The sequence below is a fragment of the Periophthalmus magnuspinnatus genome, chromosome 16, assembly GCF_009829125.3.
Source record: "Periophthalmus magnuspinnatus isolate fPerMag1 chromosome 16, fPerMag1.2.pri, whole genome shotgun sequence".
In the NCBI taxonomy this organism is placed as follows: domain Eukaryota; kingdom Metazoa; phylum Chordata; class Actinopteri; order Gobiiformes; family Gobiidae; genus Periophthalmus; species Periophthalmus magnuspinnatus.
In genome coordinates, this window is record NC_047141.1 from 5,376,277 (window position 1) to 5,512,840 (window position 136,564).

Genomic DNA, 136,564 nt, shown 5'->3' on the forward strand with positions numbered 1-136,564 from the left:
TATTGCCAGTCAACTCCCGTTTTCACCATTTGCCCAGTTTAATTTTAATCACATAATGGCTATAGGCTTGTTTATGATTTGTGTTTTTTGATGAGTGCAGTAATTCCAGACTAGTCCTTTTTCAGTGGGTCTAATGTAAACATTCAGTGTATCCTTGAGTTGATCCGGTCAAACTTGCCTCTTCTGTGTTTGTGGAACCGTCCTGTGATAAACTGAAAAATCTATGTGAAGCTTATCAAATATATCAAGAACATAAAGACATGAAGCAGCTGTTATTCTATGTGATCATCGGGTAAGAATGGTTACTCTTTGAATAATTAGCTCGACCATGGGAAAATGTCATAGTGTAATGAGATGAGATAAGATAAGATATGCCTTTATTAGTTCCACAGTGGGGAAATTCCAGTATTGCACCGCACAAGAGCCAAGAACAGCAGGAAAATGGTAACATGCGATAATACAAGATAATAGATAATAGCTTAAATCATTTTAAAATAGACTTAAAAAAAACACCTAAAAATAGACTCTAAGAGCAAAATATAAAATACCAACAAAAATATAATAATAATAATAATAATAATAATAATAATAACAACAACAACAACAACAGACAATAATGTAATACTTCAGAATTATTGCATTTTAACTCTTTGCTTTTTGTGAGAGGTAGGTTGTTTCCCTGTGTGCTTTTCCCCTCCCTCACCTGCCTGAACCTGGAGCTGGGCGGAGTTCCTGGCTCCTCCCACGCGCACCTGCATCCCATCAGCGCAATCATCGCCACCTGCCGTGGATAAGAGGAGCCAGGACTAGAGACTTGGTGCTAGATCGTCTGCGTGTCAAACGTTACTCCACCACCTTGTCTCGTCCTGGACCCCGGCTTGCACCCCGCTTCCTGCTCTAGTTCCCGTTCCCTGCCTCCGTTGTCTAATCTATACTTGTCTGTTGTTTCACAAACTGTAAATAAACACTGTAAACTTGCTCCGAGTTCTGCACCTTTTGGTCCCACCTGCACCAGCATTAACTTACGACAACATCCATATTTAGCAGATGTCCTTTTTATTTGAATACACATTTTGCACTGATTGCAAAGTTGTTGGAAATAAGCAAAAACAGGTGACAGGTTGCTTTACAGGAAAAAAAAAAAAAAAAAAAAGGCTGGCAGTGAAAAAGCTAACTCCAAGTTTTTAACTCAGTGGCGCATTCAAATGCATGAGTAAATTATTTTACATTCACTTTATTTTAATAGATATCAATATGTTTATGTTATGTTTTAAGTATTTGGTCATTAAAATCATACGTGGTGTGCCCCAGGTTAAATTTTAGGTCCTGTCCTTTTTAATCTGTATATGCTCCCTATTGGTGGTGAAATTAGGAGACATGGTATTAACTTCCACAGTTATAGAGGTGATCTCCATGTCTCCTGATGACACCAGGTCAGTGGATGCGCTTTTTAACTGTATTTTAGATATGAAATCCTGGAACCTTCTCCAGCTTAACCAGGACAAAACGTTTAATCATCAGCCCCAGAGAGAAACTTTTACCCAAACTACTGACTCTGGGCTGACTTTTATCTCACACAATAAGAACAATATTTTTTTTCATCACCTAAAGAACAGCCAGAGTTTGCCTCATTCTCAGCACGGAGACGCTGATGCAGGCTTTTATCACCAGTTGAATACCATACTGTAATGCCCTGCTCTCTGGTCTTCCAAAAAAGATTATTTCAGGTTTACAATTATAAATTTCAGCAGCAAGTGTCCTGACTAAGACCAGAGGGTGGTACCACATTACACTGGTTTTAAAATTACTGCATTGGCTCTTCATGTGTTTTCACTGGTTTTAAATTAATGGTCTTGTGCCTTCTTATCTTTCAGAATTACTTTCACCATACGAACCCTGGAGGAGCCTGCTCTCCCCTGGCAGCTCCTAGTCATTCCTAAAGTTAAGACACACACTCACGCTGAGGCAACACAAGTTCATTTGTACAGCACAATTTGTACACAAAGTAATTCAAAGTGCTTTACAGAATAAGAAAGACATTAAAATCACAATACAACAAATCTAAATGTAAATAATCACTAATAATCATCATAAAATTAACATTAAAACAGAAGAGTGCAGAATATAAACCTTTCTCTCATATGCACAGCTAAACAGAACTGTTTTGAGTCTGGATTTAAACATTCTCCATGTTTAGTCCTGACTCTGGGCACCAGCAGGAGGCCGGTCCCTGAAGTCCTCAAAGCAGTGGTTCTTAACCTGGGTTCGATCGAACCCTAGGGGTTCAGTGAGTCAGTCTCAGGGATTTGGCGGAGGTCAAGACACACACCAGACTCATATGATTAGCAGACTACGAGCGTCTTCAGACGTTGGCCCAATTCAATTTGGTTCAATTTGGTTAAATGGTGAAAGTGACTGAGGGTGACAGGTAATGCATGCAAAATATACTGATAGTGCTATTAAAATAAATGAATACAGTGAGTGTAGGATTATAATTAGTTACTCGTGTATTTAAGAGTGTCACTGAGTCAAATCAAACTTAACTCTTTTGCTGCCAGCTCTTTGTTGGAATAACCTAAAAGAGTTTTCCAGAGCAATCCGTGCCAAATGTGTTCTATATGTTCTAAAACAAAGAGCAACTGCTGGATATGGACAGTGCCCCCCACCCCTCACAAACAGGTTTAATTTTGGCTGTAGTTATTACATGACATTGTGAGCCAATATTGTAATAGGCAGACATTATGTAATAAAGTGTCACATTATTGTCAATGTGTTATTACGTTATTGGCTCACTCAAATTTGCACATTATGGCTTATTACATTTAAAATTTGCCAAAATGATTACATTATTGTCGTAGGCTCTGTATTATTGTTGATGCAAACGCTGTTGAAGTTTGTTACATAATTCTAAGCCTCAACAAACCGCCAAAACCATCATTTTGTCAAACTCATTCCCCCTGAGACTTGGTGAAGTCTGAATTTTGGGTTTGGGTCCATGTGTCACGTGGTTTGTGTCCGCGTGTCACGTGGTTTGCGCACAGGCAAACAAGCCGTGATGACGTCCAGTCCTATTTCCCAACAATCTACTTTTGCCAAATGTTATCACTTCATTTCCAATAGTATCTGACAGGGAGAGAGGCGCACGGTGACGCACGGCTCCAGTGCGCCCTCCTGCGGCTGTGTTTGAGACGTGACGCACAGAACAGTGAGAGGAGCGAGAGGAGCCCGAGAGGAGAGGGGAGAGGAGGTACCAGCCGTCCACCTGCTCTCCGTGGGCGGCCAAGGCGCGCTGCGGGCACAAGCCCGGTGCCATGAGCCCAGCTATGGACTTGTTCTGGAGAATCCTCGCGGCGCTCAGTTTCGACTGCTTCAAAGATTCTACGTCGACGAGGTGAGATGCTCGCGCTGTTTATCTGCTACATGCAATCTGTCCTCACCAGAGCGATGAGAGCGGGCCGAGGGAGCGGAGATGTGTCTGTGCTGCGACGCACATCATCCGACCAGAGCAGGCCTTGCCAACCATCCTGCATGCCCCCCGCATGCCCCCAGATGCCCCCCGCTATCCTCAGGCTGCTGTGGTCAGGGCCTCGCGCTGCGTGCGCACGTGTGGTGGGCTCTAACACTCTGAACAAACCTCTGTAGGCCTGTGCTCATTATATGCGTCACGGTGACCCGTGTGGCGGTGGAAAGGCTGTGATTGGCTCATCTTTATGTTTTGTAGCTGCACGTGACCAGCGGGTCTTTAACAGACTGGCTTCACAGCTTCGAGTTTTGCTTCATAGTTGAATTATTGATTCACTTCTTAGTCACACTATGTTAGTGATACCATGTCTATATCTTTGTCACAACGGCCCTGGGGTAAATCTGATTGACCACCCCAGGTGCCACCACACTTAGAGAGGCTGAGGGAGGATATAGGGGGTAAATAACGTCCTATATTCTGCCACTGGGGGAGATAGAAGGAAGTGTGGCAGCCAGTCTGTGCTTTTTTTAAAGTCTCCTTCACCCACACACTTTTACTAGACATTCCTCTCTCCAGTATTGCTCTGATCGCTCATGTCTGTCGGTTAGTGCACATGTTTGACTTCTGATCAGTTTGAACTATCCCTGACCCCTCCCTCTGCCACAGATCACCCGCGCGCCTCAGCAGTGGCAGGCCCAGTGTGGACAGCAGTTCTCTGACCGGCTCCCTGTCCCTGGGACCCGATCTGCCCCACTGTCAGAGCTGTGTCTCCCACGGGGCCCGTCTTAAGCGCCTCTCCTGTGGTCACCTCTACTGTGACCCCTGCTGTGACCAGATTGTCAACCTGGCCTTTGAAGACATCGAGGGCCTTTCGGAGTACCCCTGCCCCCTGTGCAAGTCCCTGCGGCAGCTAGGAGCCCCGGGTCCCTCACTCCGGCAGCTGGGGCCGTCCTGCTCTGGATACTTCCATGGCCCCTACAGCCTCCTGCAGAACTCCCCTGAAGAACAGAGCACACGCTGGGGCTGAGACACAAGCCACACAGTAACATCAGGGGACATCAGGCACTCATACAGGGCCCCCTGGATCTGTGTGAAGTGTGGGGCCGCTCTGACCCACTTTGGTCTGGTACTGTCAGGCCTGCTCCCTGCGCTCAGTTTGCATTTTTTTTTACATAATTTAGATGTTTCTTCATCAAAAACATCAGTCACATATCTAAATCATGATTGACTTAAACATAACCTCTCTAAGGGCGTCGAAAAGAATGTCTGAGCAGAACAGTTCATTTGTCTCCTTTAATTAGACTGTCCATGTGACAGCAGGAGTTTGCCATGTCAGAGCCCTGTGCGTTTATGGCACACAGCTGCCCACTCTAAATTTTTATCATCTTTTTAATATCCAGATTAAACTGCAAAATTGTGCAAATTGTAATGTAATTTGTGTTATCGTTTCACGTGCTCATGAAGTGACTTGTAAAATACTGTGCCATGCTCATTTTGAATGTCCAAACCTATTTATTTTGTCTAACAAAATAAACAGAACTGTGAAGTTTCCTGATTTACTTTTTATTTCATAATTATAATAAAACACAATCCAAACAAGACAAATACAAAGTGACTGTACATTATAAACCAACTGTCGTAACGGTGCGGATAGGACCAAAGGATGCAGACCAGAGCAGTTTTAACAGTGTTTATTTACAGCGGTGAAAATGCAGTCTTTAAACAGGTCACAAGAGCAGGTACAGGAACCGGGGAGCGGGAGACGGGTCAGGCGGGTGCGGTGCAGGTAGAGGCGGGCAGGACAGGACCAGGACGGGGATAGAAGCAGGTGCGGTACCAGGGCGGGCGGAGCAGACGAAGACCAGAGCGGGGAGCGGGCGACAAACCAGAGACCAGGACCGGACAGGAGACGAGACGAGCAGGAGACGAGACGAGCAGGAGACGAGACGAGCAGGAGACGAGACGAGCCGGAGACGAGACGAGCAGGAGGCGATACCGGGACTGGAACGTGACGGCAGGAGCTGGGCGAGTGGAGGCAGGAATCTGGAGGGTGCATAAATCCAAATGAGCATTTGCAGGAAAGTACCAAATAACAAAGCTTAGCTAGAAACATTCACGTTTTACACGCGGACGGTCTGGCACCGAGTGTAGACTGCCAAGCCTTCTTGTACTCAGCAGCAGGTGGTGGTGATTAGGCTGATGCACCCCAGGTGTGCACGGGAGGAGTCAGGCACTCCACCCAGCTCCAGACACACAGGTAGGGGAGGGGGAGAGAGCACGGGAGGACAGGGAAAACTGACATCATGACAGTACCCCCCCCCTAAGGTCCACCTCCTGGTGGACCCCCAGGCTTGTCAGGATGAGCGCGGTGGAAGTCTCTCACCATGTCGGGATCCAGAATGCGTGCCCTGGGCACCCAGGATCGCTCCTCCGGACCGTAACCCTCCCAATCGACGAGGTACTGGAGGCCCCTACCACGGCGACGAACGTCAATCAGGCGGCGGACGGTGAACGCCGGGTGGCCGTCAATGACTCGGGCGGGCGGTGGGGGATCGGCCGGAGGGCACAGGTCGCTGGTCCGGACTGGTTTAACCTGGGAGACGTGAAAGGTCGGATGAATCCGGAGAGACGGGGGTAACTGGAGGCGCACCGCCGATGGATTTATGATCCTCATGATCTTAAACGGTCCCAGGAATCGGGGGGACAGCTTACGGGAGTCCGTCTTCAGCGGGATCGTCTTGGCGGAGAGCCAAACCATCTGGCCAGGTTGGTATACGGGCGCCGGGACACGGTGGCGATCGGCCGTCGCCTTAGTGCGCGCTCCAGCCCGAAGAAGGGCCGCCCTGGCCTTCTTCCAGATCCGGCGACAGCGCTGGAGATGGCGCTGAACAGACGGGACGGCGAGGTCCCTCTCCTCCGTGGGGAAGAGAGGGGGTTGGTATCCCAGCGATGCCTCGAAGGGGGACATACCAGTGGCGGAACTCACGAGGGAGTTGTGAGCGTACTCTATCCAGGGCAGGTGAGTACTCCAGGTCGCGGGGTTGGCGGAGGCTGTGCACCGTAGAGCCGACTCCAGGTCTTGGTTGGCCCGCTCCGTCTGCCCATTAGATTGTGGATGGAACCCGGACGTGAGGCTAACCGTGGCCCCCAAACTGTCGCAGAAAGACCGCCATACCTGAGAGGTGAATTGGGTCCCTCTGTCGGACACGATGTCCACCGGGATGCCGTGGAGTCGGAAGACATGACTGGTCAGCTGGTCGGCAGTTTCTTTGGCTGTGGGGAGCTTAGGCAGGGCAACGAAATGGGCGGCCTTGGAGAAGCGGTCCACAATGGTGAGAACCACCGTGTTCCCCTGGGAAGGGGGAAGGCCCGTCACGAAGTCCAAGGCGATGTGGGACCAAGGGCGACGAGGAACTGGGAGAGGATGCAAGAGACCAGAAGGGGGTGAGTGGGAGGCCTTGGCCCGAGCACATACCTGGCAGGCGGCGACATAAGCCCGGGTGTCTGTGTCCATCGTGGGCCACCAGAAGCGTCTCCTGAGGAGGGAGAGAGAGCGACCGGCACCAGGATGGCAGGCGAAACGGGAGGCATGGACCCACTGGAGCACCTGAGACCGGACAGAATCGGGAACAAACAGTTTATCTGGAGGGCCGTTACCTGGGTCGGGGTCGTTGGTCTGGGCCTCTCGGACGGTGTCCTCGATATCCCAATGGACCGCGGCCACCACACACGAGGAGGGGATAATTGTTTCTGCGGTGACCGGGCTATCCTCCAGGGCGAACTGGCGGGAGAGGGCATCCGGTTTGACGTTCCGAGATCCGGGGCGGTAGGTGAGGAGAAAGTTGAAGCGGCTGAAGAAGAGGGACCAACGAGCTTGACGGGGATTGAGGCGCCTGGCGGACTGGATGTACTCCAAGTTTTTATGGTCGGTCCAGACGATGAATGGTTGCTCCGCCCCTTCGAGCCAGTGGCGCCACTCCTCCAAGGCCAGCTTTACGGCAAGGAGCTCCCGATCCCCCACATCATAATTGACCTCGGCCGAGGACAGTCGCCGGGAAAAGAAGGCGCAGGGACAGAGGCGGTTGTGGGGGTCGAACCTCTGCGAAAGCACGGCCCCCACTCCCGAGTCGGAGGCGTCGACCTCCACGATGAATTGCCGTGAAGGGTCGGGCTGGTGCAGGATGGGAGCGGAGGTAAATAGTCTCTTAAGCTTCTCGAAGGCTGTCTGCGCCTCAGGAGACCAGGCAAACGGCAAAGCAGGAGAGGTGAGTTTAGTTAAGGGCGAGATAACCCTACTAAAATCCCGGATGAAACGTCTATAAAAATTGGCAAAGCCGATAAATCTCTGGAGCTGTCTCCGGCTGGTAGGAACGGGCCACTCAGTGACAGCCTGGATCTTTTCAGGGTCAGCTCTTACTTGGCCCCGCCCCACAATGAAGCCCAAAAAGCTGACCTCCTCTGCGTGAAACTCGCATTTCTCAGCTTTCACGAACAGTTTATTCTCGAGGAGGCGCTGGAGAACCTGGCGAACGTGCTGATGATGCTCCTGGGGGGACCGCGAGAAAATCAAGATGTCATCCAAGTAAACAAAGACGAATCGGTTAAGGAAATCACGGAGCACATCGTTGATGAGGGCTTGGAATACGGCAGGGGCGTTGGTGAGACCGAAGGGCATGACCAAGTATTCGAAATGTCCCAGGGGTGTCTTGAAGGCCGTCTTCCATTCGTCTCCCTCCCTGATGCGCACCAGGTGGTACGCATTCCGCAAATCCAACTTTGAGAAGATGGTCGCACCGTGGAGGGGCGTAAATGCCGAGTCCAGTAAGGGAAGCGGGTATTTATTCTTTACGGTTATATTGTTCAGACCCCGGTAATCAATGCAAGGCCGCAGGGATTTGTCCTTCTTAGCCACAAAGAAGAACCCCGCTCCCACGGGTGAAGTGGACGGGCGGATGATTCCGGCAGCCAGGGACCCACGGATATAGTCCTCCATTGACTCGCGTTCAGGTTTAGACAGGTTATATAGCCTGCTAGATGGTAGTGGGGCACCCGGCAGGAGGTCAATGGCGCAGTCATATGGGCGGTGGGGCGGTAAAGAGAGGGCCTTGCTCTTGCTAAAAACCTCCCCCAGGTCGTGATATTCAGCAGGCACCGAGGACAGATTGGGGGTGTCTGGGGACGGATCAGCGACAGGAACGGACCTCCCGGCCGGAGGGAGGGCGGACCGAAGGCACTTGGCGTGGCAATCGGGACTCCAGCCCGAAACTCCGCCCCTGGCCCAATCGAAAACAGGGTTGTGGGCGCGTAGCCAGGGGTAACCAAGGACCAGAGGAGAAGCGGAGGAGGACAGGACATGAAACTGACGGTTCTCTTGGTGGTTGCCGGACAGAATCACGGTGACAGGTTCTGTGATGTGAGTGATGTGCCCCAGAAAACGTCCATTGAGCCCCTGGGCATTTAAGGGGCGTTCGAGGGGCTCCAGGTAGACCCCGAGCTGCTCCGCGACTTGGGCATCAATAAAGTCCCTCTCAGCCCCGGAGTCGATAAGGGCGGAAACGCATAAGGTCTCTGTGCGAACGCACAGGGTGGCGCTGAGCCGCAGTCTATTAGAAGAGTCCAGGATGTGTTGCTCGCCCACCAGTACTCCCAGTGCTACTGGTGGGCCCCCCCTTTTGGCCGAACTGGGCAAGTGACCACATAATGTCCGCGCTCACCGCAGTAGAGGCAAGCCCCGGCCAGACGACGCCTCCGTTGACGCTCCTCGGCCGACACAAGGGTCCCGTCGAGTTGCATGGGCTCATCCGGCGGGGGCGGGGCAGCGCGTGGCTCCGGCGGGACCGGTGACCGGCGTCTCTCTCGGCGACGAGCCCGTAGGCGGTTGTCTATACGGTGAGTGAGGGAGATGAGGGTCCGCAGGTCGGGGGGTTCGTCCCGGGAAACCAATTCATCTTTCAAAGTCTCGTTCAGGCCCCGCACAAACACAGCCCGCAGCGCGCTGTCCGTCCAGTCCAGCTCCGCCGCATGTGTCCAGAATTCAATGGAATAATCCGCTACCGTCCTGGAGCCCTGGCTGAGAGTCAATAACCGGGAGGCAGCATTGTCCTGGTAGTGCGGGTGGTCAAACACCAGCTTAAACGTGGACACAAATTCATTAAAATCCAGGCTATCCACAGACGTCTTCATTAGGCGCGCCTCTGCCCACTGGAGAGCTCTGCCCCGGAGTAATCCACATATATATCGGATCTTGGTGGCCCCCGAGCTGAAACGAGAAGGGCATTGCTGGAACATGAACTCGCACTGGAACAGGAATCCGCGACAGAGGTGAGGTTGTCCAGCATACGGCTCCGGATCCGTGCCTCTCGGCTCCGGGAGGCGTGGCGGCGCTCCAGCTGCAGCAGGCGGGGTGACGAGGAGCGCGGCCACCTGGTGGTTAAGCTGTGCCACCTGCTGGGACAATGTCTGATTTAGCTCCAATAGAGTTCGAATGGATTGTTCATGCTGACCCAGCACCGCCTCGGGGTGAGAGTGCGTCAGGCGGCGCGTCTGGTCCGGATCTGAGCCTGCTTGGTCCATAGTGGCCAGACCGTTCTGTCGTAACGGTGCGGATAGGACCAAAGGATGCAGACCAGAGCAGTTTTAACAGTGTTTATTTACAGCGGTGAAAATGCAGTCTTTAAACAGGTCACAAGAGCAGGTACAGGAACCGGGGAGCGGGAGACGGGTCAGGCGGGTGCGGTGCAGGTAGAGGCGGGCAGGACAGGACCAGGACGGGGATAGAAGCAGGTGCGGTACCAGGGCGGGCGGAGCAGACGAAGACCAGAGCGGGGAGCGGGCGACAAACCAGAGACCAGGACCGGACAGGAGACGAGACGAGCAGGAGACGAGACGAGCAGGAGACGAGACGAGCAGGAGACGAGACGAGCCGGAGACGAGACGAGCAGGAGGCGATACCGGGACTGGAACGTGACGGCAGGAGCTGGGCGAGTGGAGGCAGGAATCTGGAGGGTGCATAAATCCAAATGAGCATTTGCAGGAAAGTACCAAATAACAAAGCTTAGCTAGAAACATTCACGTTTTACACGCGGACGGTCTGGCACCGAGTGTAGACTGCCAAGCCTTCTTGTACTCAGCAGCAGGTGGTGGTGATTAGGCTGATGCACCCCAGGTGTGCACGGGAGGAGTCAGGCACTCCACCCAGCTCCAGACACACAGGTAGGGGAGGGGGAGAGAGCACGGGAGGACAGGGAAAACTGACATCATGACACCAACATGTGTTCTCTGTTCTGATTGGCTGTTCTGGCCGTCGGTCAGGGAAACACCGTCATGTTGCAGATCCTCTTAAAAAAGTACAAAATATTTCATATCTTAAACCAAAAAGCTTAAGGGAGAAAAAAACCTGCACTGTAATATTTACATTCCACAAAGAGCCAGTCCTGCTGGGACCACAGGCTCAGGCCGGTGCTCGCCTACTGCATTTGTGTGGGCAGAATGGCAATGTAGGTGGGACAAATCCAGAGGTATATGAGCATTCGTATTAGACAGGTTTGAAAGGGTCGGATCCAGCTACAGCCAAGGCACTGCCCACCCAAATGCAAGAACAGGGACTCTTCTCCAGTCTGCGAGCCTGAATCTTTGTGAGGAGTACCTAGCTGCAGGAGTACCTTGCTGGTAAATTAGCTTGCTGTGTTTTAGGAAGCTGCAGATGACAAGTCTGAAGCAAATCTAGAGCAGCACAGAAATAGCACTTTGGCCCAAATACTGCGGGCCAGGGGAGACGCATACACACGCATGCACACACGCATTCAGCACACATCACATCTACTCACGGAGTTCTTATTTTTATCACTCTCCTCACTAGTGGTGTCACGATACAAAATTTTTAAACTTGATTTCGATACTAAGGAATAAACTCAATATTCAATACTGATTCTAATATCACAATGACAATAACAAAAATAGAAACACTCTTTCTTTAGACAATAGAATGTGATTTTTTCCACATTAAATGGTAGTACTTTCTTTCATATTCCCATGTGTCCTTATATCTGTGTACTCCCTCAGTGTGCAGTAGGTTCATAGTGGTCCATGGGTGTATACTAGTCTATGTGTCTTATACTTGTGAAAGATAAAGCTCAAGATCATTCTAAAGATATTCAGGAAAGGTAATTTCTGTGTGAATGAGACTTTTTTGTATTGATACCTGCTCAAATGAGTATCTAGTTTCAATACTAGTTTAGTATCGATTAGTATCGGACTTTCATTGGTGTTGACAACCCTAACACACACATGCACACACACGTTATCAGCACATAACGTCTTCTCACTGAGTTCTTATTACAACAACAACAATTACATTATACAGGTCAGAAAAATAACTGGAGCATCAGGCTGCAGAGGTGGGTAATGAGGCCGAACATCAACAACAAAAATCAACCAAGACTGCTCACAATCAGCAAATAACACAATCCTCATTTGTTTACAGCGTGTATGACAGGTTAGACTACTATTTTTATTAACAAATCAATATATTTAAGATTTTACAAAAAAAATTCCATAACTTTCCTCCCAGTTTGGACATTTTTAGGTTTCAAATTTTCCTTCCTGTTTGGAAATCATGACGTCACACTAGGGAATTCCATAAAACATAGCAATTATGTCGTACACTGGGCCAAAACTCATCAAATGTACACAGATATTATAATTTGACAAATAGAAATGTGAGAAAAAAAATGATGCTTAAAGTATCGGAACAAATGTGTGTGTGTAAATTTTAGATAAAATTCTCCCAGTGTGATGTCCTCAAAATGTTTAGAACTCTCTACTTCCTGTAATTTTCAACATATTTTTTCAATTTTTTTTTGACAAATTCCTTCTTGATTTGGGTAAAACTATCATTTATATTTACAAAAGGTACTATCCCACCAAATTATGTCAAAATTAGAGAATGATAAACGTATGCACTGAAACAAAAACAACCAATTCAAACTAATGTTCTCCATGGGGCCCATTCTAAACCCGCTAACGCTCTAGCTGATAGTTTAAAAAATTCTCATACTGAAATATAAACTCTTAAAGCTCCTAGATCTGGCTGACTGACTTTAGCCATGTTACAATGTTTGTAACTCCTCAAAAACATACCTAGAGTTGTGTTTTGTTTCATTCATATGTTTCACACCTGCATTATTATTCTGTCTGCATGCCCAGAGCTGAAGATGCTCTGTTCCACCTTGTGGTGTCATTTAGTGATGGCTTTAAGGTTAACAACTATTTTAGCCTGTTTTACTCTTCAATACTCTAGAATAACATTACATTGTTGCTTTTATTTTTAATACTGTTTATGTTTTACCTTTTGTTCAGTTGATAGTGCCAATAGAAAGTCTCTAACTTTCAATCAGGCTAAATGAAGCTAAAACTGTAGCTGTAACTTAAAAGTTTGGCAAATTCAGAGCTGAAATGACGTGTATTACCACATGACATCACAAGGTTGAACAGTGTGTTTTCAGTTTGAGAAAAAAACTCAGCCTAAATATGTGAAGCACGTGTGAATGAAACAAAACACAACTCCAGGTCTGTTTGTGATGAGGAAACAACATTAGAACAGAGATCAGAAACAGTGCAATAGACACCCTTAAGTGAATACATCACAAATCAAATAGCAATCGCTCAGGCCTAGAAACTGCTTTGAACCCTGTCATGTTAACAGACTGGTGGCAAACCCAGGGTAATTATCTGGTGACTATTTGAACCTGAGTATATTAGAAGTAACAGTAAACGTATTGGCTTTACTACCCACCTCTGATGAGCTGACACCAGAGCTTGATTTTACAACTGTTTGTCAAACTCAACATTACCGAGTATAGAACAGTCAACTGTGAAAACATAGCAAAAGTGGCACAGTCTGAAAGCATTCGCCCTCTTATCAAAAGGAAGCCAGTTCAGATTATAGTGTTTTTGAGTCCCGGGGTTGGACAACCCTCTGTCTCCACAGGACTACTCCAGTCACTCTTTGCAACAGGAAGGGCATCTGGCTGAAATATCTTCCATGAGATTGTCACTGTGGCACCCAGATCTATCTTTTTCAGATAATTTGGAAGATGAGGAAATAAGGAAGAATATGTCTTATTAAATATAAGGTGTAGAGCCCTTGTTGACCTGGTTCTTTGATACAAAACATGTGCTCATGTACAATAAGCAATAGTCCGACCATAGAAAAGCAGCTAATGTTGAGACACAGAGTGGATGCCCATGAGACAGCGCCCCCTATGGTATCAGGACGCTGCGTGGGGAGCTTTGCTCTTGGTTTGGGGGGCTCTTGGGCGCTCCTTGGCCCGGGTCTCTGCAGGGGAGGGGGCTCTGAACAGGAAGGTGTGCTTGTGGTTGCTGCTCTTGTGCGAGGGGCAGGAAGGGGTTGCTCCGGGGTGCGGCTCGCTGCCGGAGCTCTGCTGATTGGTGGACATAGTATGGGGCGTGGTCTTGGGTGTGTGGTGATTGGTGCAGGCTGTATGGGGCATGGTCTTGGGTGTGTGCTGGTTGGTGGAGGCAGGAAACAGGAAGGTGCTGTTGTTCGCGTTGTGGTTGAGGTTGCGCCTCTTGCCTGTGCTGATGGGGGTCTCTGGGGAGGTGGGCTCTTTAGGGATGGAGACCTGGGCCAGCCTGGTCCTCAGCTGCTGCACCTCCTGGGCCAGCCGCTCGACAGGGTGAGGCTGAGGGGATACCAGGGGGTGGGAGAAGGCCTGCACACACAGGACAGAGTGTAAATAATTCTGTGTATTTTCATATGGTCGGTGTACAGGATCTACCTGCCCACTCCACATACCTGTGCATGAATGGCCCCCCTCAGGTAGCACTGCCTCCACAAGCCCATGCAGGGGCCCATCAGCAGGGGCAGCAATGGTTCATAGGGATCCAGGGGCCCCTGGGGCCCCAAGTGTGTAGTGAGGCTGTGTGGGAACTCAGCCAGTGCCCAGGCCTTCAGCAGCCGCTCCAGCCCTGGCACCTGCTCTGAGGACAGCGCCCTCCGATGGCTCTTCCGGTACACGCCTGAGCTGTTGCCACTGCGCCAGGGGGGCAGGTGGGGCGGGCAGGAGAAGCTGCCCCGGGACAGAAGGAACACAGAGCCGGGAATGGTGTCTGTGATCTGTAGAGAAACACAAAAGAAAACTGTCAGACAGAGCTCTCCATCTCACTCCCAGAGCACCAGACACCTGAAGACCTAGTCAGGCAGAGGAACTAGCTCCTGTGAACAGCTTGGCCATGGTGAGAGCTACAGGTGCAGTCTATGGGAGGGGCAGAGTGTAGAGAGCATCTAGCATTGTTCCTCACCTTAAACATGTTTCTAATTTAAACAATAACTAAAGCAGTTAATCCTTAACAGTGCTAGGGATTAAGAAAAAATCTACTATTTTACACATTCAGACTCACTCAACAAGTTTAAAATACACAAACAAAATACTAAAAATCTACTTCACTGCTGATGGGCTGATTTGGTAACACAAACAATTTGTCCATGATAAAAAAAAATAGTTTCTATATAGTAAATAAATCAGGTAGTGAGAGTTGCCTGTACCTGGAACTCAAAGATATAGATGTTTTTTATCCACGAAAACATACAAACCACATAAATAAATACTTAAACCCATTGCACACTACAGGATTTTTCAGTGAGGATAATTGTATGAGATTTGAAATCTTATCATCCAGGGGAAAGACCGCACAACACAGGAAACGGCTAACTTTTATCTTGTCTACAGTAAAACGCCTCTCTTTAAGACTCCAAAATGTTAGGAAGGCCAGAGTATCGCAATTTTAGTTCAAATGCAAGTCAAAACTGTGTTATTATTTGTGAAATGTGGTTCAGTAGATCAGATAAATGCTTTTTAATGCACAGAAGACTGATGATACTCTACACAGGAAGTAGAGTGGTGTTTACTGTAGCAGCAGCTTCAGCCTGATCCTCACTGTGTGGATTTATTTTAACAGACACATATGAGGAACTACTCTGGTCTTCTTACTTTTTAAAGGACAAGCTGCCTCATTATTTTGTATTAGTTGTATTAGTTTGTATCTTGTGCCTCTGTGTCCATCACTCCGTCTGTTTCCGTCAGTTTTATTGGCTGTTACCGTAGCGCTGCTGTAGTTTTGTGATTATGATATGAAAGAGCAGCTTAGAATCACACACCACACACATAAGGAGCGCAGCAGATTCAAAATGGCATACAAAGATCCAAAGTCGGGTCAAGCCTCCTCGAAGTTAGGAAGAAGCAAGTCCTTAATCTGGCTATTACACCAGGTCTGTTACCATGACTATGTGTTGATTGACAGACAGATGTGTTGAGCCATACCCGCAGCGTGTCCGTGCCTGAGTTGAGGTTGCCATTGAGCAGAGGCTGGACCGAAGGAGGGCAGGCCACAGGCTGGGTGAAGGCCGCCTGCCTCTGTTTACTGTACTGCAGGTCCCAGTCCCAAACGGGGGGTAGCGGGGGGTCACAGCTGTCACCCGGGTCAAAGGTCAAGTCTCTCCAGCCCTCTACCCGTGTGTATGACTGGCCAACATGCTGGGAATAAAAACAACAAATCCGACATGTTAGACTGGTATAGACTGATTTAGAAACTTTTCCACCCATGAACTATACTATATAAACTACAGGATTAGCGTTTTTTATGTAGAGTCAGACCCCATGGAGACACAGGGAGGGCATCTGTCAAATGGGGACATTTCAGAACATGTTTGTACAGCAGTTAGCAGTTTTTATGCAGAATACGGTCATTCTCAATGCCACTAGTTAGGTCAACGTAAAAGAGCATTCTCTCTGGTGTGTGGGCCGGTGTGAACCCAACAGTCACACTCTGGGCTGCAGTAAACAGCCGGTTCGACGGGACGTCAAACAGGAGGCCTCAGAGTGGCTCCACTTGCACTCTGGAGTGAGTGTAGTGTGAAAGCAGCAGATCTCGGGCCAACCAAAGCGGTCCATTGTGAGAGTAAAAGTGTTTGGAATTGGGCAAAACAGCACTCGGATCAGATATATTTGTATGAATGGGCACTGCGGAGAAGCCGTTTAACACGTTTAACACTTTGACGAGGCCATTTGGATCAAATATCACCGATAGTGTCTTACTGCCTCTTTCTGTGCATTTGAGCCTGCGTCTGTCTGCGCAGGTGACTCTGTCTGTTGTTCCAAAAAATATTTCTCCTCCACCATCTGTGCGTACCGTCCTTACGGTGTATTTAGTCACAGGGGAAATAAAAGACCCCGGCGTGTAGGGAAAGTCTGTGATTTGCCAATTGCATCCATTCAAATTGAGATTTCGATTTGATTGTGATTAATCTTTCAACCTTTTGTGGTGGCACTTCTGCTTAAGAGGGAATCCCATTCATTTCAATGGAGAATTTGAGAAACGTTTTGCTGCTAAAATCTGATATAAATGTGTAAAATGTTCATTGCTCATGTCAAGTCAACAATGCACCAATCCTCTGGAGGCTTTAAATGGCTTTGGAGTCCTGTAGAACCTATTTGCTGTCAAGATCAGCCCCATGCAAAATTATACAGCCTCAATGTCAACTTCCAAAATTGATACTTTGGGGCTGAAGTTATTCAGACCCTGGGGGTGTGATAGTAACCGTAAGCACTGCTGTCTGAAGCTGTTACTTAAGTTAGACTTTAATCTGAACTTTTTTTTGACACAGTTTGGCCATAGGCAACTGACTTAGCTAGAACTACAACAGGAGAGCTAATTTGTGCTGTTAAACAAGTCCGTCACACATAAAAATGCTAGCTAGCATTAGCCAACAGCTTTTCAGTTAGTCACTCTCACTGTCACCTAAGCAGGACTGCTCGTATTAATCACAGGCTCCTGAAAATGTGCTGTTTAAATCCATTTTGTGACATGACCAGCTGTGCCCAACCTGTCAGTCTGGTAGGAGGCAGTACCTGAGTCCTCTTGAGCCGTTCCCTCTGCGAGTTGGACAGGAAGGTGGAGAAGAGTGGCAGATGCACACTGTCATGGAGGGCCAGCAAGAAGTCCTCTGTGAGCTGGAAATGAGATGGGAACTGTGCCCACAGCTGCCACACGCAGTCCAGGAAGAGCAGGAACACCGGAGACTAAGAACATTGGAAAAGAGCAGGGTCAGAGGTCAAGAGTAATATATAGTACAGTGTAACAGAACTCTTACTTGAGTTTTTTGTTTTTGAACATTTGTGTTTCTTGTACCATTCCCTCAGATATGATTTAGTTCGTCAAATTTTTGTGGTCTGGTCTGGATTTTGTGCTTTATTTAATGTTTTGTCCTTCCATTTACATTCACTTCAAATTACAGGTACTCTTACTTGAGTAGTAGTGTCCCCAAATACATAATTTTACCCTTATTGATACTTAGACTTTTACTTAAGTTTTTTGCACCACTACTTTATACTTCTAAATGAGTAATACTATTCTATTCTTAGGCTGACAATGGCTAAACTAAACTTCATCTTCACCTACTGCTTCCTGTAGTTTCATTTCTGTTTTTGTTGAACTGCGTGAAGCATCTTTGAGTGTCATGGTAAGTGTTATGTAAAGCCCATAGTTCCCCTTTCACACATAGGTCCCAGAAAATTGCCAAGTACAAAATAATAAATACAGTTCTGGCTTTGTTGACCCTGTTGTGGAAAAATGCTGGTAAATTCCCGAGTCAGGTTGGATGTGTGAATGGGGTGAATGAGTGTTATGTATTACTAAAACCTGCATTTTTCGATCTGGCAATTTCCTGGGTAAATTATGGAATAGGGAAGGCTAATGTATGAATAAAGCCAGTACCACAGCTTGGTTTCCTTGGTTGCAAAGTTGCTTACTCAGTTACAAGCTTGATTTCCTAATTACACGAGTGATTCCATGCATTCCATTGCTATAATGTAAATGATGCAGCAGAGTGTAGTTATGTGAGAGCCAAATGTCAGACTATGTGTGAACAGACCACACCTGCAATGACTGATGCCTGTGTTAATGGGGGTCGCTGCTGAGTGTTTTGACATTCTGTACCCGGCAATTTCCTGTGAACTATGTGTGTATAAGGCTTTAGCGAGACAGTGTGGGTGTGCTGTACTGACCTCGTCCTTGTCACTGTCCCGGTGGTAGTTAAGGCGGCTGCAGAAGCGGTGCCCCCCTGTCACCCACTCCTTCTGCACCAGGCCCTGGAAGCCCATCTGAGTGCGGCTGTGGGGGTCACACATGAGCTGCACCAGGGAGGACACCAGGCAGCCCATGTCCCGGTCCTCCGCCTCTGCAAATCACAAACATCACAGTGGTCATAGACCCATGGGGGAGATCGAGGGACTCAACACAAACTTAAAGGTGCACTTAGGCCTATTGCGACAAACACATTTTGAAGTACGATATATTTTTAAAGAAAATATAGACCAGGGGTGTCGAACCCATTTTCACCGAGTGCCACATCAGCAAAATGGTTCCCCTCAAAGGGCCAGATGTAATGTAAAATAAACTACTTTTTTAACTTGTTCATTAATTGTTTTTGTATTTATTACTTATTCAGGTTACAACTATTGCATATGCATGTCCATAAATGTAAAAAATATGGCTGTATAACTGCGCATCTCCTGATAAATTGACATTTCAAGGCAGTCATACGTTTTAATCTACCTTGTCGTGGGCCACATAAAATGGGTCTTGAGTTTGACACATGTGATATAGACGAGAATGTCATTATGCCGCTGACATGTTAACCCTAAAGCAGGATTCCCCCTTAAAAATTTGTACAGTATTCTTAATGAACCTGAACTATGAAATAAATAAAGCACTTGAGCGATAGTAAGCTCAAATCTTCAGAAAAGTATAAAAACGTTCCAAACTAGTACAAAGAAAATGTCTCCATGATGAATATTGGCTCCAAAAATGATTGTTCCATCATGTACTGAATGTACTCAAGTTGATGTAGTCATTATCGTGACAGGCCTAAGTGCACTAAGTAACTTTTCTGGTCGGGTCTGCCAACAGCTTGTCTTTATGGAGATTATTGCTTGACCTTGAATGTTCCACAGTATGGCATTCTACTCCATCTTACATGTATTTGATTACTACTGGTCACCTTTCCACAAATCTGACCTGTAACTTGTCTCCATGTTTAATACCAATCTGTTAAACAAATAATATATACATCTGTAACATCTCAATGAAGACAAGCAGGTGGTGGACCCTCTACCAGAAAAGTTACACAGCCTACCTTTAAAAGTACTGCTAACCCTGGAGTTTAGATCTCTACAAACATGTTGAAATGTTCCTGTGAGTCAGATATGAACTGAATCTTGAGGTCTAAAAATATTGCAAATATAACAATTTCTCAAGTATTTTGCTGGTGAAAATCAGGGAGCAGAAGCATAATTGAGATAATCATGAGTGTCGCCCTCTTATGAGTGTTGATGGAAGTGCAGTGTGGATGCTGGGGCCCGGGTGACTGAATGACAGGACCAGCGGATGAGGAGACTCACCCTGCAGGGCCACTGTGAGGTGCCCGCTCCGGAGCAGACAGCACACCTCCGACGCCTTCCTCAGACACAACCTGCACACACAGCACCAACAGCTTTAATGCCCTTAATCCAGTTTAATCTGTTACATATAAATGTTGACTAGTACATTTCTGTTTTAAATTGTTGTTTTGATACATGGTCAGATCATAGAAATACAAAATTATTTAAGAGCTTTTCACCATCCTCCAGTGGACTACAGCCACAGTGTAAGCTGGTCTCGGGATAGAGATTGCTTTATGTAAACAGTGGTGGGGGATAACCAGTTTAGAAGTTACCTGGTGTAGTGGGTTATGGGGTAGTGGGTTACCTGGTGTAGGAGTTACGTGGAGTAGTGGGTTATGGGGCTGCGGATTACCTGGTGTAGTGAAGCCAATGAGTGCTCTCCAGAGTGGACAGCCATTTATCATCAGGCACAGACACTGAGCTGGACACATCTGCACCGCAGGGACATGGACGACAAGAAGGAATGATTAGAATAGTTCACCACGAGTTTAAAGTCGCATTAACAATAGTATTTGGATTCTCTATTGACTGTAATGATTATTTAGTGTCAGTCATACTCAGATGGGTTCCCTCGTGAGTGCATGTTAACCACTTACTTTAGTACATTTTTACTGATTTGATCGTTGTCATTAGGGTTGTATTATTTTGCACGGGGGCACGATTTTGACAGCAAATAGGTTCTATACAGACTTCAAAGCCGTTTTAAAGCCGCCAGAGAATTGTAGCATTGTAGACTTGTTGGTGCAAATGAATGTTTTATACAACCTAGTTTATATGTCTTAGCGGTAAACGTTTCTCAAATTCTCCATTGAAATGACTAGGATTCCCGCATAACTGGAGGTACCGCCACAAAGAAAGTGGAGTTTAGAAGCATGTAGAGGCAAAAGGGGGCAGGGTGGAATAAGGTCAGTGGAGCTCAACAGTGTCCATCCACCCCCTGGTTCCAGAAAGCTAATGACCACAAGACCCATCATATTTATTATCTGTTTCTGAAACTTCATAAACTAAGACAGAGTATAAGGGTCACTTAAATAAAAAAAATTATGCGGGCGCTATGAGAATAAAGTCGTAGCACTTCGACAATGTAATATTACGAGAATAAAGTCGTAATATTACGAGTCATATTTTTATGAGAATACAGGCTGCTGTGTGTGAATGAGTGACCAGTGCCTTATGAAGAATTTGAAGCATTTTGTTCAGATATAGCAATTTCTTCTAAATCTGTATAGTTCCTTCAACTAAACAAACTCAAATTCTTGCAGTGTCCCTTCAAAGTACTTCTACTGATGATAGTGTGGTGATGGTGGGTTAAAAGACACAGTATTTCATCGTGCGTAAACCCCAGTTGAAAGTTTATCTGAACAAAATGCTCCAAATTCTCCATAAGACACAATGCACTGGTCACTCATTCACACACAGCAGCCTATACTCTCATAGAAATACGACTTTATTCTCCTAATATTATGACTTTTTTCTCGTAATATTACGACTTTTTCTGACTTCGACTTTATTCTCATGAAATTACAACTTTAATGTCGAAATGCTATGACTTTATTCTCGTAGCGCCCGCATATTTTTTTTATTTATTTAAGTGACCCTTATACTCTGTCGTAATAAACTGCCACGTTATTAACACATTTTGATGAATCTCGCTTTTTAAATGTGCTTTTTGGGCCTAAACAACCGCATTATGCATATAAGTTAGCACGTAGCTGGTCAGCCTCCGCAGTGTCTTTGAACTCTTACCATGTGAATTTTTTGAGAAGTCTGTGGGGAAAAATGGATGGAAAATTTACTTCCGGAACCTGAGCAACATGAGTCACTGTTGACCCATTTCTTTACTTGAGTTATGTTGTAGCCCTCTGTCCTCCTCCTGTGTTCATATATAAAATACTGACATGGTGCAGACTTTACTGGCATGTTTAAACAGCAGAGAGCAGAAAAGCAGCAGAGAGCAGCCCCAGAGAGTGCCCCTGTGTGCTGTAGGCCTACTGAGTGTTGGTGTAGTGGGCTAACCTCCTAGGCACAGTGCCCGCAGACGGCTGTGAGCCAGCTGGACGTCCAGAGGCGAGGGCAGATCCTCCCCCAGCTCCACCACCACACACAGGGACGAGTGGCCCCCAAAAAGGATTAGCTCCAGGTTCCTGCAACACATCACAGTCAGCACCCCATGTCGTAGAGTACCTAGGCACTAGAGTACTCAAGTACTCGTTTCCCAGAGTCTCAAAGCACCCGAATCCTAGAATACCTGACTCTTAGAGAAGAATGTTGTGAAATGTAGTGAGAACCTATTGGGTAGGGACTTTGCTCTGACCAATGGGTGTACACGGTTTCTACTTTGTCATTTCCTGCACTATTTGTAGAGAGAACCTGATCTGCAACAAATGAAAACTGTAACAATGTTTCAACTATAGGCCCCAATCAAATCAGTTAACCGGACAAACAGGTGTGAAATCAACCCTACAGTACTTGAGTCCTAGAGCACCTGAGTCCTAGAGTAGAGTAGAGCATATTTCCATGTACCCCAAGAAAAGGGTGTCTGAAAAACAAATGAGCGTAGTCAGGTGGACAGGACTAGTATAGGGCTGTGTGATGGAGGGAGCAGTACCGTATGTCATCCTTCTCATGGTAGATGTTGTTTTGGAAGCTGGACATTCGCAGGAGATCAGCCCCACGAGGGTGTCTCCAGCTCCAGCGCTGCAGGAGACACAACATGGAGAGAGGAGCACATCAGAACAGGTCTGAGCACACAATGAGGGATGAGTCAATATGGATATTTTTAAACAAAATACCAGTTATTTGTTTTTAAAAAACATATCAAGGCATACAAATGTACCTTCAGTTGAAGTAAAGATCACATATTAAAGTTTGTAAAAATAATAACCAAATGTATTTATCTGTGATAGAAAATAATGTCACATGTCTGTGTAACATACAGCTATAAAACGCTCTCCCATTTCCATTTGGACTCATCAGTCTGTTCAAAAGGGCACACAGAGAATGGGGCAGCACCAAAAAAAAAATCAGTATTGAATATCGATATCAAATCCCAATATTTTCTGATACCAAAATTGATACATTGGTATCAATATCTGCTGATACTGATAATGAAACCGATATGTATCACCAATCCCTACACACAACATGGAGAGAGGAGAGCAGGTCTGAGCACACCACATGGAAAGAGGAGCACATGAGAACAGGTTTACATAGCCACACAGGCAGTACCAGACTGTCTGCACTCACTGGGATACGGCCCTCGCTGAAGTGGGCAAAGCTCTTCTTCAGCTCTGTGTCCAGAACCCTCTGCGGCACCACCACGAAGCGAGGCAGACTGCACCACAGAGAAAGAACAGGGCATCACACAACAGACTCAACTCAGCTGTTTCTTGTGATGTTTATACATTAGATTGAAATTGTACTTTAGTTTCTCTATTTATTTCATACCTTGATAGTTTTGGTGCACTCTGCTGTCTTACATAGTGTCTGCTGTGATGTTCAGTCAGCTGATTTAAACAGCTGTTGATGCGGTCTTCCTATTTGGAGCAGTAGGAGCCATCTGCTGTCCAACTTCTTCAGGTGTGAAAAGTTGGTACGCTTCCTCATCCCGATTTTCACTCCGATGGCTGTGTTTCTCAATGGCCTCCCTAATATTCAATATGGTACTTGTTGCTCTCTGTGCCTCTGACCTTAGCATTATCCCCATCCATGAGATGATTTTCCCTCTTGCAGTGGTCTGTTCTAAAGCACTTCCTGGGCTTGTTGCTTACAGGGTTGGGACAACTTTCTTACACTTGAAGCAGCATCATCTGCAGTTCTTCCTAACTGTATCCCAAGTAGGTAGAGAACACCAAAATCTGTTTAAATCAACTGAGCAGACTCATCACAGCAACATCGCGAGACACTGAAGAGGAAGGAGACAGAGTGCTGCCCAAACTGTCAAGTTATGAAATAAACAGAGGTCTGTACATAAGAAGAATAAAGTATTGATATTTTGCAGCTGATTTCATCAACATTTCCTGAGGGTATGATGCTAACTGTAAGCACTACTCTATCTGAGGCTTTAGTAGACTTTAGTCTGAGATGTATTTTTACACAACCTGACCAGAAAGAGCTGGTTTAGTTGGAACTATGACAGGTGAGCTGATTTGTGCTGTTAAACACGAGCTAGCTAACATTAGTCACTCTCACCTAAACAGGATCATGAAGGCTCGTATTGATCACAGGCTCATGAAAATGTGTTGTTTACATACATTTTTCCATACATTTTTCACACTATCTTAAAACATTTTAGCAGTGTTTGCTAATGTGTGCAAGTGTGTCACCATGGAAACTGCTGAACATTCCACCATACAGATCTATGCAGAACACCCCCAGCATGATGTCACTGCAGTATTAATAATTCTACCAGAAGACCTAATGAACCTAATAACTATTAGATTGAAATGTTTGTTCCGCAGTTCTTTCTGTAGGCTTCAGTAATAAGCCTAGCAATAAATATGTCATAAGCACTTCAGCTGTGGATCTGTCCTCTAAGCACTGATGGAGTTACCTGGTGGCCATCTCGAAGCGTTCGTTGACCGCGCTGACCCTCCAGCCCACAGCCCCACAGCGCTCCAGCTCGTGCTCCCAGTCCTGAGCAGACTCGAACCAGTTCATGTGAGGCTCTTTGCTGCGGTTACTCAGGAACTGCTTCATCTCTGCACCACAACATCACACTGTCGGCTTGTATGCACATTATCAACCACGGATCCCGCACTTTGCTTGAAATCCCCTATGGCTGTGCTTATAAAACCTTTTTCTTATTTTCCAGGTTTTTCAAGATTTACAGGATGGGAAGTCTGTAGATGCAGCAGAAGCGCAGTCAGTTCAGTGTTGGTTATAAACTGGAGGATACCCGGTTCAAACACCCTAAGTACAGCACTGGTGCAGAGGGCTGTATACAAAGGCTATGATGCAGCCTGAATTTCCTGTGTTAGACCCATTATAGTGATAAGCATTTCTGGTGGTTTCCATGTGTGTGCCCCTTAAGTCTGGGTGGGGTTTTCCTCCATCAATTTAACACATGGACATTAGATTTGTACTGCAGCTTGGTACTTTGGAGAGCCATAAGCATACTATACCAGAACATACCACACAAGCATACTATCCCGGCGCACACTACCCCAGAGACTGTTGATTCACTGTACGTACCCACACTGCCGAGGGCCGCGTTCTGGAAGGACAGGACCGACCCGGGTTTTAGGGGCTGGTAGGTCTTAGCGATGGTGTAGGTCATCTGAAGGAACACAATCGTGTTAAAAAGCTTCATAATTGCACTGGTGTTCTTTACGATATTAGGGAGTTTTTTTTTGGTTTTTTTTATTACAATGGACGGCTTATACAGACAGTAAAATCAAAATCAAAATTGTCACTGAAAATGTGGCAACAATAAAATGATCTAGAGACTGGGGGTGGAGGACCTGGAAAACCTGAGCTGCAGGACCTGCGACTGACCTGAAGAAGCTGACTGGGGCGAGCCTGGAGAACCTGAGCTGGGGACCTTGCAACTGACCTGGAAGAGCTGAGGGGGGTGGACCTGGAGGACCTCAGCGGGACTAATCTGGAGGACTAATCTGGAGGGAACTGACCTGGAGCATCGGAAAAGAACGGACCTGGTGGACTTAAGGGGACTGACCTTGGGGATCTGAGGGCCTTGAGAAATTAAGGGGTCTGAGCTTAAGGGGACTGACCTGGAGGACCTGAGAGTCTGGGGTGAGCCGGTCGAACAGCAGACACACCACGCGCATGTCTCGGCAATACAGCAGCAGCTCCTCTGGGGTGAACTTCAGGGAGGACGAGGCGGTCACCAGCTTGGTCCGGTTAGGCCCCACTGAGAGAGACAGTGGAGGGTCAGACTAAAGGTCAGTGCACACGAGAGCCCAGCACCACCACATGTCACACTGCGTGTCAACACCAGGTTAAACGAGCTTAAAGACAACCCCAGCAATGCTTTAAATAGAGATTTTATCTGCAGGAGAGGATGTGAAGAGAGAAAATGTGTCTGTTTTAGCAAAAGACAAGCGTAAAGCTGGAGCTGCTGTTTCTCAGCCCACTCTGCACCTCCTGTTAGTCTATAAATATAGCATTTTCAAAGCAATAAAAGGGAACATGGTGATCTAGATATGTTATGTGTTAACAATAAATTCCCCATAGAAGTGTAATACCACCCCTTTAAAGTGAAAACTAGTGAAGCCTCATTGTGTATATTTGTGCTGCGTAGAACAAATAACTTGGAAATAACACAGTTCCTTATGTCTGAAAATTAAATGCTCAACATAAATGAGATGTTGGTTATCCATTTCTGCCATAGTCAATTTTATTCGCTAAATGCTAAATTACTAGACACCACTGAACGTCTCGTAGTCCCCATTTGCACCTATTGGGTTCTTTGACCTGCCTAGACTGAGACAAGTTGTTGTGTGACAGGTTTGGGAGAAAAGTGTTTTACTGTGTTTTATTGAAGACTTACCCACAACCACCTTCTCTATGGAGGCCAGAGCCACATCATGGTCCCCCAATAGCACAGGGTCTGCATTGTCCTGGAAAACACACAGGCATTTTGTACATTTCATCACCACCATTTAATCATGTTTACTTAAAAAGAGGGTTTTGTGCAAAATCTGCTTTTTTTCCCCTTTTTTGCTTTCTACCACATTATAACATTTTCCCCTCATCCAAAACATGCTTGAAGAGGTTTGAGATGTCATTCATGCATGTTTTTTAGTATCAGTATTTTAGCAATCTCTCCCAGGTCCTATTCAAACCTCTCTCCTCCTCTCCCCTCCTCCTCTCTCCCCTCCTCCTTCTCCTCCCTCCTGCTTCTCAATGACAGGGTGTGTATGGGGTACTCACTGGTGGGTTGGGGGCGTCTTGGGGCACGAAGGCCACCCTAAAGTGAGTGCAGAACAAGGTCCCGGAGAGCCACCCGCGCCCCTCTCTGGACGTCAGCTTCTTTCTCACCATCAGGACCCTCTGGAGGACACACTCACCTGTAGACACATGAGACAGGGGACAGTCAGGACCATGGAGGATAGGAGACAGACAGATGAATCGTGATATATCGTATATGGGGTATAATGGGGTTATATGGGGTATATCGTTTGAGGTGAAAGATGATACTGTGGCAAAAAAGAGAAGATATGAGAAGTAGAAGCACATGCTATAGCTATGACATAAATAGCACGAAACTGTGTAAAAATATTACAAAAGCAACCTTTAAACAGCCTTAAGCCCGTCACACACTACAGGATCATTTGCCAGATTTAGGACCCGATTTGCTTTTTCTTGATCCGGGTAGGCGTGACCCGATTTAAGATGCTCATATGCCATAGCACTCTGTCATATCGTAAATTTGTAACCACAAAACGTCACCACCGCAACTGCAAATAATGACCCTCAGTCCTCAAAACAGTGCTACTGTCCAGTTTGAAGCTTTAAAAAATAAAAAGGCAAGTGTGTCTGTTTACATCCTGCAGATTAGTGATAGTGACTTCCTGTGTAGTTTATCTCCAGCCTTCTCTGCATCAAAACTGAACAATTACACCACACTTAATACAAACTACAAATAAGAATAACACAGCTTTGACTTGTATCTAAAGTAGAAGTGAAAAGCTCTGATCTCTGAAAAGCTCTGAGTCTTAAAGTCAGTCGCTTTACTGTGGACAGAAAACAACTGACGCGAGGTGCGCTCACAACTTTTGGCTTGTGGTGTGCGGTCCCTTCACTGCCATATCCCACTGCTTAAAATCTCATCCGATTCTCTGTATATGATTATTGCAAATTTTCTCTTGTGATTAACATTTTAGGCCATATCTCCCTACCCCTACTGTTATTACTTCCAATGTCTACTAGCCATGCACCTAGCAGAAGGCCTGAAGTCCCCAGTCGATCTGCACAATAAAAAAAAAATAAAAAAGGATTATGATTAGATTTTAAAGTGACAGTATGCAACTTTCTGTTGGTGACACAACTCTAGGTATGTTTTTAATGCAGTAACAATATTATAACATGGTTTAAAGTTCACAAAAATCAAGCTTGTGTAATATAGGACCATTAAATTGTAACTTAAAGCCATAATGTGTAAATCCATTTTTCTGCGCAGACAGCCCAAATCAGTGAACTTATTATATCCTTCAAAACTGTCCTTAAAAATCCTTGTTTCCATAGTTCTTGCGGAGGTGCTGCTACAGCGGATCAACTCACACCTCCACTTTTCCAGAGACATCACACTCCATCGCCCAGCAACAAGAGGCAATGTTTCCATGGCAACAGCATCCGCCAACGCAGTCATGCCATCATTACAAGATATACCACTGCTTATCACATCACAGTCTTAGGTTAGACTGGTGGATCCCAATCTGTGGACCATGGACTTTTAAACGAAACAGAACAATTTTAATTGTAATCAGAAATGAAAGAATAAAAAATACAGCTCTTTTCACTTGTAGACTTACTCACAGTGGGAAGAGTAACTACAACTTTTACTCAAGTAAGAGTACTGTTACACTGTACACTGCAGTATATTACTCAAGTAGGAGTAAAAGTATAAGGTCGTAAAAGAACTTCCCACCTCCCTCTCCTGACTGCAGCAGTGGGTGCCACCAGCAGAGGGAGCCTGTGAGTAAGTGTGTGATTGTCTGGTGAACAGGTCAGCAGGAGGTCAGGGCTCAGACACGTCCATGCAACTTTCATGTGCCGCTCTGTTTCACTTTCTCTAAGCTAATAAACACTAGCTCCTCTGTCCTCTCCTGTCCCCTGGTCTCCTCTGTCCTGTCTCCTCTCTACTGTCCCCTGTCTCCTCTCCCCTGTCTCCTCTCCCCTGTCTCCTCTCTCCTGTCCCCTCTCTCCTGTCCCCTCCCTCCTGTCCTTTGTGTCCTCTCACCTGTTACCTTCCTCCTGTCTCCTATCTCCTGCCCCCTGTCTCCTTTCATCTATCCCCTCTCTTCCGTCTCCTCTCTCCTGTCTCCTCTCTACAGTACCCTCCAGTCCCCTCTCTCCTGTCCCATCTCCTCTCATCTGTCTCTCCTCTTGTGTCCCCTGTCTCCTCTCACCTGTCCCCTCTCTCCTGTCCCCTCTCTGTCTCCTCTCTCCTGTTGCCTCTCTCCTCTCACCTGTCCCCTCTTTCCTGTCCCTTGCCTCCTCTCACCTGTTCCTTTCCTCATGTCTCCTCTATCCTATCTCCTGTCCCATCCCCCCTCTGTCCTGGCCCTGTCTGCACTCTTTTCTCTTCTGTCCCCTCTCTCCTGTCTCCCGTGTCCTCTCTCCTGTCCCTTCTCTCCTGTCTCCTTTCTCTTGTCTTCAATCTCCTCTATGCTGTCCCCTCCCTTCTGTCTCCTCTCCTTTCTTTTCTGTCCCCTCTCTCATTGTCTCTCCTCTCCTGTCCCTGTTTACCTGTCTCCTCTCTTCTCCTGTCTCCTGCCCCTCATCCACTCTCTCCTGTCCCCTGTCTCTTCTCCTCTCTCTTCCGTCCCCTGTCTCTTGTCCTCTCTCTCCTATCTCATTGTCTCCTCTCTCTTGTCATCTCCGTGTGCACTGCTCACCTTTCTTCTCCTCCTGTCCCCTCTTTCTTCTGTCCTCTCTGTCCTTGTCATCTTTTATTTTGAAAAATGACCGGATTCTCTCAGTTACATTTCCGTCACTTGAGCGGCGACAACTTAACCCACAAATTAGCAAAATGAGTAAAAAACAGACGTCTTTGGAAAGTTTCTTTTCAAAGGGGAAAAGGCCCAGTGAAGAGACAGAAAAAGAGCCAACTTCCAAGTAAAAGAAAGCTTTTAACAGACAATACCAGGAGTTCTACTTGAACTATGGATTTATCGTGACAGGTGATTCCCACAGACCAAGCCCGCTCTGCATAATATACGGCGACCAGCTCTGTAATGAGGCAATGACGCCTTCAAAACTGCTCCGCCACGGTAAAATTTTCAAGCGTTGGCCGGTCCGCGGTGATAAAAAGGTTGGGGACCACTGGCCTAGAGGACCCAGAGAGCTGCGAGAACAAGCTGATCTTAAAGGGCAACTATTTCAATATAAAATGCAACGTAAACTAGTGTAATGTACGACTAAGATGTAATGTAACAATACCGGGGGCTTTACACAGGAGGAAAGGTCACATGGACAATGAAATTTGGACATGGCTGATGATTTATACATTAGAGAATCACTTGAACCCATGGATAGCAGTGTGCACCCAGTGAAACCTAAGCCTGGCCCATTAAATATAAGCCTAAGTCCTCCTGTCACTGCCCTCTGTCCCTCACTTCACTGTCACACTGATGGACAGCTCTGTGGGCTCTGTCACTGTGACCCCTCCCAGCCAGAGCGCTCACCAACAACCCCTGTGTATGACCCCCGTGTGTGACCCCTGTGTATGACCCCCGTGTGTGACCCCTGTGTGTGACCCCTGTGTGTGACCCCTGTGTGTGACCCCTGTGTGTGACCTCTGTGTGTGACCCCACCCACTCCTGGTTTATTCTGAGTATTTATTATTTATTGGAATATACGCTAATCAGGCACAATACGCTGTTATCCAGTTGTATTCAGAGTATAATTACTTCCCTAAAATCAAAGGAATATACTGTAGTACTCAGACTGCACAGTATTAGTGAGAAAAAAAATAGAAACCACAGCTCTTGTGGTGAGTGCATGTGTGATTTTTTCCTTCTCCAGTGAGTAATAGGAAATGCATAACAAATGGTGAAACTGACATTAAGGTCTGGACATTAGGTCTTATATTACACAAAATTGACTCTTGTGAGTTTTAAACCATGTTATAATGTTGTTACCTCATTAAAATTGTTTTGTTTCATTCACATATGTTTGAGTAACCCTTTATTATTAGTCTGTCCACACCTCCCAAGCTCAAAATGCTCTGTTCCACCTTGTGATGTCATGTAGCGGTAGTTTTCAAGTTAACATCTCCTTTTACTTTCAGTTCAGTAGGTAATGTGTGAATGAAACAAAACACAACTCCAGGTCTGTTTGTGATGAGGAAAACAACATTATAACACAGACCAGAAAATAGCAGGTATTCGGTGACTAACTGCATTACTGAACTATTCTACCCATCACTGCCCACAGTAACCACAGTAACAGCCCTTTCTACCCTCAGCCCTGTGTGTTTATGGGTCTTGACTACTGATGGGTGCTGATAGGCGTTGTATGGGTGCTGTGTGCGTGCCGTATGGGTCTTGTATAGGTGCTGTTGTATGGGTGCTGTCTGGCTTTTGTATTGGCTCCTTTTTGGGTGGTGTATGGGTGCTGTGTGGTCTTGTATGATGCTGTACTATGGCTGTTGTATGGGTGCTCCGTCGCTCTTGTATGGGTGCTCTATACGGGTGATGAATGGGTGGTCTGTGGATACCGTCAGAGAATTCGCCCTTGACTGTGTTTTATCAGCACAAACCTCTTAGCTGGAACACTTTGTCACTCAGACTTCTGCTATAGCCATAACCAGCGCACGCAGACGCTTCTGTTTGGGTTTTTCGGTTTCAATAACGTTCATAAACTTCCTCCTCTTACCTCAGTGAATATGATGTAGCTTTGCCTGGAAGGTTCCACAGTTTGGCATTAAACGTATCTAACTTTATGTATACAGGTGTTTCATTACTAATTAGACGTAGATAAACATGAGTGTGTCGCCTCTCCACATATCTGACTGAAAACTTGAACTCTTGTCTCCATGGAGATAGTGATAGAGTTTAATGCCATACTGGGGAAACATTCCAGGCATAGCAGTAATAACCCCAAGAAAAGACAAGCAGGAGGCCTTTAAAACTCCTGTGGTCCATGTTCTGGATTACTTGTCTATGTGTCAGTGCTCTATAGGTGAAGTACATGGCTGCTGTAGGTGTGAGGGTGCTCAAATGGGGTTTATGGGTGCTCTGTGGGTGCTGTACCTGGCAGACAGCGCAGGCCCAGTACGTCTCTGTTCCTGGCACTACCTCCGCTTTGGCTCAGCATTCTCTCCTGAAAAAAACAACACCGGGAACATCAGAGCATAATCAAAACACGAGATCTTACGAGAACCCATTAGAAGAACATCAAGCTACACAAGAACACCAGGAATATTACAGAAAAGAGCACAAGGAACATCATGAGTTACATCGTGAGGAACATCTGAGCTTTACAAGAAGAACACCAGGAACATTATGAGAACCTTAACTCTTCATAAGAACAGTATGAGAACTTAAGATCTTCACAAGAACATGAGGAGCGTCAAATCTCCATGGATATTCTCAGATGGTTAGCTCGGTCGATTCAGGACCCCCCGCTCTCTGTAGATGGTAAGGTCTCCGGGCTGAAAGTTGAAGAAGGGACACGGGACGGGAGGGAGGGGTAGAGAGAGCGGAGACAGACGGTGTTGTCGGGATAGGCTTGTATAAATAGGGGTTGTGGTTAATTAGAGGTGAGGGTTGAGGTGAGCTGTGGTTCGCTAGAGAGGAGCAGGAGGAGGTTGAGGCTCCTGAATCTCAGTTAATCATATTCACTCCATTTATCAGTTCAGATTTCAGTCTCATTTAAAATGGAACTTTGAACAAAATCCTATTATTAAAACATAAGTCAGAAATCTAATCGCGATGCCAGATTCTGAAGAGTAATGGAAACACAACCAGGCCAAGTAGGTCAAGTACCGAGCAGAGTAGGGCCAAGTAGGGCTGCTGCTCTGGTCTCATTTTAATGTTTTGAATGAACAGGTAAGTGAGGAATAACTTTGGACCGCTGCAAACCATTTAAAAAATGAACTACTTCTGTGTTTCATGTTCGTAAGACAGTAAGTAGAGCATCTTATACGCAGTCACTCGTCAGTCCCATTTGAAAGCGTTTTTGGCCAGATTAAGCTCGTTTTCGACAGCACTTGTGCTAATTTTAGCTGGTAAATGTTGCCGTTGTTGCGGAGCACGAGCTGCACTGGTTCAGAGCGCAGTGATAATAGCAGCTCTGTGTGCATTCCACATGTTCAGATGGACTACACACAGACATGTGGAGACACTTATGTGAGACAGGCCCGCCTTCCACAGCCCTCGCCGCATAAACATACCAAACACACACATACACAAGCTTTTTGAGGACATTACATTAAATTCCTGGTGACTGATCTGAACTTTGACCTCCTTTTTAATACATAAACTGACTTTAAATGAGCTGTATCCCATTTTGTCCAATTAGATTTGTCGAAATGAGTCCGCTGGGTAAAGTCTGCATACAATTATAGTGTCGCGTATTGTCCAAAAATCAGGAAGCGTGCGGTTAGCAGGCTAGTTACTGTTACCATTTCTGTAATGGCAAATCTCCGTGTTGGCCTTCGAAATGTGTGAAAAAACGTTTATGATTAGGATGCTCTGAATGCATCAGGTAAGTGAGGAATACCACTGGACCACAGCAAACTGTATAAAATGAACTAGTTCCGTTTTTCACAGTTTTTATACAGTGAACATTATGTACATCACCTTTCCCCAGATTTAACTAAACTGCAAAGTCATCCACAGCCAAATAAGAGAGCTGATAAAGTTGCTGTGTGTATTCTTTAGGCAGCTGTTTGGAGCAAAACAACATATGGGCCAGTGGTGAAGATTTACAGCAGACATGTTCTGTACAACAAACTTTTCAGAGCTTTTAACCATGTTCCCCTCCATATTTACTCCCCAGACGTTGCATTTGGAGTGATGTTTGAGCAATCTTTAATCACTTATTTATAACATGACAATTTGCCACAGCTCTGCACTTACTTAGTTCCACGATTGGTGATACACGTAGGATTCAGTAGAGTCGCTGCAGTTTTCTAACGCGGATGTCAGCAGACTCATTTTCTTTATTTTGAGATCAATATCGTGATTTAAAATAATGCAAATAATGACCAATGGGTGTTATAGATTTACTACTATACAGCAGACACATGCACAATAGGTCAATATGCCAAAAAATAACAAGTTTGAACCTCAACCCAGACATTTCCACAGCACGTTTAACACAGCCCTCCTTTCCTTTTTCCTTATGTTTTAACACATTCTTTTTCTCACATTCCCGATGGATTGTTCAAATATCGTCTGAATATCGCTATCGAGATGATGCAAAAACGATCGAGATTCTTGTCAATATCGGCGGCCCCTCTTTCAGGCTGGCGTTCGATCTCCTCCTCCCTCCGTTTCCATCCCCGTTCCCATGAGCAGGTCTATTCTGAGCGTTCACTTCAGAGCACGTCTCATAAAAGCTCTCCGTGCTGTAATGCATTTAGCAGCTGCGATCATTGAGTCTTATTATCTGCAGCACGCATCTGTAACAGCACTGATCAAAACTACGGTTCAAGATTGGGTTTTTTTGTGTTGCCGAAACGATAATTGGCCTACTGCTGTGGTCAATACGGATATTTAGCTTTTAAAGGGAACATATTACACTGTTTCCTCATCATAAACAGACCTGGAGTTGTGTTTTGTTTTGTTTCATTCACACATGTTTAACACACAAACCCTGCATATTTCGGCCGAGTTCTTCTCTCAAACGGAAAACATTCTATTCCACCTTGTGATGTCATCATGTGGTAATACAGGAAGTGCTCCACTGTGTTTTTAAACTCCACACACCTTCACTAGAATCATTTGGATAATTTCTGCTCTGAAGTTGCCAATCTCTACTGAACTAAAGGTAAAAGGAGCTGTTAACTTGAAAATTACCGCGACGTGACATCACAAGGTGGAACAGAGCATTTTGAGCTTTGGAGATGGAGACAAGAATGCAAGAGTAATTATCACGTAATAAAGGACCTTTAAAATCCATAGCAAGGCCCACGAATGTCTAGTGAGTTGAATTAAAGATCACAGATTAACTTTCGCTTTTGTAAAAAATCATAATAAACTGTATTTATCTGGGATGTAACACTCTTCAATTTCCATAGTTCCTCATAAGTTCAAAAATACCAATGTGATGGACTGAGAACAAACTGGGAATGGGCAAACAGAGAATGGGGCAGCATCGGTATCAAAATCTATATCGGCTGATACCAATACTAGAACCAACATATTGCTCATCCCTATTCAAGACTTTCAGTTTTGTTCTTGTTTTTGTTCTTCAGGACTCTGCAAACAGACCCACGCTGCTGCAGAGGCTCTACGGCTGCAGGCCTTTAGTCGATGGAGTCTTAGTCGAGCAAAATTTGGATTAGTCAATAAATTATTTTCTTTGCATTATAAGGATTTATCTGAGGCAACAACAGAAAGCAGAATGCATGGAGTGAGTTAGCCAGACTCTCGGTAGTGAAGCGAGTGAAGAGTTTAATCTGACCTTTTTACTTGTTCCTACTTTTCTGTATAAATAGTTTTTGCATGAACTCACATACAGGTGTAAATAGTCACATTTATATAGTACTTTTCTACTTTTCAAGGCGCTCAGAGCGATTTACATCAAGGAATCATGCAAACATTCACATATACACTGGTGAAGAGGCAGCATACACCTGTGGGAGCTGGAATCGCACCGCCAACCTGTGGGGCAGTGGATCTGACCGCACAACTGTCAAATCAGCGGACAAACGCTCTGAGCTACTACTGAGTAATAGTTTTGAGAGCTATTCCACACCTCTTTTTTAACAGAAGCACGTCTTTAGTCGCCTGCAGCCCGAATTAGCTCTAACTAAGTGTTGAATATTCTCATGTTTGTGTTACGTGTGGTGCTTCAGTATAAGTGTCATTCTGAGAAGCTGCTCTCTGTTGAGCCATTGCACATATAATTAAAAACAGCTCTTTGACATTCTCCACAGCTTCCTGGTTGATTACATGTTTGTCATCTTCTACAGTCTTTGAATTGTCATGATTTGTGCTTACCCATAAATTTTCGCACCAAACACACAAAACAGATCGCACTCACACATCCCCAAACCCACTGTGCACTCCTCACAGAAACACACTATCACAGATGGAGACACACATGGGACTAAACTGCCAAAGCACATTCCAAGTCCATGTGTTTGGTTCACTGACAATGGCCATAAAACTTTACAGATTCTTATTTCAAAAACACTTCAGTCATTGGGGTGTACTGGTGTTGGCGATTTCGAGCTAGCAAAACTGCCTTCTATATTGTTGTGGTCTCTTTTCGGTATGTATTTGTGCACAAAATAAAAGTTTTGAGTTTGTGTCAGTGGAAAAAACTAAGACAACTACGTATACCATGATCCTTTGTGCCACGTCCACCATTTGAGCCAATAGGATCATACACTGCACACTTCCTACACTCACGTTAATAACAGAGCGACAGGCAGCGTTTGTGAAGAAGGGAGAACGGATGATGATGCCCCCATCATGCCGACTTGATGCCCCCTTGATGTCGCTGCTGCTTTTAAGTCCATAAATGCTGAAAGAGAAAAGGAGCAGGCGAACAGCAGTGTAGTTGTAGCCTTAGCTCTGCTGAGACACAGTGTCTGTCCTCAGGAAATACAAGCACCATGAGGACTCCCTTGGTAAAAAGACACTCCGAAAAAAGTTCCACAAATTCATCAAAAATAAAGTCCAGACTAAAAGACTTCAGAGCAACAGAACTACAGCAGCACAAGGTACAGAACGAGAAAGAGTCAAAAATGTATTAACAAAAACATAATAACTGAAATAAATTGAATATAAACTTTACTGTTGTATTTATTGGATGGGCAAGGGAAATGTGTTTGTAAAGCAAAACACAAAATAACAAAGTATAGAGCCTTATTCAAAATGCTTTACAGAACAACAAAATGTTTAAACTATACAGTTACAATGCAATTATAAATAGTTTAGTTTTGTTGAACGTTCAGTTTTACTGCTCCACCAGAACATTGTGTTGTTCTGAACAGAAATTGTTATTTTGCACAGAAAAGGACTGACTCATATGGTTCTATGTTGTTATTGTGAGCATAAACTCAATGTCCTTCAATAAAACCGTAAGCGCTCCCACAATATCGCAATAAATATGGTACCATGAGAGTTCATACCCAAATAACATGATTTGGATGTCGTTACATCCTCATAAGTCACACGAGGGTTACTACACAAACAAAACAAAACACAGTCATAATTATTTGGGCTATAATTAAAATCAGTCTAAACGATTTGAGACAAAATATCTAATGGTGATTAGATCTGTGATTTATGTTTTACAAAGAGGATTCTGTTCAAAGATCCCATTTTAAACCTGTCAGACAAAACAACTGAAATCTGAACTAACAAACTAATAAAAGAATCACATTTCAGAACATGTTTGTACAGATCTCAACTACAGGGTTAAGACATTTTTATGCAGAATAAGACGGAACATTTTTTTGTTTGTTTAGGAAATTATGGCATGTCAAAAATTGCCGTTGTTGTGATTTGCTAATTGTGTCCATTCAAATTGTGATTTCAATACTATTCCGATTAATCCTGCAGCTTTAGTCTGAAACTGTTATAGTTTTTGATAATCACCACCCAAAAACAGAACAGAAACAAACAGAACAAACATTTATAGACACACTTCACACATTTAAACAATTGCACACAGAACTGCCCCGTTGCTCAATCACCAGTCTGTCCTGCCAAAACCGCACAGTTTGAGAAATTAAATTACGAATTACAAAAACAAGGGTCTGGAACCATATCCTGTCTCCCTGTTTTCCAATGGATGTGATTGACAGGAGGATTAACCCGAGACGTGCGGTCCATTTGGGTCAAAACAAACACAAGAGACTGAAAATATTTAACGTGCTACTTTTTCTTTGCACTACTGGGAAATGTTTGGTCATTTTTTGCCTAAATGATAAGAGTTAAGCAGTAAAAGGTTAAATTAATATCTTGTATGACTTAGTTTTACAGCTGCAAACTAAGAACTAAAGTGTTTCATTCTGCTGTTTGTTTATCGCAGCTAATGATTTTTTAACAATATTGTAGATTTAGATCTTTTTTTTAAGGGATAATTCTACTTTTTTACATTTTTATGTCAGTTCATCATCTATATTTTCTTCAGCAATATATCGCACTTCAAAATGTGTTATCGGATTTCTGCAGAATCAACATTCGAAGCCCCAAATTGTTTTTGTATTTCAGGTAAAAGATGTTATTTATTTTTCTGAATGATACAAAAAATATTCAGGAGATGTTTGAGAGCGTACAGAAAGAGACTAGAACAACGCAGAACAACATGCCATCACAAAACCGAACTAAAACTGCAAGATGAATCCCAAACAGAACAGAAAGTGCTATTTGAATGTTTGCAATTATCAATTCAGATTATATTCTTTCTAGTATCTGCTAACCCTGTAGTTTAGACCTCTACAAAAATGTTCTCAAATGCATGGGATTCTTGGCTTAGTTTGGCAAGAAAATAAAACTGGAGTGTGAAGTGTGTGCGTTACAGATGGCGTGTACTGGGGTAGATGGGAGCAATGTTAGGTTCAAACATGCACGAATCAGTCACAATATACAACTTCAGAGGGTCAATGAGAAGGAAACAACTATAACATGTCTAAAACCTCTGATAAAGTCCATTTTGCAAAACAGGTCTGCTGCTAAGGAGTTACCTCTACATATCAGGTCTGCAGCCTGTGTCCAACCCGTGGACTGTACAGACGACTCCAGTCAAATGAAGCTCATCGAGTTTAGCTCTTATAGGGGCGAAATCAGAATCAAGTTCCATATTTGGAATTCTGACTGTGTGTATCATAGCAACCAAAGAGCCAATCCAGAGCCAGGCTGTTGAAGGTAAAGCCCCTTTCGCTCGGCAACGCTGGTTTAGCAGAGAGCGACAACTTAGCAACACTGTCAATCAAACCTGTTGCAAATGCGAGAAGGAGCGACCTCAGAGTTATTAATGTTCATATCTTGATTTACTGACACAATAAAATAAAAAAGCGAAATAAAACATGAGGATGTAGAGCAGGTTAATACAAATATTTTAAGACCAAAATGACGAGCATGACAGCAGCAGTTACAGAGCGAGGGGCGACGATGGAGCTGAAAGTGTGCACGTGAGCGCTTCCTATTTGGAACGTGGCGGCTAGTGCGTGTGCTACGTCCATTTATGTACAAGTCATGTCCCAATTCAACAACTGCATCGTTCGCAGGCTGCATTTGAAGGCCCATTGCGTCGCGATCGGCGGAGCAAGGCTGTCCCTTTTCACAGTGGCAGACAAATGTGGCCCGCGTTTCCATGGAGATCAGTCATTAACGAAGGACACATCCACCGTCATTTAACAGATTTGTGTGGACACTGATGTAGAGACTAGAGACGTGTGTCTGTTAAACCTGCAAACACACACTCCTGCCACTCATGAGGTCTGGGACATGTTGCATCTGTAGTAATATTAATGAGGACTACAAGTTGAATTATCATCAAATTAAAAACACAATTTCAATGGTGAAAATAAGAATTTCTCAAAAGTGTGCTATTGCTGACTTCATTTAGCCGTTTGTATTTATATAAATGGACAGAGAATATGAATAATATTTAGGAGATTCACTGTGAACCTAATTTCAGCCTAATGTGGAATAATTTTGTAACTTTCTAAATGTGTTTGTCATTACAGGTTTTGACTCTGCAGGACTTTTAACTGACCAAACATAAAAATAATTTGTATTTTAATGATGTTTCTGTCTGTACTGTGAGATGTGACACTTATTTGAGTCTCTTTAGACAATAACTAATGCATTTACATGGACTAAAGAATGTTTAAGCATAAGTAATCCACCTGTTCATTTTACAAAGATAACGAGTACTGTCACATGATTCAGTAAAAAGGGAACACACTTTGAGAGTATATTATGTAATGTACTGACTATAATGTGTGTAAAGGGTTTAATGTTTGACTATTCCCATTGCTGACAAAGTATTTCCCAAAGACAGATCTTTCTTTATAAACAGATCTAATGCACCTTTATCATTTATGTTTTCTCTTGTCAATATCAAACTCCTACCTTAAGAATTCAAATTACTTTAAATTTTTGTGTTTTTAGTCATAAGATTTGGACTTATTATTACATCTCGGGCTACACCTGTCCCATTTTGACCCTTCGCTACACGGAGGAGCAGCCTTTGTCATCCAGGTCCTTCCACAGATGCAGCCGTTGAGTTGGGATGCCAAAACTTCACCAAAAAAGCAATAAAAATGGTAAGATTTGAGTGAAATCTTATCTATAATGACCCATGTTGAAGTCCAACCTGTCACGTGCACTTTAAATCATAAATCACAACTCTAAAGCTAAGTCTAGACTCCCACATCATTCTCACACAAAAGTCACTGAATGTGCAGTGTTCGTGTGGCTCACTCAGCACAACAGACGCAGCTGCGCACTGTTATTCAGAGCGCTGAGGTGTGTTCAAGGCCTGCCTCGGAATGGGAAAGCTCAGCAGCGTAACACAGAGGCCCTTTGATAGAGTGGACTTCACACCTGAATGCAGTGCGGCCTGTTTGTTTAAGCGCGCAGACAGGGAGAGGCCCGGGAGAGCGGGGCGGGACGGGCGGGAGGGGTGGGAGGGCGAGAGTATTTTTAGGATTTGTGGGGGAATGAGAAAATTAAGCATCAGGAGGTGGGTAGAGATTTTAAAAATGCAACGATTCAAGAAAGAGTAACGTTATTTCAAAATACTACTCAAGCAGAAGTAGTGGTCCAAGAATTACTAATATCTGATTTATAATTTGTAGTTAATGTAAGTTAGTTAATGTAAGAGTACTGTTACTGCAATACAAATATTACTCAAGTAGGAGTAAAAGTATGCTGTATTCAACTTAAACTAAATGATTCACTCCCAAATCTTCAGCTAGTTCACTCCAAACATTCTCCATTCTGCTTTTGTGTCATAAAAATCCTTACAATCTAAATAAAAGTACTGGTTGACTAATGCAAATTTCAGCAGACTAAGTAAGACGTCGACCGATTAAGGTCTCTGTACTTGATTTTTTATTGTCTTAAAAACGTGAAAAACAGAACTAGTTCATTTTAAACAGTTACAAGTTACTCCTCACGTACTTTATGCAGCCTGAGCATCCTAATTATTCACCATGATGAGTTGATAAGAGCTTTTCAACACTTTCAGAGGCCAGAGGGGAGTTTTGCTGTGACATTAAATCTTACTGGCATGCTAACGACGCACTTATAACGCTTTATAATTACACGCAGACAGTACACAGATGACTTATTTGCGGAATGGCGGGCGAAAGGGGCTGGAAGGCGAGGAGGTATTTTTAGGCGAGCTGGATGAGCGGGGCTGCGCTGGCTGGACTGAGGCCTGGGACATCCTCCTCATTGTGTTCTTGTATCGTTTGGTGCAGCTCCTCAGAGGGTTGGTTTCCTTTTTGCTCAGTGTTTACAGCAGTGTGTTAGTTACTCAAGAGTTTGATCACGAAAACAGATGTCATTAAAAGCAGAAGCTTGAAGGGACTTGAGTAAACTCTTTGTACAGCAGTGTTTTCAAACGAATTTATTTCAGTGCCCAGAGTCGAGACTAAACATGAGGAATCAGTGTTTCAGTTTTCTGCAGTTAAAAACTAGAACAGTCTTCCTGAAGATGTGAGACAGGACTCTACTTTGACAATGTTTAAATCCAGGCTCAAAATGGTTCTGTCTAGCTGTGCATGTGACTGAAAGGATTTTATTCTGCACTTTTCTCCTTTAATGTTAAATTTATGATGATTATTTATGTTTTGATTTGTTGTATTGTGATTTACATTTTTCTTATTCTGTAAAGCACTTTGAATTACTTTGTGTACAAATTGTGCTGCACAAATAAACTTGCTTTGTCTTGTGCCATAAAGATAACCAAGGAACATTTCAAACTAGAGTGGAATAAAAAAAAACAAACATTACTATAGATTTATTTTGGACAATTTGAGACAAGGAAAATATATTGAATTGTGTTGTTTTATTGCAATAATATCTGCAAATAGACAAAAACATAATATGAATATGAACTGACAAACTAATAATAATAATAATAATAAAAGAATCACATTTCAGAACATGTTTGTACAAATCTAAACTACAGATATAGCAGGTTTTTTATGCAGAATAAGAGATTTTGAGGTTTGTGCAGAAAAATATAATAAGTTTAAAAATTCCCTTTTGAAATTTTCCAATCACGTCAATTCACAACGCAATTTTGAGATTAATCTTGTAGCTCTATTTGAGACTTTTTTTGAAGTAGAGCAACATGACTCACTCTCGCTTCACGGCAAGAAGGGCGACAATAACTCAGCTGGTCGTGTGTTTGTCCACTGATCTGAAAGTTGGAGGTTTGAATCCCGCTCTCGTAAACATAAACGTCATCGGTTGAGCGGTCAGATCCACTGACACACAGGTTGGCGGTGCGATTCCAGCTCCCACAGATGAATGCTGTCGTTATGTCCTTGGGCAAGACACTAGACCCTTAACGCCCGCAGTGTCAGTGTAAACCGGTGTATGACTGTGTGTGTGAATGGGTGACTGGTTTCTTGATATAAACTGCTGCAGAGGAGCTTATGGTACTTCAAAAATGGCTGATGGATTCAAAATATATATTCAAGTTATATTATGTTATCTCACTGTTCATTTTAAAGGTACTGTAATGTAATGTTCACTCTTTATTTAGTCATTACTATTAGTTATAGTCAGTTCACTACTTTATTTAGTCATTATATTCAATTATGTAAACTATGTAATCTGCACTAATGTTTGTTCTTGAGTCTTGCAGAAAATGTCTTTTGAAAGTGCAGGATCCCATGGGAAGAAGGTCACTGTGAAACCGAAACATCATGGGAGGATGTTTTGTGGAAAGAGTGACCTTCTGGAAATGCAAAAACAGAATATATTTCTCTGTGTATTTCGTCATATGTTTTTACACTGCTTGCAAAGTATACGCCCCCCCCTTTTTTTTCGCAAAGACAGCCATTGATAGGTTGTGAACCTATCAATGGCTGTCTTTGCAATTTGCTAATCGTGCCCATTCAAACTGCGATTGTGATGAACTTCTTTTCAGAGCACATTTTATAAACACAACGGATTGCAAAACCAATAAAACAAATATTCTGCAAATTAAGCTTCACCAGTTCTCATTAAAACAACAACAACTCACTCCAGTGGTCTCTTGTGGTCTCCCTGACGACAACAACCACAAATAAAAGTACTACAAAATATTTTAGCTACCCTCATGTGGATTGGCCCAAGACTACCCAAACCCCAGGACAAAGCTCTACATTCGAACACAGGCAGGATCAGATGGACATGGCTCTGTTATGCGTTTGTGGTGGTCAGACAGCCCCACCCTAGGGTCCTCACAAAGGCTTTACTAGGCCGCTCCACCACTGTCTGACATTCCTCCCTTACCCTCTTCTCCAGCACTGCACCACATGTGAGTCCTCCTCTAACCACTGCAAACAAAAGAGCAAACAGCGTCTGTGTCATATTTACAACACCAGGACTATGGGACTGTGTGAAGAGTGACAACACAGCTCCAACAGAGACACAACAGCAGGAGACTGAGGGGGTTTGTCTGGACATCCTGATCAGTTAAAACAACGTCTGGTCCTGTGCAGTGTGAACACAAAGAGTCAGCACTTGTTCACGTACAGCAGAGGATGCACCACTGTAAATCACTATACTTACTGTAGCAGACAGGTATAATCTTTTTAGTGTTCTGTAAACTCCACGCACACGCACACACGCACACACACACACCCACACACACACACACACAGCGAGTAGCCTAAAAACAATATACATCCATATAATCCACTTGTATTGGCAGATTTGCTCGTACAAAACTGCATACAAAAACGACTAAACCAATGAAATGTTAGGTAAATACAAATCCGCCTAACGCTGCTTCTGATTGGTCTTTCTTCTTGTCGACCTGCAGCTTCTCTTCACAATCATGAGGCACCCTCTCGTTGTCATGACGACAGTAGAGACAGCGCCTGGGAAAGTCCGATTGTTTTGCTCTCACACTATCTTCCTGAAATCCAAAGTCTGGGAAACTAATGGAAATAATGTAAGACTTTGTAAGTTCTGGACCTTGGTGCAGACTTTCGGTTGTGAATCAGCCCTTAATCTCACGGCTTAAAGGCCTTTCAACTGACAACAATCACCGTGTTGTCTTTGGGGTTGAATAACGGCACCATTTCTGAAGCTATAAAGTGAAAATAATTCCACTTTTCTTTAATTTAAATAGTAACAGAGAATTAGTTCAACTTTGTGCCTGTTTTTTCATGTGTAAAGGCCTATTAATTACACAGATCTTAACCATAAACCAGGTACACACATCTGCGATCTCAGAGTCACACAGCAAACTCCACCTGAGAGTTCTGACCTCCAGTTTTGATCTCTCAGGTGGAGTTTGCTGGACATTCTACAGTGTTGTTATGTCACGTGAGCACAGCCTATATAAGCCCAGGCACTTCATCTCTGTGTGTACTTAACACTTTAAACCAAGGGCCTGCATTCATACCCTGGACAAATATGACCAAAGTACACACACTTTACTAATTCTCAAGAATGCATTTCAAACTGAGTTATTACAACTGCTTCACCTCAGCAGCACCGACCCTCAGAGAGCCCACTGTTCCACTGCCCACCCCTCAGCTGAGAATAGAAACCAAAACAAAAGCCACCAAGTCTCCTTCCCTCAACATGTGTGTAAGAGACGACAGTTCATTTTGGGCACATCCAGGAAGCTGCCGCCGAATCGTGTGACTGGCAGACCCTTTCCCATTGGCTGCCTGAGAAAATGGCAGGTTGTGGTAAAGCTGTGTCATAGTCACATAAACAAGAGAAAATCATAGTCATTCTGTCCTGCCCTGTCTTAAGTATGGGAGCGACTGTAGGACTGTGACCTGTACATGTGACCTGTGCATGTGACCCACCCACTGACTCACATCAAATTATTTCTGAGCCTGAACTGTTTTTAAAATATAGTTGGACAATGGTCTAGAGCTGAACACTTTTTTCCCAGTGGTTTGCCCTCACAATTATAGGTTGCATTCTCATAACTCTATGATAGAGTCATTGCCTCTGACAGAAATCTCCAAACTTATGATTCACATGTTGAACCTTATCATTATTTCTTTGGGATTGGATCAAAAGAGCCATATCATTCTGTGGCTTAAAGAGGGGGGATTTTTTTTGTTATATGTTCCGTCATCAAAAACATGCCAGGTTTTAGATATCATCCATGGACATATGAGTATTTTAGTGACCCTGACCTCTTCAAACCCTCCTCACGATTAGCTGTAAGATTCTGTACAATGCTCCGCCCACAAGCCCACGTCACCCACGCTCCCACACGACAATTCTCCATAATTATACAAAAACATGATGTAAAACTGTACACAGCAACTTGACAAACCTGATGTGCTGTGCAGTAGTTTCATTAGTAGGATACACACTGATTGTGTTGTGACAGCGCTCTGAAGGGGGAGTGACTTAACGCGGGGAGCAAAGAGAGGGGAGACCCAGAGTGAAACTTATAAAACATGTCAATACATCGTTTTTTGGCGAATACTTTATAGCATTTTCAAAATAATAAAAGGTAACAGTGATCTAAAAGTGCGGCAAGATTTTAATGAAATCCAAAATTGCCTCAAAAATCTTAAATGATCATTGAATGTAAATAAAAAACTATATGACTATTTCAAAAAACAAAACAAAAACATTTAAGTGGTGTGCAAGGTACAAATCTGTATACACTAAATCAGGGGTGTCAAACTCAATTTCACCGAGGGCCACATCAGCAAAATGGTTCGTGTCAAATTTGCAAAGGTATAAAAAATATCTGTGTCTGTGTAACTGCGTAACTCCTGATAAACTGACATTTTAACATGACAAACATTTAAATTTACCTTTTCACGGGCCACATAAAATGACATGGCGGGCCGCATTTGGCTCCCGGGCCTTGAATTTGACACATGTGCACTAAATGGTACATCGATTAAAAGAGTCACCATCTATAAATATCTTGGGCTTTGGCTTGACAAAAACATATCCTTTAAAAACATATCTCGGAATTATGTAACAGTATAAAATCTAAATGATCATTTTATTACAGAGACACATATTGTATCCCATTAAATTACAGACAGGAAATAGTGCAAGCAAACACTCTTCTGTTTTGTTACAGGTGATGGATTGAAACCCATCACTGTTTCTCTATGGAAAAGCAGGTCGTCCATCACTGTCTGTTAGAAGAGAACAGCACTGTACGAAATGTATCTATAAGAAACTACTTCATAGACTGTCTGTTTTTATTGGATTTTGAACAGGGCACCCGTGAAAAAGAAAATCTAAGTGCTCTCATTGTCTCTCCTTGTATAAATAAAAATAAAGAAAGAAATATGTTATACGTCGGCAGTTAAAGCTGTGGATTACCAACCTGCGCCAACGGTTTGCTAACGTACTTCTATGATGTTTCAGGAGTTTAACCCCCCCCCCCCCCCACACTGATATAAATGATTAACAGACCCCTTTGCCCGCCCCGTCGACTCCCCCGCCTGCCTAAGAACAGCTTAATACACCATACAAGTGAAATACTGCCTCTTTAAAGTCCTTTCAACTGATAGCAAATGGAGTGAATATGATTTACTGAGATTCAGGAGCAGGAACCTCGCCTCAACCTCCTCCTCCTGCTCGTCTCCAGCGAAACACAGCTCACCTCAGCCACATCTCTAATTACCCAGAAGTCCTATTTATACAAGCCTCTCCCTGTTTTTTTCGTCTATGTTTCAGCCCGAAAACCTCACCGTCTAAAGAGAGGGGGTTCCTGAATCGGCCTGAGACAGAGCCCCCGAGATGTTTGGGCCAGTGAGGGCATCTTCTATTAAAACCTGCAAAAACTATAACTGGATATGATTTTTATGAGTGTTACTTATTTTGCTCAATTTTTTGCAGTATAATTACAATCTTAAATGTATCCGTTCACTTATTCTCTCCATATTAAGCTACTACTGGCCTCTCAGACTACCAACAATCGCTCACTCCACATCCTACAAGCAACAAAGCGGGTGAATTGTCTTGCTCATAAACACAACAACAGCATGGCATGGAAAGATTGTCTAGCGTGCGTGTCTCTGGATAGTGTCTGGCCCAGGAGATGGAAGAAAGACACCCACAGCGCCCCTGCCAGAAGCACCAGGCCAGTGGGATGTGTCACTCTTAACTTTCCACAGTAAGTGCCCTGACTGCAGAGCGGCTGACCACGGGACTGCACCTGGACTGGGCTCGTTACGCACTAGGGCTGTACTCAAAATAACTCAATATCTGTAAATTGCGGAAGGTATTTTACTTCTACATATTTACGTCACCATGTTAGCTTTTATTGTTTTGAAAATGATAAATTCAGCGGAAACATGTTTTATAAGTTTCACTTTCATTTTTTTAATGCTCAGGTTTGTCACGTTGCTGTGTACAGTTTTGTATCATGTTTTTGTATATTTATGGAGAATTGTCATGTGGGAGCATGGGTGACGGAGGCTTGTGGGCGGAGCCTTGCACAGAATTTTACAGTTAACCGTAAGGAGGGTTTGAATAGGGCCCAGGAGAGCACTAGACTACTAGTACTTTGATGAGGGAGCATTGTTATAACAGCTCAAAAAGTCAAAACATCAATTTTGCATAATATCCCGTCTTTAAGGACATTGTGAACATTCAATTCAAGTTTATTTATGTGCGTAGGGCCCGGGCAAGTTTAAAACAACTCCAGCTGCCCAAAGTGCTTCACATAAAAACAAATGATACAGTATGTAGGAAAAGTACAATAAAACATCATCCTGTCTAGCTAGTATTAAATGCCAGGGAGGAGAGGTGGGTTTTCAGTCTTGTCTTAAACTGCATTAAAGACTGAGAGGATCTAACAGGTAGAGTGCGCTGTTCTTTAGTCTGGGCGCTGCCACAGAAAAGGCTCGGTCACCTCTGGTCTTGAGCCTGGCTTTGGTCAGCTGACCTCAGGCTCTGGGTGGAGTAAAGGGCTGAAGTAACTCCCTCAGATAAAGAGGACCCACAGAGTGACACATTTAAACACAATCAAGGGCATTTTGAATTGAGCTGAAATGACATGAGCCAGTGCAGGTGTCACAGCTCTTGGATGAGCTGCAGCGTTCTGGACATTCTGTAAGCACGTCCGTTACTTACAGGAGCTTGAAGACGACTATGTCTTATTATTACACACCCTTTACACCCCAGACCAACTGAAAAGAACCAATCATTGAGATGCTCAGCTGTCAATCATAACATAAGGTCACTACTCAGCCCCTTCATACATATCCTTCTATACAACACTTACTGCATAATATCCTCATTATTGTTCCTCAGTCCCTCTGTATCTCTTAAATATTTTGTTTAGCAACTATTTTTTAAACTGAACAATTGAGCTACAGGATTTGGTGACCATAATCATACACTACCACACACTACTGTACACTACATACACTACATATACTACATACACTACATATACTACATACACTACATATACTACATACACTACATATACTACATACACTACATATACTACATACACTACATACACTACGTACACTACCATACACTACAGCACATTGTCGTACACTACCATAGACTACCATAGACTACCATAGACTACCATAGACTACCATACACTGCCACACCATCACTATAACACTGCCATTTACAGGGTTTTTTACAGGTAGTACTTGCCCTCTCATTTTAGGCAGGTTTAATAATGACACTTACGGAGGAGTATTGTCTTTGCACCTTTTGAAACTCATAGACAGTGTTGGGACGTAACTGAACACATGTACCAAAAATGTGTATTCAGAAAACTAATTCTGAGCAGCTGTATTCTGGTGCAGTTACTTCTTCATTTGGTGGTATTCAGAACACTTTCAGTTCAGTATTCAGCTACTTTTTTTTTAATTAAAAGAAATACAAGGCAGTACTTTATCATGTTTTAGTGAGATTGGGGAGGGTGTGCGTAGTTTTTCCTTCCATGACAAGCAGGGCAACAGAAATAAAGCAGTTTGCAGATCTGTCCATGATATAACATTTTGAAATGACTAAAGACGATAAATGATAATACTGAAACCAAACCATAAAGCAGAATTACCCCTCAAAAAGTATTCTAAATGTACAGAAATGTTAAAATAATATGAATTGCAATAAATAAACCGCAAAATGCAACAGATAAGTAGTGAGTTTGTCTCTATAATGATCAATAAATAGATAATTTATCAAATATTTCCTTCTAGTACAAAGAAAAAGTACTGTAGTATTTATCATGACAGGTCTAGCAGTTTAGAATACTGTACTAGGTAGTTTTTTTTACGAGAATATAATGCAACTTGATGTAAAAGTATTCCAAGTACACAGAATACAGGACTCAGATTGGCTCATGCAACAGAATAGATTACAAACTACATTTTAATTCAGGTGTGCAGTATTCTGTAACCAAACACATTCCCAAAGTATTCTTCCCATCACTGCTGCTGCACATGTACTACAGTAGAGTGTCCTAAAGCCCGCAGCACAGAGCCTGCAGAGGAATGCTTTGGTCTGTGTGTTGTGCAGAGTCCTGATGTGCGCAGACCCCAGACCCAAAGCGCACAGAGGAGGGCTTACCTTTATGTCCGGCTCCATCTGCCGTACTTTAAACGTGCTTTTAGACCCGCTCAGCATGTTGAACGGGACGTCAGGACACCAGCACACGGAGAATGACACTGCTGACACTGTGTGAGGATGTCTTCCGTTTTTCCTTTATTCCGAAAGCGCGACAGGAGCCGTTAGCGAAGCAGCGGCTACGGCACAGCCCGGGGCCCGCTACAGTCCACCGCGCTCATGTCCCGGTAAGAAACAAGTCCTCACCAGAGTCCACGGTGTCCAGAGTGTCCACAGTGTCCACCCGCCCGCTCCTCTCGCTCTGCTTTTGTCTCGCGGTGAGCCGGAGGAGCGGGGGCAGCGCGCAGCAGCGTCTTAAAGGAGCCGCATGCGCATTGTGTGACTCGTATGGCCCAAGACCGTGCAGCCGGACACAGTGCAGCTGGACCCCTGCAGCTGGACCCCTGCTGTTGGATCCCATGCAGCCGGAGTCCTGCAGCTGGACACCTGCAGCCGGACACAGTGGAACCGAACCCCTGCAGCTGGACACTGTGCAGCCGGATCCCTGCAGCCGGACACAGTGCAGCCGGACACTGTGCAGCCGGACACTGTGCAACCGAACCCCTGCAGCTGGACACTGTGCAGCCAGACCCCTGCAGCCAGACCCCTGCAGCCAGACACAGTGCAGCCGGATCCCTGCAGCCGGACACAGTGCAGCCGGACACAGTGCAACCGAACCCCTGCAGCTGGACACTGTGCAGCCAGACCTGTGCAGCCAGACCCCTGCAGCCAGAAACAGTGCAGCCGGATCCCTGCAGCCGGACCCCGTGCACTGTCTCAGGTGAAGGCGCGCGGGTCACTCTATGGAGCACACTGGTCTACTCCACTGCACTTTCTCTCTGTCCTGTGACTGGGGCATGAGCACAAACTCTTTTTTTTCCCAGAAGTCCTCGGGGTGCAGCACATTTTCTAGTAGGCCCAGTGGTCTGTTTATAACTGTTGTCCTGATTTGAGTTTAGCATTCATTCATTCATTCATTCGTTCATTCATCTTTTCTAAGGTGATTCATAGTCATAGCAACAAAACAATTTATCAAAGCTTGAAATCTGAAATTCCAGGAGTTCATAATATCCTTTTGACTTTTGATATCACAACAGTTACGTTACACACTATGTAACTTGTGCACTATGTAACTTTTCAGGTGCATGACAAACACCTGCTTGTCTCCGTGGAAATGTTATTGCTTTGCCTGGCATGCTCCACTGTTTGGCATTAAACTTCTCTATTTCCATGGAGACAGGCATCTGACGCCACTGGGCCAAGTGTCAGATTTGTGAAGAAGTGACTCATCTCACAGTAACGCCTCATTTGTAATGCGTGTTTTCAAATGTATTTTTAAGCAATCAAAAGAGTAATGCCATACAGTGGAACATTCCAGGCAAGCAATAACATTTCCATGGAGACAAGTTACAGAGTGCACTTTTAAACTGTGGACTTGACACTACGTCCCACTGAATCTGGACTCACCTGTCTCTCAAACGTCCCCAGCAGTCGTCAGGACTCCTCGGTCCATCCACAGGTGTCCTCTCCTTCTCGGACCCCTGTGTCCTCCCCTCGTCGGGCCCCTATGTTCTCCCCTCCTCTGGCACCCGTCTCCTCTCCTCCTCTGGCCCTGTGTCCTCTCCTGCTGCAGCCCCTGTGTCCTCCCCTCCTCTGGCCGCTGTGTTCTCTCCTGGTCGTCCCTGGTCCTGTCCCGTTGTGAGCTGGAGGTACTTAGGTCCTCACCTCCTCTGGTCGCGTCCTGTTGTGAGCTCTGGTGCTTAAGTCCTCGCTGGTCCCGTCCCGCCGTGAGCTGTGGGAGAGAGTGGTCTGGATTTGGCCCTTGGGTGCAGGTGAATATTTCAGCAGGGGTTCGGGTGACTCTGTAGAATGGAACCTGAGCCGCAGGGCTGTGATGGGCCCATAATGCGTCTCTCAACATGGATCACACACATCAGACTTTTCCCACACGAGACAGACCACAGCCTCATTCATATTTACACTGTCACAAGTTTGGACCCACTTTTTCATTTTTGCTTCTTCTTTATTTCCACGAAGCATCAGAACTATGAATGACACATATGAATGTAATAAACAAAAATAAACTTGATTTAGATTTTTAGAATAGCCTTTACCCTTTTCTTTGAATTCGGGTTTACACTACTGGTATTTCTTGACCCTGAGGCGACACAGCTGTGAAGTGAAAACCATTTCAGGAGACTTCATCAAGAGGCTCATTGAGAGAAGGACAAGAGTTTGCAGCTGTCCACAAAGCGGGTCTGAGGATTTTGAATATAAAACATGAAAAATATTTAGTAGGGTAATTTCACTTTTTACTTTGATACATAATTCCATATAATCTTTTCATATACCTGATGTCTTCTGTGTGTAGATAAAATGTAGGAAGTAGTAAACATAAAGAAAAAAACAAACGCTGAAGGACAGGGTGTGTTCATACTTCTGACTGGTCGTGCACATGAAAACACTTGTTTATAATTCTCCAGGACATGCCTGTACCAAGGGACTCTTGGTGTAACTGTAAACATAAGATAACAGCACATGGTGCTGGTTGAAGTTATGGGAAAATGGGATGATAATAGAATAAAGTGATATTTTTAGTATTCTCCAGATAACATTTCAGATTGTTGCATGTGTCACAATGTCATAACTCTAGCCTATCGTCACCAGTAAAAGATTGGAAGATTGCAAGTTAATCTATCTTTCTGCAGCCCCCAGTGTTCAGTGTTCTTAAAGGAACTGTATGTACCTGTGCTCTTCCTTTTTTCCCTTTATTTTTTTTTCCTTTTAAAAAAAAAGAAAAAGAAAAAGGGGGTTACTACAGTCACAAGTGAACCTGTGTGTCCAGAGACTTAACCTGCAGATGGAGACACATACATATGGACAGACCTCATGTGAAAGCTCAGAACCTCCAGAATTCACTCACTGAGCTGTAGAGGCTGCACTAGCACTGATTCATGATTGGCTGCAGGTGCTGGGGTTTAGGTTGTGACCATTCACATCAGAGAGAGTCGTTTTAGGTTTAGGTTTGTGTGAGGCGCATTCTGCTCTCTGATTGGATAATCGCCTTAAGAACCAAAACGCTACATAAATGGGACGTCATGTGTGACATCATAAATCAACATTATAGGTGTTATCAGTAAAAGCTATAGTTGATTTGGACATGTTCACTTCTGGAGACACAACTAGGTCATGTTTATGAAATTTAATCTTACATACAGGTCCTTTAAATACTCATATCTTGAAAACATTCTTATAACCCACCTCAAACTGAAGCTGAGCATATAAACTGTTGAGAAAAAATACAGATGACTAAATCAAATGTTTAATTCAAAAGGAATCCACCAGAAATCTGACCAGAACTGAAGAAGTGGCTCAGATGAACAGTGAACGTCTTCACTGCTACATTTTGTCCAGTTGACAGATTTTATTTTTCTTTTGAAATGGATCAGACCTGGACGACTGAGGGAATACACATACACACACACATTCAAAAGGAGTTTGACCATATATGAGCACATACATGGACTTGCACAGTGCTTTTGTGCGGCAGAGCAGCTTGTGTTACATGGACCCCCACTGCTCCTATGACCCGGGCACAGGCCGCTCCCCATGGACACGCCTGTAAACCACTCCTGTAAACGCATACAAAAAACTGATTCCCTCTGCCTATGTCATCATGAAACACGAAAAACTCCATCCAAAATACAGAGACAATTTATGCCATTTTAACAAAGGTGCTATTCATTTTTATTAGTCTAATCATAACTATTGTGTAATTTAGAGAAGTTTTGACTTTTACTTTGTTAACATTATGGTTGCTAGGTAACAGTTATGGATTAGCTCTGTGTATGTCACATCTGTTAGCCGTGTCCAACCAAGAAGTAAAATTATAAACTTCACCAAAATGGTCAAACTAGAAAGGACAAGACAAGATTTGTGTTAAAATCTTCAATATAACGATGTTAACTATGTCAAAACCTGCCATAAGCATGTTTAAGCACACTTTGGTGAACAAAATACAGTAAACTGTCAGTTTTCAAATACAATAAATTTATTTGAAGGGTGCAAAAAAAATGAAAATTGAACAAACTAGAAGATAGATGATTTGATGTTTGCTCTCCCGACTTGACTGTGACCACTTAAGGACTCTGCCAGTCAACAGACCAATCAGAGCCAGTAGACAAACAGAGCCCGCCCCCAGCTCCTGTCCTCCTCAGCTCAGCTCACTCCACCTCTCCAGGAACTACAGGTAAAGAGTCCAGACAGAGGGGGACGCGCACTTCCACACGCTCCACACTGGGCTTACAAAAATAAATGCTAAGTTTTCTATTCATAAATATACAAAGGAGTAGCCTGCGCGCGCGGTCTGCAGATGCCCGCATTAGACCTGACCATGTACTTCAAACCAGAGGCGAGTTAGAGCAGAGCGGGGTGTGTCATTTCAAATCTAAATAAATACTTTAGGACTGCTGTTTAGTAATGCAGATGCAGAGTACAAGTGCCAATCACTTTGAAAGAAACAAAGAGTATCATAAAATGCAGCAGCAGCGCCCTCAGTTGGACAAGGCAGTGAATTGCATGAGTTGTGCTTTATCTATCAAAGGGATAATGACCTCAGAGAGAATGTCTCAGGATCACTGATGTCCTAGGCCTGGTCAGTGTGCAAATGTGACATCATCACTGTTCGGTGCAAGGCTCAACTAAACAGTGCATTTTGAATGCAGGGCGAAGCAGTTTGGACCTTTCAGATTGAGTACTATATATGAGCAATGTGAAAGAGGCTAGGCTCACAATATCTACACTTGAAGATAACCAATAGTACTTTATTACTGCTACTGTGGTTATATAAAGTGTTTGGAGGATCGTGCATGTAACATCAGTGTCCTGACTCTTGTGTGACCAGTAGTGAAGCTTGTTCTGAAGCCAAGTCCCCTGGTAACTCAATTGTGTAACTAATATATATGTGAGCAGCTAGTGTAGGCCTGTGTGTGCAGACACACACTGTGACTACAGACACACACTGTGACTACAGACACACTGTGACTGCACACACATTGCTGAGGCAGCAAGCCTGTCGCTCCAGAGTTAAACTGAACAATATTCTGTGAAACACTGGAGGATGAGATGAAAGCTGCTCTTGTCTAAGGGTCATGTCAGATACATTTAGTGTTGCATCCTTCAGCAGAACTCCCTTAGCCTGCTCACTCCCTCCCTCCCTCCCTCCCTCCCTTACTGTCCTGCTGTAGTGACAGTCCTCCTCACCAGGCCTAGTAACAGTAGTGAACAAACAAACAAGCAAACAAACTAAGGCCTAAGAGCAGGCCCTGTGTCAGTACTAGAGCAGTAGGGAGGCCCTGGGTCCATGGCACAGCAGCACCACCAGAGAAATCTAATGTAGTGTATAGAGCGTTTAATGGGATGAAGCATTCCAAAGCACCATGTATGTGGGAACAGCGCCACACTGAGGACAATGTGAGACAATGCTGGTTTGTCACCTACCGCAGTGTTTTAGGATGAGATTGTTGAGTGCTGATGCCACACACAGCGGCTGTCAGCTGATTACAAACATGGACATGTTTACAATGTCATCATAATATAACCAAGACCCACTGTGTCACAAATGGACTGCAATCATTTAACGACAACAGCGATAGAAGTCTGAGTTTAGGTGGGCCTTTTTACCTTCCAAGACAAAACAGCTGTTAATTTAACTTCACTAGTCATTTCAATCACTTCTTCTTTATATTCTGTTCACACAGAAATGAATGAAAGGAAAGCCTATCTGTCCTGTTAATGCAGAACTGCACTTTGGCATAGTGCCAAATCAAAGCAAAGTCAGCAAATCTTAAGCTGACGTCTGCTTTGACCTGGAAGTGAGAGAAATACACTGTATGTGACGTCACACTTAACAATCCCATAGTTTCTAAATTGTATGATTAAAATCTGAAGTTGGTCTTCAGACTGTGGTGTGTGCTGTGACATGAGACCAGGGTTCATCAGAAAACAAAGATGAGTGTGTTTCTGAAATGTAGTCAAAACAAAAAGACGTCATCCCATGACTCCACATATCTGTGTGGGAAAAGGCCACTCAGCGATTTGGACTGTTCGCTCCCTCAGAACCGGTGTATGGCTGGCTCTGTCTCCCTTTTCTTCAACTCCTCGCGGTAGCAGTAGGAGCAGAAGTTACTGGTTTCAGGGTGTCCATAGTAGGGACAGTCCAGTGTCCTGCAGCGGGTGGACAGTCCCCCCGCACTGCCCACAGAGTAGTGTCTGACCGGCATCCCGAGCCGGGGGTCCAAGTTGGAGCGCACGTCCCGGAAGCCATTAGTGTATGGGGGTGCTAATTCAGAGCGAAGATAGTCCGGCGTATTGAACTCTGGGGGGTAGGGAGGGGCAAGGCGAGATGGGCTGGCAGGAGGGTTGTACTGTGGGTGGGGGGGGCCCTGTGCAGAGGGGCAGTGACGAGGTAAGGTGGCATAAGACGGCAGGCCTGGGTACGAGGCAGGAGAGCCCCCTGCCAGCTGTCGGCGGCTGTCCACAGCCATGCGCATGTGCTGGGGCAGGGGCTCTGGGAGCGGGTCTATGATGGTGGGGCGGGGGATGGGCACCACAGCAGAGTACATGGAGGGGGCAAGGGGAGTCGGCTTAAAAGAATTGTTCTCAGGTTCCTCTTTGTGCTCGTAGGGCTGGTAGCTGAGGTCAGTGCCCCCTAGCATGTCCTTGTGGGGGCCGTTGGTGACCCCCTTTCTCTCTGCCTCCCGTTTCTGCTGTTCCTGCTCCGCCCTGAAGCGGTCCTCAGCGTCCAGCAGGTAGCGCTGGATCATCTCCTCTTGGAAGGGCTGGCGGTTGCTGGTGGTGAGGAGACTGGCCAGGATGAACTTGCGCTCGCCTTGCATAGCAGTGCGCAGGATGCCCAGGCTGGTCTTGACGTCAGCGCTGTACTTGTAAGGGTCAGTTTCAGTGCTGCTCCCCCCACTGCTGCTGCTGCTGTGGCCTGCTTGCCGCTCACTGGATGACTCCTCTGAGGTGGGGGCAGACTGACTGTCCTTACTGTCCTTTCTGCTCCTGAATGAGCCCTTCTTCTTTTCGGCTGCTTCACCTTTGGGCCCCATAGCTCCAGGAGTCTTCCCAGTCATCAAGCCCCCCACATTCTTCTTCAGCTTGCTCCCCAGACTTTTGCCAAAGCTGCCCAGTTTGTTGGCCACAGAGTCGGCCCTCTTCTTATCCTTGTCAGCCTTGTCCTTCCTGCTCTTGTCCTTGGAGGAGCTCTTTGCCCCGTTGACACTGGTGTCTGTGGTGCCGTTAGAGTTGCTGCTGACCGACTCTTTGTCAGACTCAGAGTCAGGGGGCGAGCGGGGGTCTTCTCCAGCTGAGGCGGTGGGGGACTCAGGCTGGGCCAGAGGAGCCTGCTGCATACACACAACAGTGGAGTTTAGCAACCTTTCATCACTATTCTGCCCTGTCCTTTAGAATGCAGGCCCTAGGACTTCCCTGAGAGCTCAGTGCAGCAGAAGCAGTGACACTTACCTCACAGGGCAGAGGCAGCCAGGTGACCGTCATGTAGCTGTGCAGCATGTGCAGTTTAGCCTCCAGAGACAGAGCCACACTGTGGGACACACAAACACAAAATGACACCAGCTCATTTGAACCAAAACCATGGCAACCACTAAATAAAACAGAATTCAACAGTCCTGTCTCATTCAATAACTGTGTTTGCACTGTCTTATTTTGAACGCACATTCTCACATATGTAATAGGAGGAGGAAACACCAAATATCACATTAAAACCCTTTATTTGCATAAACTTCAGGTGCATTTTGGTTAATCCACATAACAGTTAATGCAAATTAATGAAAGGTGAAAATTATTTGAAGGCTAATGACAAGCTCATGGGGAACAAAATAAACTAAGTTTAGAACCACCATAGCCCCGTTTCTACGGTCCTATTGTTTCCACTAAACTAAGTTACTTTTTTAGTATCTGCTCTGAACAGGGTTTAACCAGGCCAAGTTGGTACTAAAGTGACTAACTGGTCACTGGTGGGTCAGCGTGCTGGGGAAATCCATGATTACCACAGTTTCCATGGATATTGATGTGGGCAGTATCCACATACTGTACCAAATTGTACATAATGACAACCAGGCCAAGTGGCAGAGTAGAGAAGAGATAAACAGGGCTGGTGAAAAAGGGGTTTATAATACTGCAGTCCCTCAATCAAAGAGGAACAACCACAGAGGGACTACCACAGAGGGACTACCACAGGGGGACTACCACAGGGGGACTACCACAGAGGGACTACCACAGAGGGACTACCTCGCCAGCATGACATTGTCGGTGTCATCTTTGCCCCACTCCCAGTCTTTCCCAGGGTCAACAGCAAAGTGCAGAGGTAACAGCTTGTGCTCTGAATCCGTCAGGGGGATGACCACTGCCATGGAGAGATACACAGAGACACAAATGGAAAAGTTTAATTAATATAATTTAAAATGAATATGAATGAATGCAATAACTCCATTTTAAAGTGCTATAATATTAAACTAAAATTAACCTTTTAGAATATATAAGTGGCTCCTCCTTTTTCAAGTCCATTCACTTTCAATAGACTTGTTTCACTGATCGCATTTTGTGTGCATATAAACCTGGACTGAATTCCTTTTACACATGCTAAGAAGTTATATACAATACAGAACAACCATAAATAGTTTCTCACTTAGCTTTTTAATGTTCATCTGTAAGTGAAATGGAGTCACACATTTAGTCTTATACTGTGTTTCTCCTTGATCCAAAACAATAATTATGATGAATTCACCCCTTCACTAGATCTCTAGACTGTAAGGCATAAAGTGTGCTCTCCCTCATCAGTGCAACTCTGCTGAGTTCAGGGCCACCACAGACCACTAGTGTGATGAGAGTATACCTTGCTCTTTGGTGCCATCCTTCTGCTCCATGGACACCAGTGCAGAGAAGTGGGCCTGGTCGTATGCAAGCACCAAAGGGGAGCGGTGGCACTTCGCAGCTGGCACTTCCAGAGGAAGGTATATGCCTCCAAATGGGATAGGAGCAAAGGCTGGGAAACAAAATTAGAAAATATATAAGTGTTTTAAACTATCTGAAATGTTTTGTTATGAAAAGATGTCTATACCTTCTCCTCCAGAGTCACGCAGCATGGTGTCAGCCACTACAACAATTGGTCTTTTGAGGACATGTGCCAGGACAAAGACATGGAACTCCTCTAAGCTCTCATACACTGGTTCTTCTGATGACTCCGTGCTGAACAACAAAGCTGAAGTTATGGGGGTGCTTCAACAGTGATGAGCAGCACACACTTATGAAGACATACCCATTAGTGCCGTTTGTGTTGTAGTGTATTCGAGGTTCACTGGAGGCCAACTTCAACAGTTCATTCCACTCTTTCTGCCACTCCTCCTCTGTGTAAACCAGCCCCGACTGATGAAACACAAGTGAATTAGTTTTGAAGACCCTTGGCTGGTATGAGGACATCTAATTGGTTTGAAAGCCCCTGACTGAGCCATACCTCTTTGTTCTGCTGCGTCTGTTGCCACCTCCAGCGTCGTCTCAGGGCATCTCTCTCCAGGCCGTGGTCCATCAGAGCGTACAGGGACTTCCGCAGCATCAGATCCCGGTCATGGAAGCCCCACATTCCTGCAGCACAGCCACAATCTCTCTCATTTATATGTGACCAATGTAACATGTATAATGTCTGCACTTAAGAGAGTTCATACCTAGAGAAGCAGCGTGTAACAGGCAGTTCCCATCTCCACTAGTCGCCAATGGCAATAGATTCTGACAGTTCGGAACGACTTTCGTCCACCAGTTTAACCTCCCTTTAAACAAAATGCCAAACACCACAAACATAAGTACTGTGATTCTGCGGTTGTTATTGTATTGGTTGGCTACTTTTTACGTTACATTTTTTAATTAATGTTTTTGGATTTTGACCAACTAAGAAGTGCAGCATGTGCAGTTCAAAGTACAGAGGTTATGGACTGTTGGATTGTGTGATTTGAGCGGTTTATTTTTCCTGTATCCATGGTGTCCCTACTTGGAGATAGCTATGCTGCAGACTTTTTACATCAATACAGTGGCCTTTCTACGCCAAATATGACAGAAGACCTTCTAGAGGGAATTGCCTCTCATCACCGACCGAAACGACAGCGGGCTGCAGGACAGAAAGGAGGGACACTTTTGTCCTGAGGGCAACTACTCTCCTCAAACTGCACTGACTCTGGATCTGATGACTCTACCTGTTGAGCCTGTTTTCTATTCTTATTGTATTCTCAATGTGCTTAAACAGTCCCCCGGGGACAAATAATGAGATACTAATTGATTGAAAAGTAGTGCCAGGCTCCTCCGGTTTAGCCACAGTTGGCCTATTGCTTTATGCTTAGTTTTACATGTGCTTGGTCATCTGTACCCGCGTGCTCCAGTGCCACCATCATGGACTGCTCGATCAGATCCCTCTCGATGAAGTTGCGGAAGTCGTCACGGTACACAGTGAGGTTGGGCAGCTGGAACGTGCACAGAGGTGTGTCCAGGAGGTTCTCGCTACTGGTGCCCCCTGTGGAGACGTGAGAGCGCGCCAGAGACACGATGGTGGAGCTGGCATGGGAGATGCCCCGGGACAGGCGCTTCTCTGTGGCTGAAAACACAAACAGCAATCCCACTAAACAACTGTAAAAGCTCCTGAGGTGTGGTACTTTAACAAGAAAATAGTACAGTACTTGAAAAATATTAGGAAACCGGCACTAAAGGCACTCAGCAGTAGTGCTGTCATGGTTCTAACATTTCTGTGAGAAAAAGCTTGATTCTTGATACTGATTTTGATGCTACAATGACATTATACAAACCCATGAAGCTAAATGACATTCACTTTTTAGGAAAAAGACATCCAGTTTGTTGTCGGATTTTTCCACAGGTTCTCACTGTGCGGTTTTTGCATGTTCTTTATATCACATAACATTTTTTAACTTTAACCTCAAACTCCTCTACAATTATCAGGGATAGAGAAACAAGATAAAGATTGACAAAGATGCAATCCTTTCTCTGTAAGAGAGAAAAATCCTGCAGCCTTTTTACATCAATACAAAAGCAAAAAACATCTTTCAGCTGTCTGAAAGGTGATAATGGTGATAAAGGTTCAGTATCACAGGTCCAGTATCAATACTTGTCCAAGTTTCAATACTAGTTTTAGTTTTTTACTATCTCAGCACCACACAAACACTCACAGTTGTGGTTCAGGGGTTTGAAGTGTTCTGTTACACTGTGAATAAAGTCTTTTTCCACTTAAACAGATGACACAGCCAATGCGGGCTGCTCCACAGACTGCAGAGGGCGTGTCATTCACACACTTCTGAGTCAACACTTTGTGCTTGGAGCTGACACAGATATGGGCCTGCTCTGAGTGGTGGGAGAGGTTTCTTTAGTCCTTGTCTGGTTTCACTTAGAGATTTTATATAAGGTGTACATGTCCAGGGAGTAAAATGTGTAGTCCATGTCTACTGCAGGCCTATAATTATTTGCATTAATATATGTAGTTGTGTTATTTTTGGTTTAACAGCGATTTTGTATGATCCTTATTTTAAGTTGATACTTTGCAGTGACATCACACTGGGGTGTTCTGAATGTATGTGTATGGTGGAATGTTCACCAGTAACCATGGTGACACAATGCACACATTAGCAAACACAGCCAAAAAAAGTTTTAAGTCTGACAACTAAAGAAAAAATACAAAATGGATTTAATCAACACAGTTTTAGGAGCCTGTGATCGATATCAGCACTCATGGTCCCATTTGATTTTGAGTTTGATTTTCAACAAAAAGTGAGTGACTAACTGAAAAACAAGCCTGTGAAAGTAATTTATTTGAGGGGGGAGTTGTTCAGATCATCTCACCTATTACCTTATTTCGCTATATACTAACTCATTTCAAAATGACATTCTCTTCGAGAATATACTGTTTTGTCCCACCCCTAGGCGACTAAAAAGAGGGCGCGGCAAAAGCTCTCAAAACTATTATGCATCTCTATGTATCTGACCCAAACTGCACTCAAAACTTCACCTGCAGAGGAGTTCATGCAAAACTACTATTTATGCAGAGAAAAATACTTGGAAACAAAGACAGATTAAAGTTGTAAATCATTAATCTGCGTTTTTAAATACAAGGGACGTAAAAGGGATGTCATTTTGGACTTAATAAGAATTTTTTTTTAATAAAATCAGCTTTATTTTACATAATGCATTTTGTCAGCTAGAGAACATTGGTGTTACTGCGATATATTGAGATTGTTGCAGTATAAATTTTTACGTCAGTCACTATCTCGATATCAATATACATTGTGCAGCCCTACCTAGACCTTCCTATTTCCACTTGTACTTGGGTGTGACACTAACTTTAGGCACTACACTGTCTGAAGCTCTATTAGACTTTAATCTGAGCTTTGTTTTAGCACAATCAGGCCAGAAAGAGCTGTAACTACACCAGGCGAGCTGATTTAAGATGTTAAACAAGTCTCTCACGCATAAAATTACAGTCACAAGCTAACTAGCATTAGCTAACCGTTGTTCAGTTAGTCACGCTCACTCACGGTTTTGTTGAAAATCAAACAGAACCATGGACACTCGGATTGATCACAGGCTCCTGAAAATGTGCTGTTTGGATCTATTTCTTTTTTTTTTGAGTTCTCAGATCTAAAAACTTATCAGGCTGTGTTTGCTAATGTGTGCATTGTGTAATCATGGGAACTGCTGAATATTCCACCATAGAGATACATGTAGAACACCCCCAGTGTGATGTTATTGCATATCTTGAAGTGATTGCCAACAGTGAAACATTGGGTTGGGTTCACTGACCTTGCACCACCTCCTCTTGCCTCTGTAGAAGTGGCCGACCCACCCGAGCCATGTCTTTGTCTGGGGGCACGAAGGCCCTCTCCTCGCCGAAGGAGTAGGAGAGGTTGACCGCGTGGACCTGCCGGAGCTGCTCGTAGTCGCTGAGGGCCGCCGTGAAGTCCCAGTTCTTCCCTGAAGGGTGGATCGAGAATGTTCACAAAGGCTGACGAAGGCAGACCGGAACACTGACACTGCGTTATGAGCTCCTATCAGGGGCAAAGGTCACTAGCACACTGGAGAGATATCAGCTGAAAGTAGGCCTTTCACCTTTCATCTATATAATACCGCACTGAATAACACAACAACTGCATCAAGCAGACAGGTGGGAGGTATGTGTTTTACAGATCTTATAGAGGTTATGCAGATGACATCATCCAATTCGGTAGAACGAGTGGCGACATGACATGAGTGTCAAAGGTGAGTAATGAGATTTTCTTCTGTAAAAGCTCAAAACACTAAATCTAAAATGTGAAAGAGCTGCTACAGTTTAAGAACAAATATAAAAGCCTAGAACTTTGACAAATATTTAGTTTGCACCTGACTCTAAAACAAGAAAATCAAGTCAACAGTATAAAACCAGTGAACAGTGAAACCACAGGGACATTTACAGTTATCACTGATACAGACTTTGCATCAGACACCTGAACCTTTCTCTCCTTAAATCACGTTTCTGAGTCCGTGGTTTGAGGAGATTAACTGTTGTGGGGTGAGTAGAAGTGTCCTTTAGCTCCCCCTATTGTTAGCTAACAAGCTAGCTATCTGCACAGCTACAACAACAACCAAGAAACTACTTTCACTTTCCAATTTACCATATAAAGATAATTTGAGCTAAAAAAAAATGAAATAAGTCCAAGGGCAAAGATTAGGCCAAAAAACTCAAAGACACACATTTTGTCTGTTGTGCTGCCTCAGTGCCAGAATGTGAAGGGGCTTTTTTCAAATAAAATGGTGTCACTGCAAAACCTCTATCAATAGCAATATCAAGTATATAGTAAACAGGCTTAAAAAGTAGAGAGGTTTTAAAATGTTTCAAGATAAAACAAACGTGTAAACATTGTTGATATTGCTCAGTAGAGAGGTTTTAAAATGTTTCAAGATAAAACAAACGTTTAAACATTGTTGATATTGCTCAGTATTACAAATACAGTGTGGAACTTCCTGGAGGAGGAACATCACTGGGATGATGCTATAAAAATTAAAGTTAAAACCATACTTAGCAATATTTTCCATGGAGATAGATGTGTCTTATGCCATACGGTGGAAAGGAACATTTCCATGGAAACAAGCAGGAGCAGGCCCTCGTCCAGGCTAAATAAGAGTCAAGTTTGTGGAGATGCAAGGACGATCACAGTAAGAATGGAATGATGTTGTTGAAGGATGTTTTCCAGTGTAATAAACACAATCAAAATGAAAAAAAACATTTTTCTATTTTATGGCATACTGTGGCTTTAAAACAAAAAATATTTATTGCCCAGGTTCAATTTATTTTCTTGGTAGAGTGGGTAAGGTATCGAAATACCATGTTATTTGAAGATGTACAAAATGGTATATCTATTGTAAATCCCAATCTACTGTTGTCAGAGAGGAGGGATACAGGTGTGTGTGTGTGTGTTGTGTGCGTGTGTGTGCTGTGGACCCACCCTCGAGCAGGTCTCGGGCCAACCCCGGCTCAGCTCCGGTGGAACGGACAAAGTCGGACAGCACCGCGTCCATGTCCACGGTCATGTGATCATCAAGTCAGACGGATGTGTGTCCAGGAGAGAAAGTGCTCCTGTCACAGCCACACCTACGACACAGAAGAGAGGACACACTGTAGGACACATCTATTAAATGTGACTAGATACTAGGGTGGTCAAATGCATTAAAAATGATACTAATCGATACTAAAACTTGTATCAAAACTAAAAAAGTCCCATTCACAGGACAGAAATGAACCTTTCCTGAATAGACTCATTCTGCTTTCTGATTGGATAATTATCTTGAGGATCGAAAACACCAAAAAATTATAACAAACTTGGACATAATGTAAAATGTTTTTGTAATTAAGAATAAAACAGCATTACAATGGTTATTAGTAAACACCATAGACTGAATGGACATAGCTAACCAGCAAGTCGCTGTGTTCAAAATAGGAAGTGATGATCGACGTGCTTCTGGCTCCATTAACTCCAATTCACTATCGCCCTTTTCTCTACAGCTGCTGCAGTCAGGCTCGAGATCATGTACAGCAACATTTATTTTACTGTTGTATCTGTAAATAAAAGATATGAACTAATTAATATGAATGAACATTAATAATAGAGAAATCAGATCTCTTCTTTCCCCGTGATCACTTATGATAGAGCTACAGGTTTGCACAACATCCTTGTTACTGAGTGGCTCTTTGGTTGCTATGATACTTGTAGTCTGAATTCCAAATATGGAACTTGGCTCCAAATTTGTCCCTATAACCGCTAGCCTCGATGAGCTTCATGTGACTGGAGCTGAACGCTGTGGGTGAGGTCACACTCCCTTAGTCCACTTCTTTATACAGTCTATGGTGACAGCTATATTTAAACATGTTTACCTCGTATCTGGGGACACAAGTCAAGTTTATAAAATTCAAATCAACTCACATACAGTTGTTTTAAGTCAATATGTTGACAGAAACAACGTACTCTGTATTTTGTGCACTCTTCCCACAGCCTTTACAGTGACGCAACCATTTGTCATGTGGTCAGTGGATTAGCTCCGCCCACGCTCTCCTGGATTACCGGGACCGCGTGGAGAGCCTGGTGTGTGTGCAGTGACAGAACACTACACTTTAATCTCATGTGAATCTCATTATTCACTCGGAGCAACACTAAAATAAGCACACACAGGTACTATGGGCTAAACAGTGTGTGGGACTAATGTGGAGCATCAATACACGTGACAGAACAGACACAGCAGAGCCAAAAGCAGGATGCCATCTCTATCCAGTTGATACTTTGAAGCTGATATCACCAACATTCCCTGGGGCTATAATGCTAACTCTAGGAATTGCTCTGACTGACGCTTTGTTGGACTTTTATCTGATCTTTAATTTAACACAGTCTGACTAGAAAGAACTGACTTAGCTGGAACAACAACAGGTGAGATGATTTGTGCTGTTGTGGTTAGAATCCTGCGTTTATACTCAGGGAAGAGTAAAAAATAACATTATAAACATTATAACAAACATTATAAACCTAAGTACAGGCATAGAGCGACATGGCCAATGTGTGTGGCCCCTACGACAGCCCACGCCCCCTGCAACGTCCCCTACGACAACTTGTTGAGTCCTACGACACTCTGTCACGTCCCCTATGACACTCCACATACCTCAGATTCATTGGGACAAATTCACAAGTTTATTCTGTCTTTATATAAACACACTGTTTTGTAATACTTTTTCCTACATAATTTGTTGTTTTTCATGAACTCCCCCTGCAGGTATAGTCTTATGAGTGCAGTTTGGGTCAGATACATAGAAATACGTCATAGTTTCAAAAGCTTTTGCCGCGCCCCCTTTTACGTCGACTAATCAATGGTGAGGACATGTCTTTAATGGACTACAGCCCTACAATGCACAGGGAATGTTTGGGGTCAGATTAAAACTCAAAGTGAACAGTAACGAGACTTAACACTTAACACTGACGCCATCAGATGGACAAAACTGGGAACTGCAAAACATAAAGCCCCAAATCCATGGATCTATAATAAGATCTTATAATGCCTCCATGTTAAAATCACATCACTTCTTTTGAGTGACATTTGGAAGAGCAAGGCGAAGGGGACTCAGAGTGCCAAAATGAAAGAGAAACTTATAAAGCATTTTAATAAATTGCTTTCTGCAAATATAGCATTTTCAAAACAATAAAAGGTAACATGGTGATCTAAATATCTTATGGTCTTATATATCTTAAAGGTCTTGTTTATGTTTATGAAATAAAGACTGAAAGTAACTTGTATTCAGTTAAAACATATACAATTTAATTTAAAACTGTAATCAGCAAAAGACATGGTTTAGTGCTATATTTGATGCTAATCTTGATATCAGTGACAGTGGGGGTAAAATATCCTGATGTATCAGACCAATAGTTTTGTACAAAACAAACACTCCCAGTCAAAAGTCTGAACACATGTTTTCATTTATGCTTCTTCTTTGGCCCTGGTGAAACGTGCCCACATATTTTCAAAAACTCAGATTTTCCTGTATTTGGGCCTTCTGTCCACACATACACAGTGTTTTATAAACACTCTCCAAAGTGAAGGTTTTTAAAAACACAGGTTATTTCCAAGACGTATGGACTGTGTGCGTCCATGGCAACACGGCCCCATAAGCTGTGGAGTGACATTGGGACTGCTGCTTCAGTTGGCCGACAGAGGAAAGTAAACTGCTGTTAGCTGCAATTAGGCCACTACCCGTCTATAGGGGGCTCTACTGAGAGCTTTGGCAGCCCGTGCATGTGCGTTAAACCATCAATTAGTTTACAATTGTACAACCGCAGCTGATGATCATCGTTGGAGCGCTTAGTGCACCAGGACTGTTCAGACCAGACCTCTACACACTTGATCAATGGTCAGGACCTTAGGGGAAATACTGCACATTTCTTCAGAGAGGAGCCAACGCCTGACATGGACTCACTCATTTCGACTTCCTCTTGTTGCTGTCAGTTTTATTTGGTCACATAGCCATGTAGACACAGCCTCAGTGCTGTGGTTAGTTATAAACAATAAAACCAGTAGTGTCCCATGGAATCAGTGATAGGCAGCGTCACAACTTCAGAAACTCACTTTAGTTTAGGCTATTGGCGGGAATATTCCCCTTCTATGCTATGTAAGCAGAGGACACAAGTCCTTTGCCTTTGTCATTTCTCCTCTTCTACTTTCTTTATGGTAAATGTGGTAATAACTGATTAAATAGGCTGAAATAATCACTAAATGAATACAAGGTCACAGAGAAGAATGGAACGATTATGTCATCACTGAACAGAAAAAAAAAAACAGTGTGTGTGGACAGAGGTACTTTTTTAATCAAGTGAAGAAAACATCCAATTATAAAAATATCTGGGTAGATACTTCCATGATTATTTATGCTGTAAATACTCACTGAAGCATCGGGACTATGAATGACACGTGAATGTAGTAAACTAAATAAAATCAAAATAACTAAATTTTAAAAATAGCCTTCACCCTTTGCTTGGATCACTTCATCATGAAGGTCCAAGAAACAGGGCCAAGGGTTTGCAACACTGTCGACAAAGCAAAGGTTGGCAAGATACTAAAAGCTTTGGAATATGAAATATTTAGTTGAGTCATTTAATTTTTTTCTTTGATACATAATAACATATCCTGCTTCATATATTTTATGTCTTGTGTGTGTATCTAAAATGTAGAAAGTAAACAAAGAAAACAACAATGAATGAGAGGGTGTGTCCAAACTTTTGACTGGTGGTGCATTTCTTCTATTGGAAATAGAAGAGCGATGAAGAGAAAGAAGAGGGGGTGTGTTCGCAAAAAGAAAACAAATGATTCTTTATATGGGACAAACCCTGTTACTGCCCAAGTGTGAACAACATGGTAAACAGGAAGACACATGCTGTGTGCCCTGCCCACACCAGGAGCTCAGAGGTTCCCTGTACAGAATGAGTACACAGAGGGCGGACATGTTGTCTTGTCCCACTGACCTGAACACTGCTCTGACTTATTCATGTGGCCACGCTGCAGAGGAGCCTCAGCAGCAGCTCTGTGTAAGTGATCCATGTGAGTCGGCTAGCAGCTGCTGCACACACGCTCCACACACACACACCAGACAACGTGCATGTACTCTCCATGCACACACCAGAGGTGGGACCAAGTCTCAAGTAATTCTCAAGCCTTTAACTTTAAGTCCAAATCAAGTCCCAAGTGAAAAACCAGCACGTCCAAGTTGAGTCCCAAATCTGACTCGAGTCCAAGTCACAACTTGTCAGTCCTCACCTCTGGCACACACATTGCACACACCGTGCACATTTTCATCATCATACTTGCTCAAATGATTCGTTTTGATACTAGTTTATGTATGAGTTAGTATCTGGTATCGATTTTTTTACTACCCTAACCCTCATCTACACAAATGACTGACAAGGCTCATTGATTAGAGAGTTTGTCCACCAACACAAAAGTCAGATGTTCATTAATAAGTACCACTGCGACAGTGTGAAACTAAAGTAGGACAGTAGGTATTGTGCTCATGAGCTCATCTATCCACAATCCTTTTTGTTTATACTGTAAAGGTCCCGTAAATATGAGATGTTTGTTACATTTGACCCAGCCTCATATTCACACAGACAAACTTTGGTCACAGCCACTGACCGTGTCGACCATTTGCACAGCCTGCATGAAGTATGACATTCAAAAATCCTTTAAGACAAAAAACATGTGCAATGGACATAAGGCTTAAAGTTAAGGAACAACAGGACATGTATCCTCAAACTAGTCACCAAACACGTTTCTAGAGATACCAGGGACTCAAAAAATTATTATTCCAACTTCCAATGTTTTGCTACTCTGGCCACAAATAAATTTGAAAAGTATCCAGCCCTGCTGCGTCCTTGGGCAAGACACCTCACCATGCTCACTGCGACCAGCAACTGGTGGGAGTCATGCCCAGGGCAGCTCTGTGTACGATTCCAAAACTGCAGAATGACGTGTGATGGACAGGAAGCACATTTAACCACAAGAACTAATGCAGTTCCACAGTTTGTGTTCTGTTATAATATAAATTTGCAAACATTTGAATTGTGCAATAGAAAGACAATTCTAATCATGATTAGCATCATTGTTCCAATCAATTTCACAAACAATGTCATGAAAAAGAATTATTAAAGGAGCTGTACCTGATTTTTTTCACTTAAAATCTGGCCCCAGTACAGATAAATTGTAAAAGCAAATATTAACATGAAAAAGACAGATTTACCGTTTGGAAAACAGGAAGTTTGCTGCATGTTAGTTATAATTAGCTTTATCGTGACAGTAAAACTTCTCTCTGGTCTCTGAACATTGTGAGAAGTACTTATAAACTCATCATGGAGAATAATTAGAATGCTCTAGATAAGTGACCGCAGTTAAAAATGAACTAGTTCTGTTTTTCATACTTTTAAAGGGCAGTAAAATCAGATACAGTGCCTGTTAATTATTCAAAAAAATATGGGTGCTTCTCCTCCTCCTCATCACTCATACAGTGACTTTTAAGACATACTTTGCTTGTGTCTGCTCTATAGTTATAATCTATGACATCTGTGGATCATTATATTATCTGCACATTTATTATTGCAATATTCATCTAAAATCACTTAATAAAAGAAACAAATGTCTTGACTTTCGCGTTACAAAACTTTGGTGCCCAATGGGAGCTGACGTCACAACAACGAGCTGTGCAGTGGTCAGCACCTCCGATGGATAGCTCCACATCATGCTATAAAGTAGCAGATATATATTTTTTTTCATTTGTACCAAAATGATTACATGACGCTGGTCTGCTTTAAAGCATGAATCACAAAATAATCATAACTTGGTCAAAAAGGATCATGTCTATTCTCCCTGAGTTATGTCATTGTTTCCATAATGGAGCGGCTTGGACAAAAAGGCTCTAGTATTTTCTCTTATATCAAACCTTGTGCCATGGTTCAGTCACTGGTGGGCCGTCCTCAGTCCCTGTCTGATCTTGTGAGACAAAGGTGGTCGTACAGAAGTGCTATGGTGTCCTATTTTTCACACTGCGCTGGGCCAGTGTGTCACCAAACAAAGGCCCACTTAAAACACCAGCTGAATTATTCAAAGGAAACATGACCTGAACACTGCTCCTGTCCAAATGCCCAGTCATGCTGGAGGGGACAGGGAGAGGAGGGGACAGAGAGAGGAGCAGGGACAGCACCGGGATAGGGAATGGAGGAAAGCAGGGAGAGGACAGGCACATGGAGAGGACGGGTACAGGGAAGGGAGCAAGGAGAGGATGGAAAATCGAGAAGAGGAGGGGAGCAGGGAGAAGAGGGGACGGGGAGAGGACAGAGGAGAAGTGGGGACAGGGAGTGGGACAGGAAGTGGAGCAGGGAGGATACATGGTAGTGGGTAGAGGGACAGGGAGAGGACAGGGAAGGGAGCGGCTGGACAGGAGCGAGGAGGGGACAGGGAGGGGAACAGTCTCAGCCTTTCTCTGGAATGTGTGTTCTGCTCATGACTCATCACAACACTCAGCACACAGCCACACTCACACGACTTCATGGACTGCACGGTCAAAGGCACGATCACCGCAGTCACACTTATAGCAGTCATATTGTGCTTGTGTCTGCTCTGTAGTTATAATCTATGACACCTGTGGATCATTATGTTACAATTTGCACATTTTAATTCCCAGGACTTAAAAGACACAAGTCAGCTAGCTTCCGCGTTAGGAAATCGCGGTGCCCACTGAGAGCTGACGTCGCCGTAAACGTCAGCACAACAAAACACCATGAAGATGCTATGGATAGCTGCACATCGCACTAGTGAGCAGCGGATTTTTTAGTCATTTCAAAATGGCTACCCGATGGTACTGAATCCTGTGTCTTTAACAATTAAGAAAATAAAATTGGAGGACGAAGTATGTCACAGTGGGCGTGTACCGGCGGCAGTGAAAACGGGGGTAAGATCAGAGCAATGACGTCTTGAATACAGGAGAATCAAGAATACTCACACGCGCATGATCAAAAACGAATGAATCTAAATACAACTTCAGAGGGTCAATGGGAAGAGACAGCACTGTAACATGGTTAAAAAATCTGAAAAGTCCATTTGATGATCCAAGGAGCCGTGTATCACTGGACATCAAACATTCTCAAGAGCCTATAGTCCTAAACCGAGGTGGAGCGCACATCCCAACCTACACTACACAACTGGTTGACCTGGTTTATGGTTAACATCTCTATAATTACTGGATCTATTCAAACAAAAACTGACCACGTTTTCTCTAATAGCAACAATCAACTTCAATAACCGAGGCCTGTTTGTCTTCAGGTGAAAGGATATAATTACAGTTGTTTCCCTTTCTCATTTACCCTCTTTAAGTTGTATTTGGAGTGGCTTGTGCAAGTCTGTGCAATCTTTAATCTTCCAATTTTCCAAGAAGTCATATTGCCGATCATCTCCCACCATCACCGGTACATGCCCACTGTGACATATGAACTTTATTCTCCAATTTAAAAAAAAAAAAAAAAAAATTAATGGGTGATACGTGTAGGATTCGGCAGCATCACTTTGGTACAAATGAAAAAATTAAAAAATGCACGGTTCACTAGTGCGAACAGCAGTTTGTTTTTTTCAAGTATATTGGAGATTTACTGTGATGTCAGCTCTCATTGGGCACCACAGTTTTCCAACACAGAAGTTAGGTATCTTTTTAGATTAATATTGACATTTAAAATGTGCAAATTATATTATAACAATGATCCACGGGTGTCATAGATTATTAGATTATTAGGCTAGTTATTTAGGCCCAGGCCCTCCATCTGGTGAGTGCTATGAAACCCTGAGCTTCTCCAGAAAAAACATTTCTCAAAAGTAGAAACTCCTTTAAGTACTTATCTATGGCTTTAAGTATCTACTGATCCCCAATATCAACAGATGCCAGAGCAGAGACTATAAACAGCACTTACTTTTTTAAAGAGAGGGATTTTACTTCTGTGGGGTATTAACTGCGAACACATAGCATATTTAGATGACCATGTTACCTTTTATTGTTTTGAAAATGCTGTATTTGCCAAAAGCTTATTAACATGCTTTTAAAGTTTTACTTTCATTTTTGATGCTGAACCCCCCTGTCTTTGCTCTCCATGCTAAATCACTCCCCCCTTCAGAGCACCATCACAACACACAATCAACGTGCATCGTACTAATGAATGCGCTGCACATTGCATCAGGTTTGTCAAGTTGCTGGGTACAGTTTTGTATCATGTTCTTGTACATTTATGGAGAAGGTGTAGGCTTGTGGGCGGAGCATTGCACAGAATCTTACAGCTAACTGTAAGAAGGGTTTGAATAGGAGAAAAAAAAATGTTTGAAAAAATTACATAAGACAAAACTGGCCCGAGTGTGTTATGTAGCCATATCTACAGAACAACTCCAATACCAGTATTTGATGATTGCACAACATGGTGATCTAAATATGTTATGTGTTAGCAGTTAATACACCATAGAAGAAAAATAACTCCTCTTTAAAGTTCGTGCTTGTTCACCTGATTTAGACCAGGTTTAGGCTTGATCCAGATTTAGGCTGATTTAGCCACCCTGGTTTCACTCACAAAGCAAATGAATGTCTCAGAAGGACCAATGAGAGACTGCAGGGATGTCTACTCATGTGCTGTGGAATCTGAACAGTGCCATGCCCAAACTGCACTCAGCATCAGGTAAAGGAATTATGAACCTGTGTTAGCTTTATGTTGCATTAAGGTGGAGGTAAAACAATACAGATTTAGATTAGTTAGCTCATTAAAGATGTCTGTATAGTGTGGTCCCGTTACATGAGGGGCATCCATCAGGGCAGGGGCACTATGAGATCACACAAACAAGTCTGTACGTCCACCCTCCTGGAGGGCTACAGCTCTGAGGTGGAGGCTAACTGAAATACATCAGATGACCGTTTTATTCCAACTGCCGGGCACCTCGCGGGCCTGTGTGTAACTCCGGGATTTGCTGACTGCATTTCTATGGCGTAACGTCAATCTGCTTCTGGATCATGATTGTTTACTTATTCAAGAAGCTTCCAGACATATGTCCTGAGCATTTAAAGGACTGTCAACAGTGCGTGCCATCGCAGCAGGGACGACACCGACAGAACACACGGCGTTACATAAACGCATTAGACACGTCCAAATGGGATTTGTGCGCTGTTAGCTCACTGCTCATCTGCAGCTACAGCACTGTTTACATGTATTATGACCTACTGCATTCATTTGTCAGGTTTATATTTCATGACAGAGAAAATGTCAACATAGGGCTAGCAAGTGGCTACTTTAGCCAGGCTAATCAACAGCTAGCGTTAGCCGCTGTTCTGCTGCTGGAGCTCAAGTCTCCTTTACTTCTTACCGTCCGCGGCCGCGCTGTCTGCGAGCTCAGCATTCTCGTAAGTTTCCCACAGCACGCCACATCCTCGCGGGAACAAGACACAGATCAACTTTTCTGCACCTCTCGAGAAACAAGGCGTACATTTGCTAAAGAGAGCACCGCCGACAAAGTAATTCTACAGCACTTACAACAACAACGTCAAACACGGATAGTCCCGCCTTTTCCACAGAGTCCACCAATCACAGAGCGGGAGACGCATCATAGACGCGCCCTTCAGCCAATCACGTGTGGGCAGGTCTGTGACGGATATGCGCCGAGTGAGTAAACACCAAATGAGAGTGACGGAGCAGAGGACATGTGCGCGGCCATTGGCTGCAGCGGAGCAGACGCATCCAAAGCAGACGCATCCAGAGGCTCCAGAGCAGACACATCCAAAGCAGACGCATCCAGAGCAGACACATCCAAAGCAGAGGCATCCAGAGGCTCCAGAGCAGACACATCCAAAGCAGAGGCATCCAGAGCTGACGCATCGAGGGACTCCAGAGCGGACACATCGAAAGCAGACGCATCGAGGGGCTTGAGAAAAGACACATCAAAAGGAGATACATCCAGAGGCTCCAAAGCAGACGCATTTAAAGCAGACACATCCAAAGCAGATGCATCCAGAGGCTCCAGAGCAGACGCATTTAAAGCAGACACATCCAAAGCAGATGCATCCAGAGGCTCCAGAGCAGACGCATTTAAAGCAGACACATCCAAAGCAGATGCATCCAGAGGCTCCAGAGCAGACGCATTTAAAGCAGACACATCCAGAGCACTCATCTAAAGCAGATGCATCGAGGGGCTCAAGAAAAGACATATCCAGAGCAGACACATCTAAAGTAAAAAAGCTAGCTTTTGCACAATTCATGAGCTCATGTTCAGTGACAACCACAAAAGCATAAAAAGTGAATAAATTAAATGTTTTTCATTTTAAAAGTTTATTTTTTTTCCTCTTTTCAAACAATACAATTCAGTATTTGGTACATAAATGTGAAACTAGACAGAATGTACAAATCAGCCAAACAAGTTCAAATACAAAACATCAACCAGATAAGAAGAAAAAAAAAAAAAAATTAAAAAAAAAAAAAAAAATCACAGATTGACACAGTTGTCAGTGAGTAACAAAACAATTGTTTCTTACAAGCATTATGTTAAAAGGGTGTATTAGCTTCAGCGTCTCCTCCGGTCAGGGCTTCTGCTGCGTCTACGCCCACCAACCCTACAATAAAAAATTTAAAAAAAGACAAAAAACACAAGGTCAACAGCTGTGGACATGGCATGTCTCATGTCTCACTTAAAAACTCTTAAAATACTGCAAAGAGCAGACTAAGAACAAAAAAATAAAGGCAACGTGATATTTCTGCATTTTTTGTGGGTCATTTTTCAGTCCTTTCATATTTGAATTTCACATCTAAGTATAAACACATTTTAGCACATTTTTGCAGGATTGCCACAACATTTGATCATACTTATCTGAATACTGCCAGAAATAGCACAAAACAGTTACTTTAGTAGTAGTAAGTGGTAGTGAATGTTGAGCCAATTTCCATCTGCAAGGCAGATGTGTCTTGCCCAAGGACAACAAAAGTTGACCCTTTCAACTTTTAAACAGGTGGGCAAGTGCTCTCAATGGACCAGTGACGCTTTTCATAAGCAGTGGGTATTTCTGGTGCAGTTGATAGATCTCCACTGAGGGAGGACCCCGTTTTCTGCAGACACGATCTACATTTATCAAGGAATTAAAGACATTTGTGGCCACTCTTATTTCTCACATGTGGTTTATTAACTAGCCACATTTCTCTTGACACTTTTGAGGCAAAAACTACTGACAGCTATCACAATGTGTGACGCATCCTCTGCCATCAGCCAATAGTGCATCTGGATATATCCTCGTGACTCAAACCTATTCAACTCAAATCACCTGATCAACTTTTACCATGCTCAAAACCATGAGCGAAGATGTGCTCCATGGGGCGTGGTATAAAGCTGGGTAGTTGCAGCAGCACGATGACATTTTACGCTTATGTGCCAAGTTTTTTTAGACCAATATTGTGCACCTCTACCATAGACAGTCTCTGCCATGGATCTATTATAAAATCTCTGCACTGCACCCGTGTTTCTCAGCAACTTTACAAACAATAACCGAGACCAAAACCTTCAACAAAAATAGGAAACCAACAGAATCACTAGTTTGTGTGGATGTATGTTGTAATAGCACAATTTCAGTAAATCATAAATATATAAACGCACAGCCTTTAAACAAAAGCTTTGTAGTCGGAAAATGTTCACCATCATCTCACTTTCGCATTATTCTTATGTGAAGCCGATCTCAAGCCGTTGTTTGCAGTGTGAATAAACAGCTGTGTGATGCTGGTCATTGGTTCATGATCAAAATCTACAGGATACTTGTTGATACTTGATATTTGTTCACGGCCCTGGCATTTGCCTGAAGAACTGACCAGATAAAAGCGTGAATTTTGTGAAAATGTGCAAGATTCTCAAGCGGGTCAAAGTGGGTCTCTTTGAGTAAAATATATACTACTGGATATTGAATTCTATGTCCTCCCTCGATGGAGACCTATTTACCACAAAATAAAGCTCTAGGCCCACCACTGATAACTGGTTTACATAAGAGAGAGGAGTGCCTGAGTGCCTAAGAGAGCAGACTTAAAGCTGGTGCATTCATACAGATACAGATGAGTATATGCTAACAGTGGTAAACTTGGACATAAATATGGACAAGGGTACAAGCTGGTAGACCAGCTTACCCTTGTCACGACAATTACTATATTGACTTATTCTTAAAGAGATGATAGCTGGAACAATATATTTTGGGACTCAATATATATGGTTTGCTTATTTTCTTTGCAATAGTGGAGAGATTTTTGCCATTTTTTAAGTAATAAGATTTGAGCTGCAGAAAGTTGATTGATTCTGCTATATATTTTTGCACCCTCGAATGCCCTTTAATGATTTTGTATTTATAGTTTACTGGGATTACCCCGCTTTATTTATCCTATTTTTTTCTTTTATGTTCTACCATGTTACCTTTTAGTGTCAAAATTGCTATACTTGCCCAAAATAACATATTAACACATTTTTTAAGTTTCACTTTCGGTTTTGACACACATTCAGTCACTCTGCCTTCAGAGCACCATCACAAAATAATCAGTGTGCATCACGCTAATGAAACTACTGCATCACATCAGGTTTGTGAAGTTCTTGTGTACAGTTTTGCATCATGTTTTAGCATTTATGGAGAGTTGTGGTGTGGAAGCTTGGGTGATGTAGACTTGTGGGCGGTGCATTGCACAAAATCTTAAACAATAAAGAGGGTTCAAATAGGGCTTGGGAAACATCACTAAAATGCATGGATGACATCTAAAACCTCTTCAGGCATGTTTTTGATTAGGGAACAAAGATATAACATAGAAGGCAAAACAAAAAAAAAATTACAAATATATCGTGCTTCAAAATGTGGCATTATGATAGTCCTAGTAAGATGCTGCAGTGTCCTCACCTCCTCTTGTTCTTTGGGGGCCCTCGCACAAAGCCCCAGTCCACGCTGATGGGCTGACCCATCAGGTCCTGACCGTTGAGCCCCTCCATAGCAGCCTGGGCCTCTTTGTAGGTCTCATACTCGACCAGAGCATACCCCTAAGAACAGAGTTAGAGCGGGAACAACATCATGCATTATTCAAACTATTAATTTAATCAGTTGCCCTCCAAGGCTGTTGAATGACTTTATGGGCGTGGGCAATGAGTGTTAAGCTTCATACCAACAGAGAAAACAGTGACTATGTGCTCGACAAGGTATGAAATGTCTTTCTAATTATAACACTGCATTATTACATCTCACAGCAGTAGAGGCCAGAATGAGATCATAATTTGACCCAACTGTTCTCAAACATATTCCTTGGCAAAGAAAAAAAATCTCACTAATTGGTTAAATCCTGTCACGCAAGAAAATGGTAAAGACATCAGCCATGAAAAAAAAAGACATATCAATCTCTAGTCATTTCATATTAAAAAGGGGGTATTTTACTTCTGTGGGGTATTAATTACACATTACACATAACATATTTAGATCATGTTACCATTTATTGTATCGAAAATGCTATATTTGCCAAAAACAACGTATTAACATGTTTTTGATGCTCCGAGTCTCCCCTCCCTTTGCTCTTCCCCTTCAGCGTGACATCACAACACAATCAACATGCGTCCCGCTAATGAAACTACTGCACTTCGTATCAGGCTTGTAAAGTTGCTGTGTAGAGTTTTGTCTTTGTAGATTTATGGAAAATGGCCATGTGAGAGCGTGTAGGCTTGTGGGTGGAGCATTGGACAGAAGCTTATGGCCAACTGTAAGGAGGGTTCAAATAGGGCTTGGGACAGATCAACAAAATACTTAAAATACTAAAACCTCTTCAGGCATGTTTTTGATGAGGGACATTATAGCATGGTAGAAATCAAATAACCCCTCTTTAAAGAAATGTATGAAACTAAAAAGTTACCAAAGACCTGTAGGTTCACGTCTCACCTTGAGGTAGCCTGTTCTGCGGTCAAGATTTAAATGCAGGTTCTTGATTTCTCCAAACTCTGAGAACTTGTCATGGATGTCCTCCTCAGTGGCCTCTTCATGTACACCAGTCACAAACAGGATCCAACCCTCCACCGCTGAAACACACACAAACACCTTTATTTATACATTAGCCTGAACACAGACCTGGGCTGAAGCTAACTTGTTGCATTTTTTATTTTACTATACCGTGGATCATTATGTTAAAACACAATATTCATCTAAAACAATTTAATAGAAACAAACAAGTCCGCTGACTTCCACGTTAGAAATGTACGGTTCCCAATGGAAGCTGACGTCGCCATAAAAGTCATCATAACAAGGAGCCACGTAGCTGTCAGCACCTCCAATGGATAGCTGCACACTAGTGAGCAGCAGCCATTTTTTCATTTGTACCAAAATGTTGCCAAATCCAACACTTATCACAGATTATGAAAATAAAATTGGAGAACAAAATAAGTACAGAGCAGCGGGTGTATGCCGGTGGCAGCGAAAACAGGAGTTGATTGGCAATATGGCGTCTTAAAAATAAGCAACTAAGGATCGCTCAAACATTCACAAATCCCTCCAAACGCAACTTTGAGAGGGTAAATGGTGAGGGGAAACAACTAGAACATGGTTAAAAGCTTTGAAAAGTTGATTTTGCAGAATAGGTCTGCTTTAATCCAGATTCAGTTATTTCTGATTGAGATGACAAAGTTTTTTGTTTTAAGAGCGGTCCACAGAAACCCTCTGTCAATTTCAGGCATTTGACTATTTTGGGTTAAATAACAAGAAGGTTTTGCATGTTTTGCTCCTGAAATTACTGTTGAAGTAAAGGTGCTCCGATCTGGATATTTGAGCCTGATACTGATCATCTGAATTTCTGATTGGCTGATACCACTCTAGCTGTTAACTGGAAAACTACAACTACATGACATCACAGAGTGGAACAGAGCATTTTGAGCTCTGGAGATGTAGGCAGACAAATAAAGGGTTACTCAAACATGTGTATGAAACAAAACAACTCCTGGGGTGTTTTTGAGGCGGTAACAACATTCTATCATGACAAAGCTCGCAAGAATCAATTTTGAGTAATATAGGAAATTTAATGAGATCAGTCACTCTTTGATTAGACCATGCACTTCGTCCTGTGGTTCAAAGAAACAATCTGATGAAGGTTATTTGCATGAAACATAATCTGAAAAATGGTCAATGCAGTTTTTCAATTTTGAGGGCAACAACCTTTATTGAGAGAATATAGGTAAGAAAATAACCACAGAGCACGTGCACAGGTCTAAACTAAAGCTTAGAACTCACATCTCTGAGGACCAGGCTCATCTCCATCCTGCTCCACTGTGTCGTAATCCTCTTTGACCCGGGACCGGGCTCCCTCCTCTGCATAAAAATAATACATCAAAAAATCTTTATTATAAACAAAATCCTAACTCACACAGCACCAACCAGAGTGGCAATACTTCACTCTTATTTCAATACAAAGAAAAAGCTCTACACAGATTTTGATGGCACGAGTTTAAATACTATTTTGTAGACAACAGAATGTAATTATCAACACAAAATAAGGGTGATTTTTATGTCCAATGGTTTTAATTTTTGAATTGTCTAAGACTAAGGTTGTCTTGATGTGATTTTTTTTCTGTATCAATACTTCAACTGAGCACATAGTATCAGCAGTGGTTTTGGTATTGATTAGTATTTGGGTATCAATGCTTTTGAGAATCAAAGCACTAAGAGAACACAACTGAACATGATAGAGGAGATAAACCCACCTGAGCCAAAGCCGCGGCCTTTCCTCTTCTTGGCCTTCTCCTTTAACTTGTGGATGCTTTCTGTAAAGACAGTCACAGAGGGGCATTAGGACTACACCAGTGTACGCAGTATGTACATTATGATCCGTTTGTATGTCTTAATCACACAAGGACTACACTCATCCAGCTCACAGGAGGCGCTGTGGCGTGACTACCACTCGCTTTTAATTGTACATTTGGCCAAGAGACTGTCTGGTACAGTGTTGACCAGTGAAATGAGTGAGGGTAAGAACCAAAGTAAAATCCAATTTGTTGATTCTATCTGGTTAGGAATCGGTTCCCAGAACTTGCTGCGTAGAAGTCTACGGCCTCTTTTCAAGCAGCTCAGAAGTTACACACTGGTGGCGCTAAGTATCAACACTTTGATCATTTGTAGAGTTTGTCAATCACAAGATGTTGCAACTTTTCCTCCACGTCTCTTTGTCCTTGATGGTCCAAGCGCAGATCATGTTAAATATACATTTGGATGTGCACAGTTCATATTACGCTCTTTACACAGAAAACACTCTGGAGTGGATGAGTTAGCGCCGAGCGCGGATGAATGGCCCGCGGCCTGTACCCGCCGCATGAGCGGGACCAGGGCAGCTTTAGAGCCGCTATCAGAGCTACAATCCCCGAGGCCGAGCCCCAGTACCGTCGGGCGCGGTGGCTCCTGGTTCTCACATGTCTGTATTAGTGCGTTCATACCATCACCATCCTCGTCCATAGGAAAGTCCTCGCCTCCCGCCTCATGAAGATCCAGCACGTCCGCCATCTTGTCTGTGTTGTTAGAGCTGTCTGTGCACATGCGCAGTGCTGCTTTGTTTAACTACCGTATTACCGCGAGAAGGCGCGAGATTTCGCAGGAGAGGAGTAATGCTGCCACCTGCTGTTCGGTGTTTTGTTCACATGTATTGTTCAGCTGTTCAGTTTTTTCTGTAACTTTTGGCACATTTTCTGAAACTATTCGTAAATGTGGCAAATATTTTCCACAATCCGCACTTGGGTTTCCAAACTATTCACTCAAAACATAAAACAATTAAGGATATTAGAAAAAGTAAACTTACAACAAACTTAAAAACTTATCTAAACACCATCCAGACACTGATGCTACAACTGAGAATGTCTAACACTTTAGACGTGTAGTGAGAGGGAGTCAGAGACCTGTAGGACAGTATCACTGTGTATCTGTTGATACAAGAGTGAGGCACATGCTGTAAATTTGTGTCAAATATTACGCAATCATTTAGGGAACAAAAAACCTCCACAGTTTTCAAATCAGTGCTTTTTAGTATCTGAACTGTGTCAGACTTGGACTTAGAGGTCCAAGTCTAACATTTGGAAAATCCATTTATATTGTGATTCAGTTTTGTCCTTGTCCATGTATTTGGTCTATATAGACTTTGGTGTGCAATGTTTAGGTAAACAGAAAAAATTTAATATGGTCCTGCTGTTTGACATCTTGATAAGGGGGTCTCAAGCTTTTCTCACCGGTGATTTGTTAGGTGAGCATTTATTGTATATAAACTGTACTTTTGATCCACTTTCATGTATTTACTAATCCAGGTGCTAAACTGGGAGTGCAAACCAAAAGCGTGTGTGCTGCAGGTTCAGCAGGCAGTTCAGACAGTGCAGCAGCACTGGGGCCCCTCCAGGCCTTGAGGAGCCCTTATGGACCTCTGTTTGGATTATTAATCTTCACACTGTGGAGGACATATAAACATACAGGCCATGTTATTTTACCCTCTATAAAAAGGATTTGTTACAGGTATTTTTATTCCCCCTGCCATTTGTGCCTAAGGGTTTGTCTTTGTGTGGATGCCTGTGTGTTTTCCGCAGGGCTCAGTACAAAGGCCCATGGTACCTTATATGGAGGGTGGGCTTGTTGGCGTTTCTTCAGCTGATTTATAACCTGTTTTTTCCCACATTCCTCTGGACCACTCAGCTGCAGTACTCCCATCCACCAGCAGGTGTGACTCGAGACTCAGTGTCAGTTTATCTGGACACTTCCTCAGCAGGTTACTCTTCAGCTGAGCTTTTGTTAGTCCCAGTCCTCAAAAGAACCAATTCAGTTTCAAAGAGCTTTTTTATTTTTATTTTTCCCGTTGGGGAACATGATTTTTTGATCTGGCACATTCACTCACTGCCATGACTACACAAAACAAAGGCGCTATAATGTGTATCATAGATTAAAAGAGACAAATATAAACATAAAACATGATATTACAAAAACGTTAGACGTGAAAAGATATGCCACATGGAGCAGTGTGTGCTGGACATGGAGACTGTGAGTGGAGTCTGATGAGGTCAGAGTTTGAAACGTCCGAAGTGCAACCTACCTGTGGCATTCCAGTGATGTTTCAATCGTCCAGATGATCTTATTTAGGGGGTCCTTAGTCAATTTACTCAAGTGAAACAGAACAGAGTTATGTTTTGTATTTTTCACGTGACATAGTTTCTCTTTGAATGGGGTATTATTTAGGTACTCAGTCAACTTAGCACTGACCCTGGATGAGACTGGACTGGTCAGAAGCAGACTAAAACTATTGCCTCATATAAGAAGGTAGAACCGTTAATTGTCTGATTTTTAAAATGCAAAGAATCCATATTTGCATGACCTTTGACCTCTGAATGGTAGTATTTCACATTTACAGGTCAATCATGTGACATCGGCTGAACAAATCAACTGAAGATGATTAAAATACTACATTGATTAGTGTTTCTCCATCACCAAAATCAGTATTTGCAGAGAGAACAGTCTGTTCACACGCATGCTGTTTATGTACCGTCCTTAAGAGGTCAGGGGTCACGCAGCCAAGGAGTCCAGCAACAGAAACAACAACTAACAGCATCACCATAGTAACTAAAATGTATTTCAGACTGTAACCCACACTGTCTCAGGACATAACACTTGCTGTTCTGCAGCTAAAGTATAAAGCTGAGACCAGGGAGGGTTGTAACACTGGGGCAGTTGTAACAGCAGCACTTTAGACAATCAGGGACCAGACAGGACAGTAATGTTCATTTCAGTGTTCAGTGTATCCCTGACCTCACATGAGAATTTTCAGGACTGTGAACTGGGGTATGCAGATTTTACTAAGGAAAAATGTATTTAGAAGCCTGAAACCAAACTAAATTGTGTGTAATGAGGAATGAGGAGGACTGTAATGACCCCCCTCTATAAATGAATGCAAATGACTTTGTATAAAATAAACAGGTCAGAGCAATCAAGATTTGATGATTGTGTTTATGTAACCCTCCTCAGCATGTGGTTTTGTAACAGAGGAAAACACTTATGCACCTGTGATTATTTTCCAGAAATTGTAGGTGCCGTTTGTTGACAACAAACATAGATATTTTGTGTAAAACTTTGAGAGCTATGCCTTCAAAACTGCGTGAGGTGTAAGCCTCCCTACAGCCTGGAACACTTTTATAAGGGTAATTCTATTATTAGGGGTACATGTCACTTCACTGAAAAGTGAATAGTAAAAAGCGATAAAATAAATACAGTCTTGTTCAAAATAATAGCAGTACAATGTGAATAACCTGAATAATGCAGGTTTTTAATATATTGTTTATTTCTACATGGCAAACAAGTTACCAGTAGGTGCAGTAGATTCTCAGAAAACAAACAAGACCCAACACTGATGATATGCACGCCCTTAAGGCTGTGCCACTGGGCAACTAGTTGAAAGGGGTGTGTTAAAAAAAAAATAGCAGTGTGGCATCCGATCAGCGAGGTCATCAATTTTGTGAAACAAAAAAAACAAAAAAAAACAGGTGTGAATCAGGTGGCCCCAATTTAAGGATGAAACCAGCACTTGTCGTTGGGTCGTTTAAGACATTGTTCAGAAGAACATCGTACTTTGATTAAAAAGAGGCGCAAAAAATTATAGGCTGTTCAGCTAAAATGATCTCCAATGCCTTAAAAAGAGAGATGTAGAAGAAAATGAAAGACAACCATCAAAATGGATCGAAGAATAATCAGAATGGCAAAGGCTCAGCCAATGATCAGCTCCAGGATGATCAAAGACTCTAGTCTGGAGTTACCTGTAAGTGCTGTGACAGTTAGAAGACGTCTGTGTGAAGCTAATCTATTTTCAAGAAATCCCCCGCAAAGTCACTCTGTTAAAAAAAAGGGATGTGGAGAAGCGGTTACAATTTGCCAAAGAACACCTCGACTGGCCTAAAGAAAAATGGAGGAATATTTTGTGGACTGATGAGAGTAAAATTGTTCTTTTTGGGTCCAAGGGCCACAGACAGTGTGTGAGACGACCCCCAAACTCTGAATTCAAGCCACAGTACACAGTGAAGACAGTGAAGCATGGTGGTGCAAGCATTATGATATGGGCATGTTTCTCCTACTACGGTGTTGGGCCGATTTATCACATACCAGGGATCATGGATCAGTTTGCATATGTCAGAATACTTGAAGAGGTCATGTTGCCTTATGCTGAAGAGGACATGCCCTTGAAATGGGTGTTTCAACAAGACAATGACCCCAAACACACAAGTAAACAAGCAAAGTCTTGGTTCCAAACCAACAAAATGCTTTTTATGAAGCAAAACCATGAAATGTAAATGAATTGTGGAATGTTCATGGAGTGGAATAACAGCTGAAAGGTGCCACAAGTTGGTTGACCCCATGCCACACAGATGTGAAGCAGTTATTAAAAAAACTGTGGTCATACAACTAAATATTAGTGTAGTGATTCACAGTATTGCTAAATCCTACAAACAAAAATGTTTCTACAAAATAATTTTGAGTTCGTACAGTCAACGGCAGACACTGCTATTTTTTTTAACAAACCCCTTTCGTCTAGTTGCCCAGTGGCACAGCCTTAAGGGCGTGCATATCATCAGTATCGGGTCTTGTTTGTTTTCTGAGAAGCTACTGCACCTACTGGTAAATTGTTTGCCTTGTAAAAATAAACAATATATTAAAAACCTGGATTATTCTGGTTATTCACATTGTACTGCTATTATTTTTGAACAAGACTGTATATATAAGTACAATACAAATGATTTGGGACTTAAACTTGAAATGATTCATGTTTTAAAAGTGTTTGTCATTTCATATTGATTTGATCTTAATGTGCTGCACTTATGATGCTGCATTTGTTTGAAAAGTTTGTATCTTTTTGTTACAGGCTGAAATGTTTTTGGTGACTTATTGAAAACAGGGAACCTTAGGGTGTAGTGGGTACTGGGACGGGGCCTGTGCTCTGCACACTTTGTCTGGGAGAGTTTTAATCCTTTAATGTTTCTGACCTAATCCTATTGGAGAGACAAGTTGTGATTATTTATATTTACCCAAATATGTGAGTCACATCTTTAAGTATGACTGTGTGTGGCTGTCCCTTCCCCCTCTCTACAGCCTCCTCTTGCCCCAGGGGAGCCCTGCAAACTGCTTATTCAACAACTGCAGCCATAAAGAGGACATTATGACACAAAGAGGCCTGTGTGGTTTCATATTTATATTTAATGTCCCTCAGTGTCCTAATGGAGCACTGTAGCCTCTGCTCTTTGCTCACCCCTGGCCCCTGCTCCATCAGCACGCTCCAGGGCCCTCACGGCTACAGACCTCTCATCAGCACACACTAGTACTTTTGTGTGGTACACTATGTGCACATTAGAACAGGCATTAGACAAACAACTGATAATAAATAAACACAAGGCTTTACTTTGTGTTAGACCTTTGGTGACCAACAAGGTTAGATCAGGAAATGGTGGAGCAGTTACAGCTAGAGGAATTCCTGTGATATTTGTAAGTTTACAAACTCCAGGTCCATCTTGTAAGTCCTGCAGCTCTGCTTGGGACTATTTTATTTTTGTAAACATGCAGAGGGAAGCAATGGGAAGGATGTCTGTGCTTTTTTTTTTTTTTCAATATAATTTTAAAGGTGCACTATGTAAGTTTTTTGGTAAAGAGTCCACCACTTGCTTGATGAGAGATGTTATTATTTTGCCTGAGATGTTCCACAGTATGGCATTACTGTTTTCTATTACAGATGGAGATGCCTCCAGGGCAGTTTACAGGTCAGATCCTTGGAGAGGTGTCCCTGCTCACTCTAAGAATGCATGATTGTGTTTATTTACATCTGTATTTTAATAGATACATGATAAATTAATGTCATACTGTGAAACATTCCAGGCAATGACAACGACACCAGAAGTGGCATAGTGCACTTTTGATTCCACTACATGTGTCTTTATGACCCTTCAACCAATTAGTATTTGTCTGAAAGGTCCTCCTTTTCCTGATCACTTTTTGTGAGTGCGAGTTTGATATAAAATAGAACTCAAATCAAGAGACCTCAGTTCATTTTAATGAGCTTTCGTTTTAATATGTTTTATTGCATTTGCAACCCCCACGTGACCTTGTGCTCCAACTAGTGACTAGCTACTATTTGCACACCTGCCCTTGGGTACACACACTGAAAGTGAAAGTGGTGCAGAACAGATGGAGAGCACAGAGAGAGAGAGAGGGAGTGAGGTAGACACGGGCTCCGTCTGAAACACACGAATGGCAGGATGTAGGAAATGGTCTCTGTCTGGGGAAGAGCCAGTGTGTGCCATGGCTGCAGCTGTGAAGAACCTGTACAAGGCAGGATCACAGGATAGAGCCACTCATGGCAGGTCCACTGGCAGCAGCAGGTGCACGTTCACTATAGAGGGAGCAGACTGAACACTACACAGAGGGAGCAGAGTGGACACTGCACAGAGGGAGCAAAGTGGACACTACGGGGGTGATAGGGGTGAGAGGGTGCTGTTGGACACATCTCCATAACCTGGTCCAGTGTCAGAAGATCCAGGCACTCCAGTGTAAATAAATCTATGAAGGCTCTGGTTTCAGTCAGTCAGAGGCTGATGACGGGCCCCTGGGGGCTGTTCCTGTAACACTGATGCAGCGCAGAGCCTCACATGCTCCACATACACACTGTCTGCTCTTCATCTTTATGTAGGATTTGAAACGTAGAAGAAATTGATGACAATGGTCAAACAGCCTTTACAGTGCTGTAGTAAACAAACATGTGATTTGTGCATGTTCAGGACAAATGCGGTCTGCAAATCCACGATCTCTGCTCCTGGACATTCTGTGTCTTTTAGGTGGTGCTGTTTCTCAGTGTCTTTTAGGTTGTATTGTTTCTTAGTGTATTTTATGTGGTGTTGTTTCTTAGTGTCTTTTAGGTGGTGTTGTTTCTTAGTGTCTTTTAGGTGGTGTTGTTTCTTAGTGTCTTTTAGGTGTTGTTGTATCTGGGTGCCTTTTAGGTGTTGTTGTTTCTTAGTATATTGTAAGTGTTGTTGTTTCTTAGTGTCTTGTGGGTGGTGTTGCTTCTTAATGTCTTTTAGGTGGTATTGTTTCTTAGTGTCTTTTAGGTGGTATTGTTTCTTAGTGTATTTTAGGTGTTGTTGTTTCTTAGTGTATTTTAGGTGGTGTTGCTTCTGAGTGTCTTTTAGGTGGTGTTGCTTCTTAGTGTTTTTTTGGTGATGTTGTTTCTTAGTGTCTTTTAAATGTTTTTGCTTCTCAGTGCCTTTTAAGTGTTGTAGATTCTTAGTGTCTTTTAGGTGGTGTTGTATCTGTGTGTCTTTTAGGTGGTGTTGTTTCTTAGTGCTCTTGGGAGTTGTTGTTTCTTAGTGTCTTTTAGGTGGTGTTGTTTCTTAGTGCTTTTGGGTGTTGTTGTTTCTTAGTGTCTTTTAGGTGTTGTTGTTTCTTAGTGTCTTTTGGGTGTTGTTGTTTCTTAGTGTCTTTTAGGTGGTGTTGTTTCTTAGTGTCTTTTGGGTGTTGTTGTTTCTTAGTGTCTTTTAGGTGGTTTTGTTTCTTAGTGTCTTTTAGGTGGTGTTGTTTCTTAGTGTCTTTTAGGTGTTGTTGTTTCTTAGTGTCTATAAGGTGTTGTTGTTTCTTAGTGTCTTTTAGGTGTTGTTTTTTAGTGTCTTTTAGGTGGTGTTGTTTCTTAGTGTCTTTTAGGTGATGTTGTTTCTTAGTGTCTTTTAGGTGATGTTGTTTCTTAGTGTCTTTTAGGTGTTGTTGTTTCTTAGTGTCTTTTAGGTGTTGTTGTTTGAGAGATGCGATATTTCTCAGCTCTCCTGCTCCGTCAGCCCGTCGCACTCTAAATGCACCCTTGTGGTTAGGCTCAGATGAATTAGCAGTTCCATTATGATAAAATCAGTCAATACCATAAACAATCAATAAGTGACTGAGTAATGAGAGAAGTGCAGATGACAGCAGGGTTGTGCGGGCTCAGGGAAACTAACACAAACACACAGCTTTATCAAGACACTGGAGCTGGGAAATAATGTGAGGCTCTTTAATAAGCCATTATTTCAATTTCCCCTTTCTGTTAAAAAGTCTTGAATATTATTTTTGCAGCTAATTCAAACCAATCAACTCCAATCTGTGGAATGAAAATGTTCAGTTTAATTCCAGAATCAGATCACAGCACAGAAACCAAACTATTAAAAGTCACCAACAACCATATTTCTCTACATCTTCCTCATCCTATCCACCTCTTTTTACACCATTAGACCATGCACGCCATCCTCCTCCACTATTTGCAATCCACTGGACTGGCCTCTGAGCTCGCATGCTTTTCATTCTATCTCACCAAATGATCACCATAAACATCTGTACATCCCACACTATCCCAGGCACCCATGGAGTGCCTCAAGGCTCAGTGCTAGGCCCCCTTCTCTTTATTCTGCACATGCTCTCCCTTGAACTCATCAGTCATCATCACAGTCTCCAATTTCACAGTAACGCTAATGAGACACACAACTGTACTTCTCCACATTATCCATCATCCTGTCACTATCTCCTCTATCACCAACTGCAACGAATCAGGAATTATCGTTATCAGTCCCAAAGACCTCCTCCCCTCCACTCAGAACACTGACAGCCACAAAATATCAATTAATTTTTGACCCCACCCTCTCCTTTAAGCCACACCACCTTGGTTCTCAAATGACTCTGGCTGTCCATCCCACAGCGCAACCACTTCAACACCGCTCTTCACCTACTGTCATGATGTCAGTTTCCCTGTCCTCCCGTGCTCTCTCCCCCTCCCCTACCTGTGTGTCTGGAGCTGGGTGGAGTGCCTGACTCCTCCCGTGCACACCTGGGGTGCATCAGCCTAATCACCACCACCTGCTGCTGAGTACAAGAAGGCTTGGCAGTCTACACTCGGTGCCAGACCGTCCGCGTGTAAAACGTGAATGTTTCTTGCTAAGCTTTGTTATATGGTACTTTCCGGCAAATGCTCATTTGGATTTATGCACCCTCCAGATTCCTGCCTCTACTCGCCCAGCTCCTGCCGCCACGTTCCAGTCCCGGTATCGCTTCCAGCTCGTCTTGTCTCCTGCTCGTCTCGTCTCCTGCTCGTCTCGTCTCCTGCTCGTCTCGTCTCCTGCTCGTCTCGTCTCCTGTCCGGTCCTGGTCTCTGGTTTGTCACCCGCTCCCCGCTCTGGTCTTCGTCTGATCCGCCTGCCCTGGTACCGCACCTGCTTCTATCCCCGTCCTGGTCCTGTCCTGCCCGCCTCTACCTGCACCGCACCCGCCTGACCCGTCTCCCGCTCCCCGGTTCCTGTACCTGCTCTTGTGACCTGTTTAAAGACTGCATTTTCACCGCTGTAAATAAACACTGTTAAAACTGCTCTGGTCTGCATCCTTTGGTCCTATCTGCACCGTTACGACAGAACGGTCTGGCCACTATGGACCAAGCAGGCTCAGATCCGGACCAGACGCGCCGCCTCACGCACTCTCACCCCGAGGCGGTGCTGGGTCAGCATGAACAATCCATTCGGACTCTATTGGAGCTAAATCAGACATTGTCCCAGCAGGTGGCACAGCTTAACCACCAGGTGGCCGCGCTCCTCGTCACCCCGCCTGCTGCAGCCGGAGCGCCGCCACGCCTCCCGGAGCCGAGAGGCACGGATCCGGAGCCGTATGCTGGACAACCTCACCTCTGTCGCGGATTCCTGTTCCAGTGCGAGTTCATGTTCCAGCAATGCCCTTCTCGTTTCAGCTCGGGGGCCACCAAGATCCGATATATATGTGGATTACTCCGGGGCAGAGCTCTCCAGTGGGCAGAGGCGCGCCTAATGAAGACGTCTGTGGATAGCCTGGATTTTAATGAATTTGTGTCCACGTTTAAGCTGGTGTTTGACCACCCGCACTACCAGGACAATGCTGCCTCCCGGTTATTGACTCTCAGCCAGGGCTCCAGGACGGTAGCGGATTATTCCATTGAATTCTGGACACATGCGGCGGAGCTGGACTGGACGGACAGCGCGCTGCGGGCTGTGTTTGTGCGGGGCCTGAACGAGACTTTGAAAGATGAATTGGTTTCCCGGGACGAACCCCCCGACCTGCGGACCCTCATCTCCCTCACTCACCGTATAGACAACCGCCTACGGGCTCGTCGCCGAGAGAGACGCCGGTCACCGGTCCCGCCGGAGCCACGCGCTGCCCCGCCCCCGCCGGATGAGCCCATGCAACTCGACAGGACCCTTGTGTCGGCCGAGGAGCGTCAACGGAGGCGTCGTCTGGCCGGGGCTTGCCTCTACTGCGGTGAGCGCGGACATTATGTGGTCACTTGCCCAGTTCGGCCAAAAGGGGGGGCCCACCAGTAGCACTGGGAGTACTGGTGGGCGAGCAACACATCCTGGACTCTTCTAATAGACTGCGGCTCAGCGCCACCCTGTGCGTTCGCACAGAGACCTTATGCGTTTCCGCCCTTATCGACTCCGGGGCTGAGAGGGACTTTATTGATGCCCAAGTCGCGGAGCAGCTCGGGGTCTACCTGGAGCCCCTCGAACGCCCCTTAAATGCCCAGGGGCTCAATGGACGTTTTCTGGGGCACATCACTCACATCACAGAACCTGTCACCGTGATTCTGTCCGGCAACCACCAAGAGAACCGTCAGTTTCATGTCCTGTCCTCCTCCGCTTCTCCTCTGGTCCTTGGTTACCCCTGGCTACGCGCCCACAACCCTGTTTTCGATTGGGCCAGGGGCGGAGTTTCGGGCTGGAGTCCCGATTGCCACGCCAAGTGCCTTCGGTCCGCCCTCCCTCCGGCCGGGAGGTCCGTTCCTGTCGCTGATCCGTCCCCAGACACCCCCAATCTGTCCTCGGTGCCTGCTGAATATCACGACCTGGGGGAGGTTTTTAGCAAGAGCAAGGCCCTCTCTTTACCGCCCCACCGTCCATATGACTGCGCCATTGACCTCCTGCCGGGTGCCCCACTACCATCTAGCAGGCTATATAACCTGTCTAAACCTGAACGCGAGTCAATGGAGGACTATATCCGTGGGTCCCTGGCTGCCGGAATCATCCGCCCGTCCACTTCACCCGTGGGAGCGGGGTTCTTCTTTGTGGCTAAGAAGGACAAATCCCTGCGGCCTTGCATTGATTACCGGGGTCTGAACAATATAACTGTAAAGAATAAATACCCGCTTCCCTTACTGGACTCGGCATTTACGCCCCTCCACGGTGCGACCATCTTCTCAAAGTTGGATTTGCGGAATGCGTACCACCTGGTGCGCATCAGGGAGGGAGACGAATGGAAGACGGCCTTCAAGACACCCCTGGGACATTTCGAATACTTGGTTATGCCCTTCGGTCTCACCAACGCCCCTGCCGTATTCCAAGCCCTCATCAACGATGTGCTCCGTGATTTCCTTAACCGATTCGTCTTTGTTTACTTGGATGACATCTTGATTTTCTCGCGGTCCCCCCAGGAGCATCATCAGCACGTTCGCCAGGTTCTCCAGCGCCTCCTCGAGAATAAACTGTTCGTGAAAGCTGAGAAATGCGAGTTTCACGCAGAGGAGGTCAGCTTTTTGGGCTTCATTGTGGGGCGGGGCCAAGTAAGAGCTGACCCTGAAAAGATCCAGGCTGTCACTGAGTGGCCCGTTCCTACCAGCCGGAGACAGCTCCAGAGATTTATCGGCTTTGCCAATTTTTATAGACGTTTCATCCGGGATTTTAGTAGGGTTATCTCGCCCTTAACTAAACTCACCTCTCCTGCTTTGCCGTTTGCCTGGTCTCCTGAGGCGCAGACAGCCTTCGAGAAGCTTAAGAGACTATTTACCTCCGCTCCCATCCTGCACCAGCCCGACCCTTCACGGCAATTCATCGTGGAGGTCGACGCCTCCGACTCGGGAGTGGGGGCCGTGCTTTCGCAGAGGTTCGACCCCCACAACCGCCTCTGTCCCTGCGCCTTCTTTTCCCGGCGATTGTCCTCGGCCGAGGTCAATTATGACGTGGGGGATCGGGAGCTCCTTGCCGTAAAGCTGGCCTTGGAGGAGTGGCGCCACTGGCTCGAAGGGGCGGAGCAACCATTCATCGTCTGGACCGACCATAAAAACTTGGAGTACATCCAGTCCGCCAGGCGCCTCAATCCCCGTCAAGCTCGTTGGTCCCTCTTCTTCAGCCGCTTCAACTTTCTCCTCACCTACCGCCCCGGATCTCGGAACGTCAAACCCGATGCCCTCTCCCGCCAGTTCGCCCTGGAGGATAGCCCGGTCACCGCAGAAACAATTATTCCCTCCTCGTGTGTGGTGGCCGCGGTCCATTGGGATATCGAGGACACCGTCCGAGAGGCCCAGACCAACGACCCCGACCCAGGTAACGGCCCTCCAGGTAAACTGTTTGTTCCCGATTCTGTCCGGTCTCAGGTGCTCCAGTGGGTCCATGCCTCCCGTTTCGCCTGCCATCCTGGTGCCGGTCGCTCTCTCTCCCTCCTCAGGAGACGCTTCTGGTGGCCCACGATGGACACAGACACCCGGGCTTATGTCGCCGCCTGCCAGGTATGTGCTCGGGCCAAGGCCTCCCACTCACCCCCTTCTGGTCTCTTGCATCCTCTCCCAGTTCCTCGTCGCCCTTGGTCCCACATCGCCTTGGACTTCGTGACGGGCCTTCCCCCTTCCCAGGGGAACACGGTGGTTCTCACCATTGTGGACCGCTTCTCCAAGGCCGCCCATTTCGTTGCCCTGCCTAAGCTCCCCACAGCCAAAGAAACTGCCGACCAGCTGACCAGTCATGTCTTCCGACTCCACGGCATCCCGGTGGACATCGTGTCCGACAGAGGGACCCAATTCACCTCTCAGGTATGGCGGTCTTTCTGCGACGGTTTGGGGGCCACGGTTAGCCTCACGTCCGGGTTCCATCCACAATCTAATGGGCAGACGGAGCGGGCCAACCAAGACCTGGAGTCGGCCCTACGGTGCACAGCCTCCGCCAACCCCGCGACCTGGAGTACTCACCTGCCCTGGATAGAGTATGCTCACAACTCCCTCGTGAGTTCCGCCACTGGTATGTCCCCCTTCGAGGCATCGCTGGGATATCAACCCCCTCTCTTTCCCACGGAGGAGAGGGACCTCGCCGTCCCGTCTGTTCAGCGCCATCTCCAGCGCTGTCGCCGGATCTGGAAGAAGGCCAGGGCGGCCCTTCTTCGGGCTGGAGCGCGCACTAAGGCGACGGCCGATCGCCACCGTGTCCCGGCGCCCGTATACCAACCTGGCCAGATGGTTTGGCTCTCCGCCAAGACGGTCCCGCTGAAGACGGACTCCCGTAAGCTGTCCCCCCGATTCCTGGGACCGTTTAAGATCATGAGGATCATAAATCCATCGGCGGTGCGCCTCCAGTTACCCCCGTCTCTCCGGATTCATCCGACCTTTCACGTCTCCCAGGTTAAACCAGTCCGGACCAGCGACCTGTGCCCTCCGGCCGATCCCCCACCGCCCGCCCGAGTCATTGACGGCCACCCGGCGTTCACCGTCCGCCGCCTGATTGACGTTCGTCGCCGTGGTAGGGGCCTCCAGTACCTCGTCGATTGGGAGGGTTACGGTCCGGAGGAGCGATCCTGGGTGCCCAGGGCACGCATTCTGGACCCCGACATGGTGAGAGACTTCCACCGCGCTCATCCTGACAAGCCTGGGGGTCCACCAGGAGGTGGACCTTAGGGGGGGGGTACTGTCATGATGTCAGTTTCCCTGTCCTCCCGTGCTCTCTCCCCCTCCCCTACCTGTGTGTCTGGAGCTGGGTGGAGTGCCTGACTCCTCCCGTGCACACCTGGGGTGCATCAGCCTAATCACCACCACCTGCTGCTGAGTACAAGAAGGCTTGGCAGTCTACACTCGGTGCCAGACCGTCCGCGTGTAAAACGTGAATGTTTCTTGCTAAGCTTTGTTATATGGTACTTTCCGGCAAATGCTCATTTGGATTTATGCACCCTCCAGATTCCTGCCTCTACTCGCCCAGCTCCTGCCGCCACGTTCCAGTCCCGGTATCGCTTCCAGCTCGTCTTGTCTCCTGCTCGTCTCGTCTCCTGCTCGTCTCGTCTCCTGCTCGTCTCGTCTCCTGCTCGTCTCGTCTCCTGTCCGGTCCTGGTCTCTGGTTTGTCACCCGCTCCCCGCTCTGGTCTTCGTCTGATCCGCCTGCCCTGGTACCGCACCTGCTTCTATCCCCGTCCTGGTCCTGTCCTGCCCGCCTCTACCTGCACCGCACCCGCCTGACCCGTCTCCCGCTCCCCGGTTCCTGTACCTGCTCTTGTGACCTGTTTAAAGACTGCATTTTCACCGCTGTAAATAAACACTGTTAAAACTGCTCTGGTCTGCATCCTTTGGTCCTATCTGCACCGTTACGACACCTACAAAGCCCTCAATAACCGGGCCCCTCCATACCACGCTGACCTCCTCCAGCCCCACCGCCACCCCCGCCACCCCCGCCTCCTCTGATCATCCCTCTCCAACCTCCTCTCCCCCACAGCCAAATCAAAGCACCGGACCTTAGGGTACAGAGCCTTCACATCTGCTGCCCACATCCTCTGAAACTCTAACAAAAAGGGGAAAAACATTGACAAGCAAGTTCATTGAAAAATCTCCCAGAAGTTTGTCTTGTCAATTCTGGGGTTAGAAACTCAAAAAATGCAAAAGTGTTCTTTGTAAAAAATATGGCAAAAAGATTGCCATGAGGTGAACCCTTAAATATTATATAATCAACAAGGTTTAAAGTTGCAGTTGTGGTTAATTTAGGTTAGAGTTAAGGTTAGGTAAGTAGTAATTATGGATAAGGTTAGGACCATTCTCCAGGAAATGAATATAAGTCAATATAATGTCCCCAAAAAGCAGAACAAATACACAATGCGTAACAAGTGCACACACACAAGCGACTGACACTGTGCCATGTGTTCTTGCAGATTTGACAAAAGCTCTAATAGGCAACATTTAGTCAACCCATAATTTATGATTTTATCAATGCAATTAATATTGCATTTATATTGTATTGCTTTATGGTCCATTAAATCAATGATTCTTAACCACAGGGACAGAGGTCCCAAAGTAAGCCTGAAAACACTTTCATGAAGGCCACAGGCACCAGAATATACTGCATTTAATATGTGAATGGGGCCCAAGTAACTTTAAAGAGAAAAAATTGTTCTTACCTGTCCCTGTTCCCGAGAGCTCTTGACAATCTCATAGTTTTCTGCTTTAATTTTTACCCGCAAAATACAGTTTCTCTGAGGGCCTGTTTTACTTAGCACATGAAAGCAATAGCCTATCCATTACAGGTCCCAGGAGCTCACCATAGAGGCCTGAGAAAGGGCCTGAGGTGTAGGGGCCCAAGGATGAGGGGTCTGAGAAGAGGCCTGAGAAAGAGGGGCCGAAGCAGGTGTGACCTGAGGCGGATGGGCCTAAGAAGGGGCCTTAAGATTGACCTGAGGAGGGGCTGTGTGGGGGAGCAGGGGGGCCAGGGGAGGAGCCTGAGGAGCGACTATGCTGCGAGCGGAGGGGTCTGAAGAGGGACCTGAGGAGAGGGGGCTGAGGAGAGGCTTCAGGAGGAGGGCCCAAAGGATGGGCCTGAGCAGGGGCCTAAGGAGGAGCATCCTGATGAAGGGCCTGAGGAGAGGCCTGACGGGGGGCTGTGTTGGTGAGCAGAGTAACTAGCAGATTGTCCCTCTGCAGTATGAGCCACTCTGCAGACTGTGGTGTACATGTGTTTGAGACAAAGTCCACTCTGCACAGTCATAAGACTCTTCTTGCATGTGTAATGGTTCTGCACATAAGTGTTATTTCTTGTAGTTCAGGTTCAATCATAAACAGTGTATAAATAATGGGACATAGGCTCTGCCTGTCCCATCTCTGTGTGTACATGTGTGTTTGTGTGTGTGGTGCTAGTGAGGAGAAAGGAGCCGTGGGCTGAGCAGGCACATGGTTCTCTTTATTCAAACAGCAAACATGTACAAAGTGCAGCCTGGCATAGTCATGTATGTACACAGTATTTACAATGGTGGAAGAGGCTCCCTCAGCGGGGACAGAGTGAATCATGTTCAAATGGCACCAAAATAAAAATTCATTTATCAACAAGGTCAGAATGAGTGACGGTTAAGTACTTTAAAAACACAGAGCATACTTATCAACAGAGCACTGTTCTGCTGCTAAGAAGAAAACACTTAAAGAGGGAGTATTTTACTTCTGTGATTTGTTGAAAACAACTTATGCTTTATAAGTTTCACTTATAATTTTTGACGCTCTGAGTCTCCCTCCCTTTGCTCTCAGCATTAAGTCACTCCCCCTTCAGAGCGCTATCACAACACAATAAGCGTACATTCTGCAAATGAAACTACTGCACATCATATCACTTTGTGAAGTATCGTGTACAGTTTTGCATCATGCTTTTGTATATTTATGGAGGATCATCATGTGGGAGCATGGATGATATAAGTTTGTGGGCGGAGCCTTGCACAGAATCTTAGTTAATTGTAAGAGGATTCAAATGGGGCCTGGGAGAGATAGGTAAAATACACAAACATGCACGGATGACATTTAAAACCTCTTCAGGCATGTTTTTGAAAGCTAAAAAAATACGATTTTACATAATACCCCCTCTTTAAACATTTCTTATAATGAAACATTATAACTTGGTGAAACAGCCTCAGAAGTTCCCTACTATTGTGGCTAAATAATAACTTCATACATTTTAGTGTAAGCTCAAAGTCTAAGGCAAGATATATACAGTACTTACAGCCGTGAGTGTTTCTGCCATGTGACTATGGGCCTTAGGTGGTGCTACTGCTGCACAGGGGGTGAGGGGCTGCCAAATGCTACAAAAACCCTCCTGCATTCATTTGAATGCAGTTTAAATGGCCAATCCCAGTAACAACGATGAACTTAGAGCTTTGGAAGAATCTTTTAAGTGGATGTCACTTGTGTCCAGAAACAATGAGAAATGTGAAATATATACAGGAAGTAACAGCACTGCTCATACACCTCTGTCCTTAAAGGCCTGTACTTGATTCGTGTTCACATAGTTGAGCAAAATGTGTCTTGCCCCAGTACAGATATATTGCATAAGCAACTCTTGAGGTCAAAATAAATCTTGTGTGTGCGCTGTCTGCATCTCATATTAAAGTGTTTTATTGTCAGAGAATCAGGAAGTACATAGTTAGCATGCAAGTTGTTAGCTTCACGGCAACAAGTTACGAAAAGAGCTTATAAACTCATCGTGGTGAATAATTAGTATGCTCAGAATGCATAAAGTAAGTGAAGAATAACTTTGGACCACTGCAAACTGTTTAAAATGATCTAATTATTCACTGAGATAAGTGAAATATCAAAGCGTAGTTTTGCTGTCACTAACAAAAATAGCATGCTAACCGCTCACTCTGACAATAAAACAGTTTATAATTAGATGACAGATAGATAATCAGTGCGCAGCAGACTCATTTAGACCTCAAGTTCATTTGCAACAAGACTTCAACAATTCAAGATTAAATGCACCTCCCATTTGTAAATCACACACAACACACCCACAAACTGCACAAGCTATTTTCAGTTTATATTCGCAGTTTGGTGCCGGGAATGAGAACTGAGGCCCTATATTGCATTGTCCCCTTTCAAATAAACGAATAAATAAATAAATATCTGTACTGGGGCAACACACTTTTGCTCAAATACATGGAACAAAATTGGGTACAAGGCCTTTAAGAAAAATAGTCATCCAGACTCAAACATCAGTGTTCTGTGGGAAGGCTGACATTTACTGAGGCCTCTGCAGCTGACCTGGGACAGTATCATAAAACATATCCCAAAGCTCAGTGCTAACCCCTCTGAAAACATTTAGACAAGTCTCACACAGCAAGCATTCAACAGCAATACGTGACCTCAGCATTCATACGGCTGTGAGGGGACAGCAAAGGGGAAGAGGAGGAAAGGTGTCCCCAAGGAAGTGCACAAGGGTGAAGAGTGTCCCAGGATGTCCGGGGACTAGCCCAGGATGTCGAGGTACACGGGCGGGTTCTTGACCAGAGCCAGGAGACGGCTGTGGATATCCTTGATGACCATCCTCTGCTGGGGCTCGCGGTGCCAGCAGCCCTGCATCAGAGCATACACCTCTTTGGGACAGGTGCGGGGCCGCTCCAGCTCCCGGCCCTGCGTGATGCATTCAATGGCCTGTAGGAGAAACAAGAGTCAAAAATTGTATTGTTCTGTAAAGTCTTGTTAAAGCACATGTTCTGGAAAAGTTACATGCCATGGTTTGAGTTCAGATGATTCTTTGCAGTACTTGGACAACTTTTTGTTGAAAAAAGACCATGCTGACAGCCCCACATAGCTGCAGATCACGGTAGCGAGCAACGGATTTGGAAACGACTATAACATTTTCCTTGCAAATCCAGAATGATCTCTGTTTTTATAACGGTCACAGCTCGAGCCAGAACCAAAAACATGCAATTGTTGTTTTTTTTTGTGATGCCTTTTTCCCTGTCATTTTGAATAGTTTAGTGCTTCAGTCATTGATTCTGTAGATTCTGTAGAAATCTGACATTTTTCACTCCCATGTGTCCCATTTTTTTTCCTCGTAAGCAGCCATATTTCTTTTGATATATGCCTACCATGAGTGTCCCTGATTGGCTAATCCACTTGTCATTCACACCCACGTGGGCGCTTTATCTGTGACCAGACTCATATCTTTGTAAAATATTAAAAAAGTGTATATTCCCATTATAACATAATGCATAATGTCTCCTTGAACCATAAACAAGGAAGTTTTGACAGTTCAAATTCAACCTCAAAATCTACTTCAGTTTTCAATGGTTAGGAACATAACAAAGCAAAAGTAGTAAAGTACAGTACTTTACAAATACAAGTACAGGTATCTGTACTTTAATTAAGTACATTTTTAAGTGGATGCTTTTTACTTTCTACTCCACTACTTTACTGAAAAAAAAGTATTTTTTGTTGTTGTTTGAAACCTGCTGAAAAGGCTGTGGGGTTTATTTTTAACAGTCGTTAGTCGTTTTGAACAAACAAAAATAAATAAATAAAAACATGATAAAAATCCATACAAGCTTTATAAAATCTCAAAATATGTGTGAAGTACTTTTACTTTTAGTACATTAGCACATTTTTAAACAGGTACTCTCATATTTTTACTTAAATAGATTTTTTCATGTGATAATTTTACTTGAGCATTTTTTGCTCTGGCATCTGTACTTTTACTTACAAAACAAATCTGAGTCTTCCACCACTGTCAGTTTTATACTATGACACCAGAGGCACATAGACACGGTCAAGGACAGTTTTAGGGTGCACCCGCTCAGCTGCCCCATCAGTCCTGCAGGCCCACATCAGTGAAGACAGTCTCAGAGAGCCAACGCGATTAGGATTGAGCGAGAGGAAAGTGATCCAGCGCTCCTAGGCAGAGAGCGCAGTCTGTGGCCACAAAAGAGCGCCTGAGCTGAGAGCCCGGCTGTAAAAGGCCAGACCCGCCGCCTGGATTACTACCACCATCGATCAGAGAGAGAGGAGAGCAACAAAACATCTGCACGTCTCCAGCACCAAAAACAACAACATCCAAACATCTAGACTGAGCTCGGTGTAACTACATGAGCAGGTGGACTCTCAAATGGAGGGCAGGGGGCGCTGTCAGTGATATATTATAAGGCTCAGATAGAAAGTAGGTTCTGTTGCTGTGACAAATCTGGCAGCCATTTTGTGAGGGGAGCAACAATAAAATTCGGATTGAAAATGATGTAAAAACAGGACCAGAAAATGTATTAATTAAAGTTTAAATGAGCGTATAATGGTGTGCGTACTCAAATCCTTTGTTGATGCTGATGATATCAAACCTGTATTATGTGGCCAGTTTTGGAAAAAATCTAACTTTATTTTTGTCAAATTTAAAATGTTTTGTTTTATTGACATTTTATCTTAAAATAATGTGGATATACTGTATATTTATTAGCTGTACATTCAATTTCTATTAGATATTTATGACTGTAAAACACTTACAATGACCATATTGTGGAATCTATACTCTATTACTGTTAAGTCAGACCTACTCTGCAAAATCAACTTTTATTTTTTACCATGTTATAGTTTCCTTCTCATTGACCCTCTGAAGTTGTTTTTATTTTGCCAATCAACTCTCCTTCGCACCATCACCATCATACGCCCACTGCTCTGTACTTTTCAAGTAATTGTATTTTCTTAATGTGAGACGCGTTGGATTTGGCAGCATTGCATAGTCATTTTGGTACAAATGAAAAAAAAAAAAAAAAATTCTGCTACTTTCCATTGAGGTGCTGAAAACTGTGATGCTATTTACGTTGACAGTTCCCATTAGGCACAGCACTTTTCTAACACTGAAGTCAGTGCACTTGTTTCTTTTATTAAGTCATCAGATGAATATTGCAATTTAAAATGTGCAAAGTATAACGTAGTGATCTACAGGAGTCATAGATTATAACTATTGCGCAGATACAATAACAACATGACTTTTTGAAGTCATGATGCATTCAGCAGAGATACAGTGACTCAATAGAGATACAGGGACTCAAATGTGTTTCTATGTGACACATAAAGCCACTGAGTCGAGCAAAGAACCTAAGATGTGCCCCTGAGCCAAATTATAGGCAACAACCCAAAGAAGAAAAGGCTTGAATTTCAAAAATCAATAAAACCTCCTTGAAAAAATCTAATGAAAGGCCGATTTGCGTTCATCAATAATTCAGTCCTGAGAGGTTTTTCTCAAAAGCCCTCTTAAATACTATACACTTTTCTGAACTGTTGGAAACAAGAGTTCAAGCAAGTTTGAAGACTAAGTGTTTTGAAAGGTACTTTATATTTTATTTAATTATTTACTCCTGTGTGTTTGTATTTTGAGATGTATCTGTCCAAAGTCCTGGACTTTTTAAGTTTTTTCAATCTCCTGCTTCTCACCCTGGTCCTGGTTCTAGCCCTGATTTTATTTTTGGTCCTGGGTTCTAGTCCTCGTTCCTGCCCTGGTCCTGGGTCTAGTTTTGGTTCCAGTCTTGGCCCTGTTTCCTGTTCTGGTCATGGGTCTGGTCCTGGTTGCAGTCCTGGTCCTGGCTCCAGTCCTCATCCTGGTTCCAGTCCTATCCCTGGTGCATGAGTGCTGGAGGACACCCACCTCGCTGTTGGACAGCTGGTACCAGGGCTGTTTTCCGTAGGTGAAGATCTCCCACAGTACCACCCCGAAGCTCCAGATGTCGCTCTCTGTGGTGAACTTTCGGTACATGATGCTCTCGGGGGGCATCCAGCGAATGGGCAGCATGGTGCGCCCGCCCACCTGCTCAGAGGAGAGGGGCAGACCACAGCTTGGATTAGCATCAAGTTAGCATCAGGTTAGCATCAGGCACAACAGTGGCGTGTTCTGTTGACTGGGAATATTACCAAATTATTATGAGGTAAAGGGTATGACACTCTCCCTGATTTTATCATTTTAAAATGTGAGAAAAAAGAACTAGTTCATTTGAAACAGTTTACAGTGGTCCAACGTTATTCCTCGCTGACCTTATGTGTTCTTAGCATCCTAATTATTCATCATGATGAGTTTATAAGTGCTGAGCAGAGTTTTGCTAACACAGTAATGCTAACAACAACTACTGTGCTAATGTGCACTTTCTGATTATCGGACAATAAATCGCTCTATAATCATATGCACACAGTGGACTTACTTTGACCTCAAGAGCTGCTAATACTATATATGTGTACTGGGTTAACATTTGGCTGAAATACCTTGGGAAAAAATCATGTACTGGCCCTTTAAAGTATAAAAGTCACAAAAGTATAATTATCTAGCAATAAAACAGGAACTAAATGCTCTCGATTTTGTACATATCATTCATGGGGCCTATGGGGGATTCAAACAGAAAATCTGCAAATGTTTAACCTTGTCATGTTTGTTGTTATGGATTGGGTCCAGTCATTTGATAAAAATAATGGAGAATGTTGTGATGAACTCCTGTATGTGAATGCAGAAGAGTGCGGGGGCTCACTCTGTAGTAGTCGGTGCTGTAGATGTCCCGGGACATGCCAAAGTCTCCGATCTTCACCACGAGTCCCTCCCCCACCAGGCAGTTGCGTGTGGCCAGGTCACGGTGGACGAAGTGCAGGGAGGCCAGGTACACCATCCCCGAGGCGATCTGCGCCGCGATGTGCAACATCTGAGGCACGGTCAGCTGCCCCACAGCCGGCAGCTTAGACTCATCCAACATGCATGCATCTGGACCATGGGCCCTGCAACAGCAACACAGACCAGTGAGTGTAACACTGTGGCCGTCAAAAAGCAGAGGGGAGAAAGGAGGGACGTAAGGTTAGAGCTTCTGATGTGTGGAGACACATTCTTCTCATTTTGAGTGGACCAAAAATGTATTAAAAATAATGAGCTGGAAGTTTGGGCAATATGGCAAGAAATGTTTTTGTATTCTGAATTTGATTTGAACATATACATGGCATTTAACACACAGTCAATGTTTTCTTTCATAGGACCAAGTTCTGTCGTTGTGTCTTTAGGCAAAACACTTAGTGTCTAGTATGAATGTGGAGTTTGCCTGTGTGAGTTATTGGTGATGGAGGGGCCGATGGTGCAGACTGGCACTCTTCCTTTCATCAGTCTGTCCCAGGGCAGGGGTAGTACTTTGAGAAGCTTTGACAAGCCTGTGAAATGCATTACAAGTGTAAGGTATTATTATTATTATTAATTAAAAAGACTCAAGCTGAACACTGACCATTTTAGCCGATTGGATTTTGAGTCAATTAAGATGTGATTAATTGCACAGCTCTGACAGGCAGTACGTAGATGATCCTTCTGTCATTATGAGCTGTGGAAGCTGCTGTCTCATGACTCGCCCACTGTGGGCGAGGCTAATCCGATTTGGAGGTGCAGCACAAAGTGTCTCCAATCATGAATGACCACATTGGCCCACTCACATGTGCTCAGCAGCAGGTGGCTGTGCAGACAGGAGGCCAGCTGTGGTAGAAGGCACTGAAGGCCTCTGAGGTCTTCTAGTACTAGTACTTAGGGGTATTAGTGATGCCATAGTGAGGTACCAAATAATGGAAGGATTGTTAGCAGTGACCTGAGCAACAGCATAGGTCGTCACAAGATGGCCGTCACATTACAGACACAAAGATATTTTAGTTTCTTATTTGGTCATTTTAATTCTACAAAGAAGCCAGGGAAAAAGGATATTTTCACGAATAAGACTTAATGAACTAATTCACACGTCTTGTTTCTGTGTAGACTCTGCACATCTGATTTGGTGACAGGTGCGTCGGAGGAGAGGTATATGACCTAACGACGGTCAGAGAGACCGAAGCATTGTATTAATAAAAGTGAACCAACAGTGAGACAGTCAATCAACTAATTCACCGTTCCAAAAGTGTTAGTTTAACTAAGCTAGCAGTCAATAAATTAACAATTTACAGAGAAAATTCACAAAATAATATAAAATAAGCTTTCTTGTTGGCAATAAAGTATTTAAAGTAACAAAATGTTGTGTAGTCCTTGTAGTTTCTCAGAGAACAGATGAATTGGATGTAATGAGGCTGTAGTGTGCACTGACCGGAGGAAGCGGTTGAGATCGCCATGGCGCATGTACTCAAACACCATGGCGAGCGGCTCTCCGTCTGTGCACACCCCGTAGAAGCGTACGATGTGCTGATGCTGCAAGACTGTCAGCAGCTCCGCCTCCCTCTGGAAGTCCTGCCGTGTGGACTCATTGGCATCTTTCAGAGTCTGAGAGAAAACCAGCAGTTAGCAACTACAGACACACTGTCCAAAACAGACCACACTATACATGTTTGTGATACCTCACATGAGAAAGCTCTCAACAACATACACACAGTCAGCACAACAGCGTGGCAGTTCAAAGGGACAGGAAACTGCAGTACAATACTAAAACTTTTCTGATATTTAGATGTAATATGACCTAGGTGACCCCAGTCTTACCTTGATGGCGACCAGCATCTTGTCGCTGTCTGGGCTGAGGTTGGCACACTCAGCCAGGTAAACCTTCCCAAACGCTCCCTCTCCAAGCTCCCACTTCAGCACGATGTCCTGTCGCTTAATGTGCTGCACACCTGCAAGCAATCAGCCGCCACAAAACAGTCAGAAACACATTCACACAGTCAGACACATACAGCCTGGAACATACAGTCAGAAACACAGCCAGAGCCATACAGTCTGAAATATACAGTCAGCCAGATTGCTCAGAATGTCTCTCGTGTGTTTGGGTGTACATGGAAAATGCCACATATGTGGGCATATCAAATGAAAATCTAAGATGCCTCTTCAGTTCTGACAGGGTTCTGGTAAGTCATTAACTTATATTTGTCTAAAATATTAGTATCTATTATACTCCTGTACTGTAAACAATTAAGAGTAGTATTTTCAGTATAGTGAACTCAGACTTTTCAGGCAGTGATTCACCAGAACCCTTTAGAACTCAAGAAGCTACATGAGAGGAGAAACACATACCAAAACCTTTTGTCCAGATGACAACATTACATTTTCTTTTGAAATGGAACCTACCTGGATGACTGAGGGATTACACAGACATATGTGTGGACACTTACACATGTCTTTGTCTTTGATGATGCCGCAAAAGTATTGAGGGTTCTCCACAAAGCTGGACAGTCCAGAGTCTTCATCAGAGGACGGGGGGCTGCTGCCCTTCATGAAGTGCAGGGACACAGCCAGGTCGTCCTCTGTGCCCAGAACAGAGGAACCTGAGAAGACAAGGAGAGGACATGAGCATAACCGGCCTCACACTGTCTCTCACTTTTTAGTTTGGACTTATTAAAGAGGGAGTGTTCTGCTTTCTACCATTGTTCTAGTGTTGTTCCCTCATCAAAAACATGCCTGACGAGATTTTAGATGTCATCCATGAATATTTGAGTATTTTTAGTGATTTTCTTTGATTTTCCTTACAGTTAGCAATAAGATTCTGAGCAATACTTAGCTCACAAGCCTACGTCACCCATGATCTCACACAACAATTCTCCATAAACCTGATGCAGTGTGCTGTACTTTCATTAGTGGAGATGCATGCTGATTGTGTTGTGATGTCACCCTGAAGGGGACATGGAGAGCAAAGGAAAGAGTGTCAAAAACAGCATGTTAATATGTTGTTTTTGGTGAATATAGCATTTTTAAAACAATAAAAGGTGACACGGTGATCTAAATATGTTATGTGTTAGCAGTTAATACCCCATAGAAGTGCAATAACCCCCTTTGAATATTCCTTGTGGGAAATCAACAACTCTTTGGAGACCTGGCCTGTTTCACTCTTTTGTTAGCCCTTTACTGTAAAAATCTGTCACCTGCTCACACTGGAATCCACCAGCCCCACCATCTTGCCACACCCTGCACCCCTCTGCACCCCTCTACATCACAGTGCTCAATATATTATGGACAGGTCGTAGAGTTTCATCCTGGGTGGGCCTTGGGTGTAGTGGGTGGGGGTCTGGCTCACATTTATAGATTATTCACTGTTCTATGGATATATGTATGTATGTGTACTGTATATGATATATTATTGGGTGTGTGTGTGTTTATTATGAGTTTTTTTTATTTTATTTCTTCTATTATTATCATGATTATGGCCTCCACTGTTGCATCTCCCTCTTTACTTAACTACAAACCTCTGTCTTGCATCCCATATTCCTTCCACTTAATGTTCCTTTCCCTCTTGTAAATATGCACTTCATGTTGTAAATATTGATGTTTGCAAAAATTAAAGTTAAATACATGAAAAGAAACAACCCAAATCCCAACTCAGCAGTGACATTGAGACGAAGAGCTGAAAGTCCTCTTCATGTGCTGCGCGTGAGACGCACCGATGACAACAGGGCGGCGCAGAGTGGTTAGCCGGCCCGATTAAAAGCCCAGAGAGCAGTGCCAAATTGTAAAGGCCCACTCAGCGAGCCAACCACACATCCCCCTGGGCCCCGAGAGCTGCACAATGGAACAACAAAGAGAGCGCTCGCATCGGCCGGACGGGCAGACGGCAGCACAACACTCAGGCAATCAGAGCCACTTAGGAGCAGGAGCTGTAAACACAGGGCTCTTTCCATAAATCATGTGTCCATCATCCATCTGGCCAGCTCGGGGAATGGGCCGGCCACAGAGGAGGAGGAGGCTACAGGAGAGGTAATCAAAGACCAGTGCTCTGTTCTAGTTCTCTCCGGAGCAGCCTCACGGGACAGGCATTCTGACTAAAACATCACAGTTTAGATTCTTTAGCCACTTTTCATCAGACACAAGGCTCAAAGTGCAGGGCTCTCCGGTAATATTGTCCCCCTGAGAAAAGCTCGAAATGAACTTACTGCAGTTTTCCACAATTGTCAAGACAGTAAATGCCTTTCACTAAATATGCCACTAACGTTATAGACTCATTTCTCTGCCCTGGATCACTTTTAGATCAAACATTGAACACAACTAATGCAATCTTTTTGACATAAGACAGAACACAGCTCTCTTCAGATGTTATCTTAGAATTGACAAGTGTTTTGGGTGAGATTTCCAATGTTCTCAACCTTCAAACCTACTCCATATGGTTATTGATGATTATGAATATTTTCTCATCATTGCTCTCATCATTTACTCACCCGAAGTTGTATTTGGTATCTTTACCAAATACAACTATCTTTACTGCTCTGTACTAACTTTGTTTTCCAATTTTTCTTGATGTTTTTTCTCTAATACTCTTAGGATTTGGCAGCGTCGTCATTTTGGCACAAATGATAAAAAACTTGCTAGTGTGATGTGCGGCTATCCACAGGAGCCGACAACTTCACAGCTTTTCCTGTGATGAGATTTACAGCAAAGAGCTGTAAACGTCCCATTGGGCGCTGCAGTTTGCTGGAAGTAAGGTGACCTTTTTTTAAATGAATATTGTCATTTAAAATGTATAACACATAACATCATGGATGTTATGGATTATAACTTTATAACAGACACAATATATCTATGTTTAAAACACTTAAAAACACTTAAAAAACATGTGTCTTTACCATAGACTGTATATATAAGTGGACATAGCTAGCCTGCTAGCCTCCACATTCCAAATATGAAGTGAGCATTTGAGCGTATTTGGCTCCATTGACTCCAGTTCACTTTTTATTGAAAAATGGTGGCCCTTCTCTCTGTAACTGCTGCTGTCAGACTCCACATTCTGAACTTAAAATGTTCATCTTAACCTGCTCCACATGATCCTGGAGTTTTTATTTCATTATTTCGACCAATCAGGAGCCTTCTTTCCCTGAGGTCAGCTCCCACTAGCATTAGCAACAGGTTTAATTAACAGCTATCGTACTTCGGTGCTAAGCACCGAAGGTTTGGCAGTGGACAAGCAAGAATGGGCGAGTATCCACAACAAACACACTCCTGGTTGGCTCTTTGGTTGCACACTCAGAATTCCAAATCTGGTACATGGCTCCATACTGGCCGCTATAACTGCTAACCTTAATTGGCTTCATTTGAAGCTGTACGGTACAGGTAACACCACACTCCCTCAGTCCACTTCTATATACAGTCTATGGAGAGGCCCTAGATAACTTTTGGTCAAACACTGAACACAATGTGCACAGTCTGCAAATGTCTTAGTCTCTTTGTCAAACAACACATTTGTCACTCAACACAAGATGTAAAAAGTGAACACAAGGAGGGTAAATGTCGACCACCAACACAACCCAGAAACTCTAACACTTCTTAACTGAATTTACAATGAACAAGTCTCTCCTTTGATGTTACATCAGAAATTATAATTATTACTTTTTAAAGAACACATATTGTGCTTGTGTCTGCAACCGAATGATCATTATAATTTGGGCATTTTAAATCGCAATATTCATCTACAACAACTTTATAAAAGAAACAACTCCACTGACTTCCTCGTTAGAAAACTGCGGTGCCCAATGTGCGCTGACATCACATCACACTAGCGAGCCCTGGACATTTGCACCAAAATGACTATGTGATGCTGCTATTTGCAGAATAGGTCTGCTTTAAGATATATTTTTTGTTTTCTATGACTCTTAAAATGGAGGCTTGCTGAATTTAAAATGCATGACAGGTTTTCATGTTTTTTGACTTGGTTTGGTGGGATAGCACCTGCAGTAAATATTTATCACAGTTTTACATCAGTTAAGTATGAGCTTGTGGAAAAAAAGTTGGAGAAAAGTACAATAATACAGGAAGTAGTGTTGAATTATAAAATGGAATACCTCTATGTCCACCTACGTCATCAGTGTGTACAGTTTACACACAGGGACACACACGTGTGTCGGACAGTTTAAACCTTCATTTAACAAAATAAGGCCGACATCATCTATTTTTTTCTGTCTAACAATAGCTATTGTGCAATTTAGACAAGTTTTAAACATTATGGTTGCAAGGTAACAGTTATGAAATTACCTCTATATCTGTCATATATGCTGCTCGTTTCCAAACAGGAAGAAATAAATTCTTTAAAATGTAAACATGTGATATCTATGTAAAATCTTGATCATGTATGATCAAATATGATCATGGTAATTATCTTTGAAGATCACACTGAGGTGGAAAATCGCTACATAAAAATGTGATCACCAAAGCGCTTTACATCGAGGAGCCACTCACATATTCATACACCATTGTACACACACACTGGGGGTGAGGAGGGTCAAGTGTCTTGCCTAAGGACACAATGACAGCATTCATCCGTGAGAGCTGGAATTGCACCGCTAACTTGTGAGTCAGTGGATCTGACCGCTCTACCAATGAGGTTTGTGTTGAGAACAGGATTTGAACCTCCAGCCTTCAGCTCAGTGGACTTTAACAGTGGTGAAGTTACTGAAGGTGTAAGTTAAAGCGGTGCTGCAGTTGGGTGTGGTGAACCTACGGTGAATGCCGAACTTGGGGTGATGTCCACATTTATTCAGAACCACCAGAATCAGCAGGAGGAAGAAACAGGCGAAGAGCGCTAACCCCACTGCCACGGACACCTGCACAAAAACACGTTACTATTAGCAATGTATTGTTACTTAAGTGGCACATGAAAAGTTCACTTTTATACACCTCCAACAGGCACTCAAAAGACTTTACATGAAAAGTCCTATTGTCCTACTTTACATGAAAGGTCCTATTACACAAAATGGATTCTTGTGAGCTTTAAGCCAGGTTAGAGTACTGTCCTCAAAAACATACCTGGAGTTGAGTTTTGTTTCAGTGATCCTTGTTTGAGTAATCCTGCGTTATTAGTCTGCCTGCATCTCCAAAGCTCAAAATCCTCTCATTAACAGCTACCTTTTACCTTTTGTTCAGTAGAGATGGCAATTCCAGGGCTGAAATTATCCAAATGATTGTAATGAAGGTGTATGGAGTTTACAAACACAGTGCAGCACTTCCTGTATTACCACATGACATCACAAGGTGGAACAAAGTGTTTTCTGTTTGAAAGAAGAAACTCAATACGCAGGATTTGTGTTAAACGTGTGAATGAAACAAAACACAACTCCAGGTACGTTTTTGATGAGGAAACAACATTCTAACATAGATCAGAATATAGCATAATATAGTACCTTTAAAGGCCCTGTACATAAGCAGCTCTTGTTGCTGTCTGCATCAAATAACATTTTATTGTCCGATAATCAAGAAGTGCACATTAGCATGCTTGTTGTGATGGCAAACCTCCGAAAAGTGCTTATAAACACAATGCAGTGAATAATTAGGATGCACAGAATGTATAAGGTAAGTGAGGAATACTAGAGTAAAAATCAGGTTCTGAGTGACTAGTTACTTTAATGCAATCTGGAAAACTCATCATAAAACCAATCATGAAGGTTCCTCCCATACCACAAACACGCGGCTCTCCAGGTTCTCCGTCACGGCCAGCACGGTCATGTTGGTGGGAGCTGGAGAACAGAGAAAGTATCACAGTGAGCTCCAGGACAGAAGATACCAGGAAAGAATTATGGAGCAATGACGGAGGACCTACTTGGGACGACATCAGGGACTAGCATGTAGCACAGACAAAACACACGTTACAACTTGGATAAACTCATTCATCTACACATTGTGTTCTTCAGAGATGGTTACATTATGTCAATGCAAGCGGGTCAAACAGGAGCATTTGAGATCAAAATCAATCAAAACAGAGCATAACAAATATTGATCCACTCTGACGGCGTATGATTCTTTTGGATTTGTTTGGCAGGTCAGATTTCAGTCTCTCAAATGCTCCTGGACGGGTTTAAAATGGGAACTCTGAACAGAACCCTACTGTCAAAACAAAAACTGCTAATAACATTATGATCCCAACGTCTGAAAAACTGCAATTTGATATTTTTCTCCAAAATGATTCAGCCCTATCCAGGATCATTAAAACTTGTAATGGAACTAAAGAGAGGAAAGGAGAAAAGGAGAACTAAAAACATACACACACACGCAAACAAAGAACGTACCCTTCATACCCTGATATACACACTCCCTTTTTTTTTTTACTGTCTGCATTATTGTCTCTAATATCACAATAAAAATGATTTAGAAAAAACTTTAAAAAACTTGACAAGAGATTAAGATGTGAACTGATACCTAATCCAAGAATCCTTTTGTATTTCAGAATATGAAATACAATAATCTCATCAAATGTTTGGTATTTCATGTTGGTCACAAGCAAAAAGACAACAATAAAACCCTTAGAATCTCCACTTAGGATCATCAATAGAAAACCACAACAATGTCATTACTGCAAAATACTTAGAAAACATAAAATGCTAAGATTTGGAAACATTTGCACAATTACAGCTGTGGTTTTTAGTCATTGTTATCTTGGCCTTCATCATCAGAGGTATAATACTCCCTACAACAGAAGCATAGTCAGGCTGAACTGTACATGACTGGACTGAACTGTCACACTGTCACGGTGTCTTGAGTGTTCATGTCTGCCTGTGCTGAGTCCTGTACTGATGTAAACTTCTCCGTTAAAACTCCAGCCTTATGCCTCTTCTCATCAACTCTACAACTCTAACTACAACAATTTTACAACAGGACAGAGCTCTTTAATGTCATTAGTCGTTTTATCATGACTGAGTTGTGTTATTTGTGTCTATAGATTGCTGTTTTATGCCGTTTGTGTAATCTATAGATAGAAATTAACTCCAAGAGATATATTCTGGTACAAAGCATCTTGTTTCTTTGATAGATAACCCTGTACATGGCCCCTGTAAAAGAAACTAACTAATTAACTAAACTAAACTAGTAAGTCTTCCCTAAAACAGAAGATTAAGTTGTTCAAAATAAAACTTTATGTGCACTATGTTTAGTTTAGTTTCATCAGAACCATTTAAGGCACATTTCTTCATACAAACCCTCAACTCTACTCCAAAGCACAAAGCTGATCTCTGTTGTTGATTTAAATCGACTGAATCTCAATGCAAAAGTTAAAGGTAACTTTTGATTGTATTGACAGTAACATTTCTACTGAAAGCTCTGTCATCTGTCTGTATGGAGACAAGCAGATGTGGTGAATACCTGGAATGTTCCACAGTGTTGTATTAAGCGTATCTATCTAACATTTATTTCATGTCATCAAGTGTTTATATTGCTTGAAAACACATTAAAGCATGAGCTCTTATCTGTAACTTGCTCTGGTGCTGTCACCTGCTTTTCTATAGTAATAGATATGTTTAATGTCATTCTGTGGAACAATGCAGGCAACGCAATAACATCACCATGGACACAAGCAGATAACATACAAATATGTCATAGTACACCATTAAATTGAATAATCTAGTTGTTGTGTACCTGGGATGATGCCCTCAGGGTCAAAGGGGTCAAAGGGGTTGTCCATGAAGCTGCCGGTGGCGTTGGCCTGGTCGCTCCCCAGTCTGTTCTGGGCTAGCAGTGTGTACAGGCCGTTGTTGATGTGAGTGGGCTTGTTCAGGTACAGGCAGCCATGCTTCTGCGAGCCGTCGCTAGAGTCGCTGATGATCTTCGTGAAGGCAAAGAGCGTCTCCTGCAGCACCGCACCATTGTACAGCCAGCTGATGGTGGGCTCTGGGTTTCCGTCCACCGCAAACGGGAAGCACCAGTGATGCATGGGCACAGCGTCCTTCAGGAAGAGGATGTGAGCTGGGACTGAGGGAACACACATGGTCAGTAGAGTTTAGTGAAATCCTGGTTTAGTCCTGGTTTAGTCCTGGTTTAATCCTGGTTTAGTCCTGGTTTAGTCCTGCTTAAGTCCTACTTTAGTCCTGGTTTAGTCCTGCTTAAGTCCTACTTTAGTCCTGCTTTAGTCCTGCTTTAGTCCTGTTTTAGTCCTGCTTTAGTCCTGGTTTAGTCCTGGTTTAGTCCTGGTTTAGTCCTGCTTTAGTCCCGTTTTAGTCCTGCTTTAGTCCTGGTTAACATCTGGTTTAGTCTGGTAGGTTTAGTCCTGTGTAGTCATGGTGTAGACCCGTGAACAGGTTAAGTCCTTGTTAGGATCTGGTTTAGTTGTATTTAAATTCTAGGTAAATCCAGTTTAGCCCTCAGCAGTCTCGGTTTAATCCTAGTTAAGTCCATTGACTGTATAAAGTCCTGACACTATAATGGCTATGATTTAAAAAAGCTTTTTAACCAAATAAAAAAACATCTTCATTTCCTCTCTCAGCTTTTGAACAACTTCAGCCACTGTTTTATCAGTATATGCCAAGATATCATCTGCATGCATCATTATTTTAGCACTACACACAGTCGGTATGTCATATTGTGAACAGCAGAAGGCCTAAAATAGAGCCTTGCGGTACTCCCATCCATGCTACACCATCTTAAGGGAAATTCTTTCACAAACCGCCACTACGGTTACACGCACGCCAGGAAAACCAAATAACTGGCCTAATCCAATTTAAACAAATTTTTCAAAATGAATATTAACCCGGGAAATCCAAGGTGTCATCAATACATTTTCAAAGATGCTAATAACACATCTGGAGAAGCAGGAAAGTACTAGAAAACCTGCTCCATGTAACAGTGCAGTTTGAGTTATATTAAGCACAGACTAGGAGAGGCATTCAACTGTACGAGATAAGAAATATTATCTCAAATATTAGACGTGTGTTTGGACATTTACTCATTTTAGATCAGCAGCAATGGGAAACTACACCATCCCCACCCAAGACTAGCATATGTTGTTTTGTTTTAGTCCAATATGTGGAAACTTAATGGAGTGTCAATGTTTATTTGTGTTGAAAATCAAATGCTCAAAGTAAATGAGATGTCACTGAATCCAGTTATGCCAAAAGCGAGGTTATATGTATAAAAGTTTTTCTATTGGTGATTATAGCTGTAACGTTTTAGTTTTAATGTGATATTACAAGATGCACCTGAACATCTCGTAGTTCCCGTTCATACCAATTGAGTTCTTTGACCTGCTGTTTTGGGTTTTGTGCAGGTTTAGGCCAAAGATGATTTGAATTTGCTTGGTCTGTAGCACACTCTGGGTCCTCTGAGCATGTAAAAGTAGTGAGTGACTTTTAAGTGAGTAAGGGGTGAGTGCTCGTGGCTGGTCAGAGTTTCCATGGTGGATACAGATCAGACCAGACCTCTGACCTGCTGATGAATTATGAATAGGGCTCGGGTCTACATGACGACCACACGGTTACCTGGAAGCCCCCGTAGTGCACTCAGCTCCCGGAAACAGGGGCAGACCATGGAAAACACTGACCCTGCTCTTACCCCCTGACTTCCCCCCGACCCCCTGGACCTTCCACCCCATCCCCTCAGCAAAGTACTGTCTGCTGGGTAGACAAGACAAGTACATGTGACCAGGGATGTCATGATATAACATTTTTGAGCTGACAAAAAAAGGAAAAGGCTTGGTGTCTCCTCATAACATTTTTAAACATTCAACTTAAAAAATTAATTATAGCCTATTCACCTTATTCCTGAAGTTGCCGTTGGTGCCGCCACTGTTATTCGAGTAGGCCTGTCATGATAATTACTATATCAACTTATCGTTATATAATATATGAAAACTAAAGCGAGATATTTTGGGGCTACGTATTTAAAATTTGTACATTTGTTTACATTTTATTAGAAATAATGAACGATTTGGGGTATTTTTCTTGTAATACCATAACATTTGAGCTGTAAAAGGTTGAATAAGTGACTTCAGTGGCTCATTATTGGTTAATTTAGCAGTTCATGGCTTTTTAATTATACAGTCTGTTCAAAAATGGTTTACTGGGATTATCCTGGATTATTTGTTATTGTGTAAGTGGCATAAAGTGGTTTCCAGAGAATCGGTGCAGTGTTGACTAGTTTGTCAACACTTTACACAAATCAGATTTTAGTGGCAAAACTTTTCCCAAATGCTCCATAGAAATGAATAGGATTCCCACTTTAACCGGAAGTGCCACCACGAAGAAAGCGCAGTTTAGTCACATTTACGGCAAAAGTGGGCAGAGCGAAATAAGGTCAAAGGATTCTGAAGTTGGCTCTGGTTCAAAGACTACAACACCTACCATGGCCCAAAATGTGACTACCTGTCTTTACACTCCTCAATTGGGAAGCGATCTAGGGTAATCCAACAGTAGCCTACATGCCAGCGCTCCAGACACGTCCGCTCAAGCTGCACAAAAGTCCCGAGACAAATTTATTCCATGGGAGGCAATAAAGTGATCTTATGTTAAGTAAGTGGGTGTGTGTAGACTAAGAGCTGCAGTATAAAATTTCACAATATACTTAGAGTTGTGATAGGGCATCTGATTTAAAGGTGCACTACATCACTTTTTTGTGTCCATGGAGACGTCATTGCTTTGGAATGTTCTACAGTATGACATAAAGATATCAAAAATTCCTCGAAAAACGTACTTTCTTACTGTGAGCAGACTCATCTCTCCACAGATCTGACCTGTCTCAGTAGAGATACTGTGAAGCATTACAGGCAAAGCAGAGAGGAGCAGAAGAGGAGAGAGGAGCACAGAGGGAACAGGGAGGTGCAGAGGGAGGAGAGAGGAGGAGAGAGGAGCACAGAGGGTGCAGAGAGGTGCAGAGGGAGGAGAAAGGAAAGGGGCAGAGAAAAGAGGAGTAGGCAGGAGAACAGAGCAGTATAGAGAAGTGGAAAAGGAGCTGAGAGGAGTAGAGAGGAGCAGAAAGAACAGAGAAGAGGAGAAGAAGAAACTCAGGGGAGCAAAGGACCAGAAGAAGAAGAAGACCAGAAGAGGATCAGAAGAAGGAGAGGGAGCAGAGAGGAGCAAGGGTGGAGCAAGGAGCAGACAGGAGCAGAGTACAGGAGAGCTCGTGGGTGGCTGCAGTCGGCTGTTGAGAGGTCATTAAGAGTAATTAAAGGGGCATCAGTTAACGAGTGCGTGACGGGCGCTGATAGATCAGCTCAGCGGAGGGAGGAGCAGAGGAAGCAGGAGAGAGGAGCAGAGATGACCATAGAGATGTATAGAAGAGCGGAAGGAGATGAAAGGAGTAGAGATAAGTATAGAGGAGCAGAGCAAAGTATAGAGGAGTAGAAAGAAGCAGAGAGGAGGAGAGAGGAGGAAAGAGGAGGGAAGGGGCAGAGGAGTATAGGGGAGCAGACAGGAGCAGAGGGAGCAGAGAGCAGCAGAGAGGAGGAGAGAGGAGCAGACAGGAGCAGAGCAGCTTGTGGGTGGTGGTCGGCCGTTGAGAGCTCATTAAGAGTAATTAAAGGGGCAGCAGTTAACGAGTGTGTGCCGGGCGCTGATAGATTAGCCGTACTAACATATTTACAGAGTCACTCAGGCGGATAAGGAGTCTTTCCGGAGTGGGAGGCCCTCCATTAGCGCGCCCCAAATCACATCAGCAGTTATGGCTCTTATCGCTCCCAGGACGCTCATGCCCGGCCCAGCTGAGCGGCGCCCTGCTGTTTTTGGCCTTATTTACTACTCACAGACCAGATTGTTTGGGCTCTAATGTTTGGGCCCTTTAATGTTTGGGCCCTCTAATGTATGGGCGTGTTTGGATGGGGCCAGTGGGTGTTGTCATTCGGAGGGCCTTCACTATCACACTAATGCATCAGTGAGGAGACAACAGAGCCTTAGGGGCCCGCAACTGCACTATGGGAAGCCAGGGTATCCTAAACTGCTGGTAAAAAAAAAAGGTTTAGTCCTAGTTTAGTTTATGGTTTAGTCCCTGGTTTAGTTCCTGGTTTAGTCCTGGTTCAGTCCAGTTTTTCAGTCACGTTTGTCGAAGAAAGTTACATACTGCACCTTTAAAGAGTGGTGATGTTACAATGCTCTTGCACTGGTTTGGTCCTGGTTTAGTCCTTGTTCAGTCCTGGTTTGGTCCGTTTTCAGTCCTGGGTAGTGCCAGTTCGGTCTTGATAAAGTCCTAGTTTAGTTCTTACTTAATCGTAGTTTAATCTTGGTTTGGTCCTGGTTTAGCCCTGGCTTTGTCCTGGCTTTGTCCTGGCTGGTTTACTGTTGGTTTAGTCCTAGTTTGATCCTAGTTTGGGCCCCGGTTTAGTCCCGGTTTAGTCCCGGTTTAGTCCCGGTTTAGTCCCAGTTTAGTCCCAGTTTAATACCGATTAAGTCCCGGTTTAGTCCCGGTTTAGTCCCAGTTTAGTCCCGGTTAAGTCCCGGTTTAGTCCCGGTTTAGTCCTGGTTTAGTCCCGGTTTACTCCTGGTTTAGTCCCGGTTTAATAAAGATTAAGTCCCAGTTTAGTCCTGGTTTAGTCCTGGTTTAGTCCTGGTTTAGTCCTGGTTAATTGCCAGTTTAGTCCTGGTTTAGTCCCGGTTTAGTCCCGGTTTAGTCCCAGTTTAGTCCTTGTTCAGCCTAGTCTTGCTCTCTTACATTGGATGTCGAGGGGCACAGTGTCGCTGTCCGGCCCGGCCTGGTTCTCCGCCTCACAGGTCAGGTTGTGCAGGTTGTCACTGGCCGACACATTGGTCAGATACAGCACATGCTCCAGAGTGGACCCCCAAATCCTCTCCTACAGGGGCCGACACAGGGACGCAGCATTACAAGGAGAGCCGTGCTAATCTACAAGCTAAAAAGTGGGTACTGGGGTGTATCGTGGTACTCACCTGTGTAGTGAAGGGAGAGTCAAGGTGCTCCGTCCTCCATCGGGCTCGGGGGGTGGGGCTCCCGGTCACATGGCACTCGAAGGTGAGGTTGCCCCCCTCCTGGACTCTGTTGTTGGCCGGGAGGATGGTGACCTCTGGGAGGCCTGAGGAGAGAGGGCCACAGAGCTAATGCTAACAACATGCTAACAACATGCTACGCCCACTCATCCTGCACTGAGCACCTGTGTTATGCCGTGTTCTGCCTCCATGTCAAGAAAAGCATCCCCATCTCGCAGTAAATTTATAGTCTCTGTATTGAAAACATATAATCGTCCACAAAGTATACCATTTTTGCACATTTCGGCAGGGGTCTGGCAGTGGTCCACACACAGTTTTAATATGTTATTACCACAGAGACTATAGTAGGACTAACTTGTCTTTAAAGGTCCTATATTACACAAAACAGACCCTTGTGAACTTTTAACCATGTTGTAATGCTGTTTTCTCATCAAAAACATACTCTGAGTGTTTTTTGTTTTCTTCACACATGTTTAACACACAAGCCCTGCATAGTCAGGGGTTCTTCAAACAAAAAACACTCTGTTCCACCTTGTGATGTCATGAGGTAATACAGGAAGTGCTCCACTGTGTTTTAAACTCCATACACCTTCACTAGCATCATTTGGATGATTTCAGCCCTTGCCAGTTTCTACTAAATTAAAGGGAAAATGTAGCTGTTAAGTTGAAAACTACTGTTTCATGACATCACAAGGTGGAACAGAACATTTTGAGCTTTGGAGATGTAGACAGACTAATAATCTACGGTTACTCAAACATGTGAATGTAGCAAACACTCTAGGTATGTTTTTGATGAGGAAACAACATTATAAGTTTCCTGTGTGGGCAGAGGAACCTACTGCAGTTTTCGATGTGCAGAGAGCTGAGCGACACCTCCAGCTGTCCGTGCAGGCAGGAGAGTGCCTGAGAGTCGAGGTCTGCCTGGGTATTCCTCTGCCACTGCTGGAGCCAGTGCAACTCACATGAGCACTGCAGGGGGTTGTCCCGCAGCACCCTAGGGAGACAGAGACCATTACAGTGTGTACAGGTACGACCATGCTAACATACTGTTCACCAGAGCACCCTGGGAGGGACAGCACCCATCACAGCCTATAAAGGGAGGACTATGCTAACATCTGTGCATTTTAACACCCTGGGGAGACAGGACCCTGAAGAGGCAGCACCAATCACACTCTGTACACATACCACAGTACTAATATGTGAGCACTGGGGCACCCTGATGAGACAGCACCCTGAGGAGACAGATCCTATCAAAGCCTTTACACAGATTACAACACTAATATCTGTGCACAGGAGCACCCTTGGGAGACAGCACCCTCGAGAGACAGTGAGCTAATGAGACAGCAGCCATCACAGCCTTTACAGGAACCATTACCCTGTGCCTCAGCAGCACTCAGAGGAGTCAGCACTGGTCAACCTTCTATGACAAGAGCAATATTCCTCAAACATGAAGGAAAAGTCAGGGATGTTTGAGCAACCAACATTCATTCTACATCGTAAATGTACCATAGTTACTGTAAGAGGGATCCACTTATCCAGCCTTTTCAGTTCTGATACCAATACCGATACTTTGACTTGAAGTATCAGCCTATACCTAATCCAGTTGTGTTATGTAACAGCTATTTATCACTAACGTAACAGCTTCATATGAATAAAAGTTCAAACATTATGAGATGTTTTAGACCAAAATCAGCCTGTAAATAATCTAATTACATCCAATTAAAGCCCAACCATGATATTGGCTGAATAAATGTCATGGAACTGATACCTGATTGAGCAAATTTTTCAGTATCAGTGTTGATATTTGATCAGTATCAGTGCATCCCTAATAGTGAAGAGAGATACTCACAGACTGAGCAGAGGCAGGAAGCGGAAGACCTTCCAGCTGATGTGCTCCAGGAGGTTGGAGGCCAAATTTCTGTCAAAACAAATACATACACAAAAATAATAATTTAAAAGAGGAAAAGTGTAGAGTTTCATGTACCGTAGAATGGCAAATATAAATAAATAATTTTCCAAAAATCTGATCCTAATGATTCATTCAAGGCTCATCTTAGTATTTTCCTCGCGGGGTGTGTTCACACTTGCACTTGTTTTGTCCTGGTTTGAACCCACTTTAATTCTGAGGTAGGACTTATTTTAGTCCTACTTTTGTCCTGGTCTAGTCCAGGTTTAGTTTCAGTTTTGATGTGGTGTTTGTGCAAGTGTGAAAAGTAAATATGGATCACACCAAGTCAATAAACGATAAGCATGAACTTAAAGGCTCTGCACCTGATTTTTTTTACAAACATGTTGCATAAGCAGGTCAGGTCAAAATAAGTCTGCTGTGTACTGTCAGCATCTAACTATAATGTGTTTTATTTGTCTGACAATCAGGAAGTGCATGATTAACATGCTAGGTAGTGTTAGTTTTCCAGTGACAGCCAAAATACTATCATAGATGTAATTCTAACAAATAAAGACTAGAGTGAAAGTGGCCCTTCAGAACCAACAGAAGTACAGTGCTCAGTGTGTAAGCTTTAGTAGCACTGAAACATTAAACAAAGCACAGTTTTTAAATCTTTCTGTTGAGTTTGGCTTGACAAAATAAATTCACCATTTCAATATCTTCATATTTACAGTTAAAACTATTTTGTCTGTTGTTGTCTGTTATAGTGGGTAAAATGGACATGGCACCAGTTCATTCACTTAAACTGGAACAAGGCAGCAGTGGTGGGACCATGAGCAGCCCAATCTACAGTGAACACCAGGCATGCTCCCGGGACCCATGGCAATACTGGGAAACTTGAGTCAGGACCAGTCTGATGTTACTACTGTTAAAGATATACACAATCATTATCTGCTCCTGTGAGACATCGAGTGTAGCCAAACCAGCCAGACTGACACTGAAAGTACAAGAGTAAAGAGTAAAGTCTGCCTCAAACTTTTATATTTATATCTTGTGGTCAAGCGCCCCCTGATGGCAGGTGTTACAAACTACCATGACCTGTTTGTACTACCACACATGGACCACATTTTTAGAAACTGTCATACAACCACAATACAACCATGAATTAAAGCCAGTGCCAGTAAAAAGCTTTTTCCTCTGTTATTCTCCGTGACAGCTGATGCCATTTCAGAGAGCTACTGCCCCCGCTGGTCACACTATCCTCCCGCGGCTCTCACATGAAGCAGTGCGTACACACCGCTCCTGCAACCCGATCGCCCTCCACGGTGCCAGGGCCAAAAGTTCAATTATTTGTTGTCCCTGCCTCGGGCTCATGTCAGACGGGTTGGCCAGAGAGGGCGATCCATTACCGGCTCCCATGCTCCGGCACAGGCTCACAAGGGACCGCCAGGACAGGAATAGGCGCACTCCTCTCTTAAGGACGCATTCGATCGTTGGTCAAACGCTGAGATTAAAAGGCCTGTATTATGGTAATTTTTGTTATATTGTTTCCTTGTCACAAACATGGCTGGAGTTGTGTTTTGTTTCATTCACACATGTTTAACACACAAACCCTGCAGATTTAAGATGCGCAAAAGATTCTAGATTGTATTGTCATAGAAAACAAGATTACGTTTTGATGTAAAGAGCAAAACTAAAGATGCAAGAGCCACATAACAACATAAATAATCCCAGTGTAAACATGAGCACAACTACAGCAGTGCAGCACATGTGTAATGAACAGTAAGAAAGGGACAGACGGTCAGACATATGGGGTTTTATGTCATTATGCAAAGTCCAGTCCAATGTTATGTTTTGGTGGGTGTGGTTATTGTCCAGGGGAGGGGGCACTGAGGACACAGGCTGTTGGTCAGTCCTGTACCTTCTACCTGAGGGCAGCAGGTGGAAAAGGTGACGAGCAGGACTCTGGACCAGCGTTTTCAGTTCTTCTCTCGAACTGAAAACACTCAGGAAGGACTCATACAGGAAGTGCTCCGTTGTGTTTTTAAACTCCACACACCTTTGGTAGAATAATTTTGCTCATTTCAAACCTGGAATTGCCAAACTTTCATCTTGTTGTCTTGCTTCACTTTAAACCCCCCAAAACGTAAGATTATTGTATAGTATTGTAAGAGTAAAGATTGAGGATGGCTGTTAACTTTAAAACTACCACTTGATGACATCACAAGGTGCAACAGAGCATTTTGAGCTTTGGAGATGTTGACAGCCCAATAATCCAAGATCGCTCAAACATGTGTGAATGAAACAAAACACAACTCAAAGGTATGTTTTTGATGAGGTAACAACATTTTAACACAGCTAAAAGTGCACAGGAGTCAATTTTGCATAATACGAGACCTTTAAGGAGAAACGCGGGGGCGGTAAACATGACTTTGTGTACAGTAGCTGTCTGCGAAGGTCTCTCTCGCTCCCTGGATATCGACTAAGTGATAATGGACCCTCAGTGGAGTGTATTTATTATGCATCAGCTGTCGATAATCTGCCAAAGTGAGCGAGTAAAGGGGACTTGGGGAGCATGGCCACTACAAGCCTTATCAGAGGCATCAGTGTCCTCCTCAGAAACATGAGCGCTGCACGCGGCACGGACAGCATGTACCAAACACAGGGACGCTTATCAGAGCACAGCATCACAGCATCACAGCATCACGGGGACAGATGTACACAAGGCCTTATAGAAACAATTCACATAGGAAGCGATGAATGACTGTGGCCATGGCAACTGCACTGAACTGTTATTAGTGATGTTAAAGGTGCGCTATGTAACGTTTCTGGTGAGGGGTCTGCCACCATAGACATGTTTTTGGTTTGCCTGTAATGTTCCAAAGTGTGGTATTTAACTGATCTTTTCTGTAATTCATAAAAACATGTATTGCTACTATGAGTGAGGTCTGTTATAGATTTGACCAGTAAAAACAAAAAAATTAGAATCTATCCTCACCTTTCAGCTTGTTCCGCTGTTGTGACGATTCGACCAATTAGATTCAAATATTTTTCATTTGTCATACACATATCAAACTGTCATGAGCAAGATTAGACATCACTTTCTCTCTCGGTGGAGACAAGCAGGTGGCAAACCGTCCGCCAGAACTTCTTGTGATGCAACTCCAGAGAACACATGACTGCTAACCACTCTGCCACTCACTCAAGCAGAGGACACATGACTGCTAACCACTCTGCCACTCACTCCAGAGGACACGTGGCTGCTAACCACTCTGCCACTCACTCCAGGGGACACATGACTGCTAACCACTCTGCCACTCACTCCAGCAGAGGACACATGACTGCTAACCACTCTGCCACTCACTCAAGCAGAGGACACATGACTGCTAACCACTCTGCCACTCAAGCAGAGGACACATGACTGCTAACCACTCTGCCACTCACTCCAGAGGACACATGACTGCTAACCACTCTGCCGCTCACTCCAGCAGAGGACACATGACTGCTAACCACTCTGCCACTCACTCAAGCAGAGGACACATGACTGCTAACCACTCTGCCACTCACTCAAGCAGAGGACACATGACTGCTAACCACTCTGCCGCTCTGCTCATGTAGGATACTCACACATACTGCAGCTTGATGTTGTACTGGAAGGCGTTGGCTGAGATGAAGCGAAGTTTACAGAAGGTGACCGTTCTGTAGGAGACACAAGCACATGAGAACATCGGAGGTCCAGGTTGTGTTGTGGGCAAATGTGGGCTGAATAAATGTGTGTGTGTGTGTGTGTGTGTATGGCAGATGTTCCTCACAGATTTCGAAGCTCTTGGAAGTTGATCAGGTCCAAGCCGGTGATGTTCTCCACTCCAGCCTGGTTCTCTATGTATCTATGGCACACAGAACAAAACACGCTGTTTATTTATTTATTTAAAAGGGACAATGCACATTAATAAACAGAGGTAAAAAATACACGTGTAAATGTGCCGAAGTAGCTGCACAGCTAATTTTCATTCGCAGTCCCTCAACATCTAAAACGGGACAAGAAACAGGACAACACAAACAACAATCAAACAACTCCACAGATCACAAAAAATTCACACTCCATATGGTCTAAAGTGCCTATTTATAAAGTGCGTATGTGGCTAAAGTGCTTCCAGTAATTTTAAAGTGCTGTAGTGTTCTAATAAATAAGTTAATTTAGTTTAAAGCCAGTTCAGTCCAGATGTGTTAGTCGTTTCCTGCCGCTCAGAGACGACAAGACACTGGAGTTTACAGAGCGCCCTCAGGTCCTAAAACATTCATACATATATACATATTTACATATTAACAGTAAAAAACTGTAACAACATAGATTGTCGGGTACATGTATGCATGCACCACACAACAACAACAGTAAAATATGAGTCTGTTCAGTCAATCATGGTAATGATACACACGTATATGTATCATGTACATGAGGTCTGAACAGCTCTAATGGGAGCAATGTTAGATGGTCTTCATTTCTTTTTGAACAGGAATGGGAGTCTTAAACATCATTTATCTCCATCCTCAGACATAAATCAAAACATTTAAAAAACAATAGTACTAGCCAGAATGCTAACAGGTGTAAGAGCTCCCATTAGAGGCTTGAACGATTATGTTAAATATGACTCAGGCACAGTTCACACTTTTTGTCCAGTTGACAGAATTGAAGTTTTCGTTTGTTATGAATCATGGAGGAAACGCAGAGACTTTATTTCACATTATTATAGGTGGACTATGTAGTTAGGATCCACCACCTGCATATCTACATGGAGAAGCTATTGCTTTGCCAAGATGTTCCACAGTATGGCATTAAACATCTACATTGGTTTAATTACAGGTGCTTTTACTGGTCAAAATACATATTATAATTATAAACATTATTACTAGGAATAAGCTTGCTTCTCCTCAGATCTGACCTTCACCTTGGCCTGGTCATCTTCTTGTTTTAGCTGAGATAGATACGTTTAATGCTATATTGTGGAACATTATAGGCACCAGGAAAGTGCACCTTAAAGAGGGGATAATGTGGAAAATCAAGTTTTTTCAGCTTTCTACAATATGTGATGTTATAACAATGTTCCTTCATCAAAAACATGTCTGAAGAGGTTTCAGTGTCATACATGCAGGTTTGAGTAACTTAGCGATCTCTCCCAGGTCCTATCCAAACCCTTCTTGCAGCTGAAAAATGTGTCCAATTTAGCATTTTAAAAACAATAAAATGTTACACAATGCTCTAAATATGTGTTGTTATGACTCTATGTTCAAACTGAAAGTCCAGCCCCTTTCAGTTGAGGCTCCTTGCTAAAGTAAAGCTCTACCTTCCACTGGCAGATTGTGAAAAGGCAATCTATGCATTTGTAATTTTGTGTCTGATTATTGTAATTCTTTGTGTGTTCGACTGGACCAGGGCTGTCTGTGCTGCGACACCTGCACAGCTGTGTTTAAATGTGTCACTCTATGGGTCCTCTTTATCTGAGGGAGTTACTTCAGCCCTACACTCCACCCAGAGCCTGAGGTCAGCTGACCAAAGCCAAGCTCAAGGTGGCAGAGCCTTTTCTGTGGAATATAAATCAAATTGAACTGCAGTTGGCAATACTCCCTCTTTATCTTAGCCTGGTGACACCATCTGCTTGTTTCAATTGAGTTAGAATGCTATACTGTGGAACATTCTAATCAAGTTGCACTGTGCACCTTCACTCATTTCCAAATATTATGATAATAGAGGATCTGAAGCACATGACAACATGAGGTGAGTCTGAGGAGCTCGTATGTTCCACAGACTGGTGTGGATGACGTGAGCTCAGTCTGATGGAGAGATCTTAATGAGTCATTTTCCACTGGCTCAGACACGAGATACCTCTGAGGACGCACGCGGCTTCTGGATCAATCCAGCACTCGATATGAGGCGAGCACCAGAGCCCCGCCCTGTGCACACCTCTCTCACTTTAGTTTTATTTATTCATTTTGCTAATTAATTTTATTTTGTTACCGTTTCCTCAATTCATTCTGTAAAATAAAATTATAATTTGTATGACTGATAAAACAGTAGAGTAATGCAGCCGTCTTAAAGCAGACGCATGTATATTTGGAGTGATTTGTGCACGTTTGAGCACGTCAGACACTCACTGCTCTGTACTTACTTTGCTCTCCAGTTACATTTTCTTGTATTGGTGAAACACCAACCTGTCGTTTTGGTACAAATGAAGAAAAAAAAAAAAAAAAAAAAAAAAAAAATATATATATATATATATATATATATATATATATATATATATATATATATATATATATATATATATATATATATATATATATATATATATATAATGTAACTATATAGCAGACACAAGTGCATATGTCTGATTTAAAAGGTGGTCACCTGAACTCCTGCATGAAGAAATTGATGTTTTAATGCAGAATTACACTAGACCATCTTCCCTGAATTGCTTGCAAAAATGTACACATTGGCCAAAATAAATAAATAAAACTCATAAAGCTCAGACCAATCAGCCATTAACCTGCTGTGTGACCCAGGGGTCGGTCCTGACCCCCCTTCTGTTCTATGCTTCTGTCAGTGACCCCACATCGTACCAAGGAATCTTTGACAAACGGGACATATCTACATCTCCAGTGGCTACAGCCTCCTCCACATTCAGGTCAGCTCACAACGTGTGCATCTTAAGCCTCTTCACTGTTTTCACCCTGTGGCCTTGCTGCTCTGTCTCAGTGCCACTATCAGAAAATCAAAGTTGGATTTCTCAACCATAGGGCTAGGTGGGGTTTGCATTTTGTTTATATTTTTTGTTTTTTGAAACAGTATAATGTTTTGCTAATCAAGATATCCTAAATCCTTCCAGTAATTACAAATTGTCAAACACTGCCCTACATTAAAAAATGGTAATATTGTATTTCATGCATTGTTATTGTGTATATTAGTACAGTTGTACTGTAGTAATGTGTATAAGTCATGCACATAGACTGTAAATATAAATAGTTAACCCACCGCCTTGTTCCAAATAGGAAGTGAGCGTGGGCGTGCTTCTGGCTCCATTGACTCTGGCTCCAGTTTACTTTACACTGGAAAATTGTAGCCCCTCTCTCTGTGACTGCTGCAGTGAGCCTCGTCATTTTGGTTTGTATTAACCCGCTCTACATGATCCTGGGGTTTTTATTTCACTATTTTGTCCTTAAATCAAGATATGAACATTAATAACAGACACATCTGGGGCCTTCTTTCCCTGAGGTTGCTCCCATTAGCGTTAGCAACTGGCTTGATTGACAGAGTTGCTCAGCGCCCACTCCGTGCTAATCCAGCAGTGCGGGCGGGAAGGGGCCTGACCTTCAAAAGCCTGGTTCCGCATTGGCTCTTTGGTTGCTATGATACTCACAGTCAGAACTTGGCTCCAAATTGGCCCCTGTAACTGCTGGCCTCAATGAGCTTCATTATACTGAAGCTGAATTCTATCCCACTAACTCCACAACCCATAATGCATTGTAACTAACTCCAACCTCACAACAGATACAGCAATGAAATGTTCTGGGATTATGAATAGTTCTACCATGGATTACAGATTAACTATGCAATTTTTACTACCAAATCACAAAAAAAAACATTTAAAACCTGTCTTTTCTCAAACACATTTTCACCGTGTACAAAACGATACAAAGGCACTTCTGAGAGTTTTCTGATTTCCCTGATTGGTGATTACATTTTGATGATATTTGATTGTTGATTACATCTGGAGTGACTTCCTGGAGGACATTCTTGGGCCATAGGAGTTTGTGGAGGTTGTGAGGAGTGCTGCGTGATCTGGTTACCGGCAGGTGCTTTGCCTGTTGCCTCTGCGATTGGATTAAGTGGCTGTATATCATCCTTTGTTCCCGGTGGGGGCACTGACTGGCAATTGTGAAAATTGGATTTCTAGTTGAGTGTGTGTTGAATCGGGCCCACGTAATGGCCTCTTGTTTGTTGTGCGTGGCCTGTCTCCTCCTGCTTTTCCAATATGGAGAGTGCTGCTGCTGCTGGTGCTTCTGCTGGTGCTTCTGCTGGTGCTGCTGGTGGTGCTGCTGGTGGTGTTCCTGGTGGTGGCAGTGTTGATTGTGCTGCTGGTAGTGCTGTCACTGCTTGTGCTGCTGCTTGTGCTGCTGCTTGTGCTGCTGCTTGTGCTGCTGGTAGTGCTACTGCTGCTTATGCTGCTGCTGCTGGTGGTGCTGGTGTTGCTGCTGCTGGTGGTGGTGGTGCTGTTGCTGGTGGTGCTGCTGCTTGTGCAGGTGCTGCTGCTTGTGCAGGTGCTGCTGCTTGTGCTGCTGGTAGTGTTACTGCTGCTTATGCTGCTGCTGGTGGTGGTGCTGGTGGTGCTGCTGCTGCTGGTGGTGCTGGTGGTGCTGCTGCTGGTGGTGGTGGTGGTGGTGGTGGTGGTGCTGCTGGTGATGCTGCTGCTGGTTGTACTGGTGGTGGTGGAGCTGCTGGTACTGGTGCTGCTGGTGGTAGTGGTGGTGAGGGTGCTATTGGTGTTGCTGCTGCTTGTGCTGCTGGTGGTGCTGCTGGTCGTGGTGGTGGTAGCGGTGCTTCTGCTGGTGGTGCTGGTGTGGATGGTGCTGGTGGTGCTGGTGGTGCTGGTGGTGCTGGTGGTGCTGGTGGTGCTGTTGCAGCTGTTGCAGGTGGCATGTGCGGGTGGAGCCGTGTATTGATTGTGCAGATGGACAGTGTGAGTGTTGTGTGTAACCAAACCTGGGGCAGTCTGGCATTTTTACACACAACATGTTTAAAGGAGGAGCACTGCTCTACTACGACTGCTCCTGTTAGACGGATACAGAGATAGATTTATTTAAAGCTTTATTTATCCCCGTTGGGAAATTGATTTGCAGCATCACTCGACAGATAAAACACACTACTACTACTGCTATTACTACTAATCACACACAACATGCCCCCTGGGACAAGACTACTACTTAAATACATTCAATACATCTTCAATTCTGTTCATTTAATTTCTAAGTACATGGAGTTCAGTAGAAGCCTTTTAAAGACTAACATAGCCGAGTATTTTGGATTGCACTCTAAGCATGTACTTATGTTAAATATTACAGGATTTTGATGTGTAAATTTAAAAGTAAATTGTCAATGTGCATTTTTGCAGTTGTACATCATTTACATTTTTGGCTCTGTAATGGGAGCTGCATCTTTCAGAGGTGCACAGACTATATTTATGACACAAGTATGAAGTATTTTTTGCTTCCTTTGGTTCGATCTGTTGCCGTTATAGAGTTGTTCAAAAGAGCAAAACAGTCATGAGTGTCACATCAGCACAAGCAGCAAAAGGAAAAATATAAAATCTGTCAACTGGAGTGAAGACGTTTGGCTGCTTCTTCAGTTCTGGTCAGATCACTGGTGAACACTTTATATCTGTCTGAAGGGAGTTAACTACACTGAAACTCAAAACACCTACTGTTTACAGTTTCTTTATGTAGGCTAGGTCTATTGAGCTACACTAAGCGTGCACTGTGCCTGAGTCAATCAAGCCCCTAATCAGCACAAGGAAAGAAACAGTCCAACAGTCCACAGTGAAACAGCAGAAGTACAAAAACTGTCCCAGAATGCACCTTGTCTTTAGACCCTCCTCCTGCAGGAAGCAACTGACTCCATTCAGAAAGTATGTAGAAGCGCTGCACTGACCCATGCTTCTGTTTAGCAGTTTTACTCAAAATAACACACTACAGGCAAGACACTTTTCTTTCATTTTTTTGTTTTTTGTTCAGCACAAGCTTTCATGTGGAAACAACAAAACTGTCCACTCTGCACTGGAAAATGTTTGAATATTTAATTGAATCAACCTGCAGCCATAGAGTTATATGGGACATTGTAACTTCAAAGTACCACCACACCATGCACCAGTACACACACCAAACACTGCAGTCTTGAACTTAACCAGATTTTGATGAAACTTACAGAAGGATTTTTTGATTTCAAGTCTGGTTTATTTAAGTTTTCTCTCAAATTTGAATTTTAAGGCAAAATTTCAGCCATATCTAGTTTACTCAAATACTAAATAAGAGCCAAACTCCCCTCTGTGTATTTTTAGTATCTGACATATGACAACAAAAGAAGCAAGAAATTTAAACCTGACTCTCTAAAATTGTCCATTTTAGCCATTTTTTACACATCAAATGTCTTATTTTTATATGAAAACGTCACAACATGAAAAACTAATTTGTTTCGTAAACTACAGAAAACATTTCAAATTCATATCTCTAAATTTAAGTATTTTTCCTATTCACCTGCAGTGTCTTAAAGATGTACCACGTAACTTTTCTGGTAGGAGGCCTGACACCTGCTTGTCTCCATGGAGATACTTTGCTTTCCCTGAAATGTTCCACAATATAGATTCATCTATCTTGCATTTCTTTCACAACTATAAATACCTTGAAAAAACCATGCATTCTTACTGAGAGTCGCTTCTCCACAGATCTGATCTATAACTTGTCCTTTTGGCGTCACCTACTTGTCTCCATGGAGATAGATGAGTGTAATGCGATACTGTGGAACATTCCAGGCAAAGCAATTACATTTCCACCGAGACATACAAGTGCCAGACCCTCCGATTATAAAGATTTTAGCGTAGTATTCAAAATAAAAGTATTATAGTACACAACAGTCAAGGGCAAACGATCCGATACTTCGTCTGTAAAACACGAACACTACCAGGGAAAAGTCCAAACCGTTTGACGAGACTTAAATGTGAAGCTCGTTGAGAGAAGGCCGAGGGTTTACAGCACTGTCCACAAAGCACAGGGGGGGATACTCTGAGGAATTATACAATATGAAACGTATTTAGTTGAGTTATTTAAGTGTTTTTTTCTTTTTCATATGCATATAAAACACAGAAAATAGTAAACATAAACCTTTGACTGGTGGCGTACATGTCGACTTCTATGTGAAAGAAGCATATCTGAGTGAGCGAGAACCGGGAGCAGGGAGTCGGAGCAATTGGACTTGGACTATGTGGTTATATCCAACAGACTATAAACTTTACTCTACCAATTTGACGGTTATTGGGTCAAAGTTACACACGAGACTTTGAGCTCCTTTGTGGCATCTGAATCTTTTGGCTCCATTCATGTCAAACAGCCTTTAAATAGATCAGCTCTTTTTATATCTAACTATGCGACGGAACTCATTTAACTACAAACTAATCACAGACAGAGTGAGAGTGGGAGTGTCTGGAATTGTGATTTTTGTTAATCAGTGTGAAAATGCATACAAACTGGAAAGAAAAAAGATTTGGTTCTTTTTAAAAATGAGATCCGGATTCGAAAGCGTTCATATTAAGGAATCGTTCAAAAGAGCCGACTCGTTCGCAAACGTCACATCACAAGTTAAAGTCCGTTAAGAACAAAAATGGTCTCAATGTATAGCTGGAAAAAAAGGGAAAAAAAGAAGAAAAACATAAGTAAAAAAATAAAATAAAATTCTCTTTTAAAATTTTAATAAAAAAGTATACGATAATTATTTTACTGTTTTTACCCTTGTGTTTATCATTACTGTTTTCGGCCATTAGGATGTTATAAAAAAAAATATTTAAAAAAGCAACTATATTCAACTGGTCCATTTCCAAACATTTCAAACAGTGGCACTCACATCTCGGTGACGTTCTCGCTCTCCAGGGGGGCCAGCGCAGGGATCATGGAGATGCCGTCGGGCTCCAGACACTGGACCATGGCAAAGGAGCAGCGGCAGGCAGAGGGGCAGCCGGCCTGGGCCAGAGGAGCCAGGCCGAGGAGGGGCAGGGACACCACCAGGGCTACCAGGAGAGCCATGAGGTCTGCTCCTGAGAGAGGTCCAGAGAAAGGTCCTGAGGTACGCTTCCAGTCAGGTCCAGAGAGAGGTCCACAGAGAGGTCCTGGGATACGCTCCGAGTGAGGTCCAGAGATTATCCGGACTGTGAAGGGTCTTCCATAGAAGTCCAATTTATAAAAGGTCAAGTTTTCAAAAAGTCAGATTCTGACAGGGTCCAGTCTTGTTGGGGTCTGGTCTTGGGTCCAGTTTTGAGTCCGGTCTCTCTTGGGTCTAGTTTAGGTCTGGTCTTAGGTCCAGTCTTGGTTCCAGTCTAAGTTCCAGTCTAAAGTCCAGTCTTGATTCGGGTTTTAGGTCTGGTCTTGGTTCCTGTGTTGGTTTCAGTTTTAGGTTTGGTCTTGAGTCCACTCTTGGGTCCTGTTTTGGGTCTGGTCTTGGGTTCGGCCTCGGATCTAGTCTTGGGTCTGGTCTTGAGTCCGGTCTTGGTTCCGGTCTTAGGTTCAGTCTTGATTCAGGTCCTAGTTCCGGTCTTGGGTCCAGTCTTGTTGGGGTCAGATGCTTAGGTCTGGTCTTGCTTTGGTCCGGTCTTGCTTTTGGTCCGGTCTTGCTTTTGGTCCGGTCTTGCTTTTGGTCCGGTCTTGCTTTGGTCCGGTCTTGGGGTCAGTCTAGGGTCTGAGGCCTGAGGATCTGTGCAGACCAGCGTTCAGGCTGGCAGTCACAGCTGCTCTGAGGGGCAGGAGGGAGGCTCCCGCTGCCTGAGGGCCCCTGGGACTCTCTGATGTGAGGGAGGGGCCCGGAGCCACCTCACAGGGCAGGGAGGGGCTGTCCCTCACTCCGGCTCTGAGCAGCGCTGAGACACATGAATACTAAAAAGAGAGAGAGAGAAACAGGACTGAAGAGAGAGAGAGACCTGTGCTCACGGCAGGTGGATCATACAAGCGTGAAGTTTGTGGAATCTTCAAAATCAGTTTGTTATTATTAGTGAATAGAGTGAGAGACAGAGAGAGAAAGAGAGAGAGAGAAAGAGAGAGAGAGGGAGGGAGAAAAAGAGCAAGAGCAGGGGCAATGCACATTAATGATCGGTATTGAACAAATGTAAATATGTAGGATTATAGCTACCAAGCTAATTTAAGAGAGCACTGAAGAGACAGCACAGAGTAGTGAGCACGAGAGAGCATTAAAGACAGAGAGAGAGAACGCTGAGGAGTGAGAGTGAGAGAACATTAAAGACAGAGAGAGAGAACGCTGAGGAGTGAGAGTGAGAGAACATTAAAGACAGAGAGAGAGAACACTGAGGAGTGAGAGTGCATTAAAGACAGAGAGAGAAAGAGAACACTGAGGAGTGAGAGCACTTTAAAGACAGAGAGAGAGCACTGAGGAGTGAGAGTGAAAGCGCATTAAAGACAGAGCGAGAGAGAGCACTGAGGAGTGAGAGAGCACTTTAAACACAGAGAGAGAGCACTAAGGAGTAAGAGTGCATTAAATATAGAGAGAGAGCATGAAGGAGTGAGAGTGAGAGCGCATTAAAAACAGAGAGAGAAAGAGAGCACTGAGGAGTGAGAGAGCATTAAAGATGGGGGGTGAGGGGCAGGGGCAATGCACTTTAATGATCGGTATTGAACAAATGTAAATATGCCGGATTATAGCTACCAAGCAAATTTAAGAGAGCACTGAAGAGACAGAACAGAGAAGTGAGCACGAGAGAGCATTAAAGAAAGAGAGAGAGAGAGAGCACTGAGGAGTGAGAGAGCATTAAAGATAAATAGAGAGCACCAAAGAGTGAGAGCATTAAAGAGAGAGAAAGACAGACCACTGAAGAGCGAGACAGCATTAAAGAGAGAGAAAGAGAGAGCACTGAGAAGCGAGAGTGAGAGAGCACTGCGGAGTGAGAAAGCATTAAAGAGAGAGAGCACTGAGGAGTGAGAAAGCATTAAAGAGAGAGCGCACTGAGGAGTGAGAGAGCATTAAAGAGAGAGAGCACTGAGGAGTGAGAGAGCATTAAAGAGAGAGAGCACTGAGGAGCGAGAGAGCATTAAAGAGAGAGAGCACTGAGGAGTGAGAGAGCATTAAAGAGTGAGAGCACTGAGGAACGATAGATCATTAAAGGGAGACAAAGAGAGAGCACTGAGGAGCGAGAGAGCATTAAAGAGAGAGAGCACTGAGGAGTGAGAGAGTGCACTAAAGAGAGAGAGCACTGAGGAGCGAGAGAGCATTAAAGAGAGAGAGCACTGAGGAGTGAGAGAGCGCACTAAAGAGAGAGAGCACTAAGGAGCGAGAGAGCATTAAAGAGTGAGAGCACTGAGGAACGAGAGAGCATTAAAAGGAGACAAAGAGAGAGCACTGAGGAGCGAGAGCAATGAGGAGAATCTCTCCAGACTCCTCTAGCTCTTCCATCTCTTCAGAAATATCCCTCTACCCAATTTGTCCTCCTGCTCCTTTCCTCCCCCCAGACACCTCCTCGTGCTCCCTTCTTCTCCATAGACCTCCTCCTTTTCCTTCCCTCTCCCAAGATATCTGCTCTTCCCTCTCCTCCTGCTCCTTCTCGCGTCTCCCCTTTTCACATTGCGGTTGTGAGTGTTTTGATATTAAACTTTCCACATCAGTGCTAAAGTGTTTTACTGAGCAGAGGAGTTAAGCTGTGCGCGGTTGGCAGCTCTCTCGTCTGAGCAGGACCAGGAGCGAGGGCCCGGGTCCCTGGGGGCCCATAGAGCAGTAAGTGTTCACCCCGGGTCAGAGGGCTCCATCATTACAGGGACTTTGTGCATAGTCATCAGGATCTCCAGCCTCTTCACTGGGCCCTGTGCCATCAGCAGAAACAGGCTATTCCATGCAAAAGGCTTCCACACGCGCCCAGAGAGAAGCGGGATTATAGAAGCACTTCAGCACATGAACAGAGGAGCCATCAGTGTAACAGCCCACAGAGGACACGAGCTAATCAGCTAGAGGAGGCTATACAGACCCCCCAGAGCCCCAGAGAGCCCATCTCAGCCCAATGTGGCTCATTTGATCTTACAATAATTTATTTTAATACATTCTTTTGTCAGACCAAGGTTTTGTTTGTTTTTATACCGGACACTTTGGGCTGGTCACTTGCGCTGTTCCTCAGAGTAGCTGCATCTGATTTACACCGTTTTTTGGAGGTGTTTTCTTACCAGTGGAGGCGGAACAACAGCGCCATCTGCTGTCCCACTTCTTCAGGACAGTATCCCAGGTGTGTGAGAGTAAAAAAGCCCCCTCGTCCCAGTTTAAAGGTCCCATCTTACACAAAGTTTACTCTTGTGAGGTTTAACCCTTTAATGACTGAGCACATTATAGACCAGTATAGCTCGTCTAGACTTTTATTCTGTTTTTCTGAATGTACTGCATTTTTTTCACACAACTACCTCTATTTTCCATATTCATCCTTATTTTTCCTTTGACGCATCGAATAACTGACTGGGAAAATCCCCGCGGCACCTGCGCTCTGATTGGTCATCTTTGAGGGACAGCATAAGCACATTACCGTAATGACAGTAACATATTTGTTTTATTGTTGGCTACCTCAGTAAAAATATACCTAGAGTTGGGGTTCATTCACACGTATTTGAACAATCCTGCATTATTAGTCTGTCTCCAATGCTCAAAATGCTCTGTTCCACCTTGTGATGTCATGTAGTAGTGGTTTTCAAGTTAGAGACTGGCAATTCCAAGGCTGAAATTATCCAAATGATCCTAGTGAAGGTGTGTGGAGTTTAAAAATACAATGATGCGTTTCCTCTATTACCACATGACATCACAAGGTGGAAAAGAGTATTTTCTGTTTGCGAGAAGAACTCTCAAGAAGAAATATGCAGGGTTTGTGTGTTAAACGTGTGTGAATGAAAGAAAACACAACTCCAGGTCTGGTTCTTTCAAAGTCCTGTGGGAATGTTTCTATATTTCAGTTGCCTCCTTAATGTTTGCTCCGTCCCAGACCGAGTGACCCAGTGGATGAATGTGAAACAAGACGGCGCCATAACCTGTTTCAGTCAGCTGTTTCAATCGGACACGTCACAGCAACGTCACGTGCTCTGAGGCACTAGTGAGCAGTCCAAACTCTCACGGATGAAAACAAACTAAACCGTGGTCTAGAAGTAAGAATATATTAAAATAAAATAGAACCATTTCACTTTTCATTTCAAACTAAATTTTGAGGCTTCCTAGTGATTTTGAGACTTTAGAACGTGATGATGTTGGACACTGAGATGGGGCTTAAGAGCCAGGTTTCCCTTTTAATATTTGCATCTGACGTCTTCAACATTCCTTGGCGGTGTGATGCTAACTACAGGCACTGCTCTGTCTAAGGTTTGTTAGACTTAAATTTAGACCCACTTTTTAAACTTTTATTCTATTTTCATTTCATAAAAGTTCATCATTCACAAGTCTTATCTGAAGTCTTGCCTCTCTGTTTCCGTCTTCTCTGAGTCTGAGATAGCGTCATTAGGGCCAATTAAATTAGCCCCCTACCCCCACATCACAGACATGGATGATGGTCGTCAGGGTCAACTCTGACACTTGGCATTTGAACCCTGCTCTAGTCAGTGCAACATCGAATACAACCTCGTGACATGAGACACGCCAGGGAAGGGCCCGAGGACAGGGATAGAGGGAGGGGTAGTGTCTGAAGGAGCCGAGGACAGGGACAGAGGGAGGGGTGGTGTCTGAAGGAGCCGAGGACAGGGACAGAGGGAGGGGTGGTGTCTGAAGGGGCCGAGGACAGGGACAGAGGGAGGGGTGGTGTCTGAAGGGGCCGAGGACAGGGAGAGAGGGAGGGGTAGTGTCTGAAGGGGCCGAGGACATGGAGGGAGAGAGGGGTACTGTCTGAAGGGCCCGAAGACATGCAGGGAGAGAGGGGTAGTGTCTGAAGGGTCCGAGGACAGGGAGGGAGAGAGGGGTAGTGTCTGAAGGAGCCGAGGACATGCAGGGATTGAGGGATAGTGTCTGAAGGAGCCAGGGGCATGCAGGGAGAGAGGGGTAGTGTCTGAAGGAGCCGAGGAGATGGAGGGAGAGAGGGGTAGTGTCTGAAGGAGCCGAGGAGATGGAGGGAGAGAGGGGTAGTGTCTGAAGGAGCCGAGGACATGGAGGGAGAGAGGGGTAGTGTCTGAAGGAGCCGAGGACATGGAGGGAGAGAGGGGTACTGTCTGAAGGAGCCGAGGACAGGGAGGGAGAGGGGTAGTGTCTGAAGGGCCCGAAGACATGCAGGGAGAGAGGGGTAGTGTCTGAAGGGTCCGAGGACAGGGAGGGAGAGAGAGGTAGTGTTTGAAGGGCCCGAGGACATGCAGGGAGAGAGGGATAGTGTCTGAAGGGCCCGAGGACAGGGACAGAGGGAGGGGTAGTGTCTGAAGGAGCGACAGAGAGGGAGGCAATGTTCCCTCAAATTTTTCACAAGTCTGAGCAAACACACAAACTCCCTGGGCGTCCCATGGACCAGTGTGAGCGACATCAGACATGTGCACTG

General features: G+C 43.9%; 4 protein-coding genes across 4 annotated transcripts; all 4 read right to left on the reverse strand.

Annotated features, from left to right (window-relative positions):
• Positions 1 to 12,467: 12,467 nt before the first annotated feature.
• mtmr11 (myotubularin related protein 11) lies at positions 12,468 to 49,848 on the reverse strand. The gene is made up of 17 exons (XM_033980720.2): positions 49,575 to 49,848; positions 31,923 to 31,992; positions 26,878 to 27,014; positions 26,495 to 26,564; positions 25,716 to 25,855; positions 25,177 to 25,261; positions 24,536 to 24,683; positions 23,230 to 23,317; positions 22,592 to 22,680; positions 22,000 to 22,127; positions 20,336 to 20,414; positions 19,942 to 20,012; positions 18,547 to 18,719; positions 17,392 to 17,562; positions 15,805 to 16,017; positions 14,280 to 14,600; positions 12,468 to 14,196 (listed from the first exon to the last, which is right to left on the reverse strand). Exons 1-17 carry the CDS (start codon positions 49,629 to 49,631, stop codon positions 13,732 to 13,734), a joined length of 2,505 nt encoding a protein of 834 aa, XP_033836611.1. The 5' UTR covers positions 49,632 to 49,848; the 3' UTR covers positions 12,468 to 13,731.
• Positions 49,849 to 53,648: 3,800 nt separating this feature from the next.
• Positions 53,649 to 73,807, reverse strand: otud7b (OTU deubiquitinase 7B). Its single transcript, XM_033980719.2, has 12 exons — positions 73,623 to 73,807; positions 64,160 to 64,305; positions 62,481 to 62,651; positions 60,046 to 60,270; positions 59,354 to 59,455; positions 59,146 to 59,273; positions 58,951 to 59,057; positions 58,753 to 58,880; positions 58,528 to 58,677; positions 57,924 to 58,038; positions 57,138 to 57,216; positions 53,649 to 57,019 (listed from the first exon to the last, which is right to left on the reverse strand). The coding sequence occupies exons 2-12, from the start codon at positions 64,242 to 64,244 to the stop codon at positions 55,724 to 55,726; spliced, it is 2,586 nt and encodes an 861-aa protein (XP_033836610.1). The 5' UTR covers positions 64,245 to 64,305; positions 73,623 to 73,807; the 3' UTR covers positions 53,649 to 55,723.
• Positions 73,808 to 74,723: 916 nt separating this feature from the next.
• Positions 74,724 to 80,822, reverse strand: rbm8a (RNA binding motif protein 8A). Its single transcript, XM_033980808.2, has 6 exons — positions 80,718 to 80,822; positions 79,992 to 80,051; positions 79,522 to 79,599; positions 78,184 to 78,320; positions 77,164 to 77,300; positions 74,724 to 74,862 (listed from the first exon to the last, which is right to left on the reverse strand). The coding sequence occupies exons 1-6, from the start codon at positions 80,815 to 80,817 to the stop codon at positions 74,814 to 74,816; spliced, it is 561 nt and encodes a 186-aa protein (XP_033836699.2). The 5' UTR covers positions 80,818 to 80,822; the 3' UTR covers positions 74,724 to 74,813.
• A 17,420-nt stretch (positions 80,823 to 98,242) lies between these two features.
• Positions 98,243 to 131,111, reverse strand: ntrk1 (neurotrophic tyrosine kinase, receptor, type 1). The gene is made up of 17 exons (XM_055227935.1): positions 130,933 to 131,111; positions 123,083 to 123,157; positions 122,898 to 122,969; positions 119,232 to 119,300; positions 118,222 to 118,376; positions 117,326 to 117,468; positions 117,093 to 117,231; positions 112,098 to 112,430; positions 110,290 to 110,307; positions 110,148 to 110,206; positions 109,195 to 109,297; positions 104,888 to 105,040; positions 104,262 to 104,392; positions 103,876 to 104,048; positions 102,307 to 102,547; positions 101,439 to 101,597; positions 98,243 to 98,458 (listed from the first exon to the last, which is right to left on the reverse strand). The coding sequence occupies exons 1-17, from the start codon at positions 131,109 to 131,111 to the stop codon at positions 98,273 to 98,275; spliced, it is 2,388 nt and encodes a 795-aa protein (XP_055083910.1). The 3' UTR covers positions 98,243 to 98,272.
• Positions 131,112 to 136,564: the final 5,453 nt, after the last annotated feature.

What these genes read in the sequence shown, in the direction of transcription:
- mtmr11 (XM_033980720.2), bottom strand. Translation starts at nt 49,631, where the DNA reads ATGCTGAGCGGGTCTAAAAGCACGTTTAAAGTACGGCAGATGGAGCCG. An exon ending in AGATGGAGCCGGACATAAAG is followed by an intron (nt 31,993 to 49,574) that starts GTAAGCCCTCCT and finishes TGTTTTTTTCAG; the next exon opens with GAGAGAATGCTGAGCCAAAG. An exon ending in GGGGGGCCATTCATGCACAG is followed by an intron (nt 14,197 to 14,279) that starts GTATGTGGAGTG and finishes CTGTGTGTGCAG; the next exon opens with GCCTTCTCCCACCCCCTGGT.
- otud7b (XM_033980719.2), bottom strand. Translation starts at nt 64,244, where the DNA reads ATGACCGTGGACATGGACGCGGTGCTGTCCGACTTTGTCCGTTCCACC. An exon ending in GGATGGCACCAAAGAGCAAG is followed by an intron (nt 58,039 to 58,527) that starts GTATACTCTCAT and finishes TCTCCATGGCAG; the next exon opens with TGGTCATCCCCCTGACGGAT. An exon ending in GGCTGCCTCTGCCCTGTGAG is followed by an intron (nt 57,020 to 57,137) that starts GTAAGTGTCACT and finishes GTGTGTATGCAG; the next exon opens with CAGGCTCCTCTGGCCCAGCC.
- rbm8a (XM_033980808.2), bottom strand. Translation starts at nt 80,817, where the DNA reads ATGTGCACAGACAGCTCTAACAACACAGACAAGATGGCGGACGTGCTG. An exon ending in AGGCCGCGGCTTTGGCTCAG is followed by an intron (nt 79,600 to 79,991) that starts GTGGGTTTATCT and finishes ATTTTTATGCAG; the next exon opens with AGGAGGGAGCCCGGTCCCGG. An exon ending in TGAGCCTGGTCCTCAGAGAT is followed by an intron (nt 78,321 to 79,521) that starts GTGAGTTCTAAG and finishes TGTGTGTTTCAG; the next exon opens with CGGTGGAGGGTTGGATCCTG.
- ntrk1 (XM_055227935.1), bottom strand. Translation starts at nt 131,111, where the DNA reads ATGGCTCTCCTGGTAGCCCTGGTGGTGTCCCTGCCCCTCCTCGGCCTG. An exon ending in ACTCTCCCTTCACTACACAG is followed by an intron (nt 117,232 to 117,325) that starts GTGAGTACCACG and finishes CGGCCCCTGTAG; the next exon opens with GAGAGGATTTGGGGGTCCAC. An exon ending in ACCAGCTGTCCAACAGCGAG is followed by an intron (nt 98,459 to 101,438) that starts GTGGGTGTCCTC and finishes TTTCTCCTACAG; the next exon opens with GCCATTGAATGCATCACGCA.